This window comes from Thamnophis elegans, chromosome 2 (genome assembly GCF_009769535.1).
Source record: "Thamnophis elegans isolate rThaEle1 chromosome 2, rThaEle1.pri, whole genome shotgun sequence".
In the NCBI taxonomy this organism is placed as follows: domain Eukaryota; kingdom Metazoa; phylum Chordata; class Lepidosauria; order Squamata; family Colubridae; genus Thamnophis; species Thamnophis elegans.
Genome location: NC_045542.1, coordinates 65,527,683 through 65,642,546, shown reverse-complemented (window position 1 = coordinate 65,642,546; position 114,864 = coordinate 65,527,683). Strand labels below are relative to the sequence as shown.

Sequence of the window (114,864 nt, the reverse complement as noted above, 5' to 3'; positions counted from 1 at the left end):
AACATCTAATGCCAAAATGAAACATAAAACATGTTTAAACATCTGGCTGACTCTATGATCAAACAACAATAACAACTCAAACCAGTTACAATCAGAATTAACTCTAGACAGGATTTGCAAAGTGGATTATAATACACATGAAATTAAACTGTGATATATATGTGGTTTGGGTTATTGTAGTGACCTTTTGAAGTTACAACAGAACTAGAAAAGTGACTTACAGTCTGCCCATTTTTCATATGACCATTGCCGCATCCTCGTGGTCATGTGATCAAACTTTAAATTATTGACAACTGGTTCATATAACAGTTGCAATGTCCCAGGATCATGTGATCACCTTCTGACAAGCAAAGTCAATGCAGAAGCCAGATTCACTTAACAACTATGTTATTAACTTAACAACTGCAGGGATTCACCTGTGGCAAGAAAGATTATAAAAAGGGTCAAAACTCATGTAACAAATGTCTCACTTAGCAACATAAATTTTGGGCTCAATTGTGGTCGTAAGTCAAGGACTACCTGTAATACTGTTGTTTATTATGTGACTGAATTAAAGTTCCTAATAAGCCTTGAGATAAAAGTAAAGTTTGATTTGGCAAAGATGTATATAATAGTGTTTTATTTTTAAAGTGACAAACACTAGTTTACCTACACTTTGCTCTCTCCGGAAATTATAATTTAATATATACAAGGTAGTAGACACAGACAGGAATGCATGAAGGAGAAAAAAATAGCCCCGGAAAACAGATTCAGCAAGTTATGTACCATTGGGAAACCAAACTTTGAAAAATAATAAAATTTACTATGTTGCATCTGTGACCAATTTTCTTCCTTGTATTGTTTGCTCATATTTGAAAACAGTAAGATATTGCCTCAATGGGAACCATAGATAAGATAAAATCTTCAACATAATGCAGAGGATTCAAACTGTGTAATAAGGGAGATGTCACTATGAAGAGGAAATCTTGGGGGGGAAACAGAGACCCACCTAGGTTTAACAGAAGAGCAATCCACGGACTGTTACAGTTGGAACACTGATGCTTAGTCTTGGCAGGGTTAGACTTTTCTAGAAGTCAGTGACTGTTAAGGTTTAAAGAGAGAATCTTAACGGTTCCTTCCCAGCCAATAGATTTTGCCTCGACCACATGTTCTGTCCAGCAGGAAAGGTTTCTACCTCCTTTCTTCCAAATACTTAGGAGCAAATGCACAAATATTCAGATATTTGCCTGATTTGTGTGGTGTGTATCAGAGTTTTTTTTACCTGTGTTTCAAAGCTATTTCTCTGGCCCTTTAAATCAATAACTCCAATTACCTTCCTTCTTATGTAACAGAGATTACGTTCACAGACTGAGAAAAATGAAGACCTTCCACAAAATCTGAGAAATAAAGATGGACTTCGTCTTACTCTGTAAATTCTCAAGGCATAATCTTACGTAAGTATAAAGCAGTGAAGTGCTTTACACTAATGTTGAATTTTTTTTTGAAATGTACCAGAAGCAGCAGAACATTTTAGAAGGAGAACATTAAAACATGCCTGGGGAGAAATGTGGGGGAGGGGGGGCAGTTGAAAGTGCCGTTGCTCATTCATGCTCCATGCGTAACAGTTGCTAAGGCATCACGGATCCATGGTCATATGGAAAAACCCACATTAGTGTATGGAACAACGGCTATCAGGGAACAAAGTGTTCAACCTTCATGGAACTTTAAATAAGGTTCTTGGGCTCTTTGATGCCATGTGACCACATTTATCAGCAACAGAATATTAACAGTCTTACCTACTTCCCCATTATAGTTGTGTATATTTTCTTTCTCAAGGTAGAATGAGGTAGTTGGTAACTGGCAGAAGTTACCCTAGGTCTTTCTCCTTCCCTATTGGCTCTCAGCACTGACAGTAGCAGTACCTGCTTTTTATTGCTGACTGTCCCACAATGATAGTATTTCTAGAAAAAGTTCAGATGAGCACAATAGGAGCTATTCTGACCATATATTCTAGCAGGCACAGTCTTATGCACGCAGTATTTGGCTTATGTTAAACAGGATGGTTCTGGTACAAGCAGCCCTCCACTTACAACCACAAACACCATCAGAATTTCCATAGTTAAGAAAGGAAGTTCTAAGTGAATCGTGCCTAATTTTACAACCTTTTTTTGTCACGGCTGTTAAGTAAATCACTGCAGTTAAGTGAATCACATAGTTGTTAAGCAAACCTGGCTTTCCCCATTGATGTTGCTTGTCGGAAGCCAGCTGGGAAGTCAATGACCAACCACAGGACCCCAGGATGCTGCCACCGTTGTGAATACATGCTGATTGTGAAGTGTCCAAATTATGATCATGTGACTGTGGAGATGTTGCAACAGTCATTAGTGCAAGAACTGATCATAAGCCACTTTTTTCAGTGCCACTGTAACTTTGGTCACTAAGCAAATGGTTGCAAGTCCAGAACTATGTATACTCAGTTACTGCATTTATTTGATCACCAAGCCAAGCAAGAATCGCTGGACATGTTATAGCAAAATGCATGTCCTTCTATGCCTTCTGTTCATTTACAGCCATTCATTTAGTGATTGTTCAAAGTTACAACCGAAAAAAGGGACTTATGACCTTTTTTCACACTTACAACAGCTGCAGCATCCCTATGGTTATGTGATCAAAATTCGGATGCTTGACAACTGACATGCATTTATTTATTTTTTTATTTAAAAAATTCTTTTTGAATAAACACAAACAGACAAAACACAACAACACCACAAAAATATCTTCCATTACAAATTATAAAGAGTGTATCAAGGTAACAAAGAGCTTTCGTGCATCCCTTCCAGTCATCACCTACAATTCACATCGTTATATATTTTAAATCAAGTATGTATGTACCGTATATACTCGAGTATAGGCCGACCCGAATATAAGCCGAGGCACCTAATTTTACCACAAAAACCTGGAAAAGTTATTGATTCGAGTATAAGCCTAGGATGGGAAATGCAGCAGCTACCGGTAAATTTCAAAAATAAAAATAGATACCAATAATGTTTTTGAATATTTATTTCCTCCCCTGGAGTGGGGAGGAATTGGGGATTTCATAGTATCCTTCCCCTGGAGTGGGGAGGAATTGGGGATTTTGCAGTATCCTACCCCTGTAGTGGGGAGGGAATGTGGCTTTCATAGTATCCTATCCCTGGAGTGGGGAGGATTTGGGGGATTTCATAGTATCCTACCCCTGGAGTGGGGAGGATTTGGGGGATTTCATAGTATCCTTCCCCTGGAGTGGGGAGGGAATGTAGATTTCATAGTATCCTTCCCCTGGAGTGGGGAGGATTTGGGGGATTTCATAGTATCCTACCCCTGGAGTGGGGAGGATTTGGGGGATTTCATAGTATCCTACCCCTGGAGTGGGGAGGATTTGGGGGATTTCATAGTATCCTTCCCCTGGAGTGGGGAGGATTTGGGGGATTTCATAGTATCCTACCCCTGGAGTGGGGAGGATTTGGGGGATTTCATAGTATCCTACCCCTGGAGTGGGGAGGATTTGGGGGATTTCATAGTATCCTACCCCTGGAGTGGGGAGGATTTGGGGGATTTCATAGTATCCTTCCCCTGGAGTGGGGAGGATTTGGGGGATTTCATAGTATCCTACCCCTGGAGTGGGGAGGATTTGGGGGATTTCATAGTATCCTTCCCCTGGAGTGGGGAGGGAATGTGGATTTCATAGTATCCTACCTCTGGAGTGGGGAGGATTTGGGGGATTTCATAGTATCCTTCCCCTGTAGTGGGGAGGAAATGTAGATTTCATAGTATCCTTCCCCTGGAGTGGGGAGGATTTGGGGGATTTCATAGTATCCTACCCCTGGAGTGGGGAGGATTTGGGGGATTTCATAGTATCCTACCCCTGGAGTGGGGAGGATTTGGGGGATTTCATAGTATCCTTCCCCTGGAGTGGGGAGGATTTGGGGGATTTCATAGTATCCTACCCCTGGAGTGGGGAGGATTTGGGGGATTTCATAGTATCCTACCCCTGGAGTGGGGAGGATTTGGGGGATTTCATAGTATCCTACCCCTGGAGTGGGGAGGATTTGGGGGATTTCATAGTATCCTACCCCTGGAGTGGGGAGGATTTGGGGGATTTCATAGTATCCTACCCCTGGAGTGGGGAGGATTTGGGGGATTTCATAGTATACTAAGTCAGAAATAACATTGCTGCGTAGCCAGGAGTGTGTCTCAGTCACTTAAACCTCATACATAAATCATTGTACGAGGCGCTCGACGGCGCCTCTTACCTGCCGCGGGTCCCACCAGGACCGGCCAGAGGCACAGCAAGCTCCGGAACCAGAGTGGGAGCCTCCGCCGCATGGCTCAGCTCCGCCAGGGATGCATCCGGCAAGGGGAAAGTGGGGTCCCCTCTCGCGCAGCGGGTGGAGGGCGCGGGGCGGCGGTAGGGCTGGGCTGCCTCCGGGTCCTGCCTCCCGGAGCCCTGGGGCGGCCGCGGGAGTCCGTGGGCAGCGGGGCTCGCTCGGCTTCCAGCAGGGAGGAGAAGGGTGGCTTCCCGGAGCCGCGCGCTCGGCAAGCTCGCCGCTCAACTCAGCGCCAGCGCGCCTTCATCTCCGAGCGCCCAGCGGAAGGGCCAAGCCGCTCGCCTCGGAGCCGCTGGAGCTGGGACGCCGCCTCCGCCGCGGAATTTGCTCCAACTCAGCCGCTCCGGCCCATTGTCAGCCGGCTGGTCCCTGCCTTCCCTCCCCTCCTCTCTCTAGCTTAAAGAGACACCGACTTGCCTCGGCTGGAGGCCGGGCACAGGGAGGAGTTGGCGCCAGCCCGGGGAGGGGGCTGCGAGTGGTCGGGCGGGGGGACGGGAGGTAAAAGGCTGGATGGGTTTGGTTGCCAAACCAAGGCGGCTCGCTCGGGGCTCTTCCCTCTCTCCCCACGGGTGGGCAGCGGCCGGAGTTCCCACAAATGCCGCTCCCCGCATTTTTCTGGACGGGGTCTCGCAGGAAGGAATCCCCTCCTCCTCCAACAGGCAACAGCACTGCCGGATCCAGTTGTAGACTCGAGTATAAGCCGAGCCGGCTTTTTTCAGCCCAAAAAGTGGGCTGAAAAACTCGGCTTATACTCGAGTATATACGGTATGTGTGTGTGTGTGTGTGTGTGTGTGTGTGTGTGTGTGTATATATATATATATATATATATATATATATATATATATATGTTTATATATATATATATATATGTATGTATGTATGTATGTATGTATATGTATATGTATATATATGTGTGTGTGTGTGTGTGTGTGTGTGTGTGTTTTTATACAAAGGCAACAGTAAAAATATTGGGTTTCTGTCATGATGGACTCTTGTGACGAGCCGATTGACAAGATGATGGAAGCAGTTAGCTTCCTCCCATAATTGGGGCTTACCAGGGGTTGTAAAAATCATATATATATATATATACATACATACATACATACATACATACATACATACATACATACATACATATTACTATACCTCAATCTTCATATGACTATAATTGTTTTTACGTCCCTTTATATAAAATATTCCAAAATTTAAAGCAAAACCACATGATGGCATTCCGTTACCTATTTTCAATATCATCCAGCAACATTACATCTTTATGACACTTTCTAAATAAAAAATTAATTATGTTTAATAACAAAGTTTCTAGACATCCTTTCTTAATCACTGTTTACAATTTATATCCAATTTCCCTTTCATCATGTCAATACAAATATTACATTATCATTATCAATCATTTATTTAACAACATCCGTCATCATTTCATTTTTATTTTTTGGTCTTAGTTTAACTAAATTTGACTTACTCTTTTTAAAAATATTATAAGCTTTTATACATAACAGAGTTTCTAAACTTCCTGTCATGATCACCATTTAGAATTTACCAAGGAGAGAAGGAGGGAAGGAAGGAAGGGGAGTGGGAAAGAAGAAACAAGGAAAGAGGGAGGGAGGGAAGAAGATACCTAACCTTTGATGTCTATAATGATTTTGATATCACGGGAATGTCTTGAAACGTAGTAAAATGTAAAGCAAAACAGTGGATGTTGTATTGTCTTTTATCAGCTATTGGTTGTTGTATTTTTCTTTTACTAATAAAAATAATTTAAAAAAAAAGAATTTATACCAAATTTCCTCTTATCAAACCAATACATATGTGTACATTGTTATCATTATCAATTATTTATCTAACTATATCCATTATCACTCCATTTTTAACATAATGCTCTAATTTTAACTAAATTTGACTAATATTTTGTTATTAGTTTTCATATCTCAACCTGTGTCTTTTCACTAATAATGCAGTCTTATATCTTTTGCCATCTTCTGGTTATTTCCTGAATCAAATTTGTGTGGACTTCTCTTCGCAACTTGTTGCTTTTTGCATATCTTGTAAAATCTTGAGACCCTCTGTCCGCTTCTTTAATATCTTTGGTTATCAATAGTGCTTTTTTCAAATGTTTCTCTCCTTGGATCCATCAATTCTTCTCTTTTTTCTTCTTCTACACCTTGAAATCTGGGGTAGAGCTCCTTTCCATCTATCTTCCCTTTCCATGTTCCATTCTTTCCATCTCCAACCACACTCAGTTTACTGTCAGTATCCACAATTATCTTGCCTCTTTGTTCATTTTTCCCTTGGGCTTTTAGGACTGTAACCTCCACTTTTTCCATTTGCTGGATATCTTCAATTTTTCCATCAAATTTTACTGCATTACGATCTATATTGTCCAATCCCTTCTCAATTCTCTCTGTTGTTTCTAATATTTTTTGAATTTCAAACATAATGTGTTGTAATGTTATGGTTTCTTTTGGTTGCACCATACTTCCAACTAGTAAACACTGCCATTCTAGTTTCAAAATAAGATTTTGTTATCACTTCACTCCAGCTACCAAAGAAGCATCCAAAAAGCACCTGTGTAAACAACCCATGTTCTTCTCCTTATCTCTTCTGTAAACAAGATGAAGCCTTTGAAGTGCAAAATCAAAAGATCAAAGAAAAAAAAGAGAAAGCAATATTACAAGGACTCAGCCTCCAACCTCCAAGTGGCAGTGTAACTTCTTTTCCCTCTGATGTTACTACCCTGTTTATATTCCTTTTATATCTTCTTTATATCCCAGGCTTAAAAGAAACAAAATTCTTAAATGGAGCAAAATAAAGAGAAAAAAACCCACCAAACCAATATTATAAAAATAAAGAAAAAGATTTAATCCATAGGTAAAAAAAGAAATAGAAGAAGAAAAACCAATACTTTCACTTTAAAAAGTAGGAAATACTTGAAAAACTTCCATCCATTAAAAAAAAGAAGGATAACATGCTGTCCAATATAGCTTAATTTCACCGTTTATTTTCTTTTCTTTGCAAGTTTAATTTAGCTTTGATTTTTTTTGGGGGGGGGTCTCTTTTATAACAATAAAAATTCCTCACCAGATGGACACACTTCTCTTTCCGCTTTCCTCCCGTTGCGGAGCTGTCCCAACTTCAGCAGCTTTTGGCTGCACTTCTGTTGCCGGCAAGAAGAGATTCTCTTGGATCAACCAGGGACTTTATGATGTCCCTGAGATCAGCAAGACGTACTCTTCCCTGTCACCGTCTCTTTGGGACGGTTTAGGTCCAAAAGAACCGTACAGCGGCAAAAGTATCGACTGCGGTCTCGGAACTTCGGGATTGCATGTACTGACATGCATTTATGACAGTTCACATGAGATCCCCTTTTGTGACTTACTGACAAGCAAAGAATTTAGGGAAGCTAGATTCACTTAATAATTGTGTTACTGAGTTAATAACTGTAGTGATTCCCTTAACAACTGTGGCCAGAAAGGAAATAAAATGGGGTAAAATTCATTTAACAAGTATCTTGCTTATGATCTGAAATGTTGGTCTTAAATGTGGTCGCAAGTCGAGGACTACCTGTAAAAACAGGAACTTAGTCTAACACACATCCTCTTTTGTTTTCAGGAAAAAAAGGAAGCTGAATAGCCACTTCTCATCTTTCTTCATAGAAAAATGTGAAGTTTTTACCTGGGAACTAACTGTGTTTCAGAATATCTGTTTTGTACTATGATGCTGTTGTGTGAGTCACACATAATCCAGATTTTTGTAGTGATGGAAATAAGATGTACATGTGAATCTGTCTCCAAGTTCAATCTTATCTTCAAAAGCACTTCCACATAATGAACTTTTACAATCATATTTAAAATTCTGTTATACAGTTAATGAAAATATATACCGTTTTTCAATGCAAATTAGTAAAATAATCTGAATAATTTTAAAGAACTTTAAAAAGGATTTACTACCATCTAAGTGGGCATAACAGTGATATTTCCCCCAAAAAAGCTACAAAGAAAAACATCCCATTTTAAATGTTATTGAAAGTTTTATGACCTGAAGAATTCTTTGAAGAACTAAAAAGAATAAAAGCCCCCAGCAATTTAAATCATTTTATATTATGGGGAAATTTTCATGGAATATATATTTGCTTTCTTGTCTTTCCAGATGCTTCTTTAGGGTGTGTGATGGACCAGTATTTTTTAGCAAAAACTTGAATGTGAACATTTTCAATGAGTGTTGAACTCTTTTTATTTTTATTTTTTAAGGAACTCTAAAATACTTCAGGAGAAAGATTCCCACATGTAGATATTTTATTAGCAAACTGGCACTAAACACTGCCAGTTTCACAAACTGAAACTGAAATTGGCAGAAAGCTAAATATACAGATAACAGAAAAATCTAATCAGTTAGGTACCCTATGGCCTACTTATTTTCTAACTTTTTATTCTCTAAATTAATTCTAAATGAACATATTTAAGATAAAGTCAAAATGTTAATTTCTAATTAATTAGAAATTTCTCACCTTGAACCTATTAATTTCTACAACTAACCTATTAGATTCTACAATTGCAAATGCCAGTGTTTAAAAGTTAAGAATTACCCTATCGGATACTGGCGATTTATGTTATATGACAAAAATTGCACTCATTCTAAAATATCTCTATTGGATTAAGTTTTGGAACTTTTGGGGGGGGTGCATCAATTGGAAATAAACATGATGTTACAAAGGACATGCCCAGTACTTATCCACTTTTCTTCCTTAATCATACTTTGTTCTTTTCAGCAGACAATGGCGATTGGGGAATGGTTGCTAATATGAATAAACATCTGATCTATATCAGTGGTGGGTTCCGGATCCCGTTGCAACCAGTACGGTTGGAACGGGGCCCAACGTCCTCCACATGAACACACATGGTGCACGCACACACGTGTGTGGCGTGCGCATCCATCATAACTTCCAGCAATGCCTCTGCAAGCCTCCACGACGCTCCAGCTGCTCAGCAGAGTGTTGCGCAGGTGCTGTATGTGCCATGAGCATGCGCGGAAGTGTTGAAGGCTTTAAAGGACAGGTAAGGAGCTCAGGTCGGTGGGTGGGCCCTCTGGAGCATCATACCAGAATGGCACCTGGTTCTCCGGGCAGGCTCCAGTACACCTGTACCGGGGTGTACCGCCTGCAACCCAGTGTTAGGTAAGCTCCCCGTTGGGAGAGCGAGTACGTTCAGAGAAGCGTTGTGAGAGTTGTGTTGGACAACACACAAACCAGCATACAGAGACACTGCAGTTTAAATAGGCTTTTACTTTCGTGGAAATAGAGATATCAGAGCCCATCAAACAGTCCAAGTCATACACAGATAAGACAGTCAGTCATCAATGTCTTTCAGTTAAGGGATCATCTAAATAACCTAGTCCATAATCATACAAACAGTCTGGTACTCAAAGTTTGCTAGCAGTTGCAAAACTTACAATAGCTCACGGCACTTTGTAACAGCCAGCTTCCAAAACACTCAGATCAGATCAGCCCAGCATCTAACAAACAGAGAGCTAACAGTCATTCTGGCTCCCTCATATGGCCGATTGAGAAAAACAGCGACCAATCACATTTTATAGTATCTTTTAAAGAAACAAGTATAGCATTGCTATATGATTTATATATTGCCAATTCAACCGTTAGATTATATTCCTAACACCCACCACTGATCTATATGGCCTAATAGTGCAAAACACCCAGAAACCTACCACTAAATATCTATTTATTTTCTTCCAATCTCTATTAAAGATCAAAGTTCCTGTTTAGAGATGTCTTAACAGATCTTAAACAGATGGTTAGGGACACTCTTCATTTGGTTACTTGTGCTCTGGTCTTCTATCTGGAATGCTGCAGTGTGTTGTATAAGGGGTTGCCTTTGAAAAGTGTTCAGGTACAAAATGTATCCACGCAAGCAAACTTGGGCACCCAAAGAACTGCACGTGCAACACCTCTGCTATGCTACATTGATCTGCTTTGGGGCCAATTCAAGATGTTGTTATGACCTTTAAAATCCTACACAGCACAGGACCGGGCTAGCTACAAAACTGTCTTCACCCCATCATATCAGCACATCCTATCCGGTCAGGAAGGAAAGATATGTTGCAGACCCCTTAAGTTAAACAATTCTGACTAGCAGGGTCAAGGAAGAGAGCTTTCTCTGCCATTGTCCCCACTGTTTGAAACATCATCCTCTTTAAGGGTGAGGTGGCTTTTCAAAAATATCTAAAAACCTGGTTCTGCCATCTCAATTGGAGCTCAGAGGAGCAGCTGTGGGGCTGATTAGGAGAGCCCTTCTCTGCTTTTTAATTAACTTTTAATGTCAACGTTATCTTTACCTCTATTTTAATTTTTTATTTAGTTCTCACGTTTGTAACCTTTTATTTGTACCCTCCCAAGGAGGCTCTCTGTGAAGGAGAAGGGCGGTTCCTAAATGAGATCAATAAATGTTTATTATCATTCTCCTAGCATTGAGCTTTGCAGATTAGGTGGTATTTCTCAATCACCTCCTCCCGTTTTCCCAACACCAGAAAACCTAGGACTGAAAGAGAACGCTGGATTTCCGTCTCGGTTGCATATTTTGAGGGGGTTGGACGACGTGATACTGCAGCTACCCAATTCCTAACGTTGTTAATGTCGCCGAAACCGATTCCATTATAATTTATATACAGCCGCAACCATCTCAGCTCCGGGTCCGCTTCCACCAGCCTCGCGGCCGCAGCCACAACTTCAAAATTAACTGAGGAAAATCCTTGAGAGGCAAACGCGTAGCTAAGTCGTAGGTCACAGACGAGAAGGCGAAAGCTGTAAACTACTCGCCCTGAGTGGAAAGGAAACCCGCCGGGAGCCCCGCCTCGAGACTCAGCGGAGTAGAGCGCCAGGGAAGGGCGCGGTTACCTTTGCAGGAGGGGAAGGTCTGCATCACTGTAGGGTCAAGAGGTGACGGTAAGCTGCAGCTGTTCGTTGCAGCAGCCGAGTGGTTAAAAAGGCGGAAAAATGGTGCGCCTTGAATTATGCACCGCTTGTGTGGGCGCCTCCATAGAGTTTGAAAGACACGTGCGTTTCCACGAAAGTCTCGCCGGCTACTCTTACTACTACTACTACTGGTTGAATTTCACAGCCCGGAAGATGGTGAGGCGAGCTTCGCCGCAGGCCACGGCTACAGCAACATCGCTCTTGAACTCCAGCCAGCAAATTTCCGGGAGCCGCAATGTTCCCGGAAGGGTCGGGCGAGGTGGAGAATCGAAACAATATATATATTAAAAAATAGCTCTTAAGTGAAGCCGTACGGCAGGCAATTCTCTTTCCCTCCTGACCGCTTTCAATGCGACCTGCTTTTAGAGATGCTTTTCAGCAATCTTGCAACCAGCCCTCAAATGTTTCAGACCAGAAGCATTTATATATATATATTTGGGGAATGTTGGTGAAACATCTGCTGGAAAAAGCTAATTGCTTTCAGCATCACTGCTTATTTATTCTTTTACCTGGACCTTACCTTGTCAGATGTGTACAATAGCATGTCAAACCTCAAAAGATCAATTGGTTTAAACGCATTGCATGACTTTGGGCTAGTTTTGTTTTAGCCCCTGGCCGACCCAGGATAGATTCTGGAAAGACATGGTAGACGAGTTCTCTTTATGACCTTGTTGAGCCCCTGGAGTACAGGTGGGATATGAATCTAAGAAGGGGCTGGGCTTGGTGATTGCCCTTCCTGTCTTACTTAATGGCCGGCTTTGTAGTCTCAATATGTAAAAAGGGCCAGCAAAAGTAGAGTCGAATCCTCCCTAGACACTGTCTCTGGTGCTTCAAGCAGATTGAAAGCGAAACCAAATAGGGTAGATTGCTTAAAAATCCAAACCTCAGTGTCTACTCAGTTTGAGTAGAGAGACTTACTGCACACTGAATTGCACCATAAAGGTTAATCTCCACCACAATCTCTTGATTGGAGGTCATCTCAGTAATAGGCAAGTGGATAAAAGACTTACCTACATAGACATTTCAATAGCTTTTCCCAATAGCACAAAAGAGATAGTATTTTCCTCTCACAAATCATAATCCCTTTGCAATACTCATAATTGGTGTTGTGCAGTTATTACTGATAGTGGCCATATCATACTGTCACACAATATAAATATCTATATAGGAGGGTGGGGTTTAATAAATTAAAGGTCCTCGGTGTGGAGAAATACTAATTTATTATTTCAAACTTGGGTATCAATCTTTACAGGTAGTCCACAATATACAACCACAGTCAAGACCATAATTTCTATTGCTAAGCAAGGTGGATGTTAAATGAATCTGGCTTCCCCCATTGACTTTGCTTGTTGGAAGCCAGCAAGGAAGGTCGCAAATGATGATCCCATGACCCCAGCATACTGCAGCCATCTAAACACATGCCAGTTGCCCAGTGCCTGAATTATGATCATGTGACCATAGGGATGGCGTGAGAGTCATAAATTGCTTTTTTCAGTGCCATTGTAACTTGGATTACCAAACGAATAATTGTAAATTGAGCTTCCTGTGTATGAATTCAGCATTTATTTCAGTTACCCTCTACAGGTAGTGACTGCCTTGTTTAGTGACTGCAGTTACTACGGTGATGAAAAAGTAATTTTGCAATCCCTGCAGGTCTGTAAAGCAAAAAAAAAAAGATGAAATAATGTCATAATGCAGTGGTTAGAGTGCAGTACTGTAGGCTACTTCTGCTGACTGCCAACTGTCTGCAATTGGCAGTTCGATTCTCACCAGGCTTAAGGTTGACTCAGCCTTCCATCCTTCCAAGGTGGGTAAAATGAGGACCCAGATTATTGGGGGCAATATGCTGACTCTGTAAACTGCTTAGAGAGGGTTGTAAAGCATGGTAAAGCAGTATATGTCTAAGTGCTATTGCTATAAGTAGTCAGTTTCACTTAACAACCACTTAGCTTAAGAACCAAGTTGCTAGTCCCAATTGTAGTAGCCAGACAAAGACTACTTGTACTTAAATTGTAAAGAATACAGATTATTAAGTAGAAGAAGAAATGAATATGAAACTATTATGGAAACTTTTACCAGAGCAACTTTGGTTATCCCTCCAAAGTAGTAAGAGGTGGTGTTTCTGATGAAGGTTGGTACTAGTTTCCTAATACAGGGATATGCTTTATGAGCTGTTTAGTTGAAACAGTCTTCTTATTTTTGCTCCGAAACCACCTCTTTCCTCCCACTGTAAGAGACAGAAATTTCCCTAGTTTCAAAAGACAAATTAACTGATGCTTCCAAACTGAATCCAACCAAGCACTGATAGGGAATTTATGTTTTTTGTGAAGATACATTTAATGGCATTATTGAAACTTTTCTATCAGTGTAGTAATGAGGCTAAAAAATGTAGTGGGAGAAGGCAAATTTGCCACAATTTATGATTCAGTTCCACTAGCTTCAATGTTGCAAAAACAAATGTTATATAAAAGACAATCCAGATTAATATGGAGTAATTTCACAGTAATTGGATCTCTGTCTAGAGTCATAAGGTCACCTTTTTGTAGTCACTGTTCATCTAGTACAAGGATATGCATTATAAACAAGGTGTTTATTTTGTAACAAGGCAATAAAGGAGAATGAGCACCTAATTCAACAACTTTCCTGAAAAACTATTTGCACTTTATTATAATGCACACATTTACTCTCTAGTCTTAAGAGGAATTTGGTCTTAGTACTCTGCATCCAGCAGATTACATTCATTCTTATGGAAACAAGTGTTAATTTCCCCTCTGCTGCCAAAGCCACTGTAGAACTAAGACTGTGGGTCTAGAACAGGGATGTCAAACTCGATTTCGTTGAGGGCTGCATCAGGGTTGTATTTGATCTTAGAGGGCCAGGATAGGCGTGGCCAGGATGGGAATGGATAGCTTGATGTCACTCGTGTTGGGGGCACCTGTGGCGGCCCGAGTGCTATGCTAGCAAAAACAGGCTCCCGAGCTCCGTTTTCAGCTTCCACAGCCTTTTGCAACCCTCTTGCTAGTGAAAACAGAGGTCAGGAAGGCTGCACGTGGCCCTCCTGAGCTCCATTTGTGCTGGCAGAAGTACCGCGGGCTGTTCCTTCACTGTTTCCAGGATGGCCCAGCAGGCCAGATCTAAGTACTTTGCAGGCCAGATCTTGTCCCCACGCCTTGAGTTTGACATTCCTGGTCGAGAATCTAATTTGAAGGAAGGCTAGAATACCCTTCACATGCCCTACCTCTTGAATGATGAATGTTCAGCTAAAGGAATTTTTGTTTTTGCCAATATCTTCCAATATTTTGATAAACTCTATACATTTGTAGTCAAATGTATACAGTTTAAAACTCAGGCTTTATAACACAGTGCGGTCCTGGTCAGGCAACAGAGGTAGTAACAATAATAAAGGAAACTCAATGAACGAGACAGTTTTAGCATGATAGTGTCTCTTAGCACAAATTCACATAGCTACTAAGATTGGACATGTCTTGGAAAAGATCTAAAAGGCAGAAGAGGAGGCACACAGGAAGTTAAAACCCTTTCTGCTAATAAAGGCTATTCTTCAGAATTCATGTTGCAATTTCTCTGCAATTTCTGTGATCTAGATTGCACCAGGACTATCTCCATAATGGAGGACTGAAACCTGAAGTTCTGATTTTAGAGCAGGCTGTGCTGCAATTAAAAATAATTAATGCATCCATCTTTTCTGCTGATTAAAAAAAAAAAGCAAGCAACTAGTGGTCTGCCATATTTGAGCTGCAAAAAATCCAGATGACTGCTAGAATCAAGTTTTCTGCATCTTTTGCTGCTATCTAGTGGTTGTCCAGATGTGTGCAGTCCACTTCTGGTAATGTAATACAGAGGTACAGAAGGAGCAAACAAAAATTAAAACCTCATGTGATAAATGATAAACCACATGTATGCTTGAATTCCTCTCTAAGCGTCATTCTTAATCCTTCCCAATAGAGTGACTATTCCTTTTCCTTACCATGCACAACACAGTAACATGCTTCTACTCTTCTGAAACAGCAGCCTAGAAGGAATATTTGTTGCTTTCTTTAAATAAAAATTATTGCCTGCTCCAATAATTCACTTCCGGTACAAGACTACATGAGACTTGAAAAGTCTTCTTTGAGAGAGAAAAAAAGAAAGATATAAAAGTTCTGTCTCATTTTATGTAACAAATCAGACTTTCCTTTCTTAAAAATGGCAGGTTTGTTCTGATCTCCTGACCAAATGTATTTTAAAGAGATGTACTTTGGCAATCTTTCTACACAAAGTGATGGCAGAGACCTCTAAAAATGTTTTTACTCCAGGCATAACTCATAATACTAGGCACAGTATACTATTTTTTTAAAAAAAGATAATGTATTGCATTTGAGCTATTGCAATTTTTGTTTATGCTCCTCTATAACTGCATTCAAAAATTTCAGATGATCTGTAAGGAAGTAAGTCATATTAATAAAAAGTAGAATACTTCCCAATGAGGGCTGAAGAAAGGCAACTAATCATTCTGTAGTACAGGTGATCCTGATGCAGAACGAACCTAATGAAGTTATTTTAATGTGGACAATTGTAATAGATGTTGCATTTTGAAAAGAATTGTGCTTTCATTAGACACACCGCAAAGATCTTCTCCTTTCTGATTGCCTCTTTCTTCATGAATATTTAATTGCCAGAGCAATAACTCAAAACTCTATCTAGCCCTGCACAGTATATCTTCTTACTGGCAAAATGGGACAAGCACAAGTATATTGTCACTAGTGAAAGTTACAAATACTAGAGGCAAAATTGTTGATAAAACTAACAAATTAGCAAGATGTGTCTGGGCAATGGCTGACTTCTATTAAATCATAAGCCAATCTCACCGAGTTTGCACAACACACTGAACCATAAATTAACCAGCTACATTTTAGTCTACAGAGTTATACAAACCTATTCCTGCCTTACGTATTTCATTTCTTGCTCTGATGTACTTGCTGTCCATTTATAACTTTTCTCTGTTTTCTCTCTCTTCAGCTCCCTTTTTTCTCTCTAACTACAGAAGATCTATTACAAAAAAATAAACTACAATAGCTATTTTTTTTATTGTAAAGGTCTAAGTTATCTGTCCGAAAGTGTCCAAACCACTTTTTCTCCTGAGATCTGATATACTCTCTTGGCATAATGGTATACAGATCTCCAAAAAAACTGGGGTATAAAATGGAAACCAAACAATTTTGTCATCATTTCCAAATGATGGATTTGAGTTCATGTTGCTCTGAAATCCACAATGATTTTGCTGTATAATCAAGTATATCCCCTCACTTAATCAAGTATTTTGTCCTGAGAAATCCTTCTCCAGTTTAAAATATTAAATGAGCCTCTGCATGTATGGTTTTTTGGCCATTTAACTGAAAACTAGCTGTGCAGGTGTAGGTATGTAGGTTCTTACACTGTTCAAGTGTGATATAATTCTCATTAAATTACTATAATTTGGTGACAAGAATCACACGAGCAAGAATTTTTCACTTGTTGCCACTATTTTCTTGATTGTTTCTTGCAATTATTTTAATGCAATTATTTCCCAACTAGGCCTAGATGTTCATCAATACCCAAACAAATTTGTTCAGAGTATGAGAGTTAGGACTTCAAGAAGTTTTCTACCCCAGCTTCCACCATGGGATGGGCACCAAGCCTGTGAATTCCAAGAAAGGGTAAGATAATAATTTACACACATACACTAGCGGTACATATGTCTATCGTATGAACCTGGAGTTAATTCTTGAGGGGAAAAAAACCAAGAGCTTTTTGTAAATGGTTATCAAGAAAGCCCAGAATTACAGAATTGGTTCAAAATCGAGCCAAGAGAGTTTGTGCACCGTTAACTGAATACTGACAGAAAGCTGTGATGCAGAATGAGATTCACTTTTTCCTTCTGGGTTAGAATTTGAAGCAGTAAATTTCAGCAATAGTATCAGAAAGGCAACCCCCCTTTTTTCACAATATGGTTTTAAAAAATCCTTCACAATAGTATGTTAGGGCAGAGAATGGCCCTTTGACTTCAGCATCTCCAGTACTGGTGGATTCCTAATAGTTTTGCTTGTTCCAGTAGAAAGTTTGGGAATCATTGTAGACAAATAACAGTTTCATGAAGATGCAGGTTGACATAGTTATGTTGGCTGTCAATTTTTCTTTCTCCCTTTCCTTCTCTTTCCTCCCCTCCCTTTGAGCCAGCAAGTACCCAACTTTCTGCATGAATTATACTGCATTCTGCGCAATGCAGAAATATTACTGGAATTTGCCCTTCTAATCCCAGAGCAGGCATACATTGGTGAACACTACTGGTTCCACATTATGTTAGCAATGTGATTGGGTTTTTCTGGATTTCGCTTCTGGGGCTAGCAGGCAGTATTAGGAAGTGTCTTTGAGTCAATGGAGGAACAGAATTCTGCCTCACTGAGCTGGCAGTGTTGAGGAAATCGCCTTGCCCTCACTTCCGGAGCTAGCAGACACTGGAGACATAGTCAAAATCTTTGAAAGCATCCTGTTCCTTTTGGGTGAGGGGCCGTGATTCACGGGGTGGTGTCAGCACAGCTGCTTCAGCAGTAAACTCCTCATCAAAGTTGCTGATGTCTTCACGGCCCTTAATTACTGGCACAAAAGGTGGTTTGATCTTACGAGCCAGCAAAGCTTCCCAGTCAATGCTCTGTGTGCAGGGGGGAAAAAAAGTAAGAAATCTTGACTTCCTTGAGAAGATTGTTAATATTAATCAGAAAAGGAAATTATGTAACTAAACACACCATGAGTCCTTTATCTGAAGCAAGAAGAGTACACAAAATAAGCTACAAGATACTGGAAATATATGAAGCCTACAGCAATAGTTAACAATAAAAACCATCCATTTCAGAGTAAGAAGCTTTCTTTTCAAAATCCGTATCTGGTGGCCATTCATTTGAGCTGTGCTTCTTTTGAGGTACTTCATTTGAGCTATAGACTTTAGATGCAGAAACAGTGCAGGGAATCTTCCACTTCAGGAAAACTGTACACAGACAGTAAAAGTGTTTTGGGTGCAACAAGACTGCTTTTTTTAAAAATAGCATAAGCATTCACAAACTGGCATCCATGTGATCAGATACAATAGTCTATGTTTTAATGGATTAAAATTTCCTTGTCTTTAAAACAGACATAAGGGATCTGCTTTTAACACTAGCACAGAGTGACCTTCTTTAAGAAGGCACAAAGGAACACTGTCTTGGTTGCTCTGATACAGCCCTAGTGAAGGATGGTCTCAATTGATAGTTTTAGTCCAGAAGATGGTGCTTGGAAAGAATCCATAACTAACAATCAGAAGAAAGAATAGAAAAAGGAACAAAGTACTGACTCTGAAAAATGGGTGCTTCTTCACATCCTCTGCATCGCGCTCACTAGACCCCAAGCGCCTTTCTGGATTCCGACGCAGTAGCTGATGAAAAGTGAAGTTGTCAACATCAAATCAACATGGGCAGACAAAACAACTCTCATCTACCACTTTCTCCCACAAGCCCAGAACAGTGTTTTACATGACTATTGTACCCCAAACCTAATGTCACGGATGGAAACATTGCACCTAACCTATGTCCATTATGTTCAAGTCTCCCTCCCTGCATTCTCCTAATGCTGCAACCCCATTAGAAGAATCCCCTCTCCAGTTTTAGTCCTGGCAAATTTACAGCTGAAGCAAGAGGCACTCACCCGGCGCATGATTCCAATTGCCTCTGTGGAAAGAAAACGAGGGTAGCGCACTTCATCATTGACAATGCTGTCAAATACTTCTTCTTCATCATCTCCTGGGAATGGGGACTACAACATCAATTGGGACAGAATCAGATGTCAGTCTGGGTTCTTCCATCATTCTCAGAACCAATTTCCACCCATTCTCACCATTCCTAGATTTCCAGAAAAACTTGAGAAAATGGATCAGCATCTTCCAACCTGGACAGTTTCCAGACTTGAAGTCCCAGAATTGAAGCAACAGCCATGCTTCCTGGAGAACTTTGAAAGTCTGGAGACCACACACTTGGAAGTTGCCGAGATTAAGAAATACTTTGACCTGCTATATCAAGCTCCCTGTGAAGTATTTCAACCCTGTTTGTTATGCCACACATTTAAACACCCCATTTAGTTTATTTTCTCCTTAATATTTTAATGGCATACTTCAAACAGGATATAAAGTCCCATTTCCAAGCATCAAGGTTGACTCAGCCTTCCATCCTTCTGAGGGGGGTAAAATGAGGACCCAGATTATTGGGGGAAATAGGCTGATTCTGTAAACCCTTTAGAGAGGGCTGTAAAGCACTGTGAAGTGGTATATAAGTCTAAGTGCTCTTGCTCTTGCTATCTAATCCAAAAAAACATTTTTTACCCACTTGCTGTTTTCCATAATTACATAAGGGTGACTTACCTCGCCTACAAGCATCTCATAAATAAGGACCCCCAAGCCCCACCAGTCGACTGCTCTTGTGTAGGAGGTATCTGTAAGCACCTCAGGAGCCAGAAACTCTGGTGTCCCACAGAATGTGCTGGTACGGTCAGCGTAGCCCATTCCTGGCAAACAAAGGAAAGCTGTATTAAAAATATGACTTCAGCAACAATCCTCAACCAAAGTGTAGAGAAGAACAAGAATTTTGAAATCTTCATAGAAAGTTCTGAAGTAGGAACAGGATTGTCCACAGCTGGTGGAGGAGGAGAGTGAATGGCATCCAAATGGTGAGTGTACAACTGAGCAACTGAAGTCCCACCCCACCCCTAATGCATCTCACACAGGTAAAATGGTGTGGGACTTGGTCACCTGGTTACATTTGACATATAGATGTTATTGACCACAACTCCTAGAAACACCTCTGAATAGGGACTTTTTTCCAACTGCTAACTTCTATATTTTTGTATATTGTAAGACTACCACATACATGCATGGTGATTGTACAAAAAAAATCTTGGCAAAACAGATGCTTCTCTCACCTCTTTTACAGTCTCTTCTCTCCCTAACTGACAACTAAGGCATTTTTTGAAGTAGCTGCAGATCAGCTTCTGCTAATCAAGCCAGTATAATGCCAAGAGACACCTTATGTTTTCATTTTATTTAAAATATTTATGCCAACTTTTGGAGACAATTATCCCATCCCCCGAAATCACCTTCTTTGCAGAGGCCAAAATCTGCAATTTTCACAAAGCCTTCTGTGTCCAATAGTAAGTTGTCCAGCTTCAGATCCCTGAAGGATAAGAAAACTTTTAAATAAAATAACTACTGTATTTTGCAGGAATTGTTACCTACTGCCACAAATGTTACTAAGGCAAATGTTTTACACAGAAATCCTCCATTATAACCTTACATCTTTGTGGCAGAATCTAAAGACATGACTACATTTCAAAAGTCATGTTTAGGAGAAATGGTATGAACAACATTTATCCTTGCTAAGTGAAAGTAGTTACTCAAATGAAAAGAGTTGGAAATTATTATGCAAATTGTTCTTCCTTATTGACTGCTCATTAAGCAACCAAAATTATGACCACATTGAAAAAGGAGAATTAGGACTAGTCCTCATATTTGTAGCTCTCACAGTGTCCCCGGAATCATGTAATTTGGGCACTTGACAATCAGTGCATATTTACATGGTTACAGTATCCTGGAATCGTTGATGACCTTCAAAATTATCTTCCAAAAAGCAAAGTCAATAGGGAAGCTGGCAGGAAGTCTCAAGTTAAACTAACATAACATCATAGTATGATTTACTTAATGACTGCAGCTAGAACAGACATTGCAAGTTGCAGTCATATGACATTTCACTTTCCAACTCTGCCAGTAGCTATGGAATTGCTAATCCCAACTGTGGTCGGTAAATGAGGACTAGCTATAGTGTAGTAATATGATAATATGGAAGGATGAGAAAAAAACTAGGAAAGAAAGGAAATATATGGAATGGCTTTAATAGTGATGCTTACCTATATACTATCTTGTGGTCATGAAGAAACTGCAGCCCCAGGACAACACAAGCAGCATAAAACCTGAAGGTGAGAACACATTGTGAAACCACAGCAGCACAGGTAACGCCAGCTCTATTCTAGTAGCCAACAATGATTTCCATTTGTGGGAGTTATAATCTAAGGGTGAACTATAATATAATAAATAAATAGGACTGAAAACCAAGATCTAAATCTGCTCTCAATATATTGGAAGGATAGCAACATTTAAAATGGCACCCAACAAGATCCTTTCAGGAACTCTTTAGCTTCATTTTTCCATTGTAAGGTCTGTCTTCTCCTCTCTGTGGCACTTACGTTGCACGTGGCTCTGAGAAAACATCGGTGTGTATATGCATCATGAGGTCACCACCTGCTGTGTACTCCATGACAAAACAGACATGCTGGGGTGTCTGGAAACAGGCGAAAAGGTTCACTAGGAAAGGATGCCGTGCTTGGGTCACAATCTCAAAAATCCGCTTCTCACACATCAGGCTAGGAAGAAGGGGAAAACTATTATCAGGATGGGAGACAGCCATGTACAATTCCATCCTCAGCCATGTTAACTATCACTTTCATAATTGCTGTGGTGCACAACTACACATCATTCAAAAGAACAGACCTTGACAGACTTGCACATGTGAGCGGTTCTATACTATGATTATATATTTGTCTGGGCATTTACCTTTTCCGTTTCTAACTCCCAGTTAACTCACCTCTCTACTTCATCTCTTGCAACAATATCCCCTTTCTTTAAGGCCTTAATAGCAAACAGTTCTTTTGTTCGGTGTAACTCAGATAACAACACCTATATAAAAAATGAACAGAAGCAAAGTCATTAGTTAAGATATTGATCGGTGACTCGGAATAGTGGTCAGGAAATGCAAAGGAGGCTCACAGAGGGAAAAAAAATCTTTCAGCTCTGTATCAGGTTTGTTCTCAGCTTGATTGTTTTTTAGTATTCTGATTTTGATCAGGCATATAAACCTAATATACGGTTAAGTCCTACTGTAATAACTGATCTTCTGTTGGTAACACCAACAGTTATTATAAAAAAAAAGTCATCCTATTTTTCCAAGATACATATATGTTATGAAAGGGTTCACTTAACACAGATAAAATATGAGTTTAGTTATTTTAAAAAAATAAACATTCTAAAAGCATAATGGTTGTTTTGGCTATATTTAAGGCATATGTTCGTAGGCATATGACTGAACATGCTTTGGGGGGAAATAAAACACGTAAAAAGAGTTGGAAAATAAAATTTAGGAGCTTTTAAAACATATGCAAGAGAACCTACAATGGAACTGCATAAAGTATTATGCCTATTAAAGTGGAACTTAATTTCTTTTGTGCATTTGATATACAATGTTCATTAAAAGACAACAACCACAGAGCATCAGTTCTTCCACTGTGAATGTCCAGAACAAAGTATGTGATTCTGATCTAATAAGCCATTAAAAAAAAAAGTTTGAAATACTGACTCAAAGGAAGAAAATATACAGAATCAGGTGGTTTATCTAGATCATCTTTGTAGCCTAGAGAACCTCTTGAAATAATTTTCAAAAAATACGAAAGCCTCATAATACAATTCACTTCAAACTGACACTTTTATGACCTTTTCAACAAAATGGGAACGCATGTTTATGACCTTTGCAATATAAAGTGGCATGCTGACAGCTAAATCATGGTGCATAAAAATTCTCACCACTGCGACACTGGCTTCAAGCAGCACACACAAAGTGGAAGCTATTCTCACAATACCTAACCTTCCGTAAAAGGGACCTTCCTAATGCACAGGTCTCCAACCGTGGCCACTTTAAGACCTGTGGACTTCAACTCCCAAAATTTCCCGGCAATCATGGCTGGCCATAAGTCTTAAAGTTGTCAAGGTTGGAGTCCCCCGTCCCAAAGGATTGCAACCACTTGTAGATTAGCACAAGGCCGCCTCTGTAGGAAGACCACCTCTCTCATTGGATATTGTGTCTGTCAAAAGCTTCTGAAAAATGGAAAGATAAGTTGAGTGCAGGGTGACTGGATGGAAGGCATCTAAGGCAATGGCAGCTTCATGTATGCTGGTAGCCCCAGGAGCCAATTGAGGCTCCTGGACATTGCTAGGAGGGAAGCAGGTCCAGGGCTACAGCAGCTTCATATGTACCAGTAACCCTTGGAACTGATCAAGGGCTTCACATACGGCTGGGTGGAGAGCAGTCTGAAAACTTTCAGGACTGTGGTAGCTTCGCATGCACTATAGTCCTTGGAGCATCCAATGCCTCCTAGCCCATAGAAGCTTTCTGTGTGCCAACAGGCCCTGGGCCTCCCAGAGCTTCCCCCATTCCTTAAGGAACCTCCATATTCTGCTTAACAGCAGCAATTGGGTGAGATGGGGTGGTGCTTGTTGAGCGAAGCAGTCACATGAAGAGTCACTTAATGACTGCTTCACTCAAATGATAAGAGATTTTGGGCCCAACTGTGGTCTTCAGTCAAGATTTAGCTACATTGGAGTTACAAAGGAAACCTATTAAAGTTTCAAAAGACTTGGTGAAGAAGAATAAATAAAAGAAAAAGATGAAAAATCAGTATTACTTCAAGATCACTATATATATATGTGTGTATATATATATGTGTGTGTGTATATATATATATATATGTGTGTGTGTGTGTGTGTGTGTGTATACCGATATATATATATATATATATATATATATATATATATATATATACACACACACACACACACACACACATACACAGACACACACACACTTACTATAGAGTTTGAAAAATTTCAAACAGATTTATAAATTATTAGGAATGTTTTTATAGGAGCCATCCATTAAATCTTCTTAATCTAAAAAAATTATCATACAATGATAGGGGCTTTAATTGTCCTGAATGTCAGCTTTATCATATATATATATATATATATATATATATATATATGTTGAGTTGCATTTCATTATGGAACCAAATTATTATCTGGCTGTCTTTGATAGGATAGAAACGAGTGGTCCCCTTTTTAGTCAAAATTTTATTCAATTTCAAATATTAAAGTTGTAACAAAATATTAGTCATTTATGACAGAAAGAGACAGTGCTGCCAAGAATTTTTGATGAAGATCAAATTTAGTATCTAGATCCTTGAGAATCTTGAGATGGTATTAGTTGTTTGCTCTCTGTTTAGGAATTTAGTTCTTTTTGATATAATGGAAAGATTGATTAATATTTTTCTGTGTGGTCAAGATTTAGTGCTAAGTTTAAAAACTGAGCTGTTTCATTGTATACCATTCTATCTTTCTTTTACCTATTTTCTTTCTTAACAATAACATGTATTAACAATGAAAGGAACCTGGACTTCAGCATTCTACCCTGTGTTTACTCTCACTCTGCTACTAATTGATGCCTCTGCATCCACCAAGATGGAGGCAGATGTTTTGTACTTGAGAGAGATACTTGGAAAAACTGGGGGGAGGGCATGCAATACTCACTTTGCCAAAGTGCCCACGACCTAGCACAGCTACAAACAGGAAATCATCCATAGTGAGAGGTGTTTTTCTCAGATGGCTGCTACAAAAAAGAAGAGTGAGTCAGGTATGGCTCCCTACCACCAGCTCTACCATAACGTACATATATACAAATTCTTAAAGAAATAAAGTTGTTAAAGAAAGTCAATGGTTTAGAAAAATCAGCTCTGGGCATTCCCTTTTCCTATGTATATGTAACAAAACTTTTCTCAACTCTCCCAATTTGTGGACTTTAGAATCCCTTAGCCATGATGGCCATTGAAGATAATTCTGGGAACTACATCTAAGCAAGTTAAGAAGGAAGTTTGAGACAGGCATTATTCATCTACTAGGTAAATAACGTATTTCTCGGAGTATAAGACGCACCTTTTCTCTCAAAAAAGAGACTGAAAATCTGAGTGCATCTTATACACTAAATACAGTTTTTTTTTGCCTCTTGAAACCCTGCCCCCTTCACCAAAATGGTCGTGCAGAGTCTGTATGAGGCTTTCAGAGTGCTCCTGGGGGCTGGGGAGGGCAAAAATGAGCAAAAAACGGGCCATTTTTTGCTTAATTCCCTCCCCCCACAGGAGCACTCTATAAGCCTCCTAAAGGCTATGCATGCAATTTTTTTGACAAAAAATGAGCCCGTTTTTGCAAAAAAGGGCCGGTTTTTGCTCATTTTAGGGGTCCACACCCCAGGAGCATTCTACAACTCTCCTAAAGGCTAGTCATGCCTTTTTAAAAAAAAAAACAGGGCCGTTTTTGCAAAAAAAAATAAAAAAATACCCGGGCCATTTTTGGGAGGCCTGCAGAGTGCAAAAACTTTTTTTAATTTGCCTCTTCAAAATCTTGGTGCATCTTATACTCTGATGCATCTTATACTTGGTAAGTAGGATTGAAATTAGCAAAACAAATCACCCCTACTTTTTTATACAGGGACTTATCAAAATAATTGTATCTTGTACAATCACATGAAAAAAGAACTTATATGGGATAAATGCAGATGTAATTGATGGCATACCACCAGATTTAACTGACATAATTTTATCAGCAAGCACATACAAGATGTAGGTCAAGGTGAGGGAGAAAAGCAAAGAAACATCTAAAGACAAGGAAATTATCTGTGTTTTGCCTAGAGATATATTAACTCAACTCCCATTAGAATTCACTGCTTGCAAGGTGAGCTGTAAATGTTCTACCGTGATGGGAAATTAAATCATTTATTATCAAACATTTTGCTGGTGACATTTATTTCCTCAGACATCACTATATGCATTAGTGTTTTGAACCACTATGCATTGTGCACTTTTAATGAAGCAAATCCTAGGTAGAAAAATCAGTGTATCAGCAACTATGCATTTATTTGCAACACAAGCTGTTTATCATATGCTGACAGAACAAGGGGTTAGAGATATAAATGACCCATTTCAAAGGAAAGGGTAATTAATAGCAAGATAAAATAATTAAACAGTATATGATGGCAGAAAACAGGGGTGAAAGCTGTTTCCTACCTGTGAAAAGTACTTCCAGATCCTCTAGTCTCACCTCCTGAACCTAACTCCATCTGAAAGACCTCCTCCCCAGCTTGTGAAGTCTGTAAAGAAATAGAAATATAAAAAAGAAGTAACTGCTGGAAAACAGTAGCTTCACTGCTGACAAACTGAAAAGGAGACACTTACCAGTAAGACCTTCCCAGGAAGCTCAGCATCATCCTGGCCCAAATGCCCAATTTGAATTCTATCCCCATCCAAATTCAGCTTCTCGATGGCAATGTCCCTGGATGGGGGTAAATGCCAATCTTAAGAATCACATGGAAAATTACTACAGAACCTACAACCTGAGGAGAAGTTGCGTTAATTCAGGTATTTACTCCAGAACATCAGGGGGTTGAGACACTGATGGCTTTCCAAATGTTTCTGAACTACAAGCAGCTCTAGCCTTCAGGGTCAACAGTAAGAGATGTAGTAAGCTAAACATGGGAACTATAATACTGAGGAGATTTAGCAGGGCATCTTGTGGTCCAAGGAATTTTACATTAGTGCCTCAAATACAGGCAGTTCGATTGCTCAGCAGTTAAGATGCTGGGCATGTCAGTTGAAAGCTGACAGCCCTGGTTCAAGACACAAACATTGCTCAATGGGGTGAGCTCCTGTTTTGGCCTAGCTTCTGCCAATTTAACAGTTCAAAAGCATGCAAATATGAATAGATAATTAGGTACCACTTTGGTGGGAAGGAGAGAATGCTCCATGACATCATGCTGGCCACATGATCACAAAAATATCTTTGGACAACATTGGCTCAATGGTCTCTGGAACGGAGAGAGCTACCCCTTATGTTATGACTAGCAGAGTAAATCTGCAGGGATACCTTTCTTTCCTCAAATATATGGATTCAGAAATATCCAAACCTTAACTTTCTTTCAATCAGCCAATAGCAATGAAATAAAAGAAGTATAATATGAAAAAAGAAAACATGGTTTTTTAAATGCTGCAGCAGCTAAGATTTTTAACTGCTCATCCCTCACCTTCAAGTATAAGAAACACCTACCCAGAGGTATGCCTACTTTCTGAGCCAGATGTTGGAGTCATCTGCGTTGAGGGGCTATAAGTGCCTGTAGTACTGGCAGTGGGAATGATGCGTCGCAGGAGACGTACCCATGTGGCAATATCAATATTCATCTGGCGAGCACGCAAGAAAGCTTTCCCTAGGAACGAAAAAGATGAGGAAGAACAGCTGGAATTTTGCAAGTGATGGCAGGCATATACATTTAAGATTCCTTGACTGATGGGGTCTGCAGCATGCCCCTTCTGCCAGATCACTACTGTATATCCAATGTAAGCTATTATCCTTTTACGCCCAGCTCCATCCAACATGGATTAGGAAACCTGAAGGCCTCCAAATGTTATCGGACTCTAATCCTCATTAAATTCAGTCAACCTATCCCCAAAGTATAGATTATAATAAAGCTGTTATGGTAAAGGATCTTTTGTGAGAATCAGGTTAAATTAAAGATACCGAGGTACTCTTAATATTTAAAGTATGCTATGTATGTTTCTAGATACCCATGCTTGTGTATTTATCTCATAAAAGACACAGGTATTTAACAATTAATGAAATTGCTTGAAAGTTGAATGGCTTCAACTTCTGAAGCCATTTTATGAAAATGATGTGTTCAACTTATGGAATGGAATATTTAAATGCAGCAAAAAAATAGCTGAGTATGTTACTAAATTTCATTGGGGAGGCCAATAAGTTACTTTTCTGCCCAAGATCGTAGCAGGAAATGTTCCCTTGGAGGAAAAAAAAAATACTTTGGAGAAGCTCATCCTTGGCCCGATCATCCTCATCCTTCCTCATTTACACAATGAGAATAATGTGAACAATCACACATGATATGCAACAGATCTTCGACAAGAAAAATATGCGAATGTGATATTCCAGCACCTTATTTCGAATGTCATTTCTGTCTCAAAGCTAACCAAGCTGGCAATCTGTATGACCCGATCGTTCAACATTGTAGACTAAGGAAGTGCCCAAGCAGACCAAGCAAAGCTGGCTGATCAAGATTCAAACCGTGGTCTGATTCCTTACCTTGCTGCTTGGAAAAGATCTTCTTCTGTCGCTGGAGCTTGGGTATGCGCTCAATGACAGGGTTAAAAAAGATAACCTGCAGCAAGAGAATGTACTGTAAGCCAGGCAAAGGTGCAGTGCATCCTGAGATAGAGCTGCAACACTGCTGCAGTGAAAAGCAGCCTTGAGGCTCTGAGGCTGTTCAGCAAGTTTGATCGACCCAGATACAAACAGCAACCTCTGGCTGTCTGGGGCTGAGGAGCCTCCATCAAAAAGGAGGAATTCAGTCCTCCTCCTCATCCATCATCAGCATCTTAGCCATCACAGTGCAAGGCTCCCCGCCCTCAGTTCTACTGCCCCACTTTCTACAAAAGCTGAAAGGTCAAACCCCCAAAACCAAACCCATAACCAGAAATCCCAGATGTTTATTTATGAATACATTCCTACTACTCTTTAGTAGTAGAGCCAAGGTGGCGCAGTGGTTAAATGCAGCACTGCAGGCTACTGCTAGATCAGCAGGTCAGCGGTTCAAATCTCACCGGCTCAGGGTTGACTCAGCCTTCCATCCTTCCGAGGTGGGTAAAATGAGGACCCAGATTGTTGGGGGCAATATGCTGACTCTCTGTAAACCGCTTAGAGAGGCCTGAAAGGCCTATGAAGCGGTATATAAGTCTACTGCTATTGCTATTGCTATTGCTATATTTATCTTTAATACATTCAAAGTGAATCACAACCTGGCTGAATTATAAAATAAACACAGTTCCAAAAATGATTAAGGCCATAGGTTTAACAAATAAATTAGAGAAAGATTTTTAAAAAAAATCTTGGAAAAATACAAAATCTTAGCAGCATGACAGAAGAGTTCAAAGTGTGGGATCCAGCCCCATGCTAAAACCTCAAGACTTTGCAAGCAAGCACATCTAGTATGGCTTTTGGAGAGTCACAACCTCTGGATAAGAACCTCTAACCCAATTAATGAAGGACAACAAAACTAAAATATTTTCACTTCACTTAGCATCTCAAGGATAGTGTTAATTATAAGCAAATAAACTTGCAGTGTGAATTGTTTGTGATGGCAAAAAATATATTTTTCTATAAAATAAAAAAGTTTCATTAGAAACTGACCAATATTAAAAGGATGAAATATTTATCCATTACAATCCATTATTTTGTGATGATTTGAAATTTAGCATCATGTAATATGCAGGACATCAAAAAATAACAATGTTTTCCCAGACTATTCGACAATTTTGCTCAGTAATTCTACAGTTATACATTTATTTTTTAAAGCTGAGCTTTTATTACAGGGACATTTCCACTTATCTGTTCCATAAATAGTAATAAATTATACATTGAGGTATTCCACAGATAATTCAAGTTTTAGTGTAATTTAGTTCCAATCTAGAGCTAAAATATTCCATCATCATATACTGATTTGATCGCTGAAAACTGCAATATCATTTTTCAAGGACAATGAGGGAATATCTTATCCAATATTAAGCATGGGGGATGCACATAAAGAAAAAAATGAGACTGATTAAAATATGGGGGATTTTTCGCAAGTAGAAAGATGTGGGATGGGAATAACTTTGCTGATTATTTGTCCCTCTTTTTTAAAATGGCAGTTTTACAAGTAGCATATTGCAATAGGGCTCAGTATCGAAATAATTGTTTAAAAGTAATAACATTATTTCAAATCATATTTGTAAAACTGAATTTTCACAACAGGAAATAGTGCCACATCTGATCAATGACACCAGAAAGAAAGAAAGAAAGAAAGAAAGAATGAAAGAAAGAAAGAAAGAAAGAAAGAAAGAAGGAAGGAAGGAAGGAAGGAAGGAAGGAAGGAAGGAAGGAAGGAAGGTTTTGTTCTTCTTGAGTTATTGATGATAAACTGTGGGGGTCTTACTACTGACACTGGTTAAGAGTTCCCTGAAAACCATTTACTCTGTCAAAGTACTTAGAATTTTAACATTTGTGAAAAATTGCTGACTTCTGGGAATAAGGTGAATCCCTTGGAATTGGGCAGCTAATAAATTCAAATAAATAAATAAAGCTTTGTCAGTTTGTTTTCACTTGACTCTTGCTCCCTTTTCTTTGCTGATATGGCATGATGCAAACTGGCTGGGTGAACAAACTGAAGAATCTCACACCACAGTTTTTATATAAAGAATCCTTTTAACACTTGAAACAGTGCAGTATCAATAGGGGGTAAGGGATAGACTTTCTCTCCAGGCTGAATAAACTAAATAACAAATGCCTGATTCTATAATGAAGCAGCTGAGTAGAGATTGGATCCTAGGATCCATAAGACATTGCTTTCTCTTATAGTTTCATTATGCTTGGTCATTGGCCAGACTGGTGGGACTCCAATGACATCTAATAGCAATAGCAATAGCAGTTAGATTTATATACCGCTTCATAGGGCTTTCAGCCCTCTCTAAGAGGTTTACAGAGTCAGCATATCGCCCCCACAGTCTGGGTCCTCATTTCACCCACCTCGGAAGGATGGAAGGCTGAGTCAACCTTGAGCCGGTGAGATTAGAACCGCTGAACTGCAGATAACAGTCAGCTGAAGTGGCCTGCAGTACTGCAACCTAACCACTGCGCCACCTCGGCTCCTAATGGCCCACATGTCTTCCCCTCTCCACTCCCTTTGGGGGGAAAAAGTAAAACTTGTGTAATCGATTTATAGCTAAGTATGTGGTGTTGCAAATGCGTAGCACGTATGGATTAAAGTTGAAATTATCACACGCAAGAACTGGAAACCGGAAAATAAGATGCCTGAATACTTTTTCAGTAGCATGTAGATAATAATACTCCCCCTTCATTCTCTCCACAACCGTAACATGTACAGATAACACTTACTGTATATATAAAAGCCGCCATTGTTTAAATCCATTCACTGTATAAAAGTATTGCAGGACAATATTTGGGACATGTTGTTGCTATTATGCTCTTTTTGGATTTCAACAATTTCTATCCGCTCACTCAACTGGAATAATCTAAGTATTAAAATTCAGTTGCTTTCCACACAGCTTGATGCCAATTTTTGTTTTGTTTTGTTACCTCTGCTAACAGAGTGCCCTGTGGCTCCAGTTCCAGGTGAATTTCATGGCGTTCGTTATCCAGAAAATCTTCCAGCTTGAGGTATTTCAGGGCACAGAGACTGCGGTAGTCACGCCAATAGACACCAATCTCCAGCTCTCTTGACTGATATGGAGAGAAGGGACCCATTAAAAAGATCAGCAGCAAGTAGTCACTGTCTTCAAAACACATTCACCACTCCTACAGACAGGCCCAAATCATTGCGTAACCATCAGTTAACTTCACCATATTTCTCTATCTGAAGAATGGTGATCTCAAAGACCACACAGAAGTACCAACATCATTATGAACAGATGCACTTTAAGGTAAAGGTAAAAGTTCCACCTCACACATATGTGCTAGTCATTCCCGACTCTAGGGGGCGATGCTCATCTCCATTTAAAGCCAAAGAGCCAGTGCTGTCCGAAGATATTTCCATGGTCATGTGACTGACATGATTAAACACCGAAGACGCACAGAATGCTATTATCTTCCCACCAAAAATGGTTCCTATTTTTCTACTTGCATTTTTACGTGCTTTCAAACTGCTAGTTTGGCAGAAACTGGGACAAGTAATGGGAGCCATTACATGGCACTAGGGATTCGAACCACTGAACTGCCAACCTTATGATCGACAAGCTCAGCGTCTTAGGCACTGAGCAACCACATCCCTAAATGCACTTTAATAAATATGAAATACATTAATTAGAATGCAAAATGAAATAATTGCTATAACTCCTCTCCCAGCAGATATAACTCATGTGACCATGGCATGAAATTGGAGGAGTAATGTGCCTTCTTTGCCACAGAGATATGAGCAGAGAGATGTTTATACAGCACAGATCTGCTATCTGAAGCCCATTAAAAGGGCACCATCTTTGCACGTACCCTTTCTAATTCCACTGTGAAAACCTGGTTCCAAGCTTGTAGGCCAATAGATTTCCAAGTGGTCTGCCCTACAACTCCATTGTCCAGCTTCAATACAGCACTTACTTCATCTACGAGAAGAAAAATTGGAATGTTGAGAAAGAGAAAATAAGATTGCGAGCTGAATATAAGGATTTCATTTCAAGCTGATTGAACTGCATTAACATCAATGCAGCACTAAAACGTATCACTAAAATCTCTGATTTTAGTGCCGATTAACCTCAGGACTACTTACTGCTGGTATCTTCTGATTTGATGGTGGTCCTGCCGCTTACACTACCACTGCGATTATAAAGCCCTCGCCCACTGCGGCTCATGAACGAAGGCCGGGCTTCACCAGGACTGTTGCAAGGCAGGCAGACAGTGGAGCCACGGGTACGTCCTGGGACAACCTCCAGCAATCCACTGCAGCCGAACAACTGCACTTCCAGGGTCCCTGCCAATAAGAAATTGTAAGAACCAAAGTTTGAAACAAAAACAACAATACTTTCTTTGAGCCTTAAGAGTGTGAGCAAGAGATTGGGGGAAGAAATCCTATTATCTCACTTGTGTATGGAAAAAAGAAGGTACATTAAGAATGGATTAGTAGGTAGATAAAACAACTACTGTATGGAATGGGGGATACTGACTAAGTAGAATGTCCTGATTGTTGCTGTTATTAACAATTACGATTACAATTTCATTTCTACATCACCTTCTTAAAGGGCTCAGGTTGAATTAAACATAGTCAAAAACTAAACTGAAACATTCTGGCAATCGATTAGCCCAACCTATGCCCTCAGGGAGGGGGAGTGCAGTCACCTGTGAGTGGAGATGGCTTTGATAGGGTATTATACTGATTATGCTGGTAGGAGGTGGTATTGCGGGCACTGAAGGTAGGAGAGGAGGCCAAGATGAGTTCCTCCTTAATGATGCAGGCCTTGGGATGATCTTCAGGCAGTTCAGCCAGGCGTTGCTCCAGAGAATATCGCAAAAGATCCAACTTCTGGCTTGATTCATTCATCTTGGTCTGTGCCTATAGCAAAGGCCCAGATCATCAGGTGCCAATTTAGCTCAGTATAGCAATTACCCATTTTATATTCTCCTTCCATTTCCACACAGCTTCTAAACCAAGACAGTCTGCCTGACGTATTAACAATAATATAGACTCAGCACCCTGTGGCACACAATCCTTAATTCTTCAGCAAGTAGGCTATTGGATTTCAGGTCATCTCTCAGCTACAGAGCTTGTAAGAGGGAAAACAAAGTGCAATACTCCCCATGCCCACGGTGCAGGTCATAGGAAATTTATAAGAGCAGAACATGTGATGGGATGGCCTTGTTTTTTAACTCTTCTCCAGCAATTATTAGAATTTAGATGTAAATGTTCTGACAATGTCACAACTTCTTTGAGAAAAAACGATTGCTTTTTTTCTTTTTCTTTGAGTGGCCTTCCAAAATGTCAACTGTGACCCACTTCAAATTTGTTTGTTTCTTGTGTTTCTAGACTTCCCATCTCCCAGGACAGGCACAAATGTTGTCTTTGAACTGCAATTTTTAATATGCCGGAAGTGAGATATTAAATATATCAGAAAGTCATATTAATTTAATCAAATGCAACTTTTGTCTAAATTGTGATTTTTAAGATTCCATCCAAAAGTGCTTAGTCTAAAGACCACTGGGCTTATCTAGAACAGGAAGTTGTGTTTAGACAATATGCACACTGACTGAGAATGCTTACTTGTAATGCCAAGACATCTAGAAACACCAGCCTGGGAACAGTTGCAAATATATGTCACAAAAGGGCATAATTGGAAAAAAAAAGTTTAGGTTATTTCAAACTCACATAATTTACAGCAGCACTGAATTGCTTAGGGCTTCATTTCTTCAATCATTTTGTATATCTTTATATCAACCAAGGAAAATGCACCATTACCTCAGAAATAGCATGACGATCCTGAACTTTGCTGGAGCTCAAAAGACGCAGGGCGTTTTTGGCACCCTCACATACAGCATATTCTACTTGGAAATGATGGCGAAGCTCCTCAATTCTCAATTCTATGGCGCTTAGATCTGTGTTCCCTGCAAGGAACATTAAAAAGTCAGTCTATCTCCATTTGTATGCTTAGCATCAGGGCCCTGACATGGTACCCACAATTTCCCTAGTTCAGTGCCAGCGTTAAATATATTTTTCCCAGAATATCCCCCATCCCTTTGTAAATTCAGGAGGCATTCTTTAGGAATTAAACATGCTGGAAGAATATACTCCAGCCCTCTATTGGAAGTAAGACAATTTGCCTACAATTAAGAGCAAAGGAACATCCAAGGATGGGGGGAACTGGAGAAAATATAGAGAACAGCCTCACTGATAGGATATAAACATTGATGGATGTATTGTGATTACCCACCTACCACAGCAACCATTTTGTGCCTTTGACATGCCTTAAATTTTATCCAAAAAGGGACACCTCCCCTTAAAAGAATGACAGATCCCTTTGTGCCTAACATGTACGTAGCTCCAGAGGAAAAGACTGGACTTTAAACCGTTCCAAAAACAATTTCCCAGTTTCTGAAGGGTTTGAGAGGACAACAGGGACATTGGCCTTTCTGAAGTTACAGCCTGGCTATAGCATAAACAGAGCTTGCAGCAAACAGAGGTTTCTTCTTCTTCATTCTCTCCTTCACCTTGCCCATCTTCCATATTCAGCTGCACCTCATCAGCTTGCACAGCCTTGCGAATCTGCATGCGGATAATATTTATCTTGGTTTTGCCGTCTTGTAGCATTTGCTGGGCTGTCTGCAGCAACTTCCGATCCTAGACAGAAGACCAAAGGGGTGGATTGAATTCTCTCCAACAGAAGAAAAGTATTGAAAATCACAGCAAAACCAATGTAGCTGGCAATAGATTTAAGACAGACAGAAGCTATAAGAATACACATAGAACTAACTGGACTGCCTTCCAGAGTGTTAACAATTATTATCTCCAATAATGATCTCTCATCAAATCTGCCCATCCAGCAAGAGTTGGGCCGTCTTACAAAATGCAATCAATCAATCTGGCTGGACCCAGGCCCTATGCTTTCTCTGTTGTTGCTCCTGGCCATTGGAACAGCATTCTCATTGAGATCTAGCTGACCTTGACCCTGCCTGCCTTTGAGAAGGTGTTAAAGAACCTAGTTTTCCCCCTTTCAGCATTGGGTCTGTGACCAGTATGACCCACTGGATGATTTTCTTTTTCCCCTGGCACTTCATGTGTCTACAGTATATAACATATTCTGGGGCTTTTTTGATCTATTTTATTACATGGTTTTATTGAATGTATCATTGTTCTTTCATGTTGGACTCCATCCTGAGTCATGTGACAAATGGATGATTAAATAAATAAATAATCACTTCCCAAACCTGGGGACTGAAACTGTTATCCCCCGTATGTTGCTAGAGGAGTAGGACTACAAGAATTCTATTGGGTTTTCAGTTAATTACAAGAACTGTCTATTTTTTCAACCAAAATTGTTTCCAAAATAATTCTTTTTTTAAAGAACACTTCATAATTCAGAAGCAGTTTCTCAAATTATGAGAAACCGTAACTGCAAAATGCAGGGCAGATTTTGCATGGTATGTCCTATATATTTGCAACATACATAGGACAAACAAACAGGAGAATAAATGCACGCATCGCAGAACACAAGAACGCAGTAAGAAAAAAGGAAAAAACTTCCTCCCTTTTCCAGCACTTTAAAGCTACAGGACATGAAATTAATTTTGAAGGAACCAAATTAATCTCCAAAACTGAACACTTCAACAAGAGAATAATTATGGAAGCTATTGAAATAGAGAAACACCCCCACAACATGAATAAACATGACGATACCTCCTGCCTACCAGACATCTGGAAACCAGCCCTAGTCAACAAACGAGTCCCACCCACCACCTAGGCTGTTACAACACAAAACAACAACGGACACACAGCCAGCACCAATCAGCACCAATCAGCACCAATCTACCAATCATGATACAACCACATAGCCAATCAATCCACTTACTGAAACAAAGCCAGCACCCCCCCCCACACACACACACACCAAGATTTATAGAAAGACAGCAGCTCCGACCATGCTTTAAGCCGAAAACACCAGTCTGAAGATGGGAATGAGATCTCACCGAAACGTTGCCAAGACAATCTCAATCTTACACGGGAAAAGACCCGAATACAATAAGACCAGCATATATACATATTTTTTTTGCTCGCACAGGCCCAAGGCTGAAGACACCAGCCTGAGGATGACGAGTGGGACTTCGTCGAAACGTCACCAATATACTCTCAATCTTACACGGGAAAAGATCCGAATACGCCAAAACCTGTATGTATGTAATTCAATCAATATTTGCCTTCGGGATCAGCATATGGTATAGGATTAATTATATATGAAATTTAGACCATGATTTGCTAAGTCATGTGCCGCGCCATTTCTTTTCATGTTTTAAAGAAGCATTTTTCCAGAACTTTTTGAACTGAGGGTGACTCACAGGAGGGAGTTGGCCTGCTAAGTTTCTTCCAGCTAAACCATAGAGGGTTAACCCCCAAATGAGCTTAATCCCCAAATGAGGTTTTTTCTCTTCCTCAAGAGAATGTTGTGCTATTTTTGTTTCTATTTGCAAAGCAAGGGAATGTACTACTTCAAGGTAACTTGAACGTCTTGAAGTAGCAGTTATCAGAAGCTGCTTGTTCTTGTGATACAAACTGTTTAAACATTTTAGAACAGTGCATTCCAAAGGTTTCTAATGGGAGATATATTGAGCATTAACATAGAGATAATTCTATGATTTATCTAAGAAACTTTGGAAATCAACACACTAGTTTGTTACTTTGCAGAGAGAAAAAATGTAAGGGAAACCAGGAATACTCATATAAATTCTTATTTAAACATTTCTTGGTTGCTTTGATTTGGAAAAAACCTTCTTAATATTTTTAAGAAAATGGGCCTAGCAAAACAGGCAACACTGACTTAGATGGGTAATCAGATTCTTTATCAGATTGAAGGAAGTGACGCAGATATTTCTTTTGTATCGGCAGAAATATTGCGTGAGAATATGTAAAGTGGCAAAAAATGCCTTTGCTTAGAGAAGGACGACAGTGGAGACAAAAACAAACATACTTTGGCAGCACCATTGGCGTACATCTGGATCATATTCTCTGCACCCTGCTTCACCTTCAACTCAATGTTGAGCTGCTTTTCCAGACCAGCAATACGACTTTTGGTAGCTGTTGATCGACTCAAGCTGCCTGGTGATTGTGGGGCATCTAAAAAGGGATCAATTACAGACATGAATATTAGCAGGATGCACATCCTAAAAAAGAACCATCAGAATTTTTGAACAGAAAGTAAGGAGAGGGTGTCACAAGTCTAGAGGAATGGAAGGTTCTCTGGGTCAGGGACACTTGAGATATGGGAAAGAAACATATTTCTCTCCGATTCTCTTCCATATCCTGGGGTGGGAGGAATTCACCAATGTCAAAAATATACATTGACCAAAAAAAACTCACAGAAACTGTTCAGCATTTTTATATTATATTGAACAAGTCTTGTGTAGCCTCAGGGTCGTCATACAAATTTCCTTTTGTGTTAATCCATCACCAAATATTGGCGAGAGAGTAATTATTTCAATTTATTATAAAAAAAACCAGCCAATGTAGAGTAGAATCTCCCTCTTCTTAGTTGCATTTTGTGAACAGGGACTAAATCTTGATTACTTAATTAACATAACTGCTTCTGTCAGAGATAGTGCTTTTCTCCTGCTTTTGAACTACTCTTTTAACATTCTTTTCATTCCTTTTTCCCCTCTTTTCCCCATTAACACTTTCTAGTTGATCTCTTACTTGATCATCCTTCCTTTCCACCCCAATATCTGGCTTTTGCTCTCTTGGGTTTGAATGTTAGAATGTCCATCAAGGAATGTTCTATCATCTGCAAAGTTTTGGGTAGTTCAATCACTTAACTAGGTAGGAAAGAAATGTAAGTAAACACAATAACTTAAGAGAAGAAGTCACAAGTCTATCCAATTTATTTGGAGAAATAATTTAATATATTTTGAAAATACTCTAGTTCAGTGATGCTGAACCTTTTTCGCCTCGGGTACCAAAACCTCACGCGTGCTTGCATGTCCACCCCCATAATTTAATGCCCCCATGTGCCATACCCCCTGTGCATGCACATGTGACCCTCCCCCCGCTGCCTTGCAGACGGCTTTCTTGGAGGCCCTCCAGAGGCCAGAAACGTTTTCCAACTTCTGATGGGCCCAGTAGGTCTGTTTTTCAGCCTCCCCAGGCTCCAGAGGCTTTTTAGGAGCCTGAGAGGGCAAAAACGACCTCCCCTGTTTCTTTGGAGGCCAGAAACGGCCTATTTTCTGAGTTCCAGTGGGCCCGATAGGTCTGTTTTTTGCTCTCCCCAGGCTCCAGAGCAGGGGTGGGTTTCTTGCCCCGTTCCAACCGGTTCTGCGCGACGCTCCAGCTGCTCCTGGACTGTATGCGTCCTGTGCATGCGTGGAAGCGCAGAACTTGTCAAAACCGGGTAAGGACCGCGGGCGGGCGGGCGCGCCCTTCGCCATTCCCAGAAGTTACTTACTTCCGGGTTCGGCGACAAACCGGTTCGCAGGGACCGCCACGAATCGGTTGAAACCCACCCCTGCTCCAGAGGCTTTCTAAGAGCCTGAGGAGGGCAAAAAACAGCCCAACACATAAACCCGAAGTTTGGGAACAGATTTCCAGGTTGTCAATTGGGCCACTTTTCTCCCTCCTTAGGCTTCAGGAGGCTTCCCTGAAGCCTCTGGAGGGTGAAAAACAGTCCAATGTCCAAAGCGGAAGTCTGTTCCTCAACTTCCGGTTTGCACGTTTTTCGCCCTCCAGAGGCTTCAGGAAATTTTTGAATGATTTTTACGTCTAAAATGTAGAAAGTGTTTTATATATTCTTTCATAGCCATAGAATTAAATGTGTAGGATTACAATGCCTATCAATCCTAGGCCACTATAGATAATAAGAGTAGTAGTTAACCAATCTGGTTGGGAACATTAGTTTAGTAAAACAGATTTTGGTACCCTATTTTTTCATTTATTTTTAGCTTTATTTATTTATTTATTTATTTATTTATTTATGTATTTATTTATTTATTTATTTATTTATTATACATTTATTTTAACAGCTAATTGCTGTTTTATGCCTTATTTTTAAAATATTACTTTAAGTAGTATTTTTAGATACATTGATAACCTTCTGAATTACTGTATATACTCGAGTATAAGCCTAGTTTTTCAGCCCACTTTTTGGGCTGAAAAAAGCCGCCTCGGCTTATACTCGAGTCAGTGAAAAATTTGCCCGAAATGGAGGAGAAAAAGGGGCGGGGCCATGCCGCTGGGTGACACTCGTGAATGGCCCAGTGCCCCTGTGAGTTTCCCCTCCCTCTGTGTCAGTTTGCCGCGCAGCGCGCACCGCACCATCCCCCCTCCTCACGTTCTAATGTAATGCAGGGCTGTCTTACGATTCCCCTTCCTCCCCCTCCTGCCGCTCTGCAACGATGTCCCACCTCCTCCTTGTTATGGCAAGCAGCCACATAGCGATGTCCCACCTCCTCTGGTACAGTGATCCAATGATAGGAATCACTGTGCCGTGTGTCATAGGAGGCGGGACATCGCTCCCGCGGCTGCACGGGACATTATCATCACAGCGGGACATCAGCATCATGAGGTGAGTGAAGTATTTCATTGAATACACCGCTAGTTTACTGTTTTTCTTTGAAATAAATATTCAAAAACATTATTGGTATCTATTTTTATTTTTGAAATTTACCGGTAGCTGCTGCATTTCCCACCCTAGGCTTATACTCGAGTCAATAACTTTTCCAGTTTTTTGTGGTAAAATTAGGTGCCTCGGCTTATATTCGGGTCGGCCTATACTCGAGTATATACGGTATAAGGCATAAAATTAAAATATGTGTGGAGGACAGAGGGAGTAGCCTTGAAAGACAGAAGGAAGATCTGCTACGAACAATGGTCAGATTTCTTAGTATGCTCTATCTTGTGACTAACAATATACCAGTATCACATAAAAGATGATTTTGTGTTTCTGTGCCTGGAGTTAGTCAAAATGAACAAGTCCATGCAACACTATTGGCAACATTTTCAGAAGTGGTTTGATGCTGCCTTCCTCCTAGAACTGAAAGTGAAAAATTGGCCCAAAGCCATCCTACTGACTTCCTGCCTTAGGGAGTCCTAGAACTCATAAGTCTCCTGCTTTCTAGCTTGGTATATTTAACTACTACAGCCAAACTGGCTCTCATAAAACCAAATGTCCTGGTTTAAATCATAGGCCTTCGCAAATACAATTCCATAAAACAGGTAATGCCGGTTACAAAGCAGCTGCATCTTATTAGTGTAGAGAAAGAGCCCTACCTGAATGAAAAGGACTTAATGCAGGACATATTTTACTTGAAAGTGATGAACTGAGAGACAAACAGAACATGTTATTATTTCATTAAGTGTAAAAAGATAAACAATGGAAATATGTCAAATCTAGCAATAGGATTTATCACACTATTTTCTCAACTGAAGAATACATTTCCAATGAAGCCACAAGAAAAAATGGTAAGATTCAATCAACCTAGTATTATTTTATTTTGAGGTTTAATGGAATTCTCAGTTTTTACTCTGTCTGCCTTACAGAGTTTCTCGGACAGATAGGTAGCAATATAAATTGGATTAATAACTAAGTAATAAATAAAACCATGAAGAAAGGGTTTTTATAACATATATAGTTTCCAGAGTGAGGTGTGGGAGGAGTAACATTGTTGGGTATTAACCCAGCCCTTTTGCCCTGGAGTCTGAGGAAAATATTTTGAAGCCACGCCTCTGATCCTCCTCTTGCTCCCCCAAATTAACCTCAGACTCCAGCCCAGAAGGAGTGTTTTCTGACTCTCCCTCACTTTGGAAATCTAGAGGTTTTACTAGTGTAGGTTTTCTCTAGCATTTTTCTCTAGCAATTTCCATCTCACCAAGAAGATCCAGCGCTGCATCTCTCCTCCAATGTGCTCAGCGCTGCTAGTGAAGGCCTTGCTGCCCTGCTAGCACGCGCGCACTCCCCAAGCGGCCAGACGGTCGCGCAAGAGGGAAGGAAGCCTCCGCACCGATCAGAGTGCATGGAGAGGCCTTCGCACTTTGCCGCCCGGTTAGGACTCCGAAGGACCGGGGATCCACAGTGGATCGCCCCAGCGCTCTCCAGCTTCAGAGAGGCTCAGGTCGCAGGCCAGCTAACTAAGTAATAAATAAAACCATGAAGAAAGGGTTTTTATAACACATATACTATCTACATTCTGTGGGCACCACTATTAGAGCATTTATATAATTTATATTCTATCTCTGTACATTTTGGATCCTAGACGATATTTTGTGGATCCGGCATTAGACAGTAGTAAGGTCATAAATGTCAGAACTAATGTTTTCTGTCCTTTTGATTTCCTGAGGAAAAATCTAACTATGAAATTAGATGCTTATTCTTAAGAAAGACTGGCAGAATGGCTTGGTATTTACTGCTTGGTAGTTAGGGTACTTGCTGTATAGTAAAGGAAGCCAACTAGAACAAAACTTTTAAATAAAAGCAGCTTCCTGTTCTAGACATTAGAGGAAGAGAATCATGGTAGCCTCTGGTAGAAAAAAAATCAAAGGGAACCTGGTACAGTGGGACTTTGGGTCCCGAACGGCTCAGACCACAAACAATTTAGCGGACCGAGAAATCCGCTAAATGTTTCACTCAGGTGACAAACGCATCCTCGGGTGCCGAATAACACAGCTGTGATTTTCCCTGCCGCAGCGATTTCCCCTTCCACGCCATTTCTATTTTTGGTGTGCACGCATGCATAGTCAGTCTTGCTTTTGGTCACAACCAAATCGGGTGCCAACCAAAGTCCTGGAACGGATTATGGTCAGCACCCGAGGTCCCACTATAGTGCGTTTTCCAATTAACAAATTTTATTGAAAAGTGTAAATATGGTGTAATTCTTAAGGTGCTGGCTAGAAACTAGGAGGTTGTGAATTCTAGTCCTGCTTTAGGCATAAAAGCCAGCTGAATGACTTTGGGCCATTCTCTCTGTCTCTCAGTCCAATCCACCTCTCAGGGTTGTTGTTGTGGGGAAAATAGGAAGCAGTACATTATTATGTATGTTCGTCACCTTGAGTTACTTATAAAGTATTAAGGGCAAGATAAAAATGTTTTTAAAAAGGGCTTTTGGGGGATATATAGCTCATTTCAACAGTGAAGGGCAGCTGCTGATGTGAACTGTAGCTCCCAAAAGCTTATGACTTTCAACAACATGTGTTACTCAAAAAAGTGCTACCAGAGTCTTGATTAAAGAAAAGGAACAACTCATATCTTTTAAGCCAGAGTTGTTTTAAGGAACAACTCATATCTTTTAAGCTATGGCATGACTCTAGGATAGGTAATCCTACAGAATATGCACTGTGTTGTCAACAACATCATACCAAAATTTGTGGGAGTAAATGGAGTCATGGTCAAGCATTAGTTAGAATTCTCTCCTCTCAACTGCTGTAGGTGCATAGAATATACCACAGCAGGATTTCCCCAAAGGTTATAAAGTTCAGTGGAGTGTTTCTTGTTTTTGTTTACAGGAGTTCTGAGGTTTGGGCCCAAAATCATTACTATTTTTTCCACCAGTGAAGAGGAAATTGCCACACCCATGTACCAAACTCTTTCTACTCCAGCTGTTGAGTCTCTGAACTTCTCTCCTCCTCCATTTTGTGGCATGTATTTTAGACTGGAATCAGGTACAATAGCAGCCACTTCCTCTTTGATAAAGTCTCAGCAGCTTCTACATATGATGCAGTCCTAGTTTTGTACAGCACAGTTCTTGCCTTGCTGAACCCTCTACTAAAAGACAAGATGCAGAGCAAGATTCCACAAGAAAGATAAGAGCAGAAACACAGGCAGGTCTACCCAAATAACTCAGGGACACCATCTTGATTTTGCTTAATCTCTACGACTTCAAGAGGGGATGGCATATTCTGTCCCATAAGGTTAATTCCTGTCTTGATCTGTTTCAGATGACCACCGGATTGCAGTTAGACTATTCTGTGTCACTGTGCTACTATCCAAATCTGGTGTTTTGCATCCCAAATTGGGTAGCCCCAAGCAAGGGAGGAAAAAACATTCAAGTCTGCTGCCCTTCTGAACTCTCAGGTTTCACTTGCCAACAAACTGGAGTGTAGATTTATACAAAGAGCTTTTAAAAACAATCCTTGGCAACTAAACAATTTCTATTAATGTTTCATAATGCTAACTATAACATAAGGAAATTATTTGGTTTTGATACTGTGTGTCATCTCTAACAGATGAAGCAAACTGAAACTGGATTAATAACATTAATTATTTTCATATGCTTTCCTAAAATATAGAACCAGGCAGAAAATATAAAAATGCTGATATTACATCTGGGCTTATCACAACCTAAGTGATCTTTTTATCCAGTAAATAAATGATTGTTAATACTTTTCATTTCTTTAAAATGTTAAAAATGGTTGATAGATCTCATTCAATAGAAATATAAATGTGAAAGCTAACAAAAATATAAAAATGCATGCATAATAATAAAGATATATTGATTTTGAGATACATGATAGATGTTATAAGTGGCCTGGAATCACCTTTATATGAGTTGGGCAGCTGTATAAATGTGTTTTGTATATAATAATAAATAAAAATATATTAATTAGACAGTAATATGTTGATCTTTCAACACCTACTACTCTTGAATTGTCAGGCCACAATCCTCATAATCTACCATATAAAATGAGCCATTGTCACAGTCCAGAATAACTGATAATAAACAAAGACGAGAAAACCAGTCAGCTCCAAATTTTAGAGGGAAGACAGATACTGTAGATTGGAGCAGAGGGATGGAAAGCACTTTGAACATTTTTAAATCTATGCATTTTAATGACCCCCCCCTTCTGCTAGCTGTTTTGATTATCTGAATGGTCAGAAACACTGGACCTCAAGTTCCAAGTCATGAAAGCTCAAGAGGGCTCTTTGGGGAAGATGTGTGTTGAAAAATCCACACATCTTAAAACTGCAAAGATTAAGAAACACTGGTCCATCCTATGTCAAAGGGAGGTTGCTTCTGTGGGGGAAAACTGGAAAAGAAGGGAATGCTCCATACATCACTTGTTGCTCTTGAAGTAAACGCAGGATATAAATCTAATAAATAAGCTAAAATGAATGAATATACCAATAAATAAATAATAGGCTGGACACATCAACTTATCTGTAACTAAATTCAATTTGTTAAAGAACTTGAACAATAATTCAAATGAATTATTACTCACACAGGAAGAATTTATTATATATGAGACATGTTTTACAAATCAGAGCTGCACTCTTATCAATCTCAAAGTATTTGGTTTCAAGTAAGTGCCTTTACTTTCAATGTTGGAAAGTCCACAGAGATAAGATAAATTCCCAAGCTCCATATACTCATGCACACACAGGTACTACCATTTTTCCTAGCTTTTTCTCACAAGTGGAGGGTCTACTTTTTGGATAGCGGGACAAACATTTAGTTGCAACAAGAATTTGCTGACCAGCTTTGTTGCCTGAGTCTGACATTGTGGGTTGAGAGAAAGAACTGGGCCAAAATCATCCAGCCAACTTTTATGCAGAAATGTTTAGAAGTCACAGTCTCATTCTAGCTTGGTACCTTAATGGCTAGACTAAACTGGCTCTCACACATATCGTATAATACCCACACACAAAATGTACTACAAAATCCCTGGAGAATATCTGGATATACTATCAGATCCCATTAAATAAGTAATACACAGTTTTTGACAAAGTAATTGTCAAAGTAATTGCTTCCTTTGAAGTGTCAGCCGTTATATCAGAGACAAACACAAACATTACCAGGGTATTGCCTAATTTCCCTATCAGCCGGAAGAGTTTTCAAAAAGGTGTAGCTGCTGGTTGTTTCTTTCCTAACCAAAGAAACCACCAAAACTCAAATTAAGAATGCTTTTCTATTGCCATAAACCTCTTCTAGGGAAATTTATTGTGCCTATTCTACTGAGAGCTGACAAGAATTTGTGCGATTTTCTTTTAGTTCCTTTTCCATATCACTGCTTCTCTCTGCACCCTGTAATATCTAATCCATGTTTTTCCACCCCCAAAATTTAGCACACTCACCCCCCAGCTCTTCAGGGTCCTTGACGACAATATGTGCATTGAGGTCCTGAAGGTGGTGATGCAACGTCTCCAGTTTGCGGTTGGAGTTCTTGAGCAAGTTTTCCACATTGGAGAGATTCTTACGGTCTGTAGTAGCCTTGCGTAAATTTTCTGCTCCCTCCTTTATTTTCAGTTCTTTGCGGATCTCACGTTTAATTTTCTCTTTCTCTTCATCCAGTTTCTGTTGCACGCTGGTGTCTGAAAAATCTGAGTTCTGGTCCAGACCCAGGTGCTCCAGGACTGACCAGTTGCCTGGGTCACTCTGCAAAGCAAGCATGGCAAAAAGTTACATGCCAGTCATTCGACTGCCAACATTAATCTTTGTCTCTGTCACTTTGATTCCTTTCTGAAATTGTAAAAACCTTGAAATATCCTAGTGCTGTAAACTAGGCAAAAGAAAGGAAAAACTGAGCAAATTAAACCGCCTCAACAATTTTACCCCCTTCCCTAAATATATTATAGTTGCAATAAGCAGAATAGCACCAATGTCTCTAAATAAATAGCAACTATAATGCAATATAGGTAGTCTTCAACTTACAATCACAATTGGGAGTGGAATTTCAGTTGCTAAGCAATGTGGTCAACAAATAAGTTGTCATCTGACAAACCTGATTTTCATCGCAGTTGTTAAACTAACCATCATAGCTGTTAATGTGTCACATGGCCATTAAACAAACCCAGCTTCCCCAATTGCCTTTGTTCATCAAATTTTGGGCTTAATTGTGGTTGTAAGTCAAGGACTACCTGCAGTTCATTTAAATCAGGGGTGTCAAGCTCATGTCATCACGGCAGTGTCACGTGACATATGATGACATTCCCCCTTTATAAACCGGGTGTGGGCGTGGCCAGCACGTGACGCATCAGGCTCACAGGTCGTGAGTTTGACATTCCTGATTTAAATGTATAAATTTGTCTTTTAAAGCAACCTCTTGGTTGTTGAAAACTAAATCTAAATTTAATCCAAATTTGCAAATGTTAGCATTTAATTTTTATTAAACTAAATCATTATTATTTACACAAACATAAGCCTAATGAGGATATATTATTAAATGTATATAAATGGCCCTTGTATGAATGTATTCCTCTTACTCCTCCCATATTCTTCCGTTTATCAAAAGCAGGAAGTTGGAAAATTATATGGTTTACTGAAGCACCCTAAATTCAAATAATAGTATGATGCTGGCCTTCCCTTAAAGAACCTCTGTCAAGATTAATCATAGGTAGGGATTGGCTGAAACAAATATTCTAATTTCCCAGCAGTCAGGCCTAAAGGAAGCAAGCAGAATTAATGAGCCAAATTCAGTTACATTTTAATAAAAAATATTCCAAATAATTCATTAACTTCTATATTGTATTGTATTAATAGTGAATTTCTGCTAGGAAAATAAGAAACAGGACAGAAACAGATACACAATTGCATTAGCCGTAGGACTGGAAAAGAAAAATGGACCAAGGACAACATTTGACTCTATTTAATCCCTATTATAAACTCATTTTCTCCTCAGAACTAGAATCTAATTTGAGGCCCATGCCAACTACATTTTCTCCCATCACTCTTTCCATCTAAAAATAAAACCCAGAAATCTCGGTTTCTGTCTTGGGTTTTTTGCATCCAAACATACCTTTCTTCCCCGGATACACTACATGCAGCTGTACCCTGGATATCTTTTGATAGTGATGTTGACAACTGCTGCCAACCACCCTGAAATGCAATCTTATTAAAAATCTTGTTTCACTTGGCAAACAAAGTCAATAATTCTCCTACTTAGACTTATAGATTAGGGCTACAGAAGTCATAATGGGCAGTTTGGAGATCTAGTAGAACTGTGATACTTACAAACACTGTAAGGCAAACTTGCGGCACGTGGGCCAGATGTGTCGCACGCTGGCCACGGCCACATCCGGTTTAGAGAAGGGGGAGAAAGTCATGATACGTAATGTGATGCTGCGAGTTTGACACCCCTGCGGTGGGGCATCAAAACCAATAGTTGCACACAGCAAGTTAGCCTATATTGAAACCTTAGCTGATCAATGCGGTATTTTAATTATGCTGGAATAGGAATTACCATAATTTTTGGAGTACGAGATGCACCTTTTCACCCCTCCAAAAGTGGGTGAAAATCTGGGTGCGTCTTATACACTGAATACAGCATTTTTGGCCTCCCCAAATACAGCCCTCTTCATAAAAATGGATGTGCAGAGGGTTTGGGAAGCCTGCAAAGTGCTCCTGGGGGCTGAGGAGGGCAAAAGCAAAAGAAAAATGGCCTTTTTGCTTGTTTTTGCTCCCCCCAGCCCCCAGGAGCACTCTACAAGCCTCCTAAAGGCTATGCATGCCCCCCTTTTTTTTGCTGCAAAAAATAGGCCCATTTTCACAAAAAATGGGCCGTCTTTTTGCTATTCCCCCCCCCATGAGGCATGCAGAGGGTTTGGGAAGTCTGCTGAGTCAAAAAACTTTTTTAAAAATTCACCTTTTGAAAATCTTGATGTGTCTTATACTCCGGTGCATCTTATACTCCGAAAAATATGGTATCTCAAGATTTATGTCTTTACAAATTATTTGTGAATATAAGTGCTTAATGGGGATGGTAAAATTTTTGTATTTCCCCTTAAGATTCCAAATACATTTATATTTTGTTTGCTTTTTGTGTTGTTTCTTTTTTGCTTTTTTCCATTTTGTTCCAATGCTGTTTTATTTACTTTTTTACCTTCAGCATTTCATTAGTCACTGTCTTTAAAATACTGTTTTGTTTTTAAAGATGGTGGAACCCCCCCCCCGAAAAAAACAATATTTCTACCATCTGTTCACTGAGATAAGAAGTATTACTATCACTCTTCCTCTTAAAGGGGCTTAGAGCAATCTACAAAATAAACAAGTGCAATAAACAGCACTTTGTATTTTGCACATATACCTGTAGCTGACTCTGAGAAATATGTTATTTAATACATAAAGATATTAGTTAACACTTAGTAACAATGTATGTACCTCTTTGCTACCTCCCATTTCTCCCTCTCTTTCTATATCACAGCCACAAATTTGAACTTTCATTTCCAATTCTAGTTAACCACAACTTGTTGTATCATTCAACTCCCTATCTGTGCTTAGTATTTAATAGGATTTATTATAAAACGAAAACTTTTTGTATGGTGCTGGTCTCAATCGAACAAACAAACCTTCATAATAACCAAATTCTTTTCTATTGTGTCAATATAGTGTAGTTACTTTTTATTTTTATTTATTTAAAAGACTAATAAAACCACTCATATAGGAACCACATACAAAAACAGGGAAAAAAGCCAATTAATTGCAATAAAAACACATGGCATCTTAAGGCAACACTCTCCCACACAGCAATATACCCTCTTGTTAGGCTCCAGCCTCATCCTACCCCAATATCTGTGGAAAAGTCAGGTTTTCACGCCCTTCCATAAGGCAAGAAAGAACAGAACAGAACAGAATAGAACAGAATTTTTTATTGGCCAAGTGTGATTGGACACCCAAGGAATTTGTCTTCACTGCAGAAGCTCTTGGTGTACATAAAAGCTATAAATGATAAATCATAGTCACCATAAAAATACATTCATCATAAATCAAAAGATACAACACTATCACTTAGAGATAGTCAGCAATGGGTGTAACCAGCACACAAAATGCCTGTAAGTAAAATCTCCTTAGCTTTGCTGTGTTATCCACTCCTTAGGCAGAAGCCACAAATCCAGGAAACCTCCAAGTCAAAATTAAGAATAGGAAATGAGTAAAAATTAAAAGTCACTAATACTGGACAAATTGGTGCCAACTTGGAATGGGAAATATAGGGCAGTAGATTCTTCTGGCCCCAGAAGTCAAAAACAATCAAAGTACTCCAACTACAGACTACAACCCCAAAATAATCAGTTGTGTAGTCAAGTGGCATTCACGCAGCTCATTCAATAACATAATCAACATGTGAGAAACTACCTGAAGGGAATTTAAGAAGTGGGCTAGAAAACACAACAGGCAGCTGCTGTCTTCTCATGTTTCCTGAAACAAGAAACAATACTCCAAACACTGGTGGGGTGGGGAGGGGCTTTTTCTTCTTATGTATTAATTGCCATTTTCCAAAATAGGGTAAACCTAAAGAATCAGAGAAGGTAGTATTGGGAATAGCTAAAATATTACATTGAAGTGAATGGGAGGGGGGGGGGAAAGAGAGCCTGGGCATTAAAAGGTTTGGAGCAAGGCACAATGCAGGCAGACCTCTTTAAATCAGTGATGGCTAACCTTTTTGTCCTCGTGCATGTGTGTGTGTGCGACAGCACGTGTGTGCATGCCCACACCCATAATGTAATGCGCCTGCGGTAGCCCTCCCTGTGCATGTGCGTGCAACCCCCCATGCCGTTTTGGGCCTAGCATGCCTCCCTGAAGCCTCCTGGGACCAACAATGCCCCATTGAGGGCACCCCCCACTCCCTGAGCATCTCCTGCCTACTCAGAAGAGACCCAAAACTCAACTGGGCGGTGGGAGGCACGCGTGCATGTGCGGTGGAGCTGAGCTGGGGTGACAGCTCACATGCCCACAGAGGGCTCTATGTGCCACCTGTGGCACGAGTGCCATAGGTTCGCCATCACAGCTCTAAAATGAACAAAAACCTGCATAGATTTTCTCTCTGATCAGACTAATGTTTTAAAAAAATGATTCTAGCCAATATATAAAGACTTTAGGATACCAAATATATTTTGCAGTAAAATATTGTAGTCTTTCTCTGTCTTAAAACACAGTATTTGTGCTCCTCTCAACAAACTCATAACTCTATTGCTCCTGTTTGCCATCATTCCTGCTTCTTAAACTCCACACACATGGCCCTCAATATTATCCTGTAATCCACCGAGATCTCCAAACACACCACTCTAACCACCACTCCTCAATAACTTACACAAAATGATTATAAGTGTGTGTGTGTGTGTGTGTGTGTGTGTGTGTGTACTGTCCTCATATGGTGCAGGATTTGAGCTGATTAAATTTGTGAATATGCAGCCCCTCACCCAGTCTTGTATAAGGCTCTCGATCCATACAAAATTATGCTTGTTTAAGTCTTCAAATTCTGTAATATTCAGAGATATTTTAGATCAGTCACCAATCTGCTATGTGCACCCAACTCAGAGCAGTTTAAGAATTCAAACTTCCACGTCTTTTGTGGGTAAATCACCATGGATCTCAAACCAGAAACACACTTTATGATACAGGATACACACCCATGTCTCTCTATTCATGCTACAATGTTTCTCCAGCTTAATTTTTCACTTAATTTGAAATTCCTCCTCCCATTTAACTTCCGTATTCATACGGTTGGCACAACAGCCTCCCTCTCTGGTTATTAAACGATGCTAGGAAAAAGGAGAGGAATGTGCAAGTGATTTCCCAACCACCTCAAACTCCCTTTCAAAAGCTAGTGGTACCTCCAAGTCATGCTCAGAGCTTGTGTCTGGTTCCGAAAAGGACATCCGAGAGCCAGGAGATAAAAACAGCAGGCCACTGGTTTGCTTGCTACTGTATGTTGACTGTGCCCTCACTTCCTGAATGTTGATTCAAAGAGCTCTTCCAGCTTGTGTGCAAATAAACCACTTCCTAATACAGTTCCTGCATTTGATAGCAACACCAAAACAGAGGCCAACTGTAGGAATGAAAATGAGGCTCGTATATCCTCCTGCTGACTTCTCATATTCATTCTCTTTATGAGTTAATTTCACATAAATACATATCTATCATGTTATTCTCTTTGCAGTTAAGCACTGTTACAACATGAAGCGGGGCGGGAAAACTAAAATAAGCAAAATACATTTAAGATAGAAGAAAAAAGCAAAACAAATATAAATAAATAATAATATAATAAATATAAATACATCTAGTTTATGTTATAACTATTCCCTACATCCACTTCATATCTTTCCAATTTTGCAAACTGCTTCCATCATATCCATACCCAATTTCAAATACTGTCTTTTGTTCTTTAAATTTCTTATCTTGCTCTTTACATCTCTTTTTCAACCCTGTCTAACTACAATATTACCAGCCTTCCTCTTTCTCTCAATTCATTCACTTTTCCTTCCTGTTATTTGAGAGTGAATTTTCAAATGGGAGGAGGATTCCAAAATTACAGCTAGGGTCACTTTTTCATATGGACCAATTAAAATTGCAGATCTACTTGGTTTTTTTTAAAAAAAACACACAAATTTGTGTAGTTGCCCAATTTACACATAGGTGACAAAATAGTGAGAAAGTTTTTATATTCCTCAGCATTTTTCTTCAAACTAAGAAAAACAGAGGACAGAGAGTTTGCAAGCAGTAAATCACAGAATGGAATACAAAAGGTGGCAGACTGATCTAAACAAATTAAGGCTATTTTGGATGCAAAGTAATTTCAACGCATACTACAGGCTGCTGTGAAGAGCAAACTAACAGATAATAGTTATTTTCTCACCTTTTGAAATTATATTATCTTTATATAATTTGCTTCCATATGAACTAGAATGCAGGTAAGGAGGAGAACAAGGATTGTAGTACTTTTTCTACTAGCTACAAAGCTAATAATTAAAATAATAAATAATAATTAAGGCATTATATCACCCCCAACTCAATGATCAGTTAAAAAAAATCAATATATCAAAAAATCTATCTATCAATACTTAATTGGAATACCAGAAACAAAACAAATCTGCTAGGAAAGGTACACCCTTCTAACACTGATCAGATAAAACAAGTGCGATTATGCAGGGATATCTTATCTCTCAGAGATGCCATCACTGAGGGTTCATTACTTCAGCACAGAAATGTGTTGGGTTTTCAAAAATTTTCTTTCACATGATCTGTAAGGGTTTCTTACATTTTTTTTTACATGAAGTAACTTATTTAGTGTGATTTATCTGCAACCGTTTGGTTATGTTTCTCCATTTTATCAGTCTAGGATTAGAAAATATTCCATAAGTTCAAAATGTAGTTTGTGAATTTACATCAGTCCCAGAGGCTATGATTCACTAAATCATTTTGCATAAAAATGCAATATTGTTTGTACTGAGGAGGCAAGCAGCCCGAAGGAACAAAGCACATATTACAGAGCAAGTTACACAAAAGTATAGATCATGTGGGCGAAGTCTTCTGGAAGGTCACTGTCCAGTGAGGATGTGAAAACAAAAGGAATTTGATAGTGTGGCTGTGAAGATGAATCTCACCGAAATGGCACTTGCAGGCTTAAACACTTGCAGGCTTAGACTGAGTTTCTTGAAGTTTGGGACATGTGTGTCTTGCTGGCTCTCTCTCAGCCCTGAGTGGGACTCAGGCCAAGCCACGCTCTGAACATCCTCTGTGCTTGCTCTGGAACCTTCTGATGCAATGCAGGAAATGAAGTTGCTGCTGACTCATCACACTTCCTTCAGAATCAGAGCTGACCTTAACACAGCGTAGCAGACACTGCAATGCAAAGGTCAAAGCAAGAGGGAGGAAAACTCTTCAGCTAATGTTAGGACAGCAAAACTAAGGACAGCATGATTCCATACGGAAGAGGACAAAGATCCATTTACTTTTTGGACTTTCCCCTGCATTCTGGACACAAAAGGCAAAGCTGTGCAAGTATGGGAAAAGTTCAAAAGTCACATATGTCAACAGTGAGGTGCAAATATATCTAATGGAAGTCAAATAAACAAGCTGTTCCATGTCTACCACACTTTTCCTACAAGATTTATCTTAAAGATCTGAGACTGAATTCTTCAGAGTAAAAATAGAACATGAAGCTATACAGGGATATTTCCAAATATATATACATGAGTTTTCATAATAGAAAATACAGCCTGGAATGATACATTGGACTTACCATGAAAGCTCTCTTAGGATACAGGAAATTCTACAGAATCTCCTTATCACTCCCAAGACAATGTTAGCCTAGAAAGAGTTCTGATGCCGCTTCCTGTGGGAGGAGATACTGTAGCTCCTTTTTGCAGTTTCAGAATGACAGACCAGAAAGAAAGCCCACAAAATAACACTTGAGAAAAATTAGGAATAAAGGAGACATGGTTAAACTATATAGTGGACACTGGTTGATGCTCCCCCAATATGTATTTCTCCCTATTTTGTACTACAGTAATATCTTTGTGGGTTGGATACACCATCTTCTTTGTGAAAAGAGAACTTTCATGGTTAATTCCCATGTAGTATTTTCTAGCATCTGAGGGAAGACATTCCATACAATAATGCAATGTGCTATAACCGTCTTTAGAGAGAACCTTCAGACTGGGGGCAACACTAGAAATGCCTCTGTAAATGTCAAAGGTGATGAAGATAGTTGCATTCCTAGAGGAGAAAGGGCGTTGGTACTTACCTGATACGCCTCTTCTCATAGTGGGGGGGGGAGTATCCAGGATGGGTTGACTTTATCCTCTCGTTGATTGGACTGAGTCATCAGAGCTCTTGGTATAAGCCTCTGGTCCACCAGGCTCCGCCCAGTTTGTAGACGAAGAACTCTATCCGACTGGTTGAACCATCCACTCCAGACCTTGTTAAGGTTTCTACTTTTTATTGAATCCTACTTTGGTCATGTTATTACAACCTACAACCTAGTAAATGTTACCTTACCATGACAGGGGGGGGGGTCTGGATACTCCCCCCCCACTATGAGAAGAGGCGTATCAGGAAAGTACCAACGCCCTTTCTCCATAGTGAGGGGGAGGAGTATCCAGGATGGGACGTACCAAAGCCAACGTCCCTAGGGTGGGTAATAAGTTGAAGACCCCTGGCCAAAGTAAGCCTGGTGAGATGTCTCCCTTGCCCTGTGGACAGCCTGTAGTACCCTGCGCTCAAACAAAGCCTCCACCGACGCAAAGGTGTCCAGCTTGTAGTTCCTCACGAAGGGTGAGGAAGAAGACCCTGCGGCTGCCCTACATGTCTCCGCCAATGAGGCCTGTGTAGCCCAGGATGCCAAGGTGGCTGCACTTTGTGTGGAATGTGCTATGATGGGGCTTGGTGCCTGCATGCCCTGGGATTGGTAGGCTGTAGCAATGCAGGTCCTCACCACCTGCCTATTGTGGTGGAAGTCACCTTTTTACCCAGAGACCACAGATGGTAGGAGACCAACCGGGCCTCGGACTTTCTCTTTGGGCAGGTTCTGTCTAAGGTGCGCCACTTCTTCTCTAGGGGGTGAGCAGGGTCCAGACAGAAATTGGGCACGCCCAGGTCCTGTAATTTGTGGAAACATGAACCCACCTTAGGAATGAAGGAAGGGTCCAGCCGCGGCACCTCTCTGTCCTGGTGAAAGATGCATAGGTCGTCCTCCATGGACAGGCCCTGAAGCTGTGATGTCCGCCTGGCAGATTTGATGGCCACTAGGAACACCACCTTAAGGGTTAAAAACTTTAGAGACATTGTTCACAATGGTTCAAATGGGCCCCCTTAAAGCATCCAGCCCTTTATGCAAGACCCAGGAGGGGCACCTGCGTATCGTGAGTGGTGTGAGGTTGGATGCCCCCTTCAGAAACTGCCTTGCTAAAGGTTGTTGACTGAGTGCCTGGGCTCTACCACATAGAAGCGCTGAGAAATGGCCGAGACTTGTCTCCTAAACGTGTTAGGGTCTAACCCCTTGTCCAGGCCTGCCTGAAGAAATCTGAGCACTAAGGGCTCTATCCCCTTGATGGAAAGTCTTTCCTCCTTCAGGATGCTCCGCTCAACCACCAAGTGGTCAATTGGAGCCATTGGGGTTCCGGGTGTTCCAGTGACCCCTGCCTGAGGGAGAGCCTATCCTGAGGAATCCTCTGCACTCTGTCCCCCAATACGACTGAAGGTCTGCCAACCATGGCCTCCTGGGCCAATAGGGGGCAACCAGTACCAGCTCCGCCCCCTCCCAAAGAATTTTTGGATGACCCTGGGAATCCGGGGCAAGGGTGAGTAAGCGTAGAGCAGTCCCCGAGGCCAGGGGCCAGGAGCCTTCCATCCTTCCGAGGTGTGTAAAATGAGGACCCGGATTGTTGTTGGGGGCGACATGCTGACTCTGTGCCCAGAGAGGGCTGAAAGCCCTATGAAGCGGTATATAAGTCTAACTGCTATTGCCCCTTCTGACCCCAGGCTTTGGTACCTGGCGTAAACCTTGGGAGCTGGGTGTTGGGGGGGTGGCAAATAGCTCGACTTCCGGGTGGCTGAGGTGGTCCATCGCCTCTCTGAAGATCACCGGGTGCAATCTCCACTCCGAGTTGTCCACTTCTGCCCGGCTGAGCCAATTGGCTCTGATGTTGTCCCCCCCCCGCTATATGTTCCGCCCTTAAGGAGAGAACATTCCTTACGGCCCACTGACCCGGCCTTTTGGCCTCCCGCATGAGGGCCTTCGACTTGGTCCCCCCGTCTGTTTAAGTGGGCCTTGGGTGCAATATTGTCTGGGGGGGGCTGGAAGGTGTCTGTCCTTGACAGAGTGGTGAAATTTTTCTAGGGTCAAGCGAACTGCCCTGCGTTCCAACCAGTTTGATATTGTGAGTCAGTTCTGTCTGGTTCACTGTCCCTGCACTATCTGGTCTTGTAGGTGGGCGCCCCCCACCCTCCGAACAGGTTGGCACCTGTGGCTACCGTCACCCGGTCTGGCGTTCTGAAGAATTCGCCCTTGGTTATCGCCGGGGATGTCCACCCGATCAGTGAGCGTGGGACTATTGCCGGGAGAAGAACCCTGGCCTGGGAGTAGCTCCTGTGCCTTTGGCAATTTTTTTTTTTTTTTTTAAACATTTATATGCCGCCCTTTTCCCTGAGGGGACTCAGGGCGGCTTACAACAATGGAGGGAAGGGAGTGCAAGACAAGACTTAAAAAGAAAAAGAAACGTGAATAAAAGAAATTAACCATAAAAACACACCATTCACTCAACATTCGGGCGGGGTGAGAGTAATCCTATCCCCAGGCCTGACGGGATAGCCAGTTCTTGAGGGCTGTGCGGAAGGCCTGGACGGTGGTGAGGGTACGGATCTCCACGGGGAGGTTGTTCCATAGTGTCGGAGCTGCAACTGAGAAGGCTCTCCTCCGCGTAGTCGCCAGTCGGCACTGACTGGCGGATGGAATTCGGAGGAGGCCTACTCTGTGCGATCTGATGGGACGCAGGGAGGTAATTGGCAGGAGGCGGTCTCTCAGATAGCCAGATCCACTACCATGGAGCGCTTTATAGGTGGTAAGTAAAACCTTGAAGTGCACCCGACGATCGACAGGTAGCCAGCGCAGCTCACGGAGGATCGGTGTTATATGGGCGAACCGTGGTGCGCCCATGATCACTCGCGCGGCCGCGTTCTGAACTAGCTGAAGTCGTCGGATGCTCTTCAAGGGCAGCCCCATGTAGAGCACATTGCAGTATTCCAGCCTAGAGATCACAAGGGCTCGAGTGACTGTTGTGAGAGCCTCCCGGTTCAGGTAGGGCCGCAACTGGCGCACCAGGCGAACCTGGGCAAATGCCCCCCTGGTCACAGCTGACAAGTGATGGTCGAAACTCAGCTGTGGGTCCAGGAGGACTCCCAAGTTGCGGACCCTGTCTGAGGGGTATAAATTTTGTCCCCCCAGCCTGATTGATGGAACGCTAGCCGAATTTTTGGGAGGAAAACACAACAGCCACTCGGTCTTTTCCGGGTTGAGCACCAGTTTGTTAGCTCTCATCCAGTCTTTAACAGCCTCAAGGCCCCGGTTCATCACGTCCACCGCTTCATTGAGTTGGCACGGGGCGGACAGATACAACTGCGTATCATCCGCATATTGGTGGTACTTAATCCCGTGCCTCCGAATGATCTCGCCCAGCGGTTTCATGTATATGTTAAATAGCAGGGGGGACAGAACCGAGCCCTGCGGCACCCCATAGGTTAGGGGCCTCGGGGACGATCTCTCCCTCCCCACCAACACCGACTGCGACCTGTCCGAGAGGTAGGAGGAGAACCACTGTAAAACAGTGCCGCCCACCCCCACCTCCCGCAGTCGTCGCAGAAGGATACCATGGTCGATGGTATCGAAAGCCGCTGAGAGGTCAAGGAGAACCAGGATGGACGCGTGGCCTCCATCTCTGGCTCTCCAGAGATCATTGGTCAATGCGACCAAAGCGGTTTCAGTGCTGTAACCGGGCCTGAAGCCAGACTGGAAGGGGTCAAGATAGTTAGCTTCCTCCAAGGTACGCTGAAGCTGTAAGGCCACCACCTTCTCAACAACCTTCCCCGCAAAGGGGAGGTTGGAGACTGGACGATAGTTATTAAGAACTGCTGGATCCAAAGACGGTTTCTTCAGGAGGGGCCTCACCACCGCCGCCTTAAGCGCGGTGGGGAGGTGTCCCTCCCGAAGAGAGGCGGTAACAACCGCCTGGATCCAGCCTCGTGTCACCTCTCTGCTGTTGGCAGTCAGCCAAGAGGGACACGGGTCCAGTATGCAGGTGGAGGAACTCACAGCTCGCATAGCCTTGTCCACATCCCCGGAGGCAACATCCTGGAACTCAACCCAGAGATGGTCTACCAAGTTATTCCCCTGTGTCTCGGCTGGATCTGCGGGGGTGGAGTCCAGTTCCGATCGAAACCGAGCAACTTTGTCCGCCAAGAACTGACTATACTCCTCAGCCTTACCCTGCAGGGGGTTCCCCGTCTCCCTCCTATTTAGGAGGGAGCGGGTTATCCTGAACAGGGCGGCCGGGCGAGACTCGGCGGACGCTACCAAGGAGGCAATGTGTGATCTTTTGGCGGTTCTCAATGCCCAAATATACTCCTTGGTGCAAGCTGTCAACAGTGCCCGGTTCGATACGGACCTGTCGGACCTCCACAGGTGCTCTAGGCGTCTCCTCCGGCGCTTTATCTCGCGGAGCTCCTCGGTGAACCAAGGGGGCCTCCGCGAGCCGCTGACCCGGAGGGGCCGTAGTGGCGCAATTCGGTCCAGAGACTCCGATGCCGCCGAGTGCCAGGCCGCAGCAATAGTCTCCGCCGAACTGTGGGCGAGAGCATCTGGAATGACCCCAAGCTCCGTCTGGAACCTAACAGGGTCCATCAGTCGCCTGGGGCGGAACCACCTGGTCGGTTCCTCCTCCCCACGGTGGGGGTTTGGCCTCCGGAAGTCTAGCCTCAGTAGGTAGTGGTCTGACCACGACAGGGGAATGATCTCATTTCCCCTCAGACCAAGATCATAACTCCACTGCTCCGAGAGGAATACGAGGTCGAGTGTGTGCCCCGCTGAGTGGGTAGGGCCTCGAATTACCTGGGTCAGGCCCATGGCTGTCATGGAAGCCATGAACTCCTGCGCTCCGTCAGAGTGTTCACCGAGCGAAGGCAGATTGAAGTCCCCCAGAACCATTAGTCTAGGGAACTCAATTGCTAGCTCGGCTACTGACTCGAGGAGCGCAGGGAGGGCCGCTGCAACGCAGTTGGGAGGCAGGTACGTTAGCAGCAAACCCGCTTGACCCTTGAGGTCCAACTTCACTAGTAGGGACTCACACCCGGCAAGCTCCGGAGCAGGGATCCTACGAGGAGCTAAAGACTCCCGGACTACAATAGCCACACCGCCACCCCTTCCCTGGGCTCTCGGCTGATGAAGCACCTGAAACCCGTCTGGGCACAGCTCTACGAGGGGGACTCCTCCCTCCGTGCCCAGCCATGTCTCAGTAATACATGCCAGGTCTGCCCCCTCGTCTACAATCAAGTCCCGGACGAGGGGAGCCTTATGAATAACAGACCTGGCATTTAGCGACAGCAGCCTGAGACCAGGGTCCTGATTGCTCACGCCATCTGACCTTGGAGTGGGACTCATAGGGCCGGAAGGAGGGATCTCTGCGATATAGCGAACCCTCCTTCCCCGGTAATGGCCAGCCCTAAAGTCCCCGCCATATCTGCCTCTCCCTGTTATGACCGCAATGCTCCGACTCTCTCCCGTGGGCATAATTCCCCCAACCACCCCAATGGCCCCCGCTTGCCCCGCCAGGTCCTCCGAATCAAACATACTCAAACACTCACACTAACAGTCCCCGCAATGGCAAGGGAACCCTTGTAGGTCTCTGATGTAGAGACGGGCCCAAGGAATAATGCCAAAGGCTGAGACCCTGGTGCCTAACCATCTAGACCACGTGGCTAAAGGCGCCCTGTCTCCCTTGATTACCTGGATGACTAGTCATCTTAGCGAGCACTGTCTTTTGGGTGACAGGAATATCTTACCTGCCACTGAGTCTATCAGAGCCCCTAGGTGAATGAGCCTAGTGAAGGGTAGAGTTGGCTTTTAACCGGATTCCCCGAGAACCCGTGCTCCCTCAGGAATGGCAAGGTGATATCTAGATCCCCTAATGCCCCTTCAAAGGATGACTGTATGAGGAGGTCATCTAGGTGGCCTAGAATCCTAACTGGAATCTGCCTCCAGCTCGCTGCTAAGGCAGCCATTACCTTGGTGAAGTCTTGCGGGGAGGGATACCGGCCGAAGGGCAAGGCCTGGTTATGGGAGTGCTGCCCCAGGTAGCTGAACGTGAGAAACCTCCTGTAATCCCTAATGATGGGAATGTGTAAATAGGCCTCTGTGGGGTCTATAAAAGTGCGGAAGTCTCCCTGTCTGATTCCCTCCAAGATGGAGTGGAGGGAATGTATTTTGAACCTCCTGTAACGATTGAAGCGGTCCCGCCACTTCAGATCCAGAATTGCCCTCCATCCCCGATGTCTTGAGGATTACGAAAGGGATGGTGTAATGCCCTTGGCCCTGCTTTCTAGAGGCACTGGCTGGATGGCTCCATGTCCAGCAGGAGTTGTATAGCTGCATCAGTAATCTCCGTGCCGGGTTATTTGAAACCGGGCAGCTCTGGAAGAACCCCAGGGGTTTAGACAGGAGTTCCAGAGCCGGACTGTGCCTCATGGTGTTCTGAACCTATTTATCTGATGAGGCACGGTCGCAGCAGTCGGTGAAGTATGCCAACCACCCCCCTAGGGGGGGGGTGACTCGGTTCTGGCCTTAGTTTTTGCGGGAGGGGCATCCCCCCCGCCACATCCTCCGTTCCCTCGGAAGGGCCGCTTCTGCTGCCTGCCCCTCTGCTGCCTATCTTGGCATCTCTGCCTGCCGGAAGAGCCTCCTAGTAATGCCTGGCACCTGAGTACCCCGCCCCTGAACCCCTGAAGGGATCCTAACCCCAGAAGGAGGACCCGAAGTCTTGTCCCCGGGAACAGGGCCGTCTGGAGTAAGGCACCGTCCTGAACTGTCCCCTCTTAGGGGCTGCGAAGAGATCCTTCCTCTATTCCTTATTCTCGACCAGATAGGGGTCCAGAGCGGGTCCAAAAAGGACATCTCCTGTGAAAGGAGTGGATGCCAGGCGCCACCTGTGGTGAACCTCTGCCTGCCACTGTCTCAGCCACAGCAGCCTGCGAGATGCAACAGTGGAACAATTGCCCTGGAGGCAAGCCTGGCTGCAGACAATGAGGCATCTGCCACAGATCGGATGACCGCCCCCAGCTTATTGATGTCCTGGTGCGCTATGACCTCGGTAATGGGGATGCGTTGTTGCAGCTCCTGCAGCCAGAGCAGAGGAGACCTGTTGAACAATGAGGCGGTGATGGCGGCCTTCACTGCCCAGGCGGCTGCCTGATGCCTCTTCGGAGGGTGAGGCCCGCCTTCCTGTCTTCCCACGTCAGAGCCTGCTCAGGTTCCCCTGGCAGAATCAGGGGTGTTGCAGAGCCAAAGCCGAGGCGCCCCTGGTGGGTGGGATAGCACCCCCTCCATGTCTTGATCCACATTGAAAAAGGCCTTGTCTGTGGATGTGAGCATGGGAATGGCCCCTTGGCACTTGACCGATTCAAGAAAGGCCCTGGGAGTTGGCACTGTGTCGGTCTCAATGGCCTGCTCCTCAAACCTGGTTTCTGCAGAAAACCCCTGCTGCTGAGGCGGTGCCTCTGCTGCTCTGTTCCCAAGCCTGGCGGCTGCTTAACCCTTAAAAAGGAGTGATTTATATAACAAAGGCTGGAACAACCCGGTGAAGGTCAGCTTTGGGGGGGGGCAAGCCTATGTCATCGGATAGGTCATCCTCCCTGACTTCCCCCTCCTCACAATCCAGCTCACTCTCCTCCCATGATAAGGCTGAGGAGCTAAGCTGTCCTCCCCCTGGGTTTCCAGCCCTTCAGGTATCCTGCCACTGAGGCAGCATTTGAGGCTGCTGCAGCAATGTCAAGCATTGCTGGAAGCCCTTCATCATTATGTCTGAAAATTGGGGGCCCCTGTGGTGCTTGCTGGCTGGGGGCCCCTGCCTGTCTGGGGGGTGTGGCAGAGGCTGATCTCAGGGAGGCAGCATGGGGGAGGGGGATTGCCATCTCTGAGGGAGACCCCAAGGACTAGGGGTGTCAAAGGGGATTCTTGCCTGCAAATGGTTGTCTCCCCTGCAGTCCCACCTGCTGTGGGGCCTCCAGGAGCCTTTCTTTTCTTTCCCTGGCATGGGATGGATTTGAGGCCACTTGCCCTCTTGCAAATCTGTTCCAGTCTTTAATGCCTCCTCCTTTCTTATTTAGATGGCTTGGGAGGCTTGTGACCCCCCCCCCTTGCTTTCAGCTCTGCCCTGGGGGAGAGGTGCTTTTTTTTTTTTGGGTCTCTGCCTTTCCTCCCCCCCCGCCTGTTTCCAGCTCTGCCCTGGGGGAGAGGTGCTTCTTTTTGTCTCTGCCTTTCCTCCCCCCACCTTCTCTGGGCCGCCTGAGGGGTAGTCACTAACCTGGTGGGACTGCCGGCTGTTGTTGCCAGTACCTGTGTCCTGCCAGTCTCCTGTTGCCTCTGGGCGCCGCCGTCTTGGAACACATGGTCCCTTATGGCTTCAAGATGGCGCCTTTGCCAGGAGATGAAGGCGCCCCTTTTGAATCTTCTGGCTGGGCGGCTTGTGCTCCGAAGAGCTGCGCTGCTGCCGTTTTCTTCACTTCCCATGCCGCTGGAGTCCTTGCTTTGCCCGTGAGCCCCCTCCAATGAGGTGGGTCACGTACCAATGGGGCGGGCACTCCGCGTTTGCAAGGCTCCCTTCCGGGGGGGGGGCTCCGCGCCGTCCTAGCCTGTCCCTTCTCACGATCCGCGGCTCTTGGGGAAGTCTCCGGCGCTGCTGGCGTCCTTGCAGCTGGGCGTGCCTGCCAGAGGCTTCTGCCCTCTGTCTCCTGCTCACCCGGCAAATTCCTGTCTGAGTGTTGCTTGTCTCACTCAGAAGCCTGGGCGGCGGGCCGCCCCCTGAGGGGCTTTTGGCCGATCCTTACAGTCCCGGGAGTTGCCAGCTCGCCTGGGATGCTGTAGGAGGGAGACACTGGAATTTTCCTTCCTTTTCTTTCTTGAATATCTTCAACCTGTTGGAGATCTAGGATGGTCAACCGTCCATTTGAGTGGACTGAGTCTAAAACTGGGCGGAGCCTGGTGGACCAGAGGCTTATACCAAGAGCTCTGATGACTCAGTCCAATCAACGAGAGGATAAAGTCAACCCATCCTGGATACTCCTCCCCCTCACTATGGAGAAGGTCAGAATTCTCAATGAGGAGAGTTTATTCTGAGTCTTGTAGTCTAATTTGAAACCTTCATTCATATGAAGATCACATTCAATAAAACTTAGCAGCCTGATGACACTGTTGAAAGAAAATCTGGAGGGGCTGTCTGAGGTTCTGAAATCCACTTTCCTTACTCAGGTACAGTCTTGGTTGCTACCTGGTTTGTACCAGTTGTTCTCTAGTTTTGTTCTGAGATGGTGGCAGAAAGTAGAATGAATCACTTCCTCATCCTTGTAAATAAACTGAATTTATCTTGGTTATGAAGGCTGTATCCAGGCACAAAGTGATAGATAGCACTCTCTGGGTGATGTAGAACTTCTTTTTGGCAGAAAGCTCACCTATTTTTTACATATGCCCAACAAAGGTTTTACATCAAGCATAGGAAATCACGAATCAAGGCAGTTAAAATTAATACACATTTACGGCATGCTAGCGCACTCTACAAGAATCTGAACTGCTATTGGTCAAGACAAATTGGTGATAGAAAAAGAATCAATGGAATTCAAGGGACTCAAGACTGGTGACACGCTTGACCTCTCCCTCAGGCTCAGCCTGGCCATCTCCTACATTATAGCTACCTTCCATTAAGGATAACTTGTACAAGGGCTGAATGAGGTTCAGGTTAGATGTTTAATATTAGCTAAAGGCCACGATGAAAACTAATGGGCATTGGGTGATCTTAACAAGGAAGTCAATTTAAGAGTCTCTTAATGTGTAGGTGGACTACATGGTGCTTATTTATTCTCCAGTTTGAAGGCTGAGAAGGGATGTTTGGTTGCAAATGGCCCGTGCATAAGGAGAGCAATGAGTATTAATGAAATTCCCTTTCTTTGGTTCATCTGCAGTGCAACTCTATCCCTCCCCCAGCAGCAGAAGCACTGGTTGGTAGTCAACAAAGTGAACTGTCATGCTATCTGGAAGCAGACCCTTAGCTCAGCCCCAACCATTGTGATCTGTGACTCTGCTGGCCATGCATCTGAGTTACTAAACTAAAAATTAAGGGGGGGGGAGGGGGAGGAAACAAAGGAATAAATAAATATGAAGAGGGAGTCTGCATTTCATGAATGGTTTGTGAAGCCAGCTGGCTCATATCCTTTCTGGAGCAAGGCTGGGCAGGAATTGAGAAAAGAGCTATCATTTCCTATGAAAATCTACATTAGAATTCCCTCTAGCCCTGTGTCTGGAGTGAATGGAACGAGGATACCCAGTAGACGATGTCTCTGTTTCTGCTGTAGGAATAAGGTAAATGCTATTAGCTAAAACAAGCAGGAAAACTTCAGCTCAATGTATTACAATGTCCAGTGCTCAACACCATGAGATACGAAGTGCTAACTATTTTTATAACTGTAGAAAAACCTATGCCCAAAAGACATCTGATCCTGCACCATTTAAAGTCAGCCAACAGACGTCCAAAAGCTGATTTGTGTACAGCTTGCCTTTTAACCCATCAAGCATGGTTATTTTGCTGCCTTCATGTCCGTCAATTTATCTTGCTTATGTTGTTGAAGATTACAGAGTACAAAAGTTTTTCTCAAGAAACGAGGACATATAATTATGCTGTGCGTATGCATATAATCCAGATGACACAGAAATGAGATAAGTAATTTTAGATGTGCAGATGCTTAGAAGTCTCAAACAAACTTGTGTCATGAGCCAGCTGTCAGGAAAAGACAATGGCTGTATAGATAATTCAAGCAAGCATTTGTTATCTTAGCATAGGGAATAGCAAAAGATACCCTGCTCCAATGAAATATGCAAGCTAATGGACTCATTGCATACAGCATTAGAAGGAATTAAAAATAATTGTACAACGTTATAATGCATATATCCACTTTATATCTAAAGGTGAAACAGCTGATTCCCAGATATATTTTGTTCTGTTGAAATACATTCAATCATACTCTAGCATACCAAAACAAAACAAAACAGATCCAGAATTCCATCTGTGATGCATTTGTTAGATATTATTATATTGCACCATGGACACTAATACAGTTTGTGAAATTGTGTATGCTTTCCTCTTTCCAGTATTTATTCCAGATTTGCTAATTATAAATCCTTCACATACATTTGAACCTGGATTATCTCTACATTTATAACATGCTTAATATACGGTAAGTATTAGGTGGTGAATCAAACAGATTCAGTAATCTTTTGATGATTATTTTTTAAGTATAATCTTCCATAGTTTCTATAGAATGACTATATCTCCTAGGCTATACAGTGATATTTGAAAGTTCTGGCTTAACTAAATATACAGACAGCACGCTCTCCCATGTATATTTCTCGTCCATTGTAACAAATTCTGTTGTTTTTGTTTATTCAGGTCACTTCATACATCAGGTGAGTAAGCAACTCCAAACAATTATACCATACTATTCTATTAGTCCTTGGAAAAAGGATATATTGGTTGTAAAGAATTGTACCAACTATGTTTCCTCCAATTTTTCACCTCCAGGTAAGACAGTTTCAGTCCAGTTGTATGAAATATCAAATTTTATGTTAGCTATTTTGCTCCAGCTTATTGATCAACTTATGGTATTTTCGTAGCATTTTAAGGGAGTAAATACAGAATATTTTAATTAAAAAGTTTTAAGAGTTTTTAGCACCCCAAATGCTGGTCTATGCTTGGTATAAGTTTGATGACAATTAAAAACAAGATAGGTTATAATATCTGATATGGCTTAAGTTCTTTGTTTGGGTAGGGCTGTGAAACAATCTGAGCTTGAAACTTTCAAAACTCGTGAAAAATGTTTTAAATATTACCAGCTGGTTTCTTCTTACATTATTCTGAGAGTCCCAACGTCCCACAGCTGGCTTTAAAAAAAAATCCACCAGACAGCTATAGAGAGTTGAAAAGGACACATCACCAAATAAAGCATGTGTTACATGTTCCATCTCTATTATCATTGGCTGGAATCATTTGGAAGGACTCAGTGAGGGTAAGGGAGCATCAGTTAAGCACATGTTCCAAGTCTCAGAAGCTCCATTTCAGATCTAAGAAAAACAATGCTTCTTGCTTACTGAATGAAAATTCAGCAGTGCTTTTAAAATTGTTGGTATCAGGATTCAGATCAAGAACCCTATCCCTTACCCTGGAATTCCTGGATTGAGATGTTGTTTTCCTTCCATATATTCTGTGTGTTTACTTTTCTTTAAAAAAAAAAATAGATTGCCAAATGCAGAATGTACACTGTGCATAAACATCAGGTAGAAACCTCAACCCAATAGCAAAAGAAATGTATTTATGCAATTATATTGTTCATGGGTTGTGTTGCTTAACTGGTTCTATTACTGTTAATTCTTTGCCGAGTTCATTTCTTTGGCTGATTTAGCAAGTCAGATTCAGCCTGCAAAAACAGTGCTTAACATTTGTTCTCATTGCACTTTGCATTTCTAACACATGTACGTTCAACCTCTGCTTGCGTATATTCCATGAAAGAAACCAGCTCTGCTTCTGTTCTAATTCACTGCAAAAACATACATTGGCTTCTCTAGAAAGCTATACCAATCATAATGGTTAGCAAACATGTAAATAAACATAGAGTACAGCTTTCTATATAGTGTAGCTCTTAGGATCTGAAGCATAACAGGTATTTTGGATCAGGGATGAGCACGGTAGCTGTATGTGTTAGGAACTACTCAAAAGAAGGCAGAACTTTTCTTGGATCTTCATCTGTGGTCTCAGGAAAATATGTTTAAGAAAGTGTTAAAAAGTTGGTTACAAGGTACCGCCTATGACAGGGGTGTCAAACTCGCATCATCACTTGACATATCACGACTTTCCTCACTTCGCTACACCAGGTGTGGGCGTGGCCAATGCATGACACATCTGGTTGGCGGACCCCAAGTTTCACATCACTGGCCTATGACCACCTTTATTCAAATGCAGCTGTTCCCAAGCCTGGTGTATCTATCATTCAAGCCCAATAAAAGATGCTAGATTCAAAGCACCTTTGCTGCTTCCAATCTGGGTAACTGCACATCCCTACAAAATGAAAGAGAAGAGCAAAGGAACAGATTTTCCTGGATAGTTTTGTGGGGTAAAATATTTTTTTTATCTGAAATACAATGGATTAAGACTCAAATCCTTTACAGAGCTTTCAGTCTCAAAAAGCTACCTTAAATCCAAACTTGAGAGAAGTCTGGGATTCTATAGAGAATATGATGCTCTGCTCCAGTTTTACTCAGTGATAGGGGGCCCTTTGGGACCAGCACTCAGCATAGCTATAAAAGGAAAGCAGCTATTTCTGCACAAAATAGCTTGGAGAAAGCCCCGAAGGCCTAAGAAATCTAGGCAGCAGGAATTTTAAAAAAAGATATTTTTTCTGGCCTCCTTTTAGACTGACTATGGCTTTCACAGAGGATGAGAGGAAACATGGAGATAATATCCCCCCTTGTTCTTTTTCAATACATGCCAGAAGCTGCCACAAAATTATGTTTTGCCCTTGCAGAAATTAGATTTGCCTTTTTGTTCATTATATTTTGTTTTAAATCAGACTCAGGAATCCTCTTTTCACTGGAGCCTAGGACAAAACAACCTCTCTCTTCTAACTTTTAATGAATTAAAATGGCAATATGTAAATTGGGTACAAGTCATTGGGATCACATGATTTATTTAAAAAAAACTCATAATAATCAAGGATTAGAGACTATCCTGCTAACTGAAGTGTACATGACACTGAGGGGCTCGGCAGCCACAATGCTGACAGATGCTTTGGGTGCTGTTACTAAATAGCTGCAATGGCCAACCATTACATGCCCATATATCAGAAAGTAAATTGCTAAGGTTACTAATCTGCCATCTTCTCAAAGCCACCTGAACTATCTTACCCTCTATTACTTTTATCTTTTTTTTTTAACTGGGCAGGTGGGTACAGTTCAAAGAAAGCACTAGGCCCGTGATGGCGAACCTATGGCACTTGTGCCACAGGTGGCACACGGAGCCATTTGTCAGGGCATGCAAGGCTTGCCCTGTCAGCCGGCCAGCAGTGCACATGCGTGCATTAGCCAGCTGACTTTGGCCTTCTTTTGAGGTTATTTTTTGCCCTCTGGAGGCTGCCTTGAAGCCTCCGGAGCACAAAAACCAGCCCTATGGGCAAACCGGAAGTTCGGGAATGTACTGCTGGTTTGCTTGTGGGGCCGTTTTTAGCCCTCTGGAGGCTTCAGGGCCTTCAGGAGGCTTCCCTGAAGGCTCCGGAGGGCAAAAAATGACCCTACAAGCAAACCGGAAGTGACTTCCGGTTTGCTTGTAGGGCCAGTTTAAGTGCCTCCGGGGGGCAGGGAGGCTGTTTTCACCCTCTCCAGGCTCCTATAAAGCCTCTGGAGCCTGGGGAAGGCGAAAAAAACACACCAAAAATGGGGGGGGTGCTGTAGTCATGCACATACCATTACGGGTGTGGCACACCTGCGCACGACCCCCCTGTGCTCCCCCCACTTTTGGCACGCAAGCCAAAAAAGGTTCGCCATCACTGCCCTAGGCTATATCTACTTACTGTTTTTATTTTCTAAAAATTCTTATGGGATTTTGTGTGAATCAAGAGATGTGCTTATTTTGAAGGAGACTTGACTTTCAATTTGAGTTCTGGGTACTTATAATCAATCATTCATGGGCACACCACAGTATCCAGAATGTGCTGGTTTACCTCAGTTTTACCTCCCTCTTATGCCATATTGTCATATAGGGACAGTCAAATTTATGACAAACCAAGATTATTAAGAAAATATGAGCAAATGGCAGGTTTCCTGCCACATTTCAACAGTATAATCTGGAGGTTTTCTGGGACTCAGAATTGCTCACTCCCAATATAATAGGACTGTAACAGATCTGAGCTTGCAATCAGTCTTTCTTATGCATATAGTGTTAAATGGTGTCTACAGATTCATAAAACATAAAATTACACTTTTTATTGTCATGGTAAATGAAACATCCCTTGTGTAAGCAACTACTTTTGTCATTCAGCAGAAATGTCCAATTAGAACTGATTTTCTACCATCCATTTGATGAAGAAACTACTATTGGGTTATTGCATATTATACACTTTCAAATCAAATATAAGCAGATGCACAGATGGTGTTTTCTTTCAGGCAAAGAGAATACCTGGGGATTTTTACTAGTGCTGCTAACACCCAGATTTCTACTAAGTAGCAACAAATATATATTTTCTTCCTTTCACCCTTCCTGTCCATCCTAAATCATGAGTATAGCCCTGCAGGTGAATAAATGCAGTAATTAGGCTGAAGGAAAATATTTGCCTTCTGTGCAAAGCTTGCATTAACCTTCTCCAAACCCATCAAGCAAAGAGAATCAGCAACAGTGAGGTGACTGAGGTGAAGGAAACTGTACCTCAAGTAGCCTAATTCTTTACTTCTGGCCTTCAAAGCCGAAAGAGCATAGTCTTCATAAAACATCAGAGAACTGAGCTCTACAGAAGTGTATTGAAATAAATTAGTTCCTCTTTTGATGTGGATTGTGTGTTTCATTCGGTATTTCCATTTCTGATATGGGTTGCTGGTATGCTGCTCTCAACTCTCAAACTTTACTGATTGTAGCATGGCTATGTAATCCTTATACCTGGCAATATGAATACAGTAGGTAGTCAATATATTTGTAATGTTCATGTCTTCTTCCAAGGTGATATACATATTTTAGGCAGAACAATCATGTGTGGAACCAACTTGAAATGAGAAGAAATGTGACAAAATAAGATAGCATATACTTAGGTACCATCACTGAAAAGAGAACAAAAACTGAGAAAAAGGATTTCCAATTGTTAATGAAGTGCTATTTTTTGTTTCATGAAGCATAACTCTGAGACCCTCAGTAGTCAACAAGTTTTCTCTCACTGTCCTAGTACACACACACACACACACACACACACACTTGAACTGTCACAGCTGTCAAAATCAGCACAACCACCAGATGGCAGCAAAAGCTCCAAAATGTCTAATCCTGCTGCCAACTAGTGGCCAGAAATAGCCACATACTTTTTTAAAAAAATAAAACTATTCTGAACTTTAAGTCGTAGAGGTACTGAAAATCTAAAGGCTGCAATGCAGTGAGTCATGTAATCTTGACATAGAAAAGATTTCTACAAACACTATTGCTGCATAATAATATTTTAAAAGACTCTTATTAGCTGGATGAATGGATGCCAATGGTAAACCAACCACTGAGAAAGTACTTCTAATTCATATGTAGGATACAAAACAAAAACTCAAAATAAACGTAACAAAAACAAGTGAAACAAAAACCAGGAATTTAAAGGATTACAAGCAGGAGACAGCTGAACAAGAATTGGACTTAAGCCATCAAAGAGCCAGCAAGTTTCAGACATCCTTTTTATTTTAAAAGGGAACTGACTGGAGAAACTGCTCTGAACCAAGCCCTACAGTGAAAACCTGCAATGCAGCTTAATATGTCCAGTGTTGGCAGGACATAAACTCTTTGAAGCAAATGAACAGTTGACCATTTGTTTGGAGAAGCCAGCCAGTTACCTCAGGGGCAGACAGCACATAGTTCATGGGCTGCATAAGGTCCCCAGCATAATGACAGCATATTAACAAATTTTAGCCCATGTTTGATAATGCCATCCCCGCTTAAAATAAAGGTTGGAATGGGAGTGACATTTCCGCCCTTAAACTGCACTCTCCCAGGACCCAAATCACACCAGTGATATTTGACATTTTTGCAATCGAATTTGATTCTGGAAAGTATTTGCAGTATTAAAAAAACGCTTCTGCATTTCCGAAAAATGTCATACCTCACCACCTGCCTGTAGCTTTCCAGTTACTTGGAAGAATAAGCTGTACAATCCAGGAAAGTTGACCAGCTAAAGCAGCTACTCCTGGAACCTCGACAGCACAACTCATATCAGAATATCGAACCATGGAAATATGGGAGAAAAATCTTATATTCTTTCTTTGGTTTGATATTCTGATATAATATTCCCAATGAATTTGGGGGGATCCTGTGAAGTTTCTTACGCAGTAAGCATTTTAGGCCCTGTGGAGATAGGGCCCTTTTTTTCTAATTTCATTCTGAATTTTCATATTTTGCCATTAAATTTGATAGCATAATCTGAAAAGTTTAGAGAAGTCACAAAGTCATATGGCCACTACTGCTATAAATTAATTCCTTGTAAGCTGACGCTAAAGAAATGATACCTATGTGCTTTGTGGTAGCTTCTGGATGAATTTGGAAACATACTGTATATTGCTACACATATAAAGAAATAACCTCAAGAAATCCTTTGACTGAATTGTTTCAAGGTATATAGTATTCTGGCCCAGATGCTTTGTTCACATATCTTGAAATAGTTGTATGATGAAAGATTCTTCAAAAATTATTCACAACCAGAAGCTGTTTTTGTCATATTTACAAAGACACTCATTGAAGGAAAAAAAGAGTGTGCCACTGCCATATAGCTAAAAGGACAATTATTTGCTTCTGCAGCTTTGGAAACTATACCATACTGGCATGTCAGCTTAAAATGTTATGTATCAATAATGATTTTAATCATCTAATACTGGTAAACAAAACTAGTTTTATATTGGTACATCAAGTTCCAGTTCACTGATATCCAATAACACAAACAAATTCTTAGGACAAAGTTTGACAAATTGTTTATCCTTTTCCCAGTTTGGCTTCTTGATGACGATAGTTTCCTTTCAGTTGAATCCAACTCTTGGCAATTCCATGGGCCAGATCTCTCAACATTTTTCAATCTTACCCTATTTCTTTGAGTTTTTCTATGTTCTGTTTGTGCCAGCTTTGATTGTGTCCATGATTGCTAGTCTCCTTTGATGTCCAAGGAATACACAGGATACTTCTCCAGCACCACGGCTCAAACAAGTCTTCCAGTCTTGCTTTTTAAGGTCCAACTTTCACAACCATACACAGCTACCGGGAACACAATAGAGCAAAATAATTTACATTTGGTTGCCAGGTTGATGTCCTTGCTTTTCCATATTCGGCTCATATTCATCCTTGCTGTGAGATCCAGTACAATCTGACATTTTATTTCTGTGCTGCAGTCATCGCTGTGAGCTATTTGAGATCCTAAGGAAAGTGAATTTTTCCACACATTCCACTCTTCACCATCAATTACTAGTTTGATGTTTTTCTTCATTGTAGTGGTCATGAGGCTGGTCATGTTGATGTTCAGGAAGAGACCAAAATTCCCACTTTCTTCTTTGATTTTCTTGATCAGATATTCCAGGTCTTCTTTGGTTTCTGACAGGAGAGTTGCACTGTCAACATATCAAATATGGTTGATGTTTCTTCTAACAATTTTACGAATTTTTGATTTTTCATGATCTAGCTTTCTCATTATCATTTTGGCACACAGATTGAATAAGAAAGGGAGACAATGCAACCTTGTCACACTCCTTTCTCTACCTTAAACCAATTGGTGTCTCCATATGGCACAGTGTCACTATGGCACAGTGACTTCCTGATTTGTATACAATGATTGCACCAACTTGACTAGATGTGCTGGTACCCCCCAGGTCTTGAAGGCTCTTCATAGCTTTTCATGATCAACACAATTGAAGGCTTTCTTGTAGTCAATGAAGCACATCTAAATTATCCTTTCATATTCATTAGGTTTTTTCCATGATCCAGTGCAGATTTGCAATATGATCATAGGTGCCATGACTCCTTTGGAAGCTAGCTTGGACATTTGATATTTCCCTTTTGATGGTTGGTAGTAGACATTGTTGTATAATTTTAAGCAGAACCTAACTAATAAGAGGGATGAGAGCAATTGTGCAATAATTGGAGCAATCTTTAAAGTCTCCCTTATCTGACAGTGGAATGAACACAGAATGTTTCCAATCCTGCGGTTCATGTGTTAGCTTCCCAGATTTTCTGGCACAGGTTTTTAATGGCTTTGGGTGGTTCAGGTCCCAGTAATTCTGCGGGGACAGTGTCAACATCTGGAGACTTGTTGTTTGGCAGTTGGTCCATTGCCCATATGATCTATTTCTCAAGGATGGTTGGTTCTATTTCTACTTCTCTTTTTTCATCATCCTGAGGCTGGGCTCCTTTGCTATCTGCGTACAACTCTTCTGTATATTCTTTCCATCTGTTCTTGGTGCCTTGTTAGACAATTATTTGCTTTGTTTTTAATGATACCTTTACAAGCAATAAATGGTGTTCAGATCTTTCTGATTTGCATAAATGCTTTCCTGGTGTGACTCTTCTTGTAGGTCGCTTCAAGCTGGCTGTATTGCTTATCCCATCAAACTTCATTATCCTTCCTTGCTGCCCTCTGGAAAGCTGCATTCAGCTAATTTATTTAATTATTAATTAATTAATTTGGCTTCTTAACAGATGATAAGGAAAGAAGAGACAGCTAGTTGTAGGAATTTATGATGCCTCCTTGAATGACAGAACAATTGCAGCACTAATAACACTTCTGAAAAAAAATTAGACTTACAAGTAGGCAATTCTAGACCATTTGTTTACATATCTTTCTTACACAATATAAGCAAATGGTGAGCAAATGGTTGGTCACCAACTCCAGGACTAGTATAAGTATATTATTTTCTAAATCCATTTCTACCTCAGTTTGGTCAAAAAACTCTTCATCACCCAGAGGGATTATCTTTGGCTAGGGAGGGAAACCAGAACAATTCTGCTGGCTGATTAGAGATTTCCACAGTTTAAAATTATAGTAGTAAATTGCCATATTTTTCGGCGTACAAGACACACTGGAGTATAAGATGCACCAAGATTTTGAAGAGGCAATTTTTTTAAAAAAAGTTTGTGCACTCTGCAGACCTCCCCCAAATGGCCCAGTTTTCATGAAAATAGGCCCATTTTTTTTCCAAAAAAGGGCATGCATAGCCTTTAGGAGGCTTATAGAGTGCTCCTGAGGGCTGGTGGGGAGCAAAACTGAGCAAAAACTAGCCCGTTTTTCACATTTCTGCTCTCCCCAGCACCCAGGAGTACTCTGGAAGCCTCCTAAAGGATATGCATGGCCATGTTTGCAAAGGGGGTAGGGTTTCGGGAGGCCAAAAATGCTGTATTCAGTGTATAAGATGCACCCAGATTTTCAGTCTCTTTTTTGAGGGAAAAAGGTGTGTTTTATACTCTGAAAAATACGGTATTAAAATGTGAAATGCCAACAATAAGAGTTTTAATCTCAAAACTAAAGTAGATGGTAATATTTATTTAAAAATAACTAAGGGACTACAAATATTTTGCTGCTACTACTGGTAAGATTTCACCATAGGCTTAGTTCAATTGTGTTTCAGGATGTAGTTGTTCACAGATGAGTTCAATCAACTTCAACTGTTGCTTGCCTTGGATTCTTAACATCTCATAAGATGAAGATTAATTGGCAGTGGCAGATAAGTTTATTTCAGGCAATCCAGAAAGAACAGACTCTTGTTTATTCTGCCACAAAAGAACTTTTAATGCAGCTACAGTATTAACAAAACAAGGCAAAAATTCCTCTATGACAAGGCAAAAGATTTAACCTTGTTCTTAATAAACAGCTTTGTTTTAGGGTGGAAGCCTTGTGTGCTGAAGGCCCCAGTATCAATTCCTAGAAGCTTGAATTTAAAAAAAGATTAAGCTGCAGGTGATCACAAATATCTTTGTTCTGAAAGCCTGAAACACAGAGTAGACAATAGCAGTTTAGACTATTCCATATAAAGCAGCATTTTTGTTGTTTTTAAGGTTGAAGTGAAAATATTTTTTAACAGATCATCCTCTTTCGTCATTTATTAGAAAACACATATGGCTATCCATCTCATATACCATAATTCTGGATAGCTTACAGCAACTACAATAAACCATGTAAAAAAATTAAAAACCTAAAACAAACAAGGCATGGCATGGTCCTGGCACTCTTAAACAACACTTCGCCATAATGACAATTATAAGGCTCCAGTTTCACCCGATCCCAAGGCTTGGAAGAGCCAATTTTTGAAGGCCAACTGGAAATTTAAAGGCGTGTGTGTGCGTGTGTGTGTGTGTGCGTGTGTGTTCCACAAGATAGGGACCATTTCTGAGAAGATATATCATTTTTTTTTTGCAGAAGGTACATGGTGTATGCCCATCTTATCTATCTGATAAGCAGAAATCCTCACAGAGAGGCGATCCCACAAACAGGTTGGTACCATGGCATTTAGGGCTTCATAACTGACAACCAATGTCAGAAAAACTGGAACCTAGGATAGGCTTGTGCAGCAGTGCTGCAAACTCAATGGCACTGGCACCGTGCACCTGCTGCATTCTGGAACAGCTGTTGTTTTCTGAAGTTCATCAAAAGAAGCCTCATTCAGATTACTGCAGTGTTCCCATCCCTGGGAAGCGGAAAGGCCACGAGGGACTATGAGCAAGGCCTCTTGGTCTATGAATGGGCCCAACTGGCTCACAATGGGTCTGTGTAAAGGCACCACCTAGCTATAGCGGCCACCTGGTTTTCAAGCAGGAGTTGTAAGTCCAAGAGGACTCCAAAGTTGTTCCTCAACTCTGCCAGGAAAGTGCTACCCTACTAAGAGTTGGGGGGGGGTGTCTATTCCTTTCCAGTGAAATTCTCTTGCAATGTTCCTGCTTTGCTTCCAAAGCAAAAAGGAAACCAGCAGTCATAGTAGTTGGCTACAAAGTCCAGCCAATAAACCAAACGGACTGGACATTCAAAGAATTGTTTAGGTATAACACTACTTCTAATTCTCAACATTCTTTTCCACACAAATACCAATTATCCTCCAACATCACAAATACCTTATAACAGCAGTGGTTGAATTTGTTATTGTAGTACTGGATGATTTTGCAGAATTTTAGAATGGGAAATAAATACCATACCATACTATGCAGCATTCCCTTAGTGCATCTCGGTTTTCGAGATACTGGGACACTGGCAATTTTCTAATGTATCCTGCAGGGCATTAACCAAGTGCCGATACAGCAGCGGAATAAATAATTCATGCAACTTGGCAAACAGCCGACACAAAGCAATGGGCATAAATATCTTAACTTTACTGCCAGGACTTTTGTGTATTCAGTAACTGGAGCAATGGGAAGGAGGAGGAAGAATTCCTACTACAGTTAGCATCATCTATGAAGGACTTTAGGATTAGCATCCACCATTAGGGCATGTTCAATTTTTCAACTTTCAATTTCCAAACATTAGAGGTGCTTAAAATTGACATACCTCAGGGATTGTAAAGTTATTTTGGTTACTTTAATGTAATATTTAATATTATAATATTTAATATAATTACAATAGATGTGCTTGGTAAGTAACTCATAAATATCATAACTTTTTAACATTTTGTTTCATTTACCATAAGGATAAATGCTGGGCTTAAACACACCAGAACAACACATACATATCTTGACATGTGCCATGATTCACAGCTTCATGCATTTCATTTTACCATACTGGAAGCATTTGCACCAGTCGTGGTAATAAATCTCTCCACTCTGGAAATTAAATTCTGCATTTCAGTAGCTAGCTAACAGAATGAGCTTCTCAAACTTAACTTATGGCTAGATAAGTTATTGCCAGCAAGAAATTATGCACACAGAGAGAAAATCAACCTGCTGCATAAAGGAGGAGTTAAGCTGCATATGAGGGAGGGGGAAGACGAAGAGTCTCAGGACTTTTTCCTCCCTCTTTTTTGAGCCAAAAGATATTTGGTCATTCTTTTTTGAACCTTGAGAGTCAGAGCATCTGTTCTATATTTACACAGCTATTCTTTCTGGGCTAAGAACTGCTGGTTTCCCTCTTGCCAGTTTCAGCCTTCATATAAGCTAATGCTGTGGATCTAAATGCAGGGAAACGCTTAATGCCATGATACAGCACAAGGTAAATTTTACTACTGACCTTTTGTTTTTATACCCTGCACTTACACTAGATCGATAAAAAAGCACAACTGCAGTCCTCAATTTAAAGACTGAACATGAAAAAAGATGGAGGGGAAAAGAGAGAGATAAGGGTGTCTATTTTTAATGTGGTAAGGATTTTAGTTTTTCCCTCTGACATCTGGCAAAGGAGCTACTGAATGACAGTTGCAAATAAAGTGAAATCTGGTAAATCTAGTTTTCCTGATGGCCTTCCTTTCTTACTGTTACCCAGCAATAAAATATCTGATGACTAATTGTTACAAGAAAAACAAAGCCCAAAGCACACCAGACCACAGAAAATAGGCGAAAGGGTTTTAAGAAAATGCTAACCTATGAAGGTTGTTTTCTTGCTTTCTTATAAACTGAATGCCAACTACATTGTACATATTAAAATTATCAAAACATCTATCCATTCTACATCTATTAATTTTTGTTTTTAAAAACTATTTTATCATTACTGTTTTGCAAACAACTCCTTTGCAAACAGCAATAAACATACTGCTGATTACAATCATTCTAAGATGCCAGGTGTAACATGCATTTAAAAGAGAGTTGAGAGGGCAGGAAAAATAAATTACGCTAATATCTTTGTCTTCAAGATCCCAGATTCTTTATAGGATTCTTCCTATTCAGAAACTGTAACTTTCCTACTGCAAAGAATGGAATGGAAAAATGTGTCCTCTATTTCCCAGTGGTGAAAAACAAGCAAAAATGCAGCTCTCCATCCACTTTCACTTGCTTTGGCTTTTCCTATGAATATTTTGTTTACAAAAATAAAACTTTCAAATATACCTAATTTTTTAAAACTTTTGAAACTAAAGGATATTTTTCCCCAAGATGTCTCCCCTGCAAGACACCCCCATCCCATCCTCACATGCCACACTAATCATCACTACAGGGAGCAGAATTTCTAAATCACATATGGAAAATTACTAGAAAATCCCCTGCCATTCATAGCTCAGGTGCTGTGATGGGAGGGAGAGTGTTAAAAACAGCTGCTATTTGGTGAGACAGTTTTTATTCTCATTACTTATTTGATCATTTGTTACTCATAATTCTGATTAGAGTTGCTGATATGTTAACAACAAATGGAGGAATTAGGACCCTTTTCTCATCTTAGCACACATCCACTTTTTCAGGGGCCTTTAGATTTAGCCTATCAGTCTAGATTCTCTCAGAGGACCAACCTTATTCAGCAGACTCTCAAAGATTGCTACAGGACAATACAAACCAAAGTCAGAATGTTACATCCATCTTCTCCCTTGATAGTTTTTCATGTTTGGTTGCTATAGGTATAGACAATTTCTTTCTCTACATCTGAATTCTCTTTCCTCCTTTAAAGTATTGCAGGCATACAAAGAACAGACTGAAGCACTACCCAAAGTATAAATTTATTCTTTCCCAGAGAAACTTTGGGGGAAGCATTTGTCAGAGATCTTGGAAACTTGGCACATTTTCAATATATGGCTGAATGCCGGTATCAGGATTTGCAAATCTAGGCCAGCTCCCCCATTAACCATTCTCAGGGCCAAGGAAGCATAAGAACCTCTCTGTTTGACCCACCTGGCTCCTCTATAAAAGCTCCCTGTTAGCCTGCTTTTTGTGAATAATTCAGGTGAGCTAACATATGGGGCCATAAGGAACCCAAACTACCATATGTGCTAAAAAAGACACAGAGATGCAGATCAAAGCCAAAACCATTCCATGTGGTGAAGGGCAAGTGGCTAGAGAAGGTTCTGCCCTACTAACACTGTGGGATCTAGAAGTTTAGCAAAGGTGTGATGGCAATCAAGTCATCCAATTTCCTGCCAGCAACTCCCCTTGTGTAGGTGACTAGAGTTTAGTAGGGATTATGAGAAACTTTGCAGGAAGACATTGTTTCTGTTACCGTCCATAGGCAAAATGGGGAGGGGGAGAAAGGATGGCACTTGAACAAAAACTGCCTTGCTTTTGAAAAGCCAAGAAATGCTGTTTGCCTGAGCAAATTCATTTTAGGTTAATGAAGCAGGCTGTGCTTTCTTCCACCCCCCTTTCCAACTCTTGTCTTGGACAAAAGCCAGATGAGAGAAACTGACTCAGATGCTGGGAACCAGGGGAATTTGTTGCCTTTTGTCCATAGGGGCCTTCAAAAGATTTGCAACTGTGTAGGAGAAGTTGATTCATCCCTCCCAATAACCCACACCAAAATATCAGGAACTAAACTGGCACATTACAACATTACAGGCTAATGAAGCAGGCTGTGTCCATGTTACAATAAGATAAGCATGAAGTGAGAAAATCTCCCACTAGGCCATCTGAACCCACCACTCAACCCACCCATTTAATGGAACTGATTATAGCGGGATGCATTTAGTACCACTTAGTGGAACTGGAATTACATCTATGGATGGTTGGAACAGGGATTAGTGCGTGAATTAAAAGCACATCCGTTAAGTGAAAGCAAGCATCACAGCTTGCAATGCCTGGTATTACCTCCCGGACTAGAGATTCTGAGCATTTCATCATCCTCTCTAGGGAATCCTGATAGATGAGATTATACATTTCTAAATGAATGATCAGCACTCTTGCCAAACTACAATTCCTAGGTTTCTTTGGGGAAAAGTAAGACAATTATATGAGGCACAAAAAATATATAATGCAGGGCTTTCTGGGAAAAAAATGTTCTGATGCAAGATATTGTTCCTGGAATAGTACCTATGAGCAGGTGATCTGTGGAACTTGTTGTCAACTAGTGATTACAACATGAATGAGGGGTTTGGTTTCTTCCATTCTGCCTTCATGGAGGAAGGGGGAAAACAAGGAAAAACTAACAGCAAAGCGGCTTTTTTGTACATGATTCGATTGCATTTGTAGCTTATTATTCCCTTTAATTGTTTTACAGAAATTATAGCAATCTCTGTTATTCAATCCCCAATATACTATATTCAAATATAATAATTTGAATTCTGCAGCATAGGATGCACGCCCAATAATTATTAGCAGTTACAACTGTGAATGGTGAGTGATAGAAAGAGCTCTTCCTCCACAAAGAATGGAAGATAATTAACTGATTTTTAATTCATCCTTCAATTATCCAATTATGGAGAACTAGAAAGTTGATGAAATTTATTGACACTATCTAATTATTTAGCGAGTTTTAGGATGGAAAAGAACGGTGAAGAACTTTAAATGGATTTCTCCAAACAAGAGGATCAGGCATAAGATGCTCAACTCTCTTCCGCTGGGTGTGTTCAAGCAGACCTTAATAATAATGTATCAGGAGTGCTTTAATTTAGATTAGAGCTTCCAACTCTAGATAAGGCTTACAGTACTGAATGATGCACATTATAACATAGTAATAATAATTTTTAAAAGCCTAAATTCACATGTATACTAATAGTGAATAGTCTAGGAGAGACTGACTAGGAAAGAGATCTTGGGGTAGGGATGGAAATTGGATGAAAACTTTAATTATGCTATTCTGGTAAAGACACTTTTCGTCTTGAGACTCATTAGAAAATATTTCTTTTAAAAAATGTCATAATGAGTCATATTTGGAATTCTATAGACAGTTCTGTTCAACAAACAAAAATAAAGTAGTGAAGTCATTTTCCTATGGAAAAAAATGCCAAATTTAAGCTTCTTTGCATAGAAAAGAAAGAGGTACAAAATTGGACAGATCATTGAAAAATAAAAATAAATTATTCCCATCATTAGATCAGAACTTTACAACATATACTGTATTTTTCAGACTATTAGTTGCACCGGACCATAAGACGCATCTAGGTTTAGAGAAGGAAAACAAGAAAAAAAATAGTTTTCAGCCTTCCTGTCTCTCAGAAGCACTCTGCAGGCCAAAAATGGGCCTGTTTTTGGCCTGCAGAGTGCTTCTGGACGCCAGGGAGGGCAAAAATGGGACACACTGAGGTTTTGAGAGGCCAAAAATTGGCCCATATTTCCTCTAGAATAGGGGTGGCTCTTTTATCCCTCTGCTGCTCCCTCTGCTGCTCCCTGTTGCTCAAAATATGTGTTACACCCGCCAATGTGCAACACCCGCTGGAACGCGATTTCTTGAGCTTTTCAACCCCCGGTAGCCAAACATGGTGAAACCCAAGAAAAGAAAAATTTCAGAAGAAAACAGAATGCTTACTTCAACTACATATACTAGTTTTGTGGCTGCTCAGGAAATAGTCAGGCATGGGAAGGGTTTTGTGGCTCCCGGTGTTTTGTTTTCTGTGGGAAACGGGTCCAAATGGCTCTTTTGAGTGTTTAAGATTGCCAACCCCTGCTCTAGATTAGAAGATGCACAGACATTTTCACACACTTTGGGTAGGGGAATGCATCTTATAGTCGGTATCTTATGTGGTAAGTGAATGGGAACATAAGGTAGTTGTCAAGAAACCATCATACTTGGGAGTCCTGCTTGCTAGGTATTGTGAGAAATCTACTTTATGACAAAGAGTAACAATAACCTGTCAATCAGTGCAGTGATTTCTCTTGACTATAAATCTACCCTAATATAAGTGTTGCCCTCTCTAGAGAAAAACTGTTTCACAAAGTAGGCCATGTGAACATACTCAATTTTACAATCCTACTTTGTATTTAATTAAACCCTGCCATTACTGCGTGGCCAATTTTTTTCAGTACTGTATCAATTTTCTAATAGAAAGGGCAGGAAGGTATATGAATTCTGACCTGGATTTCTTTTAAAACAGTTTAACAATTTTTTTACACCTATGGACATACTTTCCGACTCAGTGTGTGTATACCCTACGCCAACAGGTCTGGGTAACCCATTGAACCTCACTCATGATGAGGATAGGGGATTGTAATCATTCCCCATGTACAGTGACGTGCGGTGAGGGTTACCGTTGGTGAGGCAAGAGCACAGCAGCGGCGAGAAGCAACCTCCCCGTCGCTGTGTCCGACAGGCGTCTCGCGTTTATGGCAGACATAAATGCGAGACGCATGTTGGACACAATGGCGGGGGTGTTGCTTCTTGCTGCTGCTGCACTCTGCCACCTCACCCCCCCCCGCCTCCTCCGTCCCCGCTGACATTCCAAAAGGACATTCCAAAAGACTCGGGCCACTGAAAGTCAGTGTCTGACTTTCTACAGAGAAAGGCGCATGGAAATCCACAATTGCAACCCGACAAATTTAGGAGAGCGGGATCACTCCAGTTCGCGGGTGGGCAAAGTTGGGGCAGGGAAAAGTGAATCGAGGCGAGGGGTAGCAAGGACTCCAGGGAGCTTTTCCACCTTCCCTGACTGAGCCGGGGAAAAAAAACCACGCGAAGAAATCAAAGGTGTTTCTCCTCCGCCGCCGGAGCATTGCGCCCCGCTGACCCGGGTGTGCTGACCTCCCTCCCCTTTAGCTCCATTTCCCCGCGCCCTCGCCTTGCACGTCCGGATGAACCAGGCATGTGGGTCTCCGACTTAAGGGCCCAGGAGGGGGGATCGAGGAGAGGAATTCCCGGACTGCTGTCCTCAAGACGTGACCCATCCTCACGGATTAGGTGACCAGGGCAAAGGGCTCGACCATCGCCACTCTGGCCACAGCAGTTGGGCAGAGGCCAGGGGTTCAACCCTTTGGGATTCCCCGTAGCCTCGTTAGAATGGAGCGCTAACCTCGAAGCTGACCCTGGGCGCCGCCGAGGAGCAGCAGAGCTGGGATCATTGCCGCTCAGGGGGCCCCCACCGCCAGCAGCTTGGGTGTCCCAGCTCCATTCAAGTTGCTTCTTGCTGCCGTCGCGCTCCACCGCCTTGCCCCCCGCCTCCTCTGACGAACAATCCTGCTGCCCCAGCCTGCAGCCAGCCCAGCACCGAGCGGGGAGGACAAGGAGGAGGAGGACGAGAAGGAGAAGAGCGGTGAGTTTGTGTGCCGGCCGGCCGGCGAGGCATGGAGCAGGTCGGGCGGGGGGTGGGTGGGCTGGCTGACTGGGGAGGGGGGATCATGGCTGCTCAGGTGGCCCCCGCCGCTGCCGACAGCAGCTTGGGTGTCCTGGCTCTGTCCAAGCTGCTTCTCGCCGCCGTCGCGCTCCACCACCTTGCTCCCCCCCGCCTCCTCCGACGAACCATCCTCCGCTTTCTTCAGCTCGGACAGTGCTGGGACACCCAAGCTGCTCTCGGCAGCGGTGGGGGCCACCTGAGCGGCCATGATCCCCCCTCCCCAGCCAGCCAGCTGACCTACCCCCCGCCCGACCTGCTCCCTGCCTGCCTGGCTGGGGAGGGGGGATCATGGCCGCTCTTGTCCTTCTCCTCCTCCTCCTCCTCCTCCTCCTCCTCCCCGCTCGGTGCTGGGCTGGCTGCAGGCCGGGGCAGCGAGAATGTCGGTGCTTGGCAGCTCCCGCGATGCAAAGTGCCCGGTGGGGCACTTTGCATCACGGGAGCCGCCAAGACCCGGGTCTGCAGCAAAGGCGCCAAGCCGCCCAGTAGAAAATGCCGGGCAGAGAAGAAATTGCTGTTGAAGAAACAGCGGCTGGCAACCCAGAGCAACCTCTCCAGAATCACCCTCAATGGAAACTGCTAGGCATGCACAAGCATGATTCGCTGCTCCCAGATCAGGAGGCGGGAGAATCAGTGCCTCCTTTGCATACAATTTTTTTTGCTTTTTAACCCTTTCGTAACTTTTAAAAGGCGAAAAATTCCTTATGCAAAGGAGGCCCCGAGTTCTCTGGCCTCCTCCTATAGTTAACACTGAGCAGACACCAAGCCACTGTGACTTGGAATCTGGTAGCAACTGGCTTTAATTATTTTAAAAAAATTCTTTAAAATTCTTTCCTTTCCCTCAGGAGACTGGTGAGGCACCGCCTCCCCTGCCTCTAGTGACTGCACGTCCCTGCCCATGTACAAGTAGTTACGCGACCCCCGAGTGCTGCGTGTCCAACTTCTTAGATAGAGAAATGCCGTTCAGCCACCCAAGATTGAGCAATAACAGGTCTGTGATGCCCTTAGATGTCCAGGACTGCACACGCACTGTATTGAATTCTGTTAGGCCAAATAGAGAGGACTGGCTTCTACCAAGGACACCTCTGACTTTTCAGCATTAATGGGTGGCATCTCTTGAATGCAATCTGATTTAGCCACAGAAGAGAAATACTTCAGTCACTCAATCTAAACTAAGAGCCAGAAGCCTAGAGAAAAGAATCATGAGAAGGCTCTTTGTAAATCACTTAGTCTTCTGAAGTAAAAGTGGTCTAAAAATTCATAAATAAATAAAACAAGCTTAAGCATGCACTAATGCTCTGCTAAATAAGAAGTATGGAAAACAACCTGAGATTTAGAACTGCTTGACACAGCGCAGGGATACTGTTGTTTAATCAAAACATAGCTAAGGCCATGAGGTGTCTGAGATAACAAAGAGAGAAACAAGGAAGGCTTCATCACTGCCCTTCACTGTTCCCAGCTGCAGCAGCAGCTTGGAATTTACATCACTGTTGCGCTTGAGCGGCATTGATGGTAGCTATGAGGTAAAAATAAATCTAAAGTTATGTTACCAGGTCTGCTTCCTGACCTAATATAAATGTTGGAAATCAAATGTAATCTGTGAAAATATGAACACCTGCTGCACTTTTAGAAAGTGTTGTTGCAGATGAACATCACACGACAGTGGCAGCAGCAACCAGTAGCAATGAAGCAGCTACAACTTTCCCAAATTTCATCCGTTGGGAGTCATGGATCCCAGACACATGGACACATTCTGTAAGTCAGCCCATTTGAAGTACCTTGGTTCAAAAATTGTTGCCTATAATGCCTATGATTTCATCCAGTTAAAGGTCATGACAACAAGATATTCAGTAGTATCTAGATATGCCCTAAGATTCTAAACAGCACATTAAAGCAAAGTTAAGGAAACCATACCAATGTTTCTATGTGGTGGACGAATTATAAAGCATTTGCTAATTAGTTGAAAACTAATTTGCATTCAATCATCCTGCTTAAATTCCCTCCGATCACATCCAAATTAAATAACAACAGCCGAGGGAATTTAAATAGAGTCTTTGTTCTTCTTTTAGCAAGGGGTAAGGATTAAACAGATGAAGGTAGCTTTTCAAAAAATCAGTCAGCTTGTTTGCTGTTGGGACCTAAAATTGGAACTTGTTTAGCAAATTGTATGCTGTTATGTCTTGTCATTTCTTTTGTATGAAGTAAAAGAGCAGGCAATGACCTCAGTGGCAACCAGGAGAACAGAAGCCTTTGAAATGTTAATTTACAAAAGATAACTTAAAATATCATAACTGGAATGAGTCCTTCAAAGAAAGAGAAGAGATTGGAAAATTGCAAATGTCATCAAAGAAATGAAATTGGAATATTTTAGAATATATATGCAATGAGAAGTATTTCCTACCTCAATTAATTACATAAAAGATTAAAGAGAAATGCAGGTCTGACTTAAAAAAAATGTACAATACATGAATTGACAAAAATTAAGATTCTAGTTTTGGACAGAAACATCCCAGAAACAGTATTGATAATTACTGATATCTGCACACAAAGAAACAGCTTTGCTTAATGCACTCCACAAACGTCTGTTTCTATTCTCAAAATAGCAGACCACTCCATTCTAAGACATATATAATACATTTTAAGACACGCTTTTCAAACTATTTTTCATTTGGAAGCCACAAAGTTTGGCTGACCTTACTAGCTAACCAACTTAATTTTATTTATAAACAACACTGTTATCTTCTTTGCCACTTCCTCCTCTTTGTAGGAGTCATAAGCCCGATTCCACAAAGCACTTTACAGGTGTTGGTATTTTTAATATAGTACAACAAAATATAATATGAAGCCAGAGATAAGAAGGAATTATTGTTCAGGAAAAGATGATTAAATATATCAAAGTTCTTCAAATTATGAAAGATTTCTATTCTTAAATTAGCTATTGAAAGATAGTATACATGAACTAGATTTCCAAACAATCTTTTTAATTTGTAAAGGTACTTGGTTTTTGCTCAGTTTTCTAAACCGTTACTTTTGATTTAGTTTAAAAATTTGTGAATTTTTGCTAAATGTTGGAATCAGGCCTCCCAACTGGTTTATTCCAGTAAGATAACCAAGTATATCAAAGTTGTACCTCCAGGTTTGCTCTGTTTTGTTAATTAATACCGATAAAAGCATATCCTTGAAACAGAACATGACTCTAATTATTTTGTACTATTCTAAGATAGTATTTCCTATATGTGTACAGACAAATCCAAATCCAAGGACTGTAATCATGCTGTTTTGTTCCAAGTGGCGTCCCTAAAGTGTAATGGAAAATGGTGGATTCCCCACACCACCCAATACATCATTCACTTGCAGCTATTAAAGCACAAAGAGTAGCAGGAATGGACAACTTATGAAATTAAAGCTCTGATTAACAGATTGTTAACATTAGCCAATTGCCGGTCAGAGCCAATATATAACAAACATATTAGAAGAAATGAGTATCCATAGCAAACTGCCTGCTTATACAACAACAGTCATTCAGAAAAGTTGTATCTTAGTTTTGCAGTGAAGCCACCAGAACAGCTTCTCAAATTCAAAAGCAGGCAGTTGTAGCAATCAGAGGCACTTTGTATTCAAAGAAGAATCTCTCCCTCTCTCTCTCTCTCTCTCTCTCTCTCTCTCTCTCTCACACACACACACACACACACACACTAAAAGAACCCCATTGCTTCTCTCACCTCCATCACAGAAAGGATTCAAAGCTTTGAGAGGTACGAGCAGTTCTTCTATGTTCTTCCAGAAATATTCTGTATCCAAGATGAATATGGAAATAGTAAACAGGCACACAAGAGCCTTGGCAGACACATGAGCTCTCATTCTCGCTACTCAAGCACCCAACACGAAGCCCTTTTTTGCTCCCCCTCCCCTCAATAATATAGTGTTACAAGGTATCAGTTTCTGGTTTCACTTCCATTTTGTGAAAAGCAAGTCAGAGCCCAGGGAAGAGGCTGAAAAAGTTTATACTGCAAAGCCAAACAGCCTACATTTCTGAATTGCAACTCCCAATAGCTGTAGAAATCATGAAGGATGCCTTCAATTCTAGTTCAAAAACATATGAAATATTAAAGGTCACCTTTCTCTATTTTACAGCTATATTAAACTGTCATGGCCCCACAATTTCAAGCCGATACAACAAAATGTAGGCAGTTCTTGACTTACAACTGGTTCTTTAGTAACTGTTACGACGGCTGTTAATTACAACCCAGTTTTGAAGTTCTGACATCCAGCCCCCACCTGTACACTCACTCATGTGACCACATGGTGGATGCTGAGCAACCAGCCCCCATTTACAACTGTTTGCAGCATGCCACAGTCACGTGACCACATTTTATAATGGTTTTGCTGAAAATCAGCATTTACTTCTGGTTTTTGGTGAAACCGGCCCAAAAGGAACTACTGGTTCGCTTAACAGCTGTGTCATTCGCTTTATGATGGCTGTCTTCACTTAGTGATCACCACAAAATAGTTCATAGAAAGGGTGGATCACATAGATGATCCGACTTACAACCGTCATGACTTACAATCATGATGGGCAGGCTCCATTGCAGTCATAAGTTGAGGACTACCTATAAAACATACATTCATACACAAGAATTATTGGATGGCAAGGTATCTCACGATTCAAGCTGGGATGTACTACTGGGAGGTTATCAAAGTAGGTTAACAATATAAACATGTATGAACCCAATCTAGACAGTAGCCACTGTTACCAGAAACTCCCAATTTTAGACATGTCACTGTGTGAATCCACATGTCCTTGCAAAACTATATACATATGTACAGAGTCTTGTAGATTTCCTCAGATGGAATCTAATGTACTAGTAAATTTTGATTCTAAGTAGGTTCGGGTAACAGAGCATATACCCCAGAGGTGGACTGCTCCAGGTTCGACCCAGTTTGACCAAACCGGTAGTGGCAGCAGAAGCTCCGCCCACCCGCCCGGATGCTTATGAGCATGCAAGCATGAGCAAACTGGTAATAAACTGGTTAGCAACCCACCACTGGTATACCCTGTTTCCCTGAAAATAAGACCTTTCCGGATAATAAGCCCAGTCGGGCTTTTGAGCACATGTGCTAAAATAAGCCCTCCCCAAAAATATTGCAACACAGCAGCAACCATGAAGTGACCATGCTCATTACCTCCTGCATCTCAAAAATAATAAGACCTCCCTGAAAATAAGGCCAAGTGCTTATTTCGGGGGTCAAAACAAAATAAGACCCTGTCTTATTTTTAGGGAAACATGGTAGATAAAAATTGAATCATATTTTAGTCACGAATTTTTGAGATATGCAGGCAGCCTAATATACTGTACTTTGATGGATATGTGGCTATAAAGATATAATTTGAGAGCTGGCTCTTTGTAATCTAAAAAGTATTCACATCAGGTAAATGTGCCTATGCCAAATTACATTTTAGGTTTTGCTCTGTTTTAAAAACACTGCATTTTCTTATATTTAGACATAGAGAAAGACAGCTTGAATCCGTTACTAAGGAAGTAATTTGAGGCTCCTGGGACATGAGAAGCAGGAACTGCATAAACATTTCCAAAGAAGTATTTGCATTATTCTGTTAGAGAAAAAATAAGTCAAATAACATTGCATTTGTAAAATCTAATTTATCGTGGCTGGACCAGAGTCTGGATAAAATAAATTAATAAAAGCAGCCATGAAAAGGTAGGTAGGTAGGTAGGTAGATGATAGACACACACACACACACACACATATCTGATTGGGAGGGTAATACAAGCAGCGAAATTAAAGGAAAATAAAAAGCAAACAAATCAGGCCATGAAAATTACAGTTATCGCAGCAGTTATTTAAAAGGTAGTGTTAAGTGATAATACAAATTTCCTGGCTTTGGTAAATTACTGAATATGTAGCACTTAATTTAGAAAAGCACCTGTGACCTCAATTCAGGTAATGACAATACTGAATTTCTTGACAAAGTATATATAACTTCAGAGTTGAATTTCCTTCTAAAATTCTTCCCACTCCCGCCCCATAGGATGGCCAATACCCAATAGCTCAGTTGGTTAAAATGGTCCTTTTCTATAAAGATAAATAGACCAACCCTGACCACTTTTTGGTGGCCTACAGAAATTCTGCTATGAAATTGAATGCCCCAAAATACAAACATAATTTTGGTAGAAGCAAAAAGAGGTCAGCAGAAAGGCTTATCACACATGAAAGGGTTCTTTTTTCCAAATCACAATCCCTGAAAATCCTAGTCCTACTTATCTGTATAATATCATAATGACATTGCTTCACTTGCTGTAGCCATTAGTTGCCCAAAAAGTACCAAAATTAAAGTATTGCTATTTCTCAGATTTGCAGAAACCGACCTAACTGTGCTATTAAGGCAACAATATTAAATATTGTTGATTAAATAAATTACGTAATATAGGAGCAAAGTTGTCATCTGAGTCTGCCTGTGGTTTGTGTCTTTTATATGTAGCTTTTTGTTAGTGGTGTAGTCATAGGGAGAACAAAGTCTAACAAAAAAAATTATGTCCAGATTCAGCATCTGTCCTTGACAAAACACTGGAATAATTTTAACAGCAAACTATAGATGCCAAATACCCTGTCATTTTCTTTTTTTAGTTGTCTTATAGTTATTAAACTATCCAACATTGATTAACTATATCTAATTAGTTGAGCATCATAAATCCTCAAACTATATGATAAAATCAAACCTGCTACAGACCAAACCAAGCATGATTGGTATTAATTTCACAATTCATCACAACATAACCTCATAAACCTATGTGAATTCCACAATCCTTGGGCATGCGTAGCCTGATCATGTGCAGAGGATTTAAAATTTAGATACAATCTAGTCTACAGAAGGCAAATAAGATTCTTGCATCATCTGTCAGCCAGATGTGTACAGGAAACTAAAAACTAGTCTTTTAAAAAGTGAAAGATTCTTGATAACAAGCAGGTCCTGCTATTTAACATACGGTAAATGGTGATTAATAGCATTACTTCCTGATGGATTTGTAGATATGTTGAGAAGTATCACCTAATTTGCTTGTTGACATAAAAGCCACCAAAAAATTATCAGAATTGGGAATTTATTATGTACTGAGCAAAATCAATGTATATTTTCTTGGAAGGAAGTCATGTTATCTGTGTTGTCTTTATTCAGTGATCCCTGACTCTTTGTGATCCAGGAATAACATTTCATAGGACTATCTGTCAATAACTGCTTTTTAAAATTCTTGTAACATTCATCTTTATATAATTAATAACATTGAATTTCCTTTGATTCCCCCACCCCGCATCATGATCTTCTCTAATGAATCTTGCCTTTCCACTACATATTCAAAATATCTAAGTCTTAAGTTTATTATTATTATTTGTTCTTTGTGTAGACCAGGGGTTGGCAACCTTAAACACTCAAAGAGCCATAAAGATCCTAACCAGAAGCCCCCTGATCAATTCTGGAGCTGATCAGAAGTCCGGTTCCCCCACCATAGAGTCTCCTCCTAGCGCCGCATCCTTTTTCTTCTACCTGTCCTAACCAAAATCCCTATCAATTGTGGAGCTGACTGGCATCAGGAAGCTGCAGCAGAGGGATGAAAGACCCACATGTGGCTCCAGAGCCGCGGGTTGCTGTCCCCTGGTGTAGACCAAAATATTCTCAACAATTTTCCACAGCCACAGCAGTTTCATTTTTCCTTGTTTAGTCTTTCCAATGATCCAACTTTCATCACTCTAAGGTCAGAACTGGAAAAAAAATGTAATTTTGACATTGACATTCATTGTCAATGTGATGTTTCTATACTTTAATATCTAATATTGTCCAGACTTGATAAAATGTTTTCCTCTTTTTCTTAAATATATCTGTTGTCCAGGAAGTAATGCTATTAATCACCATTTCTGTTATATAGTAGATCCTATCTATTCGTATTAAGTTATCCTCAGTTTTTTGTGCTCCTTGTATCACCTTACCTTTTGCTCTTCCCTAGAACTCAGTATTTTGGAATAATTTTCCTCTGTTTTATTGCCTTTCAGACTTTCTGGGGAGGGCCAGTATTTTCAGTATATCAAGAAACAACTAGTTTGCATTTCAAGATACCTTTATTTGCTTCACCTGTGTGATGTCTTGAATTTTTGCCCAAAGTTATTCAGGCACTGTACAGTACTTATCAATTCTAATACATTTAAACTATTACCCACATAATGCAATTATGTGGAATATTGCTGATATTGTTTACATGATATTTGTTTTATGAATTTAAGTGGTAATGTTGAATCAATAATGTTACAATCTGAACTGCAGTCAGAACCTGGCCTTGTTTGTGTAACAATTTTTCCCCCATCTTTGCTTATAGAGTATGCAGTTAGTTTCATTCTGGTTAATATTCATCTGGAAATGTTCACGTGTAGAGTCCTCTTTTAGATAGTTGAAAAATGTAATTGCTATAAACTTTAATATGCTTGGCAGAACTGTTATTAATCTGTTTCCTGCTTCATTCCATAAAGTAAGACAACATTTTCTCATTATTTCAAATGTTATTTTATTTCCGAATTTATTATTCCAGTTTCCTATAATTAGTAAGATACGTTTCTCCAATGTTGTATCTACAAGATGCTGCAAATTGTTACAACTTTTCAAACTGTTTATGCTCTGCATCTGCTATTGGAACATAGGTTAGGGTCTCCATAATACTCATTGGTTTGCCTTGAATTTGATCTGACATTATTACATCATTTTGGGATTGTTTTCAAGCACTGTCTTTGATATTCCCTTTTAAAATAATGATGGTAACTGTTTTGTTTTCAGTAGAAGCTCCTCTGTGACCCATTTTACTCCATTTAAGTTTACTAATTCCCTTGACATTGATTCTGAATCTTGATTCATGGTTCTAACATTCTATGTATCAGCATAGACATACCTTTGCAATACCAAACTTTATTTTCCCTCTTGCATCGTCATGGTGTCATCACAAGATGTATCAAGATTTTTTCCCCTTTGCTAAATGGGCGTGGCCAGCGCATGATGCATATGGGCTGCGGGCCACAAGTTTGACAGCCCTGATGTAGATGACATTAATATATATCCTAGTGTCTCTGTTTAGAATCCACTTAAGAGTGAATTTCTTGGAAACTATTTTCACTGAATTCTATGGTATTTACTACTAACTTCCCCAAAATTGCTGCCATCTAGATGTATAAAGGTAAAGGTTCCCCTCACACATATGTGCTAGTTGTTCCCGACTCTTGGGGGTGGTGCTCATCTCCATTTCAAAGCTGAAGAGTCAACGCTGTCCGAAGACATCTCCGTGGTCATGTGGCCAGCATGACTAAATGCCGAAGGCACACGGAATGCTGTTACCTTCCCACCAAAGTGGTCCCTATTTTTCTACTTGCATTTTTACATATTTTCGAACTGCTAGGTTGGCAGAAGCTGGGACAAGTAATGGGAGCTCCCTACGTTATGGGGCACTAGGGATTCGAACCGACCCTTCTGATCGACAAGCTCAGCATCTTAGCCACTGAGCCAACGTATCCCTGATTCTTAGATGTATAGGGCAACTCAAAAAAGGTCTGAGATCAATGAGTCACTTCTTTAAAAAAAACAGTCGCAATACTAGAAATTTAGTTTTGAGCAATGCCACTTAAAATCTCCTCTCATTCACAGGAAGAAAAAAGTCTAAAAGTTATCGTTAACAGCACCATAAAACTGTATGATTTGAATGCTAAAAACAATACTAGATGTTCTTTGGCATTCTACTAAAAATTATTGAATTGAATGATTTCACTAAAAACAGCATATTAATTGTGATAATCTTGTGGTTTTTCAGACCATCTCAATACTTACATCTTTGGTTCGGATAGGCAGTCCACTGTTGAAGTTAAGGAAATGCCTTACTGTTCAATGCATTACCAACTTTCCAAAATGCTTTTGATTTTGAATAGAAAATAAACAGATAATTGCTAGCTACACTTAGTATCAATCTAAGATACTGAAGAAGGGAACACTGTCCTTTATAACCATATAGAAAAGCTTACTCTAAAATATTTATAGACAGTGACTTAAGCCTTCAGATACCATCAAAATGAGATGGGCAGCAAATAAATCTAATAAATAAATAAAATGCACCTTATCTGCTTTGGCCAATAGTTCAATTTCATGTTTCGGATTTACATGTTCACACAGTGTGCACATGTCTTTAATTTATCTATCGTTTGCTATTTACTATTATTTCAGACAAAAAGAAGAGTTGTTGCATGGCAGATCTCTGTCTATATAAATATTCAGATAGGTTCCGAGACCTGAGCCTTGGCAGTAAATTAAAAGAAGAAGAAATGGCATTAATGCCAAGCAGAGTTTTTAAAAAAAACAAAATCCAATGAAACTTGGTGTAATCTAGGCACTTCCTGGATATTAATGGTATTCATTGAAAGTACGGGTATCATGTTTACAGCAGTAAACAACAAATTAAAGGTGGACCTGAAATCAACAGTCAACATAATCCCAGAACAGGGCTTTAAAACTATTATTTGTTGAACGAACTGTGATGACTTGGTTCCCACATAAATCTATGCTAAAGTAGGGGCTTCATACCTCACATTGTCAAAGCCAGACAAATCATTTTGTGGCTTTTTTTATGCCTGACACAGCCAATATCTATGAGGCAGTCTCTAAGCTGGCCAGCCAAACAGTAATGGCTTTCAGCTAAGGGATCCTAGGCATCTATAGAATAAACTATAAATAAACATAGCAAAGAACTATTAGTTCTTCCCCGACATTACAATTTATGGGACTTGCTGGATAGAAATTAAAACAATGAAACTACTTAGAATCAGGTTTAAATATTGATATAGAAACATATTAACTGAATTGTTCAAGGTCTGCAATTTCTCTGGGAAATTGCATCAGAAGAGAGATAAATTAGCATCATTTACAGGATTTCTCCCTTCAGATAGATAGTCAGGGTCTTTCTGACTATCTACAGAACTCCCTTTCTTCCCTCCCCATTTTGATTCTGATGCCTCAAATATTTTCACATGCACTTTTTCCCCCTACAGCATGTAATTTTTTTTCACATGCACTTTCTTTTTCCTAATTTGGGGAACAGATTTGGAGAAGCAAAAGCCAACAGCCTTGCAACTCCAAAGAAGAACACTTGATCCTCTCCATTAACTCAATCTGAATTGTTTATATAAAAAGGAAAGCTTCTTTCCTCAATGAATAAGATAGATTCAAGCTTCGTTCAAGCCAGCGGTTACAAACTACTGCTGTCAGGCTCCTTTGGAGAAAGTTCCAGACAGGAATAGCTTCCATCCATAGCACAATCGCTATGTAACTGTAACACTAGTACACACTTGGTAGTCACCACTTCAGATTGCAGAACCAGCAACGAAAAGAACACAACTTTCCCTCCAAATCAAGAGAAGGTTTGGCTCCAGTGAGCCAAGCCAAAGAATCTTACATTTAGTTCAAACGGAGAAAGACATACACAAGCCCTAAAGTAGCAAATCTAAGGAATGCAAAGGGTTGGAATTATTTCTCTTTTACATAAAGAAAATAAAAACTCTAAACTCTATTAGTATTAGTTAACCCCGGGGGGGGGGGGGAGTATAATGTCCAGAGATACACACGACTGTTCCTCTGAAAGATACATTTATTCAGTTGGCTATTGTGCAGCATTTGTTGTACAGAATTATATGGGAACTCAAAGCATAGAAACATATTCTATTTTGCTACTGAAACATTAAGTCTGAGCATCATGCAAAACCATATTCCTTTTGGACAAACTCTGTTTTACAGCTCCCACACGCTATAAAAGAAACCTCAGAGGATCAGCATCATTAAAGCTATTAAAAGAGCTTGCATCCGAATACACAATTGTTCAGATGGCCCTGCAAAGAATACTGTATTAGGCTGCAGAAAAGAAAGGCAAGCAGACAATAAGGGATGCAAAGAATGCTTTGGAAGAAACTAACATTAATAACATTAAGATCAACAATGAGTTATTTAAATAAAGTAGCAGAAAAAAGACCAAGAAATTGAAATGCTTGATATATAGGAGTCAAAGCAGATCTAATAAATAGCTTAAATGAAAAGTTAATTCCTCAAATGTACCTTTGTGCAGAAGACTAGGAAATGTTTTCAGGAATGAAATACTATATAGGAAAGCAGGGCAAATTGATTTTGAGGTTGATGAATATGATTGCAAAGGGATCCTCAAGGCATGAGAAAAAAGATGGTGGTTTGCAATGCATTTACCAGGACAGAAAATCTGAATGGCATGTGAAAAACAGACCAGGGAAATCTGTTCAATTGTTAACAACCTTTTTTCCATGGATGGGTTGCCATGATCTAAGTCAAGAAGGCAGAATTAGGCAGCTTCCCTTGTAAGGAGAACAGACAAATTACCAAGAATTTAAAATTCTTAATAGCTACGTACAGTCACAAATCAAAATTTTCAGAGTCTGCTATTACCAGATTTATTAAAACGGAAAAAAGTAATTAGATCTGGCAACTGGATATATTTACTTTAGCACCCAAATTATCTTTAAATTCATTTCTTGACATTCTCTTTAATCACCTGTTATGGGAAAATATCTACCTGTGCTCTTGATAAAGGAAGAACATGGAGATAATGTCTACTTGTAATATTCTAAAAGGGACACGGTGGCTCAGTGGCTTAGACGCTGAACTTGTCAATCAGAATGGTTGGCAGTTTGGCTGTTTGAATCCCTAGCAGCGCATAACAGAGTGAGCTTCCGTTACTTGTCCCAGCTTCTGGCAACCTAACAATTCGAAAGCATATAAAAATTTAAGTAGAAAAATAGGAACTACATTTGGTGGGAAGGTAACAGTGTTCCGTGCCTTTGGTGTTTAGTCATGCCAGCCACATGACCATGAAGACGTCTTCAGATAGCGCTTGCTCTTCGGCTTTGAAATGGAGATGAGCACCGCCCCCTACAGTCGGAAACGACTAGCACATATGTGCGAGGGTCACCTTTACCTTTACCTTATATTATTTTCCTATATTCTTTCACAGTCTCTTAATCAGCCATTATAATAAGCATTTTGATAAAGTAAATGAAAATCTCTTGAGCAAACTTATTTCAATTATGAAAGAAGAGGTTTTTTTAATTGGATCAATAATTAGTAACCAGTAAGAATGTTAAGTGTAAAATAAATGGACAATAGAGTTCCCCAGTGCTCCTTAATTGTTCATAAATGATTTACAATTCAAGGTAAGCGGAAGCTATATTTTCTAACACCAATTAATGTATGATAATTAATGAGACAACAATAATTCCCAAAGGATCTCTCCACACTGGAGGAATTTAAAACAAACAAGCATAAAATGGCAAACACATAAACAAGTACAATTGGAAGCACAAAAAAACCCTAACTTTTGTGATTAAAGCTGATAGTGACTCTTCAGAACTTGACATTCCTATAGATAGCTCAATAAAATACCCATCCAGTGCACAACTGTTGGAAAGAAGGCCATTAAAAATTAAAATGTTCATATTGTGATGTTTTATAAACAAGTGCCAGATGTAACCACACTTTGAATAAGTAATACAGTTCTGATTGCATCTCAAAAACGTTGTGTTAAATTGTGCTTGAATAGGTGGGGAAATGTTCATTCAATTTGATATCTGAATCCAGGATCCTTAAATAAACTTGTACAATGAGAAGTTCAAGACAGAAGAGTTGTCACTGTTCATATTGCAACTGTGTGGTAGAGAATGCCAGTTTATTGTACAAACCTAAACTGTGAAATTCATTGCTGCAAGATGTAGAGATGGCCACCAAATCGCTTGGATTTAAAAAGGGTGTTAAGCAATTTATGACTACTGTACCATAAAAAGGAGTACTGTATGCTATTAAGCATGATGATTACACATTATTTCCAAGATTGGAGACAGCATGAAGAATTTAGGCAGAAAGATACACTGCATTTTTGTCTTGCTTGTGCAAATCTCAAAGGCATTTACTGGCTGCTCTAGGAATAAAATGTTGGACACAACTTCTTCTATTCTTATGGCTCTGTGCAAAGAGCATATTCACATTCATGAATTTTACCATCATGTTATAGATATTATTGTAATGGATAGAAATGTAAACTACCTCTGTCAAATTTTGCTGGCCATAAAATCAATACAAATATTTAGGTAAAATTATTCCCCTACCATGAGAATAATACTGCATAAAAAATGAAAAATGAATGCAGTTCGTCCCACTGTGAGATATATAGTTCTTTGCATCTGCTGCACAACTGCGCAATCTGTACATTACAGATCAGTATTGACACACTAATTCTATACAAAAGGTAAGACTCAAGAAAACAAATTAATTAATGCTCTCTCTTAAAACTTCTTTAGCATTTGATGAAATTGTTAAAGAAATCCAGATACATGGAACTTCTGTCTATTCATTTCATATCAGACTTTATGGGAAAGGTTGTTCAGAAGGCAATTCAACTGCTATTCCAGGCAGCCGTGATGGAGACAGATGGTATGGACCTTTTTCAGTTAGTTTCAGGCTGGGACACAATACAGAGGCAGCATTGATTCTTGTTGTGAAACACTTCTGGCAGAACTAGGATAGGTTAGTGTTGTTGTCTTGGTTCTCCTTGATACTTTAGGGATTTTTGATACTATTGATTTATGGCATCCTTCTGGATTGCCTATTGGGAGTAGGGGTGAAAGTGGGAACTGTTCCATGGTAGTGCTGCTCTTTTCTATGTGGATGGACTCAAATGATATTGACAGTGGAGGAGACATCAAAGCTAAGGCTCTTAACCTGTGGGGTGCCTCAAGCATCAATATTGTCACCACTTAGATGGCCTTGCCCAATAGTTTAATGTAGAAATTAAATAGAATAATTTGAATCAAATATCAATAATATGCTGATGATACCGGTTTTATATCTTAATTCCAGGCCATCCTAGTGACGCTGGAATCTGGAGATTCAGAGCGCTGAATGATTCAGAAGAGACTTAAATTCAACCCCAGCAAAACTGAGAGAGGCTGAGGATACTTTGAGCTCTTGTCCCAGAAATTTTCATCTTTAGTCCTAGATAAGGTAGTATTTCCCCATTTGAGATGTGTCAGTAGCTTAGGAATTTTCCTGGATTGTCAGATCCTTATCTTTAAGGGAAGTTTGGTCTTTGCACAGATTCTTCTGCTTCACCAGTTGCCCTCACTTCTAGATTAGGGAGGCTCTCCAGATGGTTAGTAACCCTAGTTACTTCATGTTTGAACAATAACAATTTGCTCTACAAGGGGCTGCCCTTGAAGACCACCTGGAATCTATAATCACTCCAGAATGTAGCAATGCAAACAGTAATAGTATGCCACAATATATGCCCAGGTAATACCCTATTCCCGTGATGGCGAACCTATGGAACGCGTGTCACAGGTGGCACACAGAGCCCTCTTTGCGGGCATGCCAGCTGTTGCCCCAGTCCAGCTCCACTGCACATGCGCACGTGCCTCCCACCAGCCACCTGGTCTTCGTGTCTCTGCTGCATACGCGGGGGGAGGGGTGCATGCATGGGGCTCACATTGCATTTTGGGCCCCGTTTTGGCTTCCAGGTTGGTGCAGGTGGCTTTGGGACTGGAAGGCCTCCTGCACCAACCTGGAAGCCAAAAATGGGCAGGGGGGAGGCGGGGTGCATGGGGGAGTTCAGGGGTGGTCGCACGCACATGTGTGGGGGTGCAGGGCGTGCGCACACGCATTGCATTATTGGTGCAGGCGCGCTAGCGCGTTGTTGCACATGCATACACTTTCAGCATGCAACAACAACAAAGATTTAGCCATTACTGCCCTATTCCATGAAATGCATTGGTTGCCAGTTAGCTTATAAGTGCAATTCAATGTGCTGGTTACCATTTACAAGACTTCAAGACTTAAAGTCTGGCTATCTGAGGGATAGCCTATTTCCAATCATTTTGACATTGTATGATTGGACAAAATTGGCATGCTTTGGGTTCATCAATTAAGCAAGGTCATCTGATGATCATTTAGAAAGTTTACTCTTAGGAACAGCATTCCTGAAGAAATCCATATCACCCTACCTTGCTTATTTTTAATAAGTCTTTGAAATCAGTTTTTCCTCCACGTCTTAGATTCGGGTGGATAGTGAATTTCCTTTTGGGACCAATGCTGCTATTTTTAAAAATTATTTTGATTTCCTATTTTTAATATTATACATTGCCTCTGTGTTTGATAGATACATTTTATCCATATATACCTTAACTGACTATTAGAAGACATGATTTTTAGCTATTAGTCAAAACCTGATATTCATAGTCTCCCAACTTAACACATGAGGGCGTCAATCAGAAGAACTTTCTCAAATTTGGATAATAATGCAAATATAGTTTCTATTTTTAAAAAAAAATCCAGAAGCTTCTGCTTCTCTATTTTGACTTTTTCACGACTATTCACAACTTCAGTCAGACCAGTTACAACTTTATCACATTTACTCTGATTTGTGAATTTAGTCTTATGTCTTGCTGGCTTGTTGTTAAACCATATATTGATCTACTGTTAAACATTTGTATATACATTTCTATAAATAAAGTTAAGCAATTCTAAATTATTGCACATATACCTTAAAAATATTAAGCCTCTATTTTCTTCAGCATTTGCCTGGCGTTATGCATTACATTAAGACAAGAAGGAAAAAAGATGAATTTGCAAAAAAAAACCCTTGATTTTATTCTAACTTAGTTAAAAACTAATATAGTAACATCTTACCTATAATGCTTTTCGATAGATGGCTCTACATGATATTCTGAATCATAAAGTAATCAATCATATTTTAGCCTGATTTGTCATGTGAACCCAGCTGATATGGTTAGCTGATGGTTCCATGACATCATACAAATATAGAAAATAGGGTTAACTAAGTAAACTATGTGTTTCAATAAGTCATTGGTAAATGCATCGTGTGAACACAATCATTTCATTAAAAATGCTTGGACAAACGAAATAGTACTAGAACAATGGAAAAAATTGCCACATAATAAAGTTTGCATTAGGTTTCCACATGTTTTACTTTCAAGTCTAGAAGGCGCTGGTATCAAACTGTGAAAAAGGAACTGTCCTTTTTCTATTTGTCTCATTTAAAGGCAAAGATCTAAACTAAATGTTACACATCTTCATGACTAAATGGCTATTTTTCCAAATGAAAAACAAACCTTAAATATCACAATCTGGAGGTAAGAAATGTGAGTGCTTGTTTTTCCCAGTCTCACTGATAAAATATCAAGATTTTACATCACATTTTTTAATTTATTCAACATATTTAAAGTCTGCTTTTCAAAGATCTAACCTTAATAATAAAGTTTTCAGACAATAAAGGTATAAAAACATTTAAACTTTTATTGAAAAGCTGTACTGTCATTCAGAAAGTAAAAGTAAATTTGAAGTTTAAAGAACTTTATAAACCTTCCTTTAAATACTTCTGCTCTCTTTCTATTCCTTTGCAGCCAACTGCCCAATTCTAAGGCTATTTTTCTTTTTCTAAAAACAACAACAGGTATTAATGCATGCATTTAATGCCTTCAATTTAGCACATTCTCATGTACCCTTGCATATATTCATAATCTGAAGAGATTGAAATTCAGTTCACAGCTCAAAGCAAACTGTTCTCTTGCTCTTTGTTTTGTATTTGTCATTTTTACAATATTTTGAAGCATTTTGTCTAAAAATATTGTTCCTCATTTCAAACATCCAAGCTAAACAATATAAAATGCAATGTCAGGATAAAGTTTAATCTGATGTTTTGTCCCTTTTAGCTCAATAGACTGTTGACAGTACAAGGTAAGGGCTGACAGTAATGGATTTGATAATCAGCACCATATCTTTAATAATTGAAATGTTGTTAGCTCTACAGACAAGTAAGATTGGTTTTAGCACATCGATTTTTAAGCTGGCAATGATCATTTAAACAAGCAAGCAACAAATCATATACCAGCTATAATTCTTATCTTGCAGTTTACTGTAAAGAAAAGGACTGTCAGATGCCCATTCTTTCCAAAGCAGACTAATGGCCAAAAAAACTTGGCCACAAAGCAGAAATCTCTATCCAGCAGTTCCAGAAAGTCTTTAATATTCCAATCAACAGGTAGCCTTATATGCTGAATCCTTAAAACCCCACTGCAGGCCCATTCCACATAACATTGCCTAAATGAAATTTGCCTAGCAAATGTTTTATTGCAGGAAATGGTCTGTGCATGTCTCCCTGATTAAAAATCTTACATCAGCACTTTAAACTCCTTTTTCAAGAGAACTCCCTAGATACCACAGAAAGAAAAAATAATTCCAAACAAATGAAAACAGATTTATGGCAGGAAAGAAAAACTTAAACTAATGGCAACAATCATAGTACAAGGGAGAAAGAAAGTAAAACTACCCTGTTACCCTGAAAATAAGATCTCCCCGGATAATAATGCCAATGGGGCTTTTGAGCGCATGTGCTAAAATAAGCCCTCCACCAAAAATATTGCAACACAGCAACAGGTCACCATAAGGTGACCATGCTCACTGCCTCCTGCACCTCAAAGAAATAAAGAAAAATAAAGAAAGAAAATAAGACCTCCCCAAAAATAAGGCTAAGTGCTTATTTCGGGAGTCAAAAGAAAATAAGACCCTGTCTTATTTTTGGGGAAACATGATATATGTAAAGAGGAAAGGAAATGTATCATATCCTAGCAAAAATCAAGAGAAATTATATTCCATTTCATTTGCTTTGCCTGCCCTAAAGTGGAAACATCCTTCTGAAGTTAAAGGAAGGTCTCATTCTGGGACACACAAAGGAAGAAGGAATAGAATTTCCAAGACAGCGCTGATTCAGACTCAGAAGCAGGTAAGAATAGCCAGGCTGAATCAGGCCAAAGCCCTTCCAATCAAGCATTCTGATGTGCCCACTCGACCCATCAGGCCCATACTAATGGGAAATCCACAAGCAGGATTGCAGTAGCACCTTCCAATTGATGTTTCTACCAACTGATACTGATAGAGACATAGGGCCTCATAATACACAATCATCATCATTATCCATGGAATTGTTTAAAAATTTTTTTTAAGTTTTTCAAACTGGGAACTCTCCCATGGTTTGTGGTAGAGAATTCTGTAGTTTAACTGCACACTTCTTCGAGCGATTTCTTTTTTCTGTCTGAATCTCAAAGTATTCAGCTTTGGGGTGGGAAGAATTCTAATATTAGGAGAACAACAAAAATCCCTATTTAATCTTTTTATACTGTGCCTAACTTCATATGTTCTGTCAAAAGCCTCTTCTTGCTTGAAATCTAAAATGGTGTAGCTTCTTTTCATTGGCGTTAATTCACTGAACCTTTCGACTGCTCTAATTCCATAATACCCTCCTGAAATGTCAGGACCAGAAATATAAACGGCATTCCAAGTATGGTCACATTGACAGGAGTAGATTAAGACACTGCAGCATTTGGCAGTGATGTTTTCAATTCCTTTCCCAATGAGCCTTAACACATAGTGGAATTCACTTTTTCACAGAAGTCATACATTGGATCAATGTTTCTGCCACAGCCTCAAGTTCGTCTTCCTGAGCAGATGGACATCCTTTCCCCCCAGCCACTGGAAAAAAAATGGATTGGGAGCCTTGGTGGTGCAGTGGCTAGAGTGCAGTACTGCAGGCTATTTCTGCTGCCTGCCAGCTGCCTGCAATTTGGCAGTTCAAATCCCACCAGGCACAAGGTTGACTCAGCCTTCCAAATGAGGACCCAAGTTGGGGGCAATATGCTGACTCTGTAAAACTGCTTAGAGAGCACTGTAAAGTACTGTAAAGAGGTATATTAGTCTAAGTGCTATAGGCCGATCTTTATACATGTTCTTACTTACAAGGAACCTGCTTGGTCTTCCAGCTGGAGACTCCTTTCTTTGTCTCTTTTTCTTTTAACCATCCAAAATAAGTTAGTCAAGTCAACAAACCTGGCAAACGTGATTACTCGCCTGTGAAATACCTACTTCAACAGATCAAAAGAAATGAAGTCTTTAATTAGCTACCATCCCATCTAAAACCTGGCTTGTTTCTGTCCCTCTTGAGAGATGTAGTGACAGAGGGCCAGAGGTAGAAGGCACACATTCAGTAAGTTGACTTTATCTTGTACGCAGTCTCCGGTCTGTCTTCCACCCAAGCCAGAAGGGACATGTACAGCCATACCCACTGATATTATGTATCTGTTAATGGGCTTCCAGGAGCAAAAGATGCTAACCAGTTTCCCTTATCAATAAAACAAAATGTTCATGTTTACCGAACAGAGACACCCTCACCAAGCAGCAATTCGAGTCTAGGTCCTTGTATCCTTAAGCCCCCCCCCCATTTCCTCTTAGTTACGGAAGGATAAACATAAGCAAACCCCGGGAGTAGGGGGGGGGGAGGACAGTACCAGGATCGGGCCGCTCGCGCGGTGCCAGCCCCAATGCGGGAATAGTCAGCAGCAGCCCGTCGCCACCGCTACCACCAGCTGGCAGGAGGAGCGGGAAGGGCACGGAGTGAAGTCCGAACCGGGTGTAAGAAGGCGTCCCGCAGCCGCTCGCATCTGTTGCTGCTCCAAAGGAGGCATGAGATCGGCGGCCCTTTCCCCCACCCGCTCACAATCCCCGTGTGCCGGCTCTCCGCTCGGGATACAGGCAGGAGCGAGCTCGCCTTGGCTTCTTACCTGAAGCGACTCGTTAGCCATCTCCGCCTCTCGTTTCCCGCCAAGTCTCCGCTGGCTTCCTCCTCTTTCGCGTTGTTCCAGGGGAAGCGACTGCTCCCCGGGGCGCTCTTACAGCTACAGCCGATCCGCCATCCTCTCCGCCGCCGCTGGTCGGCGGGGCGTATAGGGAGCCGTTGAGCCCCACAAGGGGGCGGTCCAGCCACCCACAAACAAGCGGCGGCCGAGCGGACCAAAGGAAGGACGACTACGAGAGCTTCACTCAAAGCAGCAGCTTTTGCTCCGGCGGGCAAGCAGCTTGTCTGCAGTGGCTGCAGGAGCGGCAGTGGCGGCGGCGGCAGCTTCGTCTCTCCACGGCCTCCCAAACCTTCGGCCGGAGTGCTTGAGCGGCACAGAAATGCCCTCCCTTCTCCTGACCCGAGTACAGTGTGTGCCACTCACTCTTATTGTTGCTGCGGCGTCGGCCGCGCTGGCTCGTTCCCTCCCAGCGCTCAACTTGCCGGGCTGGTCACGTGGGCGGGGGAGCTGCGAGCGGAGTCGAGTCGGGGGAAGCGGTGGGGCGAGGACGAGGCGGAGAGATTATTGTGGCTGCGGGGAAGGGAGCTGACCGAGACACGGCTATATAGGCGCTGCACAGCTTTGCGGCTTGCTTGCCGCAGCTGCAAGAGCGGCAGCCGCGCGTTTTCTAGGCCGCCGTCTTTCCTTTTTCGGAAAGGAAAACGAGAGATAAAAGCAGCAAAGGGAGGAAGGGCTCAGAGGAAGAAACTGGACCCCATGATTTTCCTGCGCTGTGCTTCGCAGAGCCTGGGCTTGGGGTGGAGGGAGTTCTTTTCTGTACTAAGGACAGGGCGGGGCTGCTTTGGACACTCGCTTTTGGAGAGGGAGGCCTGGCTTCCGTTTAGAGCAATGGTTCCCAACCTTTTTTTGGCCATGCCCCACGTAAGCATCTCTAAAACTCTGATGCCCTCCTCCCTGTGACATATAATTCTTACTTTACTCAAATAGTGAACTCTACTCATGGGGAGGAAGCCTAAAAGGCCATTAACTTGGTTTAAACAAGGTTCAAAATTGCCCCCATTAAAAATCAAATTGCCGGGCCCCCACGTTGGGAAACACTGGTTTAGAGGCTCTCCTCTCCCCCTCCCCCCAAGTCATCTCCCTCAGCAGCTCAGAGTTGAAACCTGGACCTACCATTAGAGGAGGAAAGAAAGAGCTACTGTAGAGACATGATTTGAGGAGTTATATTTAAAAAAATACATCAAATGTATTTTTTTCTAAGAAAAGCAGTTACGGACTTTCCTGCCTTAGAAAGTTCTTTTAGGTGAGAAGTCCAGGTGGATCAGATGCTGCTAGATTGGGGGGGGAGGGTTAGTGCAGTATTTTGGGAGCTACATTTCAGTATTGCTGCTACTATCTAGCAGTTGTTCTTTATTCTACACATCCTTAGTAGAGGAGTTGCCACCCATCTTTTTGGAACACCTTTCCACTTCCTTTATCTAATTCTTTGGTTGTATTTTTTTTTAATCAAATGTCTCTCAGAATAACTCAAGGATATAGACGGTAGTGCAAAATGCAGCTGGAAAATGAATTATTGTGCCTGGAGAGCCCTGTTTATTTGAATCATTAGGCCACCCTTGATTTCTCCCAATTTTAGCCCGGTCATACCTACACTCCCCTCTCCAATCTTTTCTAAAATGGTCTTTTATTATTGAAAACTGTATAATAGTCATAAAGGGAGGTTTATAGCTGTATATAAGGAAATGTATCTATAAAGAAACGTTGAATTTATGAATACTTGGAACACTTAAGAGTAGCCCTACATCAGGGATGGTAAACCTTTTGGACACCAAGTGCCCAAACTGCACATATACGAGCATGCAGCGCGCATGCACACACAACCACTCATGCGCAGCAGAGGCCTGAAGGTCAGATGGCTGGCAGGAAGCGGGGCATCCCAACTCCGGTGAGATTTTTTTCCTTTCATGAGCTTCTGTTTCATTATTTGCAGAGAAACAAGCTCATGAAAATGACCCAACGAAGTTCTGAGCTGGGACAACAGCGCACGTGCCAGCAGAGAGGGTTCTGCGTACTACCTCTGGCACACGTGCCATAGGATTACCATCATGGCCCTCTATCCACTTTTTATCTGACAGACTCATTTGCTGGCTGGTTTTGACCTTCCTGGCGTTGTCTGGTCGAAATTGAACAGAATTATTGGAAGAAGTGCCTCTGCCCTTTATGAATGGGGATGGAAAGATTCCCCTTGTGATTGTAGTGCTGATATGCAAAGTATTAAACATATTGTGCAAGATTACCCATGATGTGTTCTCTGGTTCCCTAGATCTAGAAGATCTACAATGAAGCAATACAGAGGTGGTCACCTGGATAGCTGAATTGGACAACCAGTTATGAGGCCACTGCCATAACCCCAAAGAAGTTTTATTTATAATTATGTGGACTGTGTATATATATGTTTACTTCTGTCATGTTCTCATCATGCGCTAAATAATAATAATACACTGGCTAGGCCATGGCTATTTGTAGTAAGTGCTCCGTTGTCTCCTTGTCTTTCAAAACATTGGATCCTTTACTAAACATCCACCCAAATAATCCCAAACTTTAAAACTTCTCCAAATCCTTTTTTTTTTTAGTGGTAATAATGATAATTATACTTAGTATGTGCTTGTAACAAGTGCAGTAAATGTAGATTAAAATTATGTACAATAGTAAACTAATTCATTATAATATAAATATTTCCTAATGATAGGAAATCTATACTATAAATCAGCAGTCCGCAATCTTTCTGGCACCAGGGACTGGTTTTGTAGAAGATAATTTTTCCATAGACAAGAGGGGGGGGGGGGGGGATGGTTTCACATGCAACCAAGATCCTGTGCATGTGTAGATGTAGCCCAAATTTGCACAGCCCAGCTCCTTACAAGCCATGGACCAATACTGTTCTGCCGCCTAGTGGTGGGGTGTGGGGAATGTTATAAATTATAGTGAATAATGAAAAAGGCTTTTCTAGCTTCCTAGAATTCCTGCAAAAATGGGGGGGGGGGGGGCTTTTAAAACTTCAAGGAATGAGCCCTTATTTAAAGGAGATGATTCCAGGAATAGAAGCTAAATGTGAAAAGGCTTTAAAATATAAAGTAATCAGTTTAAGTTGAAGCAAAACTAATCAACTTTGATTGCATGATTGAGCCAAGAACACAGGTTCATGAACTGTAATCAAGCTATTAAAATAATTTGCATTCAGTCAACACATATTTGTAGGATTACAACCTGCGCATATGTTAAATATGTTTCATTTTTGCATCAGCATTGTATATGACCAGATCCTTCCATTAATTAACATCCTACCTTGAAAACAAAAAGGCAGTGGTTAAATTTGACTCAAATGGACAGCCTGCCAGGAAACAAATTCCTAATCCGCAAACAAGTTTAGTCTTCATTTTTCATTCTGGTTTTATGATTAATATTTATAGTAATAATAGTTAACACCTTACAAATTATGCAAGGCTAATATGTTAGATCAGGGGTTAGGAACTATGGCCCTTTTATGACATGTGGACTTGAAGAATTCAGGAATTCTGGGAGTTGAAATAGACAAGTCATAAAGGGGTCATAGTTCCCCACCTCTGTTAAATGATTAACTTTTTTTGTTTGCTTCTTGTAATTACAATAACCAGTTACAGCTGGGTTCTTGTTTAAATCATATGAGGCTTTTACTTTTTATTAATGAATGAATGTCTTACAGATAAAAAAATGGCAAAATGTAAATTCTTATTACCACTTGTCTCTACCCCCATCAATAACTTTAAAAAACAACAACCAGTATATAAAATACAGTTTTTTGGGGGGAAATACATTATTTGTTCCATCTCCTTGGTGAACTGATGTGATTCAACATTTGAAAGGGGGCTGATCCAAAAATCTGAGGCAAACCTACATTAATCACTAATGTAGATTTGAACAATAGGATTTGCCTAAAAGCATTTATATCAGTGTATTTGCCCATATTTATTGTCATATAATTGTACTGTATGATACAAGAATACATTTAAGTTCATATAACTTCTTATATACTATTAAGTTCGCTCATAATTGTATATAAGGGTCTCTTCATTTTTAAAAAGAAAGTTGATAATTACCAAGGTTGTGGTCTAGCTTGGGAAATTGAAAAATGTTCCAGCAGAAGGTAATGGCAAACTAATAATATACGGTTGCCAAGAAAACTGCACAGATGTATGTATCCACTGAGTCATTAAGTTCAACTTGAAAGAAGCATAAGGAAGTTATCAAAACCTTTGTCATAAGCACAGAACCAAGTTTCTTAGCACACTGTCTCAAAACTATGCTGATCTTCAGGATTTTCTATAAATAGATAATTCAAGCAACGCATTTGCTATGAATTATTTTGCTACACTCATACTGTGAAGGTTTCACGTCTTTTGAAAAGTCACCCACATTTCAGTGGAAGTTTCAACTACTAGAACATTGTCTTCTACTTGAACTATTAGAAAACAAATGAATTATATGGAGTCTGCCAATGTACTCTATATATGCAAACAAGAATCTAAGTATGTACATTTTTATAGCAAAAAATAAATATAATAACTGCAGAATAAAATAGCTGTAAAATGTTTGATAACATACAACATATCTCAAAAATTGTTTTGACACAAAATTGAAAAATTGTTTACATCAACCTTTCAAATATGGACAGAAGTAACTCATCCACGTTGTATGGATAAATACATATATTTATTTCATGGTATTTATATCTGATCTCTTTTGTGCTACCTTCACATTGTTTTCAGATTAGGTAACAGCTATTACCCCTACAATTAAAACTGGTAATTGCCCTGAAAGTTCTAAGCCACTTGGAATAATTTTATCTTGCTTTCTTCTACATGTATTTCATTCATCACCTGTTGTCTTTCCCTTTTACCTCTAAAAGTATCCTTGAGATACGGAATCAAACTGCTCAGTATTATGCTCATGGAACTCTTCCAAAAGTTTAATTGCTTCTCTCCTGTTTCAGAAGAGTGGCAAAATAAAATAATTTCCCTGATCTTAAATCTGTTTTATAATCTTTTTGATCTGATGTATTTTTTTTAAACTAATCCAATTATTTTCACCTTTCTTGTTTCGCTGTTTTAATTTCTGTTTCTTATTCTACAAATTATCTTGGGACTGAAAGCAGGAAGGGAAATGTGTAAAATAAACACAATCATATGCATAGCATTCTGACTCAATTAAAATTTCTGAACTGTTCAGAAGCACATTAGAAATATAACAATAACTTCAACAAAGGTAACTATAGAATGAATAATGCTGTATTCCAGTTTTAATTTTGACAGGTAAAGAGGCAGCTATTACGTTAGAAAAAACAGCTAAAACAGCAGAGGCTTTTGATAATGCATAGAGAACAAAGCCAAATTCAGGAGTACCTCAAGCTCTACTCCAAGTATACTGCTTTGAGGAGACAGCAATTCTTGAACATATATTAAAATACATGGCTCTACCCAGTGAATCAATTTTCCCAACCAATAATAACACTCTTATGTAGCGTAATCTTCCATTCACTCAAAATCAATCCAAATTATTTGTAAACTACCACAATCCAGGATATAGGAAAGCTAAAGAATTGCTTAAAAAAAAACTCTGAAATATCTCTGCTCTTCGAGATTAGTGACAGCAGATGTCTTAGGAAGGAACAAGAGTGTACAGGTACAGCTACATACATGTCAATGATTGTTATAGTAACAGACATAAATTTTAGGCCACTTTTCTCTGTTTTGAGTATGTATGTCCTTATCTAGCATGGTGAGTCCCTTTCTGCTATTCCTTAAATCAAGGGTGTCAAACATTGCTAAAATGGGGGGTGGTGGCCAGCATGTGATGCAGTCAGCCCGCGGGCCGTGAGTTTGACACCCCTGCCTTAAATAGATCTTAAAGACTTGGCTGTTTCCTACAGACATTGACTTAGCTAGAATACGTATGCTTTGAATATTATTATGTTCACTATTGAGGTACTGTATGTTGGTTCCTTAGTTATCACCTTTATTTTTATTATAAGTCTACAAAGTGTATACCATCTAGAATAATTTTGAATTGAATGGCTTTTAGGGAGGGAGGGAGGAAGAAAGGTACAACTGGGTGTAATTGATTCAATTTCTGAATAAAATTAATATAAAAATGTAATTGTTAATCTGAAGTAATTTTGATGATATATTATTTCAGAATCATTCATATTGATTAAAAGCCTCATTTTTGTGACAAAAGTAGCCAGAATATTGCCCTTGCTTTGTTATAAAAATAGTTTTAATTGTTCATAATATCCCTGAATAACTACGGTACATGTTTGTGAAAGCAAGTTCTCACTTTAGATTTGAAGAACATTGCCAACATCAATCAACAGGTGATAAAGATCATATGTTGTTTGAGCCCTCCATTTGCATGTTTCCCTTTTAATGTTATTTTTAACACATTAGTTTTAATATATACTAATCTATTGCATTCAGTTGCCAAGTGCCAAATATTTTCAGCATTTATCTATAAACAGGTTGTAGGCAGTCATTCTTTATAAAGCAACCTAATAAGTGTAACATCAAGTTTACCTCTAAGTAGGTTAAATGACACAAAACTCAGTGTTATCTTCTCATTAAATATTACACATCAAGACATGTTAGAATCAAATAAAGCAGATAGAGAAAGAAATACAAGAACCTATATGTCCTGCTACTTCAGAATCATTTCTCCCAAAATCTATATATGTGATCAAATAAAGGTATAAATAGATATTGTTAGGCATATAGAAGTAGTCCTCCACTTACAACCATTTGTTTAATGACCATTTGAAGTTATAATGGAACTGAAAAAAGTGACATAGGACCATTTTCCACACAACCTTGCAGCATCCCCATGATCATGTGATCAAAATCCGGACACTTGGCAACTGGCATGTATTAATGATGGTTGCAGTGTGTCCAGAGCCATGCGATCACCTTTTGTGATCACCTTCTGACAAGCAAAGTCAATGGGAAAGCTTTTAACAACTGTGTTACTAACTGAGTAACTGCAGTGGTTCACTTAACAACTGTGGCAAGAAAGATCATAAAATGGACCAAAACTCACTTAACAACTGTCTTGCTTAGCGATGGAAATGTTGGGCTTATTGTGGTTGTAAATCGACAACTACCTATATAGCACAAAGATTCAGGTCGGTGAAGGGTTCAAGAAGCCCGACTTTTCACAGCATGGCAAGAACTAGAACCTGCCCAACTGGTTTCATCTGGGAGGGTTGGAAAACTCCAGCTTCCATCAGATAATTCCAGGCCATCATGGTGTGTGCCTTCTCTGCAGCATTCTGGAATTAGGCTCACCATTAAATTCAAATGGCTCCCGTCCTACTGGGATTTCAAAGCGCCTTAAAAATCTAGTTCTTCACCCAGGCTTTTGGAGAGGATGATTGATGTCTTTTTCTTTCTTTCTGTTCCCCTTTGCCTGTGTTGTCCCCTTGTTGCGCCTGCCTTTAGGTTTTTTTTTAATTGTTCTATTTTTTAAATGTTTTAATAATTGCAAACTGCCCAGAGTCACTGGGAGTCAGGTGGCATATTTTTTTTTATAAAATATTGATCACACAGTTAGCCAGATGTTTAGACTGGTTTTGACATTTTAGTTCACCTATCAAGACCTTGCCAGGTGTTTTTTAAAATAATAATAAAGATATTATTGCAGGATGTAAGCTATGCTAAGTATAACTGCCTTTTGCAATTGACTGATGATTTTGTCAAGGCTGATGGTTTTCAAGTGGTACTCAAGATGTTTTGGAATTGCCTTGAAGGCACCTATTACTGTCAACATTCTCTTTGCTTTATTTTTATTTATTTTAGTATTATTATTTATTATTATTACTCAAACTAGAAAGGAGCAAGGAACAAGGGTTTAAAAGGGTTTTTGTCCCTTAAACTCTAAAAATTAGAGAGAAAAAGATCAAAATATATACATCCATTTACTCTGGAACAGATGTAGTGACTGCAAAAGAATACTGATGAGAGATATAGGCTAGATTGCACTCCTCTCTTAAGCTATGATTTGTTAAACATTGTTGGTTGACCAAGATAGAGTTAGATGCATTCACATACAAATGGTTATATATCATAGTGATTAGGTTCAAACATTCTTCTGGCAAGAAAAACACTTCATTGCTTAATAAGATGTTTAAAACCAGTTCATGTGAAACAAAGAGTGAAAAAAGGAAAAGATGTAAAAATTGTTTGGAAATGTGAATTTTTCTTTGTTCTTCCTTGGCCCAATTTATTGATAGAGCTAGAAACACAGTGAGAACTCTGCACTTACTACCATGGTCTGTTATTTCATCGATATATACAGTACAAAATGAAATTGTTTTGGGATTGGTTTTTTATTTTCCCAGGAACTGAACGAAGAAAAATATAGTAAAACATATACGTATATGTTTGCATTCTCTTAAACATGTTACTGATGCTTCATCCTGCTTCAGATAAAATTAGATATGACTGAATCAGCAAGGAACTACAGAAATTGTTTGAAACCGCATACTGCATTTTCAGTCGCATATGCATCTACAATTTATGCTGGAATTGGCCATGGGGGTCCTTGCCACATTCCGATTATGACAAATCTACTTTGTTACCACCACATCATTCCTGGATTCATACATCATACTAAATCATAAGGACTGGTTCGTAAACCACAGTGGCTGGGTCCATACTGGTAATCCTCAAGTTACAACTGCAATTAGACTGAAATTTCCATTGCTAAGCAGTGCAGCCACTGCTTGGTGTTAAGTGACTACATGGCAATAGTTAAACGGGGATGATGGTCATTAAACAAGCACCTCTTTGTAGCTTCCTGGTAGCTTTTATCAACCAAAGTCAATGGGAAAGCTGGCAGAAAGTTGCAAGTCCCAGAAGGTTCACAAGCAGGCTAGTAGGCAGGTAAGTGGCTGCTTCCAGGTGGAGAGGGAGAAAGGAATGTGGGTGGCCAAGGAGGCACTACACAAGCACTACTTGAGTTGGCTGCTGCTGGATGGAGGAGGGTATGCGTGGCTGGAGAGGCACTGTATGATCACACCAGGCCTGGGAAAAGGTGGGTGGGCAGGTGAGGGAGACTTACTATACTAGAGCAACTTGCAACCTTCCCTGCTGGCTTCTTTCTTGTGGGAAGTCAGCACGGAAGGTTCCAAATGGTGACTACAGGATAATGCTGCAACCATCTTTAAGTGCAAGCCAGTTGCCAAGCATCCAGATTGTGATCACGTGAGACAGGAGTACAGAGACAGCCAGAACTTCAAGGACCACTTGTAACCATAAATAGTTCAGCACCGTTCAGACTGTTGTTGAATGAGTGGTCAAAGACTACCTGTATATTACAGTTCTAAAAAACCCTAAAGGATCTTAATGACTTAGCAAAGTATGTGAATTTAAGTGAAGCGTGAAAGAATTCTTAGAAAATGACAAAGGCAAACTTTCTTGCTACATTAGATAAAATCCAAAATAAAACAGCTGTTACAGTTTCTTTTGTTTCCTGTTAGGTGGCACCCTCTAATGGCTACATTGCCCTACTATAGACTTAAAAGAATAGGAAATGCTTACATTTTATAGAAATTGAATAAGATTTCCATTTCCCATTTTTCTGTGACCTCTGTGAAAATATAAGGGAAAGGACATTTTTTAAATCAATCATAATAGCCTTAACTTTTGCAATTTCAATTTGTTACTTTGCTTTCTCTTTAGTAAAAACCTGCATTTACTATTATAATTAAATCAGAAAGCAAGTGCTAGGTCCTGTAATTTGAAGCTGCAATTCTACATGAAGGATTACGTAGTTCAAAACATACACGGTAAGATAATTCCAACCATAGCCTATTATTTGCATTAAAAATAAAATCAATTAATAAAAGCAGTGTGAGTAGGAGAGGATCAGAGAAAGAATTGTGTCCAAAAACATGGTAATGTAAATCAGAATAAAAATAAAAGTCATTCATTAGAATTCCAAAACAGCTTACAGATGAGATAGGACACATTTAATCTCATTTTACTAATAAGAAATCAATTTTAACAGTGACCTAGAATTTTGGTAAATAAAGAATTGCAAGAAATATAAATTCCAACTGTGTATATTGCTAATCCTATACATAGTGACATTCAGAAACTATTGACTCAATGTCAAAAATAGCACTATAGATCCAGATTCAAATTAGTATTGCTTATAGAGGTAGTCCTTGACTTACAACCATTAGTTTAATGACTGTTCAAAGTTACAACAGCACTGAAAAAAATGACTTGATTATTTTTCACATTTTCGACTGTTGCAGCATCTCTATAGTCGTGTGATCAAAATTCAGATGCTTGGCAACTGACTCATAGTTATGATGGTTGCATTATCCTGCGATCATGTGATCACCTTTTGCAACGGGAAAAAGGTCAACGGAAAAGCCAGATTCACTTAACAACTGTGTTACTAATGTAACTACAGTGAAGTCTTTAAGAAGATGTTGGATAGCCATTTGTCTGAAATGGTATAGGGTCTCCTGCCTAGGCAGGGGGTTGGACTAGAAGACCTCCAAGGTCCCTTCCAACTCTGCTATTGTATTGTATTGTATTCACTTAACATTGTGGCAAGAAAGGTTGTGAAATGGGGCAAATGTCACGTAACAACTATCTCACTTAGCAACAAACATTGGGGACTCAATTGTGGTCCTAAGTCAAGAACTACCTGTACAAGAAATTTAGAATTATCTAATTAGGTCACTTTTGATGTTCAATTTTGATGGGCCACTACAAAACATACATCTTTAAATTAACTAGTAAATATAAATGTGTCTGCTTTCTGTACTATATGGGCTTACAAGAGGTGAAATTCAAGAGGATATTGTCATGGAATTTAGTGTCTAGATTAGAGATCCTAGTTTGTACAGAATAGTATGAGCACCGTTGGAGTAAAGTTAGGTTCTTTTTTTTTTTTGTACTTGTGAGCCATACTAGCTAAAATGTGCCCAAACTGGACCCATATTCTATTTACTGTTAATGGGGAATGTTGCATGTGACATCGGTGTAAAAGGCAATGTATGGACAAGGTGGAAATAAATATAGTTTGCAAGGATAGAAAGGTATAGAAGCATTTAGTAAATGGAGTTGATGTAAACTAATTATAGTTA

General features: G+C 40.7%; 1 protein-coding gene across 3 annotated transcripts; it reads right to left on the bottom strand.

Annotated features, from left to right (window-relative positions):
- Positions 1 to 13,917: 13,917 nt before the first annotated feature.
- On the bottom strand, positions 13,918 to 104,444 carry PKN1 (protein kinase N1). 3 transcript variants are annotated; one of them, XM_032209893.1, is made up of 22 exons: positions 103,659 to 104,444; positions 45,628 to 45,928; positions 37,546 to 37,691; positions 35,075 to 35,204; positions 34,326 to 34,471; positions 33,212 to 33,425; positions 32,646 to 32,846; positions 32,372 to 32,481; positions 31,466 to 31,609; positions 28,418 to 28,493; positions 27,374 to 27,530; positions 26,506 to 26,602; positions 26,338 to 26,420; positions 24,809 to 24,887; positions 22,038 to 22,129; positions 21,640 to 21,816; positions 21,304 to 21,366; positions 20,497 to 20,573; positions 19,766 to 19,908; positions 19,057 to 19,164; positions 18,707 to 18,787; positions 13,918 to 18,031 (listed from the first exon to the last, which is right to left on the bottom strand). In XM_032209893.1, the coding sequence occupies exons 1-22, from the start codon at positions 103,677 to 103,679 to the stop codon at positions 17,828 to 17,830; spliced, it is 2,850 nt and encodes a 949-aa protein (XP_032065784.1). In that variant the 5' UTR covers positions 103,680 to 104,444; the 3' UTR covers positions 13,918 to 17,827. The 3 variants fall into 3 exon arrangements, with proteins under 3 accessions (XP_032065784.1, XP_032065782.1, XP_032065783.1); XM_032209891.1 differs by lacking the exon at positions 103,659 to 104,444 and adding an exon at positions 51,100 to 51,213; XM_032209892.1 differs by lacking the exon at positions 103,659 to 104,444 and adding an exon at positions 51,100 to 51,213 and having other exon boundaries at positions 24,809 to 24,884.
- Positions 104,445 to 114,864: the final 10,420 nt, after the last annotated feature.

Bases quoted from the DNA above. Each gene is read 5' to 3' on its own strand.
- PKN1 (XM_032209891.1), bottom strand. From the start codon at position 51,144: ATGTCCTTTTCGGAACCAGACACAAGCTCTGAGCATGACTTGGAG. The intron at 37,692-45,627 runs GTGAGTGTGCTA...ATCCCTTTTTAG, and splicing joins GGACCCTGAAGAGCTGGGGG to ATGCCCCACAATCACCAGGC. The intron at 18,032-18,706 runs GTCAGTACTTTG...CCCTGCACACAG, and splicing joins AGAAGCACCCATTTTTCAGA to AGCATTGACTGGGAAGCTTT.